The sequence below is a fragment of the Rhinoraja longicauda genome, chromosome 3 (assembly GCF_053455715.1).
Source record: "Rhinoraja longicauda isolate Sanriku21f chromosome 3, sRhiLon1.1, whole genome shotgun sequence".
In the NCBI taxonomy this organism is placed as follows: domain Eukaryota; kingdom Metazoa; phylum Chordata; class Chondrichthyes; order Rajiformes; family Arhynchobatidae; genus Rhinoraja; species Rhinoraja longicauda.
The window spans coordinates 25,167,254-25,311,432 of NC_135955.1; the positions used below are offsets into that span (position 1 = coordinate 25,167,254).

Here is a 144,179-nt window from a genome sequence, read left to right on the forward strand (position 1 = left end):
AAGATGCGAATTTCCGTATCACCTTTTCTACCTCCAAGACTTCCCAACATGAGGCAAAGGAATAACTTGGATGTGTAGTTACCATGGTAAATTAGCAATTATTAGTCAACTTGCAAGATCCCATACAATGCTATGTGGTAATGGAATCAAACGTAGGAGGCTATTCAGTTCATAATGTCCATGCCAGTAATCTACTTAATCAGTGAGAGGATAATCTATGTTAGGAATGTTTATTGAGAGAACATTAGGGTCAGTGCCCTGCTCTTCTTTAAAATACTGTTACAATATATTTTTGAGCGATCAATTTGAGATATTGGAGGAAGCTGGAGCACCCAAATGAAACCCAGGCGGTCACAGGGACAATTTGGAACATCCGCACTGGAGGTCAGGATTGAACCTGGGTTGCTGGTGCTCTGAGATAGCAGCACCACTGTACCACCCTAATGTTTCTCTGCAACAGCTCACCAGGGCACATTTGGCAACATTGCTGTTTGTGGTTTATCCATTGCTGTTTGAGGTTTATATCAATGTTTTGGGTTGAGAATGTACAAGGCATGATTAGTAAGTTTGCACACTGCACCAAAGTGGGCAGTATTGAAGAGAGAAAAGATTGTTATCAAAAATTACAGTAGCATCTTGATTAGTTGAGCAAGTGGACTGAGAAATTTTTAATGGAGTTTAATGCAGATGCAGATAAGTGCGAGGTGTTGCATTTTGGGAAGTCAAACCAGGGCAGGACCTTCACAGTGAATGGCAGGACTCTGGAGTTTATTGTAGAGCAGAGGAACTAGGAATGCAGGTATATTGTTCATTGAAAGTGGCATCACAGGTAGATAAGTTGGTTAAGAAGGCTTTTGGCCTTCATCAGTCAGGGTATTAAGTATAGAAGTTGGGATGTTATGTTGTACAAGACATTGGTGAGGCCATATTTGGAGTATGGTGTTCAGTTTTGGTCACCCTGCTGTAGGAAAGATGTTGTTAACCTAGAAAGAGTGCAGAAAGATTTAAGAGGATGTCACCAGGACCTGAGGGATTGAGCTATAGGGAGAGTTTGGGCAGGCTAGGACTTTATTCCTTGGAGAGTAGGAGGATGAGTGGTGATCTTATGGAGGTGTATAACACCATGATGGGAATAGATAGGGTGAATGCACATTCTTTTATCCAGAGTAGGGGAATCAAGAACCATAGGTTTAAGGTGAAAGGGGAAAGATTTAATAGGAAACCGGGGGGGGGGCAACTTTTTCACATAGGGTGGTGGGCATGTGGAACAAGCTGCCAGAAGGGGTATTGACGCATGTACTACTACGATATTTAAAGAGATTTGGACAGATATATGGAAAGAAAAGTTCTAGACGAATATGGGCCAAACCAGTGTAGATGGGGCATTTTGGTCAACAGAGGCAAGTCAGGACAAAGTGCCTGTTTCCATGCTGTATGACCTTATGACTCCAACATCTCTTCAATCAGGCCTCTCACAACAATGTGAGGAGGATTGAAGGGACAGAAGAACACCAGGACTTCCCAATCCACTTCTAAATCACATGCACTCTTAACCTGGATCTACCTGCAATGTAAAAGTAATGAAACTCACATTGACCAGCCAGTGGGAATTACATAGGGGAGCAGTCATATGGAACTATCATATGGGAAATGAGATAGAAAGACATTTATTGTTAACAAAATGCACCAATCACTTCACAAGGTAAAGTGTATATAAACCAGACCACACACTTTATTGTACAAAGACCACATAACACGACTTGAATTTACATAAGAAATTAGAAATGTTTACATCAAATGCTTTAATTCTGAAACAAGCTATAAGATTAAGGTATGCTACAACACTTTGTCATACAAAATGTACAAAACATCCCATACTAACTAGACAGGTTCTTGAGTTGCACTTTCCACAGTTTAACACTCATTATAAAAAAGTACCAATTTGTATGTTTTTGTTAAGAAGGGAAGAAGAATTTCTCTTCAGGTCACTTCTGTTATTGAAGCAGAGTGGTTCTGTAAGAGGACAAAAAGGAAAAGGTTTTGTAAATGTTTCAGCAGCTGGAGTAATGGAAATCAGGTCAAAAAGCTATATGCACACTGCAAACACTTTTGTCCAGTGGGGTTTCCATTTGAAAGTAAAAATTGCATTTGGTCAGTCTTTCAAAAGCTCAGGCGCTTCCGAATCATGTTGCGGCCAAGGAAGTTCATTCAAAGCGGAATGAAACTGGTCGCAAAGGCAATTTTTGCACAACCAGCAATGTGATAAGGAGCAGACTACCTCTTTTCAGTGATAATAGATGTGGGATAAATATTGACGAGAACACTGAGAAAAACTCTGCTGCGAATCTTCAGAAGAGTATAAGTGACCCATTCCATGCATCTGGCAGTTGCTTCATCCAAAACACTGCACCAGTAAAAGTATTTTAGCTCAAGCCTTTGATGTGGTACTTAAACCAACACCTGGGTCAAGAGGAAAGGCTGCTATCTACAGAGCCATCATCGTAGATTAAAAAGGGTGCATTATTTTGGAAAGCTGACCAAAGCAAAATTGCCGTGAAAACTATTTTATCACAGTGCAAAACACTCGGTGAGAAACCTTAACCACTGGCAGAATGTTTGTCATGTGCATGTATTAAAGAAATTCACTCATAGTGCACAAACAACACTGCGGCACAGGCCTGTGAAGGGGGAGAGAATTGTTGTGTAAAAGGGTTATACACAAAAAACAGTATGACAGACATTTCATGTGTTAGAACAGACTGAAATAAGGTCCAAAGTTCTCAACGATACTTTCCAACAAGATTGTTACACTAAATCACAAACAAAATGTTTTAGGGATGAGTATACAATATCTCCAGCTGCATAAACTATAGGGGAGAAAATTATTTTGATCATGACGACTTTTATCAGACAAGGTTGTGTTCAACTCTGTGCATGGACTTCAGTGGGAACAATGGCAGAGGAGGTAGAAACAACTAGCAGGTGATTCCAGCTCACGCAGGCATGACAACATCTCCCCAAGACACGTACAAGCTGGGATACAAAAGCCTCAGGTGATGCCTTAAACAATGTGGAAAGTACTATCAATTTAGTCATGAACAGATTGTAATGTTGATTGCATAATGAACTGTTTGAGTTTTTGGTCACTGGTCAAGCACAGGAAATATTCAAAATTAGATACATTTTCAGCAGCAAATTCAGAAGATTTTTTTGCCCCAAAAATTGACTAATCCATGTGCCGCAATGATGCAGGGTGTTTGAGTTAAGGAATGTTACTCTTACAGCACAGGAGGAGGCCATTCGGCCTGTCATGTCGGTTCTGGTGCTTGAACTAATAGGGCGGCAGAGAGGAGGAGGCTGGAGGACCTTACAGTACTGACCTCAACCTTAATGACACTGGACCTGGATCCAATGTTCATTGGCCATTAGGACGAGCAGGAAAGAGAGCATTGGAGAATTTCAACAAGACCATTTGTGAATTGCCAATCGTCCTGTGGCATTCGCACAGCTACAGATAGAGGTGAGAAAGAGGGATGATAACTGTGACAAAAAGCTAAGATCACAAGGCTCCCAGTGCGAGAAACTGGGATTTGACAGCGGCACACCATTAAATCGGCCGCTGATTTTACACTGTTTCCAAATTTATTTCCCCACTGCTCTTTACAGAAGCGATTCAAGACTTGTATTAACCTTCTTGGCTTGACAAAGTATAAGACTATAATCAAACTGAAATCCAGTCCAGGTTGTCAGTGATGTCCCAGCCTAGTCAATATGTACAGGAAATTCATGGGCATCCTGCCTTCATTGCTCTGACATGTACCAAAGATTGGCAAGTCCTCCAAGGTTGAAGTTCACTCCAGTGTTGTTAGATGTAGGGAAGGGTGGCAGTGAGGGAGGCTGTGCTGGGGCTAGTTAGATGACGTTACATGCTACCTGATTGTTAGTAATTGCATCCTTCCTCATTTCTCTTAGCACAGTCTAGGCCAAATATGTGAACCAGAAAAGGAGCAAGTTGTGAGTAGAAAAGACAAAAGCTGTGCATTTCATTGTGATCTATGATTACTTAACCAGTGTGCTTTAATTGATACCTCCAGCAAATAGCCACCATGAGGGATGTAGATATTTTTGGTTTGCTTTTGTGTTTGCTCAAATGTTGATACAAAGTGGGTTACTATAAGCAGTTTAGAAAACATACTGCTCAGGTACCACACCAGCATGGCCCAGGAATTGGAGATCTTCCAACAAAAATTTGCCCTGGATTTTCAACTGGTAGCACTCCCTGCCACATGCTCCCAGGGACGGACATAACAGAATGGAGGGCAGGGTGAAATGTCATCAGGCCCTTGGCAAGATGGCATTTGCATGCACACTCACGCGCCCCCTGTTTTCACTGGGAGATGAAAGCACCCATGCGAATCACCTTTGCGACCTAATCACCTGAAACAGAAAGAAAGCCCTGCCTCAAACAGAGGAAAGTAATTTTTTTTTAAATTGTGAGCATAACCAGAGAGGACAAGTGACTTACCTGCTTTAAACCCCTTGCAAAGGTTTTGATATCAACTTTGGTGTATTTATGCCAATCAAGGGAAAGTCTTTCAGAGCCCCAGTGTTAATTTCAAACACATGGCGATAAATTTAGCACGGCTTGACATGGAGAGAAAGTCCCCTACTCTAAGCAACAATGTCAATCTCTAACTCAGCATGGGGAGGGACATCTTCCTCCTCATTGTTCAAGTTGCACAGTCTTGTACCATAGATTAGTACCCACTTTGACTGGGATTACCCAAGATCACCATGCTTGGACTTTAGATGGAGAATATTTTCACTTCTTAATTTTGGTTGTAATTAAATTCTGGTCCGAGAGGAGAATAGATTTTTAGCCAAACTTATCATCCCACTTATCTGTGCAAACTAAAGATGTTCTTATTAATTTCAAAAGAATTAATCAATTAAAACCTCATTCAGCAATAAATGAAGTTTTAAAAGCTCCCGACTAAAGCACAGAAGCAGGCCATTCAGCCCAGCTGCTCATTACTCAGACTGACACCGCATGTTTGTCTCCTACTGTATTATAACCTATCACTGCGTCACCTGCTTTGGGCTTAAAGATCCCTCATGTGAGCTTAGTCTTAATGCAGCTTAACTGTTCTGTACATAGCTGCAGCACTGTGACATGAGCACAAGTTTGTGGGAAGAGACAGAGAGCTAAGGTGTGGTGAGATGGTTTTATTTTGTGGAATTCTTGTGAAGCTTATATTTTGCACATTTTGTTCCACAAATGTCCAATTATAAACACATTCTAAGTGGCCCCTGATTCACCAGTATTGTGATAAATTGTTGAAGAGCGTCAGTTCTGCTGAATATCCATACATCCAAATGTCTAGTCTACCAGCTTGAAAGAGTCCAACCCTTAGAATCTTAAGAGAGAGAGAGTTACATCTCCAGTATCTTTTGTGTGGAGAAGCATTTCCTGGTTCTCACCGAAGATAGACACAAAATGCTGGAGTAATTCAGTGGGACAGGCAGCATCTCTGGATAGATGGAATGGGTGACATTTTGGGTCAAGATCCTTCTTCAGATTGAGAGTCACGGGAGAGGGAAACAAGAGATATGGAAGGGTAAGGTGTGAAAAACGAGAGATCAAAGAGGACAAAGTTCAAGGAAGATGTAGAATAGATCATTGTTAGCTATGGGGAAGGTGACATTTTGTGTCTATCTTCAGTGTAAACCAGCATCTGCAGTTCCTTCCTACACATTTCCTGGTTCTCACCTGAATGGCTTGGCTCTGATTTTAATCTGACACCCCCTTGCTCTATGTTCTGCCACCTACAACAATAGTTAATTGTCTATCTACCCAAGATAGATACAAAATGCTATAGTAACTCAACAGGACAGGCAGCATCTCTGGAGAGAAGGAATGGGTGACGTTTCGGGTTGAGACCCTTCTTCAGACTGAACTACCCATAGGGTCCATCTACCCATCTGCTCCTTAAATCATCTGAAACACTGTAGTCATATCACTCTTTCAATACTTAAGAGAATGACTTTATAATATAATAAAATTGCTTGCACTGCTAGAGTCCCATCCATGTCTCTTTCTGGATATTCTGGGGTACGGGGAGAGGGCAGGAACGGGGTACTAATTGTAAATGGTCAGCCATGATCACATTGAATGGCAGTGCTGGCTCGAAGGGCCGAATGGCCTACTCCTGACAGTCTATTGTCTAAAGGATTTGCAACCAATTAAGTACTTTTGAAGAGTGGACACTGTTCTGTAAGAAAGCGTAGCAAACAATATAGGCACAGGAATCCCCCACAAAGGACAAAGATCGTCAGTAACGCTGAGTGCCATTGGATTTTATCTCCTTTGAGAGGGCATAATTTAATATCACACCCAAGAACCCCACCTCAAACATTTCTCATTATCGCACTGCATGTCAACTGAGATGTTGGTGCTCAAACCTCGGGAGGTGGACTTGAAACTAATAATCTTCAGACTTATGTGAGGGAATACTAACCATTTAAACCACAGTTGACATGATATGACTAAACTTCCTTCCTTAAATCATTCCGTTTGGCAAAATAAACCAGGGCAACGGTAACATAACAGAAATAAATAGGTCAACATATAACAAAACATTGCAATTCTGAAGCAGAAAAATGCCAATTGCCTGTGGCCATCAGTAAGATTAGGTCTTTGACTTCGCCCACTTGGGTGATTGCACTGAAACTACGACAAGAACAGGGAAACAGTTCAGCACCAAGGTTCATGGAGAAGACCAAGCCAAGGTTCATGGAGAAGACCAAGCCAAGGTTCATGGAGAAGACCAAGCCAAGTGTGAACAACCAAGGCAACATGGCTGCAAGCACAGTAAAATCTAGCTAAAGGAAGCAGACATGGATTACACAATGCCAGATTCACGTGGAACACAAGAGGAAGCCCATCAGCTGAGAAGCACCAGAGGCAGACACGCAGAGCATAATCTCGTACAACACCAGACGTCTAAACTCTGGAGCTCACAGTGGAGCCCTGTCCTTGCGTATATACCTCCTGTTGACTTGGGTATCTGGCTGGTCCTGGAAAATGACCCTGGGACGAAACACCCCCTCTCGGGGGGGCTGTCGATGTCTCCCACCTTGCTGTCATGCCGGCATTAAGGGAAGAAGAGCCACGTTGTAAGATCAGTGTTACAAGAACAAAATACGGTGAAACAGTGACTTATTCACACTTTGTTCAATCTTGTTTACCCTGGTCCATGGTGTCTTCCCTACTTCCAGAAATAGGGCGAACACTTCATGGAATGCCTCTGTCGAGTGCACGAGTCTGATCCAACCATTACTTGTCACCTTAATTGTCTCTGTCATTCTGACCTCCTTGCCTTGGCCCTCCTATACCGTTCCAACAAAGCTCAACATAAACACAAAGAACAACATCTCATTTAACAATGAGACATATTGCAGCCTTCCAGACTCAAACCCAAGTTCAGAAGTTTCAGGTGATGATTCTGCTTTTCCATTTGCACTTCTTCTTGCCCCTTCTTTTGATTCTTTAATGATTCCAATGTCACTGCCTTTGCCCCTTCACCTATCTTTTAACCTCCACTGCCTTCCTTCCTCTCACACTGTCCCTTTTGCTCTTTCCTTGCCTTACTCTCCCCATTCATCCCCCGGCATTATTGGCATCTTAAAAGCCTACTTTAATCTAACTTTTTCCAGTTTAATGAAAAATTACAGAAGTTAAGTTTGTTTTATATTTAATTGATGTGCGAACTAACTAGTATTTCTAACGTTACTTTTGGTTTTATATAAGATCAATTATTTTTTAAACATCCAATTATAGGATTGACAAGGCAGTGCCTGTTGCTCATCTCCAATTGCCCTTGAGTGCATTGCTAAGCCATTGCAATTGCTGATTACTGAAAGAACAGTCTCAGCCACTGAGATAGAGGTCAGGATGATTCACTGTAAGGTTGCAATTCTGAAGCAAACAAAGTCAGTTTACTCTGGAAAGGGAGACTACTCAATGAAAGGAATAAAAAGTGAAACTACAGCAAGTTCTGATCACATTTTTCCAGGCAAATGCAGGGGGTGGAGGATATTGCATATAAATTCCCTGCACATAATGTATGCAGGGCAGCAAACATGACGTAGCTCGTGCAACTGATGCCTCACAGCTCCACTGACATAGGTTCAACCACAAAGTCCAGTAGCGTCCAACAAGAATTTCTCAGGGTGCTCCAGTTTCCTTCCACATCCCAAAGATAAGTGGGTTGGTAGGTTAATTGCTACTGAAAATGGTCGACATAGTGTGCAGTTAAGTTTGAATCTGGGAGTGGAAAAGTTAATAGTCATGAGGGGAGGATAAAATATCAATTTAGTTTAGTTTAGAGATACAGCACGGAAACAGACCCTCCGAGCCTGCACCGACCAGCGATCCCCGTATGCTAACACTATCCTACACACACTAGGGACAATTTACATTTTACCAAGCCAATTAGCCAACAAACCTGTACGTCTTTGGAGTGTGGGAGGAAACCGGAGCACCCGGAGAAAATCCATGTAGGTCACGAGAACGGGCAAACTTCATCTAGACAGCATCCATAGTCAGGATTGAACCCGGGTCTCTGGCGCTGTAAGGCAGCAACTCTACCGCTGTGCCATCATGCCATCCTGTAATTACATTACAATATAATGCAATATAATGTTGCTTGCTGGTTGGTGATTGGAAGGGCTTGATTTTGTGCTACATGGCTCCATGATAAGGGAATTACTCAATCATCTTCAATGTAGCTGGCTGCAGTGATGTCATTATCTGCAACCATTCAGGTGAGCATCAATTACATTGCCGTGGGTCAGAAGTGACATGTGGCCTGAGGAGATAAGTGCAGGAGTGAGCTTGATGAGTTATTATGATCCAGTGGTTCCATGGTTACTAATACTCATCCTAGCTTTTAAATTACTGATCAGTTAGCAAATCCTGCTGCCATGACGGATTTAAATTCACATCCCTATGGATAGTTAATATAGACCTCTAGTTACATAACTCTGCTTCCACCACTCTTCGTGTAATCAACCCTGATGCTATATGGTACTCTCACTTCCTGTGAATCATTTACAGGAGAAGTCACAGTCTGCAATTCTGAAGTAAGAGGTTTGTGCAATCAGTTTCGTTTTAGGGAAAATAATGTCTTTATTTCCCGTTTCATTGTGGAGATTAATGTCTGGATTTCCTGAGCAATATAATATTTGAGCCCATATTGAAAAGTTATCAAGACTCCCAACAAATTGCCAGGATCAGAAGGCTGACAAAGGTAATGCCATGCCCTTATGAATATCCTGCAAACATAATCGTTCAGAAAGTTTTTTTCTAATACTTGGCTAGATGCATGCACTTCCATTAAAGGATGGGAAATAGGGCATGTAGCAACAAGAGTCCAAAGAGAGTAACATGCGGTTATTCATCATTTCTGAGTTCTGCCAGTAGTTCTGCAGCAAACAAATTAAATTTACTCAGGTTTGTTCTGAACGTTAGTGTATGCGGACCTAAATGGACCGAAATTCCAAACTAGCCAGCTATTATCTACCATTCTTCAGTGATGGATTACGGATGGAGCCCAGCAACAGAGCATGTATTTACTACAATTAAACTGGGTAATCTGCTCGCAGATCCTGTGGCAGGCTAAATCTACTGCAGGATTCATGCACCCATTCATTTCCAATCAGGTCTTACCACTATGAGGAAGAAAAATAATGTTTTTAAATTAGTCTGAAGAAGAGTCCTGACCCAACTCATCATCTGTGCATTCCCTCTCCACAGATGTTGCCTGACCCATTGAGTTCTTCCTTTGTTTTTTTGTCATGCTTTTAAATTACTTGAGTTTGCTGGAAAGTTCTAAAGTAATTAAAAGCATTTTTTTTAGGTTAATTTTTTCTAACTTTTTAGTCATCGATTTTATTTTTTACTAGATATTAAAGGCACCTGAATGTCAGGATCTGTGATAGAAATTGGTGGTTTTGTCTAGTGACATTGTTGCCCATCAGGCATTGTTGGCTCACTGGCTTTGTAGATGGGACTTCTTCTGCCCCACCCATGTGACCCAAGATGTTAGCACAATGCCCTGGCTCCAAGAGTGCCTCACCAATTCGCTAGAACAAGTCTTGGTCCAGCAGCTTCTCACTGGAAACACCCATGATATGCACAGGACACCACCCTAGTGACAAGTGTGGGCGGTCATTCTGCTTTGCAAAATCTAGATCAGTAAGTCATCAGTGTTTTTGATTGTATGTCACATAGTTTTATTCAAGTACACCATGGAAACAAGCTTTTCAGCCCATCTCATCTGTGCCTGCAATTATGCTCCACTTCAGCCTCTTCCCATCAACCTGCATTTAAATTCATGATCATAACCCTTCTCCCTCATGAGACTTGAGGCTCCACCTAAATATCTCTGAGCGAAACGCAAAAGATGCTGGAGGAATTCCGCGGGTCAGGCAACATCTGCCGATCTAACCCTCCTCACCCGTATCCACCTATCACTTGCCAGGTATGGCCTACCCATAGCTCTCTTTTCCAAGTTCCTTGTATATTTAAAAATCGCTGATATTCACTCCTTCAGCCATTCGTTGAAGCAAATTCCTTCATCTCACATTCTCTGGGTGAAGAAGAGCCTTCTTTATTTGTTATCTCATTTTTTGGTAAGCTTCTTATATTGAGGTTTTCATTCTACACCACAAGTGGAAAGACATTGTTTTTGTATCTAAAACGTTGGTAAACTTAAAACTAAATGACTCCTTTTTTACCAGAAAAAGGACCTATTATATTAATCCTTTCCTTATAGTTGGAATCAAGGCAAGAACCTGCAGATTCTGAAATCTTGAGCACAAAGCGAAGTGCTAGAGGAAATCAGCAGATTAGGCAGCATCTGTGGAGGGAAGAGACAGATGTTGTTTGGGGTCGGGACCCTTCTTCAAACTGATTGGAGAAGCAGGCGTTAGCGGACAAAGTGCAAGTGTTTGTGAAACAGTGGCCTAGTCTATGCTTGGTCTTGCTGATGTAAATAAGGCTTCATGGGAAGCTCTGAATACAAAGGCAAGGTTGGAAGAGTTGCACGTGAACCTCTGTTTCATCTGGAAGGCCTGCTGGGGTCTCTGAATGGAATAGATAAGAGAGGTTGTAGGGGCAAGTGTTATATCTGTTGAGGTTGAGGGGGAAATGTCTGAGGAGAGGGTGGGTTGGATGGGAAGAGATGAATGAACCGAGGAGTTGTGCAGAGGGCAGTCTCTATAGAAAGCATAAAGGGATGGGGATGTGAAGATGTGACTAGTGGTGGGATCATGTTGAAGGTGGTGGAAATGACCTATTAGATGCAAAGTCTGGTGGGGTGAAAGGTGAGGATATAGAGAACTTCGTCCTTGTTCTTTCAGGACATTGGTCGGGGGGGGGGGGGTGGGGGGGAGGAAGGAATGAGAACAGAACTGCAGACACAGAGTAGCCATGGGTGAGGGCTTCATCCACAACAGCAGAAATTAATGAAATCTGTTTTGTCCTCTTTCCAGCATCGCAGTCTTTCGATAAATCAGTGATCAGTATTGAGCACAGTAATCAATGTCCAAACTTCAATGCAAGTTTAACATAACTTCCCAAGTTTATAATCTTGCTCCTCAAGGAATGCAAAATCATTTTATTTTCTTAGGCCCTTACTAACGTGGGCTGCTGCATTTAGGTTGTGGTTTTCTGCATCGGTTCTTGAAGATCTATTTGATTTTCCAGCACATTTGGATTCATTTTCTAAATACTGTGTGTGCTTATTCATCCGTGGCTAATGTTCAATATGTTGAACACATTTAGCATTGTCAACCAGGGATGAATATGCACACACATTACTCGGGTAGTAAAGGCACGGAGAAGATTCAACAGGATCTGCCTGGGATGGAAGATTTCAATCATGGGGTGAAACTGGAAAGGCTGGGTTTGTTTTCCTTGAGCAGAGGAGGCAGAGAATAGACTGACAGAACTGCAGATGCCGGTTCACACCGGAGATAGACACAAAGTGCTGGAGTAACTCAGCGGGACAGGCAGCATCTCTGGTGAGAAGAAATGGATGATTTTTTCGTGGCTTCTCAAACCTATTCCTTCTCTTCAGAGATGCTGCCTGTCCCGCTTAGTTACTCCAGCATTTTGTGTCTATCTTTGGATACTGATAGAGGTATACAAAAAGAAGGCCATAGATAGGATAGATTGTAGGAAACCTATCCCCATAACTGAGGCATATAAAACCAAGGGACATAGGTTTAAAGTGAGGGGGCATGAGGTTTAGAAAGGGTCGGAAGAAAAACGTTGGAATGTACTGCCTTAGTAGTTTTCACCAATAAAATGTATGGCCTTAGTAGTTTCCCTCTTAGTACAGCAGTTTCCCCCAAATAAAGTCAGTTCAGTTTAGTTTATTGTCACATGTACCGAGGTACAGTGAAAAGCTTTTGTTACGTGTGAACCAGTCAGTAGAAAGACAATACATGATTCCAATCAATCCATTTACAGTGCACAGATATATGGTAAAGGAATAACGTTTAGTGCAAGGTAACGCCAGCAAGGATAGTCCGAGGGACATCAGAGGTAGATAGGAGTTCAGCAATTGCATTGAGTGGTTGGATAATTATGGGCACTAAATTATTGCCAGTCTCAGCACCGCGTTCATTAGGCTTGTTTGTTAGAGGAATTACCCAGTGATTCCCATAATATATGGCCATAATATTATCATTATATTCAGCCTTACGATGACACGCAAGATGCTGACTGATGTATGATTTAATTTGCAGGATATGATTATGATAAATAATACTCATAGCACAAATGAAAAGGCTGGAGTAGCATTTCAGTGGTGAATTTTTAAAAACCAAACTCACGAATTGCTAAACTAATCGTAATCCATGCAAATACACAATACCTTTTAAAGGTACTTCAGACGAAGATTATTTGAGTTTTGTGACTTTGCAAATTAATTCTAGCACTTTTTAAAACTTTTAATTAGAAGCACATTGATTCATTGGGGTCATGCAGTCTGTGTGTCTGTCCTGGTTAGTTTTGAATGTAATCCTATTTATCCCTTCCTATGCCTGCAATCATTTCCCCTTCAAAAATAATTCAATTCCTTTCAAAACGTACTTGTAAATTTGCTTCCTTCAACCTTAGAGCAGCATATACCAGGTCATAACAATTTGCTGCAATAATAAATTCTCCCCATCCCTTCCTTTACCAGTCTGTGGAATTGATTATTGATTTCTATCTATGCTTTTAATTGATCAGTTTCTCAGTAGACTGAAAAGGAGTGCTTAGCTTGATAAAACATGCAGAGGCCAATCACAATGTACAGACGTTTCATTTTTAATCAAATTCAGAAGCCGAAAGGTCTTATCAATAGGACGTAAATATTTTAACTGTCAGAATGTTGAACTAAATGCTATTGGTAGATGTTTAACCATTAGCATCAGGGGGAATAAAACGAAGAATTGAATAAACTTTAAAAAAAGATCTAAAAATATACTGTAGCACAATGAAGCAAGTTTCACTCTGTCACATGCTGACTCAGGAAGTGGATGTATCAGTGTCTTAAAATATTTTCTTTGTTGTATTATTTAAATGGACCATCAGGTTAGTTCATATTGGTATTATGTTTGACACAGATATTTTGGGTCAAAGAGCCTGATCCTAAACTACTTTTCTATGCTCTGATGAACATGGACATTTCTTCTTCTGAAACTCAGTTCAATGTCTTCAATTGATCTTTGAAGTCAATGCATCTTAACAGCGGAAGCAGAATTCATCACTCGTACGTTTGCCTTTTTGCCACTTACCTTGGGAAACAATTATATTAAGTTACAGGACTAAGGATCCACTGACATGAGCTATGATTCTGGGGTAAGCCTGGAATAGAGAGCTGATGCCAGTCATGGTGACCTGAAAGATTCAGGATTGTGATAAAATCAGTTCATTAATAGGAAAAGGAAATCTGTCAACTTTCCCCAGTCTGGACTGTACCCTATTTCAGATCCTAGGTTGTGTGGCTGACACTTAACTTAAATGGCATAGCAAGCTGTTCAGTTCTACCAATGTGCAGTGGAAGAACATGGAGTGCAGAGTTCACAAAGCTCTTTTGCCACCACCTTCCTGAGGATAGTTAGAAGTGGGCAACAAATCTTGCCCTCAATGTGCTGTCCATGCCCAGTGAAAAATAGCAGGCTGCAAATTAAAAGTATAGCTTTCATCCAAGACAACAGTCGGCTTAGGGAGAGTGTGGTTCGAGTTACCGTTAATAGCACAGTGTAGTGGGTGCGGTCACCGCGGTAATCAGGCCAGACGCCAGGTGAGTAATTAATAACTTTATTACCTGTGGTATCAAACACCGCACTCAAGAAGAACGTGAGTCGACACACCCAAACCCTTTATAGTCCCAGACCACCTGACCCAAGGGGACTGACCCAGGAAGTGACCTAATCCCTCCCGTCCACTGAGTGCCGAGTGGAATGACCAAGGGAGTGGCCTAGCCCCCGGGTGCCGCCACAGGACCCCCCCCCCCCAAGAACCGAAGGCACGAAACGGACAGGGGGACGGACGAAACGGCCAGCCCGTGTGCGCCACGGCGGGCGCAGGAAGCAGAACCACCCCGCCAGGGGAAGGCACCCGTGGGAACTTCGGGGGTAAGGGCCGGGACGCGGGACGACCCCGAGGGCGAGGCTGCGCCAGTAGCACCGGCTGGCTAATGTCCACATGCGCCGGCTTCAGCCGTGAAAGAGAGACCGTCTCAGGACGACCCCCCATGTCCAACACGAAGGTGGCAGGGCCCCGCTCAAGCACTTTGAACGGTCCCTCATAAGGCCGCTGAAGGTTTGGCCGGTGGGCATCCCGACGCAGGAACACAAAAGGACAGTCCTGCAGGGCGGAAGGGACATGTGACCGCACCGAACCGTGGCGAGACGTCGGCACTGGCGCCAGCGAGCCCACCGTCTCCCGAAGGCGTTGCAGGGCGGCTGAGGGCTGTTCTGCCTGACCCTGGGCGGAGGGAACGAACTCTCCGGGCACCATCAACGGAGCCCCGTAAACCAATTCCGCCGAGGAGGTGGCCAAGTCCTCCTTGGGGGCGGTGCGGACACCCAGTAAAACCCACGGCAACGCGTCAACCCAGTCCGGGCCAACGAGACGGGCCTTCAGAGCGGCCTTGAGCTGGCGGTGGAAACGCTCCACCAGGTCGTTCGCCTGCGGATGGTACGCTGTGGTGCGGTGCAGGTTAACCCCCAGCAGTTGGGCCATGGATGACCACAGCTCGGAGGTTAATTGTGGCCCCCTGTCGGACGTAATATGGAGCGGAACCCCAAATCTGGCAATCCAATTTGCCACCAAGGCACGGGCACAAGTAGAGGCACACGTGTCCGGCAGTGGAACTGCCTCCGGCCACCGCGTGAAACGGTCCACCATTGTCAGGAGGTAGGTGAAACCCCGAGAAGGCGGCAGCGGCCCCACGATGTCCACATGGATGTGGTCAAAACGGTGGCGAGGGACGGGGAACTCCTGGAGCGGCGCACGCACATGCCGCTGTACCTTTGAGGTTTGGCACGGGATGCAGGTGCGCACCCAATGCCCAACCTGCTTGCGTAACCCGTGCCAAACGAAACGGGAAGCCACGAGGGTCGTCGTCGCCCGAATGGAAGGGTGGGACAGCCCGTGGAGCACCTCGAACACCCGGCATCGCCAGGCAACAGGCACGATTGGGCGTGGCTGCCTGGTGGACACATCGCAAAGCAGCGTCGCGCCCCCAGTGCCACAGGGAACGTCCTCCAACCTGAGGCCCGAAACGGCGGTACGGTAGGCGGACATCTCGTTATCGGACAGCTGGGCCGCCGCCAGGGCTGAGTAGTCGATTCCATCAGCCACTTGCAGGACGGCGTGGACCACGGGTCGAGACAAGGCGTCGGCCACCCGGTTGTCTTTACCCCCGATGAAACGGATGGAGGTAGTAAATTCCGAGATGAAAGCCAGCTGCCGCTGCTGGCGAGCTGACCACGGGTCGGACACCTTGGCGAAAGCGAAAGTAAGGGGCTTGTGGTCCGTGTACGCGGTGAAAGTCCGCCCCTCGAGAAAATAGCGGAAGTGGCGGACCGCAAGGTAAAGGGCAAGGAGCTCGCGGTCAAAAGCACTGTAGTTCCGCTGTGCGCCGCTGAGGTGCCTACTGAAGAAGGCAAGAGGCTTCCAACACCCATCCGTGTGCTGTTCGAGCACCGCCCCAACCGCTACTTCTGAAGCATCGACCGTCAGGCTGGTTGGTGCATCAACCCGTGGATGCACGAGCATCGTGGCCGCAGCCAGGGCTTCCTTGGCGTGTTGGAACGCCGCCACCGCATCGTCGGTCCATTCGACCTCCCTGCGCTTGCCCGCCATGAGGTGGAAAAGCGGGCGCATGATCCGGGCTGCAGATGGCACAAATCGGTGGTAAAAGGCCACCATTCCCACGAACTCCTGGAGGCCTTTCACGGTGGTCGGGCGTGGAAACTGGCGCACCGCGTCCACCTTGTTGGGGAGCGGCAGCGCACCGTGCGGGGTCACGTGGTGGCCCAGGAATTCGATGGATGCCACCCCGAAACGGCATTTGGTGATGTTGATGGCCAGCCCATGATCGCTAAGGCGTTGGCATAGCTGGCGGAGATGGGCAATATGCTCCTGTCTCGAGCGGCTCGCCACCAATATGTCGTCCAGGTATACGAATACGAATTCCAAGCCACGGCACACGCAGTCCATAAGTCGCTGAAAGGCTTGCGCAGCGTTCTTGAGTCCGAACGGCATGCGGAGGAATTCGAATAGGCCAAATGGCGTCACGATTGCCGTCTTGGGTACGTCGTCGGGGTGGACTGGAATTTGATTATAGCCACGCACCAGGTCGACCTTGGAAAATACCGTGGCCCCAGCCAGGTGGGCATTAAAATCCTGGATGTGAGGGATCGGATACCTGTCGGCGATTGTGGCATCGTTAAGCCGGCGGTAATCTCCGCAAGGACGCCAACCACCATCTGCCTTGGGGACCATATGTAGCGGGGACGCCCACGGGCTGTCTGAACGGCGCACGATCCCCAGTGACTCCATAAGGCGGAACTCCTCCCGAGCGAGACGGAGCTTGTCCGGTGGAAGACGCCGTGCCCGGGCGTATAAGGGCGGGCCAGTAGTCGTTATATGGTGCACCACCCCATGCTTCGGGGCGGCGGAGTGGAACTGGGGGTCCAGAATATCGGGGAATTCGGCCAGAATTCGTGAGAACACAGCGTCCACGGACGACAGGGGCCCATCAGGACGCACGACCGGGTCGCCCAAGCGGAGGAAAATGGGCTGCAGAGTGACAGACTGCACTAAACGCTGCCGCTTAATGTCCACAAGCAGGGAATGTGCCCGTAGGAAATCCGCACCCAACAGTGGCTGGGACACATCCGCGATCACAAATGGCCACGAGAAGCTGCTCGCCCCGAAGTTGAGGGAGATCGTGCGCACACCATATGACCGGATTGTGGTCCCGTTGGCTGCGGCGAGGAGGGGACCGCGGTTACCACTACGGAGGTCAGCCTGCGAAGGGGGAACAACACTCACCTCCGCCCCGGTGTCTACGAGGAAACGGGCCCCGAAGCGGCAGTCCCACGCAAACACACGATGAATCTGGCCGGCCGCCGAAGCAATCAGTGACGGCCGGCCTCTGCGTTTCCTGGGAACGAACAGGGCTGCCGGCATTGACGGGCCGAAGGGCCCCACCGCCGATGGAAGTAGCACCAGCCCCCTCTGCTGGGTTCCATGAAAACGGGCGGCTGTGCGGGCCGATCTGACCACCGGCGACCTCCGGTGGCGTATGGAGGAACTGCCGGCAGGCTGCGCGCGACCCCTGGGTCCGACCACCGGCGACCTCCGGTGGCGGGTGGGGGAACTGCAGGCGGGCCGTGCGAAAAAGACGCGCCGCCGGCTGGGTGAGCTGCTGAAGCCGGATACCGTCGGGAAGGCTGTCGGGGAGCGGTAGTAATGCGGGCGATCGAGGCTCCTACCTGCGGGTAGTCGTCGGCCGACGGATGGACTTCCAACGCGTCGAGGGCCAGGTGACAGGCCATCATGAGCTCATCGGCGCGCCTGCCCAACGCCTGCATGTTGGGGAACGGGGCGTCGAGGAGCTGCTGGCGGAGGTCGGACGGCAGCAGCATCAGGTAAACATGCTTAAAAAGCAACCCGGGCTCGTAGTCGCCTAGCAGTGCCTGCATGTCGGCCAGTAGTACCGACGGGTGGCGGTCACCCAGGGGCGGCATTCGGAGGATCCGGGTTGCCCGCTCAGCCTCGCAGAGGCCGAACTGCTGACGGAGGAAGGCTTTAAGGGCCACGTATTTATCGGTTGCCGGGGGGTCGCGGAGGAAGGGTCGGACCAGGCGCGCGGTGGCCGGGTCGAGGGCGCTGACCACGTGAAAGTATTTAGTGGCGTCGGCAGTTATGCCCCGCAGGGCGAACTGTGCCTCGGCCTGGTCAAACCAGAAGTCGGGGTCCTCGGTCCACAATGGAGGCAGCCACACCGACACGGCGTGGATAGCGGCGCGGGCGGCAGGGTCCGCGGGAAGGTCCAAAAGCGGTTGTGGTTGTGGTTGACTGGAAGAGTCGGGTAGTAGCAGGTTCTGGTCCATCGCGACTTGCGAGGGAAAGTCGGGGTCACCAGTGTAGTGGGTGCGGTCACCGCGGTAATCAGGCCAGACGCCAGGTGAGTAATTAATAACTTTATTACCTGTGGTATCAAACACCGCACTCAAGAAGAACGTGAGTCGACACACCCAAACCCTTTATAGTCCCAGACCACCTGACCCAAGGGGACTGACCCAGGAAGTGACCTAATCCCTCCCGTCCACTGAGTGCCGAGTGGAATGACCAAGGGTGTGGCCTAGCCCCCGGGTGCCGCCACAACAGGATAGTAGAGGAAATGAGCAACACCCTGAGAAGTTGGGGCGAGCGTTTGGTTGGATTTCCTGTTGGATTTGCCAATTCCAAAAGAGGATGGTCTTATGTTATCCCCATCATTTATCATTGACTGACTAAACTATGAGGTTAGAAGGGCAAATCCTGGTGGGCAAGGTAGCTCAGTACAATTCACTGTGTTAAACTAGGTCTTTTAGCTTCAGCGTAAGATGATCAGTGTGGCTTACCTGTGCGCTCAAGGTTTCGAGTGGGCTCTCCACTCGAGGGAATGTCATCAATGGCACTCCCTGTGGATCCTTGGGCTTCTGCTTGACAGTTGTGGTCTGTGTCCCTTTGAAGTTTTGAACAACACATATACCCTGGCAATAACAATGGACATATATGTCATCGATAATGCAGCATGGAAACAGGCCCTTGGCAGCAAGGAGTCCACTATATATACAAACATATCCCTAAATAGAGATGGTTAGAGTGAAATAGTGAAAATTGTATACGATATGATACGATAGAACCTTATTTAGCCCAGGAGGGAAATTGATCTGCCAACAGTCATAAAACACAAGATACATGAAACATGAAATTAAAGTGATGAATGGAAAGGATTGGGGACGTGCAAAGATTGGGGGGGGGGGGTCAGTCTACCCCACGACAGAAGGGGGAGGAGTTGTACAGTTTGATAGCCACAGGGAAAAAGGATTTCCTGTGGCGATCTGTACTGCATCTTGGAAAAGAGAATACAGACCTATGTAGAGAGAGAACTGAATGCAAACAGATATTTACATAAGGAGGATTTATGTACAATTGTCTACTGTATATAGAGAGGGTTAAATAGATAAATATCCATATATGGAGAAGACTTAAATATAGACATGCCTACATGGATAAAGTTAAATAGAGAGAGATATCTTTACTAAGTTGGTTCTGTCTCCACTCAATGGCATCTTTAATTTGACACATTTGATTAGCTTGAGTGGTGTAAGGTGGACTTACCAAAAACAAAGCTACCGTGCTGCCCAGTACAAAACCTGCGATCACATCAGAGCAGTGATTGCGATATTCGGATACCCGGTTCAGTCCCGTCAGGAAAGCGGCACAGAGAGCACCCAAGCACAAGACAGGTTTGGCCAGCCTGCTGCTCTTGGTCTTTATCGTGCTGGTGATGTACATCTGGGAAAGAACACAGTCACACACTCACTGTTTAATGGTGTGGGCACACTGCTAGATGTTAAAACAATGCAAAGTGTACAGGATGCTTTGTGGTACTTATTCATTTAAACAATTTTTCATAGAATTATTTATGGCAATGCATGACACAGAGGAGGCTATATGGCCCATTATGTCAGTGGGCCATATAAACTGGAGTGACCCCTCAGTCTGATGAAGGGTCCTGACCCAAAATGCATCTGTTTTTTTATCTCTGTTTGCATTGTTGTTATCTTCTCCCAGCCAACAATGATCTATTCTACATTTTCCTTGATCCGCATTCCCTTTGTCCTATTTTCACACCTTATACTTCCTTATCTATGTATCTCCCTCTCCCCTGATATCAGTCTGAAGAAGGGTCTCGACCCGAAACGTTACCCATTCTCTCTCCAGAGATGCTGCCTATCCCGCTGAGTTACTCCAGCATTTTGTGTCTATGTTCATTTCCTTCCACAGATGCTGCCTTACCCGCTTGATTTCCTCCAGTACATTTTATTTTTGCCCAACCTAATCCTACCTTCCATCTTGATGCATCTCCCTTTAGATCTGCCACTGCCAGCCAGAATGGTGAAAGCAGAGGACTGACAGCATTTAAGAAGGATCTAGATACACACTGCAATCACCTAGAAGGCCATGGCCCAAGCACTGGAAGATGGGATTAACAACCGGTGGGTGTCCACTGATCAGGGTGGACAGTGAATAGCTGGTTTCCATGCTATGCGACTCTCTGACTAAAACTGGGAACCACAGGCTAGGAAACTGCTGGAATCTTTATTAAGGAAATGTGAATGGGGCATTTCGAAAATAATAATAAAATTGGGCAGAATCAACATGAAGTTAATGAAAGGGAAATCAAATTTGATAAGTCCATTTAAAAAAAAAAAAATCAACTAAGGTATAGCTCAGAGGGATCCAATGTATATAGCATACTTAAGACTTTCAGGAGGCCTTCTACAAGGTACACAAAGGTTATAACATCGAATTAGATCAAATTTTATTTGAATTAATTAAACTGGAGAGGATTAAGGTAAAAAAAACATGAAGTGGGAAAAGGTATAGATTTTTTTGATTTTTTTGGAGCCCGTGATTTTTGCGTACCATGGAGATCAGTAGGGCCCATGTTGTTATAACCACCATCAATAACTAGGAATGGGAGGACCGAGAGTAATATATCTAGGTTTTCTTGTGATACAAAGCTGGGTGGAAGTGTGGATTATGGGAAGGATGCAGAGAGGCTCTCGTGGAATATAAACAGAATGGGTGATGTGGTAAATGGAATGCACCGTGGGGAAAAAAGGTGAGATAATCACTTTAGTTGAAGAAATAGAGAAACAGTATTTTTCAAATGGCGAGGTTTTATGCTGAGACCTGGGAGACCTTGTACATGAATCACTAGAAGTTAACCTGCTGAAGCAGCAAGCAATCGGAAAAAAATAATCATATTCGGCCTTTATCTTAAGATAATTTGAGTCTATTGAAATTATATTTGCCTTATTGAAATTATATGCAGCCTGGTGTATCGCATCTGCAATATTGTATGCAATTCAGGCCTACATGGATAAAGAAAGAGATGTATTTTTTAAAGTGGGTGCATGAAGATCTCATCAGATTGACTCTCGGGATGAGAGATTGCGAGTCAGGATTATGCAGATTGACCCAATGCTTTCTCGATTTAAGAAGGACGAGGGTCGATCTCATTGAAACAAGAATTCTTGCAGGGTTTGACAGGGCAAATGTTTGAAAAATCTTTCTCCTGACCAAAACATTTAGAACAATTGTCACAATATCGAAATAAGGGGCCAGTTCTGCAAAATTAAAATAAGAAGGATAATTTTTCACCTCCTGGGTTGTAAATCTCATTAATTTTAGTCCTGTGAGGGAGGGGTTAAGCAGATTGGGCCTATTCCTTCCAGACTTAGAAAGACTCTTCCCAAGAGGACTGTGGGGGACCAGATTCCCCACAGTATTCACTGCAGAGATTGATGTGTGTTTAGGTATTAAGGTAATCAAGGCATGGGGTATTAGGACAGGAACATGATTCTGAGGTAAAAAAATATATAGCCATGATCTTATTGAATTGTGGAGCAGGTACTAGAAGTCTCCTAATTCTTATTTGCTGGGTGCCACACCATAGGAAAGGGTTTACTGAAAAGATTTACTGAAATGATTCCATTGATGAGGGAGTTTTGTAATGTGATGAGCGAAGTTGGGTTGTTCTCTGATCTGTAGACTTTGAGGGAGAATCTGACAGAGGTGTTTAAAATCAGGGAGGGTATAAATACAGAGAATTTGTTCTCATTTGGGACATGTGAGCAAAATTGAGAATATTGGCAAAACCCAGTTATGGTGAAGACATGAAACTCCAAACACCTTGCAGTAGCACTGCGCAGTATGGACGCACTGGACAAATTAGATTCCTTCTGTGACAAATGTTTCTATGATTTTTGGAGTCACGTAATAGAAAGTCATCTCTTTGATCTTTTTGTTTTCCAAAATGGATGCTCTCACAACTGCCTACAATGAAATATAGCATCAAGCTTGAAAATCAAGTTTCCTTCGCGAGTTGGAAATTCCAGACAATCGGCAATGTTGTGCCTTTGCGCATGGGTCATCTGGAGAAAGATTTGAATGGTAGACCTATCAATCAGGCATGAGAAAATAGGTCTTGCGTCTTCTCATTGCTGCACTGCTCGTCAGTAAATAGATTGTTGAACTGCTACCCCAGCTCAACTTTCCCAGGGAATCTCAGTGTCCATTAAAGGAGAATTCAACCACTAGTTACACTCACTCTCTTCCTTTCCACCAAAGAAAACTGAATGAAAGTAGTGATGAGAGAACGACACGGAACAGTGGTTGAACTTTGTCTTTGTTTGCAGGAATATTGGCTCCATTGTGCCCCCTACTGGTCCTCAGCTAACTTCAATAGAACTGAATGTCGCCAGGGGACGTACAAAGACAGAGTGCGACAAATGCACCACTAACAAGAGTACTTTCCATGCCTGAGGGTTTACTCTGGATGAACCTGCAGGCAGAGTTCAAGAACAAATAAATGCCACGTCATTCTGCCAGCCAGCAAGAAAAATAAAGCTTAATGGAAAAAGGGAGTGGAGTTTTCACATCATTCACATTAACTAAATATCGCACAGACCACTGTACTGGATCAGATTTTAGGGAAACAATACTTGGATTGACCACCAGGAGGCATTTAGGAGTCACTTGAAATTTGTCTTGTGCAACCCTCAGTGAACTATCAACATGTGTTTAAAAACATACTTGGAGATGTCTGAATGTGCAGGAGTCATATCATTTTAAAGGACAAACAGCAATAGGAATCAGTCTGTGACACATATCGTGCAAAGACTAGCCAGGAGATTATTTTATTCAAGGACTATTAAAATCATTGCATTCTTCAGTCAAAATTCTAAATCTCTACACAACTATGTAAATAGGTTCATCAAGAGATACAGTACCGAAACAGGTTCTTCAGCCCATTGACTCAATGCCAGCCATCATGCACCTATTTATACATTAATCCAACTTTAATCTGTTTAGTTCTGCCATTCCCATCAATTCTTCAACCTCCCTCCCCCTTCCAAATTCGACCACTCAAGCTCTCTTGAATTCTTTATTAGATTTAGTATTAATCTCCAGTTTTGAACTTCAAACACATGGAAAGATCGATTTCTTACATCGACCCCATCAAAACCATTAAACATGCTCAAGGTTCCTTTCAAGACTACCTCAACCTACTCCTTTCAACAGTTCAGATTTTCCAAAACCTTACGCATTCCCATCGAATGTTTTGGATTAAGAATCTATAACCAGCCAATATTTTGAGTGATATGATGGGACAATTAAAGTAGTGTTTTGGCAAAAGTGCACTTCAATCACAAACTCTATTGTATCACTTAGCAACAGACCTCAAGGGTGAAGGTGAGCAGCCGGAAGTGGGAGTGCATGTCGGCACAAACGACGTCGGGGAGTAAAGGAAAGAGATTCTGCAGCGTTACTTTAGAAAGCACAGAAGAAGGGTGAAAAGCTGGACCTACAGGGTGGTTATCTCCGGTTTGCTTCCAGTTCCTCGTGCTGGTGAGGGCAGGAACAGGGAGATACGGGACCTGAATGTGTGGCTGAGGAGTTGGTGCAGGGGTCAGGGATATAGATTCTTAGACCACTGGGATCTGTTTTGGGGTAAGGGTGGATTGTACAAAAAGGATGGGTTGCACCTCAGCAGGTGGGGGACCAACATTCTGGCAGGCAGGTTTGCCACTGCTACACGGCTGGTTTTAAACTAAATGGTGGGGGGGGGGGGGGGGGGGTGTTTCAAATGGGATAGACAAGGATAAAGGGAAAGAGAGTACAGGAATAATTAAGAAACACCCCAGAATTAATGGGACAGAAAGCTGACGAAGCAATAGGAGAGAATGGCCAAGTGCAATAGGAATCGATGTGGAAGCTGAGATGAGCAAAGAATTAAAAGTACTATATATGAATGCGGGAAGTATAAGAAGTAAAGTAGATGAGCTTGAGGCTCAGTTAGAGATTGGTAGATATGACATTGTGGGTTTGTGGGGATTACAGAGACGTGGCTGCAGAAGGATCAGGACTGGGAACTGAATATTCAGGGTTATACGTCCTATAGAAAGGACAGGCAGGTGGGTAGAGGAGGTGGGGTAGCTCTGTTGGTGAGGGATGGAATTCAGTTGCTTGCAAGGGGTGACATTGGGACTGACGATGTAGAGTCACTGTGGATAGAGTTGGGGAATTGTAAAGGTAAGAAGACACTCATGGGAGTTATCTACAGACCCCCAAACAGCAGCCTCGATACAGGGTTTAAGTTGCAGCAGGAGTTAAAATTGGCATATAACAAAGGTAATGCCACTGTAGTTATTGAGAATTTCAATATGCAGGTAGACTGGGAAAATCAGGTTGGTTCTGGACCCCATGAAAGGGAGTTTGTAGAGTGCCTCCGAGATGGATTCTTAGAGCAGCTTGTACTGAAGCTTACAAGAGAGAAGGCAATTCTGGATTTAGTGTTGTCCAATGAACCAGATTTAATAAGGGAACTCAAAGTAAAGGAACTGCTTGGAGGTAGTGACCATAATATGATTAGTTTTAATCTGCAATTTGAGAGGGAGAAGGTTAAACCACAAATGTCAGTGTTGCAGTTGAACAAAGGGGACTATGAAGGCATGAGAGAGGAGCTGGTCAAGGTCGAATGGAAAAGGATCCTAGCAGGAATGATGGTGGAACAGCAATGGCAGGAATTTCAGGGCACAATCCAGAAGATGCAGGATCATTACATTCCAAATAGGAAGAAAGATTCTAAGGGGAGTAAGAGGCGACCGTGGTTGACAAGGGAAGTTAGAGATGGAATAAAACTGAAAGAAAAGATGTATAAGATAGCAAAGAGTAGCGGGAAGCCAGAGGATTGGGCAACTTTCAAAGGACAACAGAAAATAGCAAAAAGGGCAATACGGGCTGAAAAGATGAGGTACGCAGCAAAGCTGGCCAAGAATATAAAGGACAGTAAAAGCTTCTTTAGGTATGTAAAGAGAAAAAAGATTAGTAAAGACAAATGTGGGTCCCTCGAAGGCAGAAATGGGTGAAATTATTATGGGGAACAAGGAAATGGTGGAAGAGTTGAACAGGTACTTCGGATCTGTCTTCACTAAGGAAGACACAATCTCCCAGATGTACTAGTGGAGCAGAGGAACTGAAGGAAATTCACATTAGGCGAGAAATAGTATTGGGACTGAAGGCTGATAAATCCCCAGGGCCTGATGGTCTGCATCCCAGGGTACCCAAGGAGGTGGCTCAAGAAATCGTGATCATTTTCCAATGTTCAATAGATTCAGGATCAGTTCCTGTGGATTGGTGAGTAGCTAATGTTATCCCACTTTTCAAGAAAGGAGCGAGAGAGAAAACGGGGAATTATAGACAGTTAGCCTGACATCGGTGGTGGGGAAGATGCTGGAGTCAATGATTAAAGAGGTAATAATGGCGCATTTGGATAGCGGTAAAAGGATTGGTCCAAGTCAGCATGGATTTATGAAGGGGAAATCCTGCTTGACTAATCTTCTGGAATTTCTTGACGATGTGACAAGTAAAATGGATGAAGGAGAGCCAGTGGATGTAGTGTATCTAGACTTTCAGAAAACCTTTGATAAGGTACCACAAGGGAGGTTGGTGAGCAAAATTAGAGCACATGGTATTGGGGGTAGGGTACTGACAAGGATAGAGAATTGGTTGGTAGACAGGAAGCAAAGAGTAGGAATAAAGCGGGTCCTTTTCAGAATGGCAGGCAGTGGAGAGTGGAGTGCCGCAAGGCTCGGTGCTGAGGCCACAACTATTTACAATATATATTAATGATTTGTATGATGGAATTAGAAATAACACTAGTTTGCGGATGACACAAAGCTGGGTGGCAATGTGAACTGTGAAGAGGATGTTAGGAGGTTGCAGGGTGACTTGGACAGGTTGAGTGAGTGGGCAGATGCATGGCAGATGCAGAATAATGTAGATAAATGTGACGTTATCCACTTTGGCGGCAAAAATAAGGAGGCAGATTATTATGTCAATGGTGTCAGATTAGGTAAAGGGGAAGTGCAACGAGACCTTGATGTCCTTGTACACCAGTCACTGAAAGTAAGCGTGCAGGTACAGCAGGCAGTGAAGAAAGCTAATGGCATATTGGCCTTCATAACGAGAGGATTTGAGTACAGGAGCAAAGAACTCCTTCTGCAGGTTTTATAGGGCCCTGGTGAGACCACATCTGGAGTATTGTGTGCAGTTTTGGTCTCCTAATTTGAGGAGGGACATCCTTGCTATTGAGGCAGTGCAGCGTAGGTTCATGAGATTGATCCCTGGGATGGAAGGACTGTCATATGAGGAAAGATTAGAAAGACAGCGTATTCACTGGAGTTTAGAAGGATGAGAGGGGATCTTATAGAGATGCATAAAATTATAAAAGGACTAGCCAAGCTAGATGCAGGAAAAATGTTCCCAATATTGGGGGAGTCCAGAACTAGGGGACACAATCTAAGAATAAAGGGGAGGCCATTTAATACTGAGGTGAGAAGTAACTTTTTCACCCAGAGAGTTGTGAATTTGTGCAATTCTCTGCCACAGAAGGCAGTGGTGGCCAACTCACTGGATGAATGTAAAAGAGAGTTAGATAGAGCTCCAGGGGCTAGTGGAATCAAGGGATATAGGGAGAAGGCAGGCCCAGGTTACTGATTGTAGATGATCAGCCACGATCACAATAAATGGCAGTGCTGGCTCGAAGGGCCAAACGGCCTCCTCCTGCGCCTATTTTCCATGTTTCTATGTTTCAATGACCTATTTTCTGATTACTACAGCTAGATTTTTTTCTTTCTGTGTTCAGGCGAGAATTAGCAAGCCAATAAATTGTTCAGGATGGGGTATGCTTTTATCTGAGCTTTAGTCCACAGGTATTTAAACAAAGGTGAAATACTTCAAAAACCAAATACTCCATATGCTGAAAACCTTTAAAGAAAACAAGACAATCGGGGAATAATCAGCGGGTCAGGCATGTTCTGTGGAGAGAGAAATATAACTATTTTTTTAGTTTGATACCTTTTTGCACAAAACTGAAAAAAGTAAGAAGTTAAACAAATGTGAAGATGCAAGAAAGGGGGATGGGCAGAGAAAAAATTAAAGCAGAATCTCTGTGATAGGGTAGAATATGAACCACTCCGGACTTCCACAATTTCCCTTCTGTCCTTCTTCACCATTCTCTGCATCGGAAAACTTATTTAATTAATTTTTTTCAGTGCCGATGAAAGATCAACCACCTGCAACATTGACCCTGTTTCGATCTCCACCAATCCTGCCTGATCACTGCGTATTTCCAGTATTTTAGGCTATCATTAAAGATTTCTGATACTCGAGAACAAGTGATCAAACCAATATGGATCAGCAGAGTCCATTCCCAAGATAACAACCAAACCATCGAAGTTCAGGTGAGATGTGAAGCCCACTCCCTACAATGGGAATCCGTCAGCTGCGAGAGGAGTCGCGACCTTACCGTGGCCCGTCAGCTGCGAGAGGAGTCGCGACCTTACCGTGGCCCGTCAGCTGCGAGAGGAGTCACGACCTTACCGTGGCGTACAAGGCACAGTAGATGCTCAAAGACGCATCCTTCGATGGAAAGGACCTCCGTGCATTTGCGATGACGTCTGGGTTGCCTGTGCAGATGCGTTCACTGGTTATGAAGCGTGAGCGGGAACGGCAGTCAGTTCCTGTGTAATTAGGTTTGCAAACTGTTATAAAGAATGGAGTCAGGCTCCCTGTGACCACTTGACCCGCGTTTACGAATATATCCGTGGCAAACAGTCCAAAGGCAAACACACCTGTGGGGGAGAAAGAAACAGGGATTTGTGAATAGGTGATATTCCTTCCCGCAGTTTGAGATTAAGCTACAGGTTTACAGAGATTTCAGGGCAGCACAGTGGCACAGTGGTAGAGCTGCTGCCGTACAGCGCCAGAGATCCAGGTTCGATCCTGACCACAGGTGCTGTTTGTAGGGAGCTTGTACGATCTCCCCGTGACCGTGTGAGTTTTCTCCGGGTGCTCCAGGTTTCCTCCTGCACTCCAAAGACGCCCAGGATAGATGGAGACAGGCAGAAGAAGAAAAAGGGGAAATAAGAGAAAAAAATAGAAGCAAAGAAAGGAGACAGATGGAGTCAGGTGAGGGACGGTGAGGGTGAAGCGAGAAGGGTGATGGTAGCAGGAACACAAAGGCTGCCAATGCTGGAAGCTTGGAGGGAAATCCAAGCCTCAGAAAATGAATAAAATTAATAACAAAAAAATCAATTTGTGTCAGCTTATCAACTGATTAATAGCTACTTAATTTGCTTGCAGGTGTTTTGAGTTTGAGGACCAGTGCCTACAGCAGCACTGGCTGTGAGTCAGAGCTGGGGTCCACTGGCATTACAAGTGAGGGGGCCATGTGAATATGTGGGTCTCCAGGTACGATGAATCAAAGAAACGCTGATGGCAAATTTGTAAACCAATTAAACGACCATTTATCAGAAACCCAATGTTCTGGCCAAGGTACAAAAATGTGACTGCAGCTCATTCCAACCACAACAGACATATACAACAAAACCCCATTAAATATGTAACATTATGGGTGCAAATTCCCATCATGTAGGCTTATGCTACCTTTGGCTGAAAACCTCAAATGTACATGGGCCTCTTAATCAGTACACATGAAATCAATGAGGTTTGGATCTTTGGGTTTCAATCTTTATTTAAATGAAAGAAAAAATATCTTGCATTTCCAGAACATCTTTTCATGATGAAATAAGTCAGCCCAAAGCATTTTGTACACAAGGATAAAGTTTGGATCATGATCACTGTTTTCACATGAAACAGCAGCCAAATGGCTCACAGCAAGCATTCATGATCAACAATGGTGGCCTACCATATCCTCCCCTCCCTCTCTCAAACCCCTGCCTCCTACAATCTCAGCAGGCTGTCCAGGCTGGTGGTCCATTGGAGATTTCCAAACTGCGATTAAGTTTCACGCTAGACCAAAATTATTGATAATCACTAACCAAGGCAGGAAGATGGAATCAAAGTTTAGGTTAGCCATGGACTGGTGAAGGTCAAACCTCTTATGGTACTACAGGATGATTGATCATCATGAGGTGATGGCTAATCTGAACATTGCACATAAATAAAATAAGTCAAATTCCCACCTAGAAACCCCTCTACCCTCCCCCTCCATCCCCTTGTCAATCCCTATCTGGTTGGCGGTCCTGTCAACTGACAGAGTATTCTTTCATCTACTCTTTGCCATAAGCTGTGAAATTTTAAGTTCTCTATTGAACCTTCTCTGCTCCACGTAAAGTCCAAGTTAACTGGGTTTCCTTGGAGCCTCCATGAAGTAATGTGATGGAAACCGTCCCTCTCATACATTAAACAAGAGTTCATTTCAATGACTCACCTATAAACCTTATTATTCTTCGCAACAGAGGACTCAAATAACAACATTCTCCTGTTACGATGGTCTTCTCCTGGCGGAGCAGATTTTCTCTCGTCGATTTTATAAAATACATTGAAATCTCACCGATGAAAATCTGCAACAGAACAACATACACAGGATATTTATTCACAAAATGCTGGAGTAACTCAGCAGGTCAGGCAGCATCTCGGGAGAGAAGGAATGGGTGACGTTTCGGGTCGAGACCCTTCTTCAGACTGAAGAATTTAACATACACAGGATAAGGCAACGTATTAACAGTGCAGGTAAGGTGAAGAAGATTAAACAGTTTCCATTGGCATTTTCAAGAAAGGCAAGGTAAGGAGGCACTTGTGATGTGATTAACCAGTGCACAGGGGATTTAGCAAATTGATTGATGATCTCATTCAGCCACACTAGATTCTGAAAGGGCAAGTGTCTCCTCAGGCTGTGAAGTCTAGAATAAGGGAACATATTCAGAGTAAGAGTTCACCTAATTCATTCAGAGAAATGCAGAGGAGAAGAGTCAAGAGTGTTTTATTGTCAAATGTCCCAGATAGAAAAATGAAATTCTTATTTGCGGCAGCACAACAGAATATGTAAACATAGTACATTGTAAACAATATATTAAATGATAGAGAAATAAAAAGTTCAGTGTGTATATATACACATACTCACAAATACACATATATAGATCATATGTATGTATACACACATAAATATATATACACACATCATATATATATATATATATATACACACACACACACATATATATATATATATATACATAAACACACACACGCACATACGTATACACAAAAAAAAGTGTGTATAGGTTTGAAATTATTTGCACCAGAAACTGTCGATTTTAATTTTAAGTATATTCCAAGCAACGTTTGAAGAAATGGGGGGACAGTTAAAATGACCTTGAAACACAGGATCAGCCACGCTGCTGGAGGTGGAGGAGGTGGGGGGGAGGGATAAGGCTTATTTATTCTGCGCACATTTACTCCATCTGTGTCCCTCGTAATTTTATACACGTCTATAAGTTTACTCCTCACTGTACAGGCCAGGAATAAAGTCTTTATTCCTGGCCTGTAGAGTGAGGAGGAAACCGGAGCACCCAGAGAAAGCCCACGCGGTCACAGAGAGAATGTACAAACTCTGTACAAACAGCACCCGTCAGGATCAAACCCAGACCTCTAGTGCTGTAAGGCAGCAACTCTACACTGCACCACTATGCCACCCTTTTTTCACTGTCTACTGAAATCTCTGGCCACCTCTGTCCATTCCACCAGGGATCTGAGTACAGTTCAGTACAGTACAAACTCTCTCCTCATTTCCAAAAACCTGTCTCTTTGACCATGTATTTGCTCAACTGACCTAATGATATTTTTGTGGTTTTGTGTAAAATTTTACTTAAGAATGCTCACCTGAGATGCAATGGACATTAATAGTAAAATATAGTTATTGGTATTGATTTATTATTGTCACATGCACCAAGATACAGTTAAATCGTTGTTTTACATTCTATCCAGGCAAACCATACCATAGATTAACACAACAGGTAGCGCAAAAGAGAAAATAAAATGTAGAATACAGTGTAACAGCCACAGAGAAAGTGCAGATTTCATAAAAATTCAACAAGGTAGATTGGAAGATTGGGAATACATAGCAAAAAAGAGATCCGTTCAAGAGTCTGTTTACAGTAGGAAGAAGTTGTTTTTTAATCTGGTGGTATATGTTTTCATGCTTTTGTAACTTCTGTCTTTTGGGAGAGGGGAGGGGAGAAGAGACTCTAAACATGATATGAGTGATCCTTGAATATGTTTGCTGCTTTCCTGAAGCAGCATGTAATATTAGTGGGATTGATGTGGTAAGGCTAGGTTGCATAATGGACTAAGCAGAAAACACTGATTATTGCTCAGTGACCAGTGACTCACAGTTCTCTGGGGTTTTCCAACAACTAGATGTGCTTTATTGTCACATGTCCCTGGTTGATCCTGCCAGTAGCATTTGCTTGTCTCAAAGATTAAGCAATGCATGTCTAATTACACACGGCCAGTATAATGAAACTGCAAATGGCTCAAAAAATCAGTTATGGTTCCTTTGATTGGGTGGCACAGTGGCACAGCAGCAGTGTTGCTGCCTAACAGCGCCAGAGACCCAGGTTCAATCCTGAATATGAATACTGTCTGTATTGAGTTAGTACATTCTCCCCATGACTGCATGGGTTTTCTCCGGTTTCCTCCCACATTTCAAAGAGATTTGTAGGTTAATTGGCTTCAGTAAAATTGTAAATTGTCCCCAGTGTGTAGGATAGTGCTAATGTATGGGCTGATTGCTGGCCGGCACGGACTCGGTGGGCCGAAGGGCGTGTTAATGCACTATATCACTCTAGTCTAAATTCTAAAGAATCTGTCAATATGAACTATAAGAGACATGGCTATACAAAAATAGCCATGCTTGATAAACAGCCATGCTTACCAAAATAAAACTGTGTTGATATTGTTCCTTCCATGATTATATCGGGCCATCATTAACACTTATCTCACACAAGAGATTGTAGACCAACCACTGCTGAAGATAGGGATGCTGTTGGACTTAGTGAAAGGTGACAATTTCAGACCACTTTGTGGGTGCCCTAATCACCGTGCGGACTGATATCAAGCATGGCTGTTTTTTTACTCTAACACATCTCAACCTTCGATTCAACCCCACAGCTCACCTCCAAGAAACTTCCCTCTGAGGTAAAACTAACACCTAGGGTAAGAGAAAAACTGGTCAATGTAGGAGCGGCATGGTGGCACAATGGTAGAGTTGCTGTCTTACAGTGCCAGAGACCTGGGTTCGATCCTAACTATGGGTATTGTCTGTATGGAGTTTGTATGTTTTCCCTGTGACTGTGTGGGTTTCATCTGGGTGCACCAGTTTCCTCCCATACGCCAAAGATGTAGAGATTTGTAGGTTAATTAGCTTTGGTGAAAATTGTAAATTGTCCCCAGTGCATAGAATAGTATTGGTGTACAGGGATCGCTGGTCGGCACAGACTGTGGGCCAACGGGCCTGTTTCTGCACTGTATCTCTAAACTAAACTAAATGATGACACTTGTATTTTGGAATCTAACCGCTGTCATTGAGTAGAGACAAGGAACTGTAGATGCTGGTTTACACAAAAGGACACGTAGTGCTGGAGTAACTCAGCGGGTTAGTCAGCATCTTTGGAGAAAAGGAATAAGTGATGTTTCGGGTGGGACCCTTCTACAGACTTCTTCAGAAGAAGGGTCCCAACTCGAAACATCACCTATCCAGCACTGTGTCTTCTGTTATTGAGTGCAGAACACAACCAAAACAAAAGCCTCGTGTCAATTGACTCCCAGTTTCCAACACTGCCTTCCAATAGTAAAGGTCCACAACAAGGCACTAGAAAATGTGACCATGCTATATCCTGGGAGCCACCTCACAGCAAAGGCAGACATTGCTGATGAAATTCAAGATTGCCTTCAGCATGTCAATGCAGCCTTTGGCCAGCTGAGGATAAGTGTGTTTGAAGATCAAAACCTCAAACCTGGCAAAATAATCCATGGCCTCTCAGGCAATAGTGATCTTCACTCTCTCATTGATTGCCACTGAACAGATGCCATGAACGCTATCTCCAAAAGAACTGGCAGGATAAATGAACTGATGCCAGCCAGCATCTTGTCCAGGCCAACATCCACTAGCATTGAGGGTCTAATTATGTTCAGGCAGCTCTGATAAGCAGGCTGCAGCATTCCTGAACCCGACACCAGATTTCCAACACAGAAACCGTGCTCGGAGTTTCATCATACCAAAACGCCACCAAATGGAAAGAGGAAATGATTCTGAAATGTTCTCAATGCATCCTTGATGAAGTGTGATATTCTCACCAACTCCTGGGAACCTTAGTATCGTTCAAAATGGCAAAAATGCTTTTTGGAACCATTGAGAACCCTGGGTTCATGCATGTAGAGCAGATGGGAAAGGGTGCATTTACCTCACAATGTACCCTCCCACCCGCCTAATCAAACACCTCCTGCCCCATCTGAGCCAGAGACTGCAGTTCCCATTGTACTCATCAGCATTCCTCAGAACCCATAAAACTTTAGTGGAAGCACGACATCCTCAATCTGGAAGATAGACACAAAATGTCGGAGTAACTCAGCAGGTCAGGCAGCCTCTATGGAGAAAAGGAATAGGTGACATTTCGGGAGAGGGGGACAAGGTATGAACAAGTCAGAGCCGGCACTGATAACCAAGGAACGGTGGAGACCACAATGGTACATTGTTGGCTGCGGATAAGGTGATAACGAAGGGGTACAAACAGTGAAACTCAATCTGGAAGGGCTTTCTTAGAAAGAAGAGGTGATGTACAGAATGCAAAACAGCACAGATGCCTAGAATACCCAGGCAATTCTGGATGTATGTACATTGAATGATCTCCTGTAATAATATGCTGTGGAGTCTTAATCAGATACAAACACATATGCCACGTCTTTGGATAGTAATCAAAATAATATATTATGCAAAATTATACATGAAGTGATCCAAAGTCTATTTGATAAAAATGCTAATCATCAAGCTTGTTCCTTTCCCCCCAGGGTACACAAAGAGCAGAGATCATAGGAGACTTTGCAACAAAAGCTAATCTAGGTCAGTCACCAGAACTGTTGCAACAGGACTTGACAGCAACTGAAGATGTTAAGGGATCGGAACTTCCAACTAAAAAGGTGCAGTCAAGTTTTATCGCCTTCAGATGGGTGGATCAGTGGCTCACTGCGTAGCACTCTTGATTCTTAGTCGGATGGTTGTTTGTTTCCATCCCTCTGTCTGAACTTCAGTGTAAACGTCGACTGCTTCAGTGAAGTACTGAGGGAGATCTGCCCTGCATTTTACTGACACTATGGTTCTGTCCCTTCACTCAGTCATCCACGGCATATTTCAGAGACATTGAGTTTTCCCAGTGCGAGAAATAAATATTTAGACTTCACTCATTCTCAGTACTTGTTATTATCCTGCTGCCTGTGTGTGGGAGCTTGCTGTGTGCAAACTTGCCATGTTTAGTTTAGAAAGTTTCATTTAGAGATACTGCATGGGAACAGGCACTTCGTCCCACTGAGCACACTCCCAGCATCAATCACCCTACTTTCTCGTCATCTCCCTATTCATTAGGGGAAACTTACAGAGGCCAATTCACCTACAAAACCATAAGTTTCTGGAATGTGAAAGGGATCCGGAGCACCCGAGGAAACCTACGTGGTCACAGAGTGAACATGCAACAGATAGCACCCGAGGTCAGGATCGAACCCGGGTCTCTGGTGCTGTGAGGCGGCAGCTCCACAAGTCCTGTCACTCTGCCGCCCAAAACTTTCCTGCATTCCAAAAATATTCCATTGGCTATGAAGCCCTTTGGGGTGCCCTGAGGGGAAATAAAGTAGTTATATATCAAAATACCCTTTCTCTTACGTTGAACTGTTTCAAAACTCTTTCATGTGAGAGCTTGAAATCTTCTTGATAACAAAGGATATGAAAAGTTAAGAGGAGTAAACAGGAATGCAGTCACAGTTCAGGAACAGATCTTTTTGAAGAGGTGAGTGGCCTGTTCTTGTTTCTAATTCACATGTTTGAATGTGAGAGAATATTTAGGCCAGAGCATTGAGTTGGATAAGAGGATTATATATTTATTAAGAAGAAAAATTGTCTTGGATTTACGTAGCATACTTCACAAACTAAGGACATTCTCAAAGCCTTTGCAGCCAATTAAATACACCTGTGAGTAGTCATTACTGCCATGTGGCAGTCAATCAATGCATAATAAGATCACACAAAAGGTCAGGTCATCGGATATTTATGATGTTGGATAAGAGTTAAATATTGGCCAGGGCACAGGGAACAACACATCTTTCACTGTTTGATCCAATCCAACAATTTGATAAAAAATTAGCTGCATCTTTTCAGATGCAAGTGCTTCTCCCTTGTCCAGTAATTGGATCAGAGATTCACTCATCGACATTTTATAATCCGTGCCGGCTGACCTGCAAAGGGCAAGGTGTGGCATTTTTACATGTCCTCTGGGCTCCCCTATCTAATTATGTGAACCATTGGTAAGCGTGGTCACTTGGTTTGCACTGGGAACAGTGAATGTGCAGCTCAATGATGGGAAGCATCTATCCAGGAGACCTTTAAGCTCATGCAGCCAGCCCTTCCCTACTCTGCCAGGAGACGAGGTAGTCGATGGTCAGCTGGGACTTTTCCTGGTATCCTTCCTTCTGCTTCTAACCCTCTTGCTCATGGAACTTGTAAGGTAGTGCCTCGTCATTCGGCTCCGTGAGTCCTTGCTGCTCTATCTCTGGCAGTGGCTGCGCTTACAGCAAACACCATGATGGAGAATCTGCCGCTACTGGTGTGTACTGCGGGACGTCCCTGGAGAGGTGTGGGCTCCAGTGACCAGGAAAAACACACATAGTTCACTATATCAGTACTGGTTCCAGTACTTGCATGGCTCTCGCTTTATCTATGCTCAGCTACCATGGTTGGAGAGAAACCTCGTGAGCATCTAAGGCCCCCAAACATTTTCAGCAGCTTGGTCTCCCTGATAATGAAGGCATTATGCGTCCTTTCTGCAAACAAGGCATTCCAATGAGGAAACTTCTGGAGATCCATGACTACAGATGAAGAAGTGGAAACCTTTCATTGTTGAGGAAAATGTTGGCATTTTTAAGATTGGCTCCATATGGGCATGTGAGTGCAGACAATGGCTGGCTGTACTCACAAGAAGCCAAGATCGCTGACAGATCACAGTGCTCTAGATGTTACCTGGTTGTCAATAAAACTGAAATGGATGAAATTATTTCTCTGGGAATAGTGTGTTTGGCTGGCACCTCTGAAGCAGTGCAGAGTAGCAAGTGTATGGGACGATGGAGTTAAGCTGTAGCTAACTGCGGCAAAGAAGTTTTGAGTCAATGTAATCTTGGGGAGGTCAACACAAGCATGACAGCATGGTCGAAGAATCTCCTGCATATATCAGTGATGCCAACCTTGGATAGCATGAGCCAGCAAATACATTGTTCATCAGAGAGGTCCAAGTGCGATGCGGTGTGTCAGACACAATGAAGGGAGTCTCTACATCTACTTGTTGGGCACAAAGAGAGCACCCTGCAGGAGTCAGAGCAGGCTTAGAGCAGATGGGCACATCTTTACCTCCTGCCTCAAGTTTCCCGACCCACTCTGAGTTGTCAGTCATCGTAATAGCAATGCCTCCTGTAATGGAAGTGCTGTCAGATATCTCACCACTGAGGCAGCTACTGAATGAGCATCTCGACAGCTAAATATCAGAGGCAACACTCCCAGTTAGTTCTGTGGACCAGTGCCATCACAGCATCCGGTTAAATAACGTTAAGAGCAACAACACAATGAGAGGTGCTTCCAGTTCTACTGAAACTGATCTACAATGGTTGCAGATTGCAGCCTGAAGATCCAGTTTGTGTTGGTCAGGGCCGAAAAAGAGTGTTGCACTGGGAGTAATGTTACTGGCTATGCATGCAACACCAGAAAAGTACCAAGATTCCTGATGTCAGTCATGCATGGAAACATCTGGTTCCATTTCAAGACAGGTGCTATTTCATCCAGAAACGATGGCGAGCATAATCTACACTGGGTTAAGTGTGTTTCTGCCTGATTTGCAAATAACATTTGTATGACTTAACAGGAGTTAAGCTATACAGTTTCCAGGCTGAATTCTTTGAAAATATTACAAAAAAATAAAGGAATAATTCTTCTGGAAAATGTAATTGTTCTGGAATTGAAAACAATTTCTGCACCATTTCACCAGATTCTAATTAGTTCAGCATTAATTGATCCATTGTGAAGAGAAACGAATGAAAGTCTTGCAAGGGCAAGAGACGACTGATATTACGGAGTTACAATACTTAGCTGGAATCTTTATTATTGTGATTGATTGGATAAACAGGTAGATGACAATTGAGAAGGTAATTAAAACGTTGGAAATGTAAATGAGTAAAGTACAAAATCACTAAAGTTGCTGCTCACTCAAATTAAAATGTGATGAATTTCTGGAATTCTTTAAGTGAATCCACTTCTCTTAAGTGAATCCACTTCTCCCAATGGCATCAAACACTGTTCACAGATGGTAAAGGGTGAATGGGTGTGGGAATATGTGGCAATGACAGAAACAGTGAATGGATTGCTACTTCAGGCTTTAAACGTTTTATTCCAGTAAGGCAGTAATAGTTCACTTATCAGAGGCTGATGTAAAAACTTTGACAAGCAAACAAAGAATCGTCTGCACACACAAATAGCTTTGCAAGGATGGTAGCATGGATTTTTCATTTTAAACTGAATTTCAGCCAACAGCTCAATGCATTACCGGGATTACTTACAATCTATGAAATTCTCCAGGACATTAAAAAAAATCAGTATGTTGATACACCCAGATTATGTACTGTGTTCTGAACTGAAATAATTTCTAAAAGATATAACAATCTTATGAAGAAACTCAAGAGAGTGAGAGAAAAATGAGAAAGAGGGGTGAGCAAAGATGAGTGAGGGAGGTATGGTTCTGTAGGAGGAGATGTTTGAGGGCGGGAGAGAAACTGAGAAGTAGGGAGAGTTTTGACAGGAATTATAGAACACCATGCAGTACAGTTTGTCTTACTTACAATAATGGTAGGAGCTGCTGCCAGCACACAGTACAGGATGATTGGGGGGATAAAGCTGTCTTCTTCTGGTCCCGGGTAGGGCTTCAATAAGTCAGCATCCTGGCAGAAGAACCCCTGGACGTGCACCTCGAAGGTGTCCGTGCACTCAAAGTAATAGGCGAGCAGTACGGTCCCAGCCATTATGACGAGCTGAAAGTACAGCATAGTTAACATAGAGCGGAGCTGTCGTCACTGCTGAAACTGTCCTGCTGCCTCAGATGCTGTGTCCCATAGTGCAAGCTCCCTGCAGCATCTCAGCGATGCTTCTGCATCTGAGTGACATGCTCTCCCCTTTGATCCACCGCTTGCGTTAACCCTCTGGCAGATGACACAGATGAGTGCTTCATATGGGGATCCAGGGGCCAGGCAAGGGAACCAATGATTTCAGTCATCACTTTACTAAAAGACACCAGAGTGTCACTAATGATTAAGTGATCAAAGTTGACTACAAAAGCAATGTGTGCTCGAGTTAAACATCAAAATAGGCTCTATTTTTTTTATCAACCCACCTGTTTCCAGAGACATTAGGTTTTGGCAAATGTTGCAAATCTCAGTTCTCCACATTTCTGGGGTAATTAAAATGTGCTGTATTGTTGACCAGCTGTAACACACTCCCAAAGCTGCAGCAGAGAAATCAACCCCTGTTACCCACAAAATGCTGGAGTAACTCAGCAGGACAGGCAGCATCTCTGGAGAGAAGAAATGGGTGACGTTTTGGGTTGAGACCCTTCTTCAGACTGAACCTACAAACAGGCAACTCGATCTATCCCGTGACCCTGGTGGAGTCTTGGGAGTCACAGGAAAGAGGGTCCTGAATATTAAATTAGCACGCTGCAATAATTATCGTCAAAACAAATCGAGAAACATTGCTGAGTAAAATTTCACTAGATTCTTAGGAGGTTTAAAGGGGTAACACCTAACCTAATTTTGCAAATGAAAATCAGAAAAATACTTTTGGATTACTGGGAATCTGAAATAAAAATAGATAAATGCTGGAGATAATCAGCAGGTCAGGCAGCATCTGTGGATGGAGAAACAGAGGTCATGTTTCAGGTCAGTTCCAGCAAAGAGATGTTGAGCCAAAATGTTAATTCTGCTGAAGATAGACACAAAAAGCTGGAGTAACTCAGCAGGACAGGCAGCATCTCTGGAGAGAAGGAATGGGTGACGTTACGGGTCGAGACCCTACTTCAGACTGAAGAACTGAATTCTTCAAACTGAATTCTGCTTCTCTTTGATCAATGGTGTTTGCATGCTGTTTACAGCATTTTCTGAGGGTTTTCCCTAATTTTACAACTTCTATGAGAATTATTTTCACAAAAATAGAACAATATTGCACAGATTTGCGTTGAACTGCAATGCGCCTCCATTTATTCCACTGTCTCCCAACACTCCCAGTCACCCTGTTTCTTTGCCCTACCATGTACACTCATCTTCCATCCCCCAGTCCCTCAATTTCCTTTTATTCCCTTCTTTCTTATCCCTCCTGTCCTATTTCCACCTATAATCCTTCCCTCTGCCTTTACATTTCACTTCCCTTCTCCCTTTATCTTTATCATCCACTTTATCTCCTTTGTCATTTACTCCACCCATCTGCCAATTAAATCCGCCTCACCTGTATCCATTTATCATTTGCCAGCCACTGTCCTGACCTCACCTCTCTTTTCCACCTTCTCCCCGGCTCCCCTCATTCTACGATCAGTCTGAAGTAGGGTGCAGACCCGAAACTTTGCCTGTCCATTCCCTCCACAGATGCTGCCTGACATGCTAGGTACCTCCATCACTTTTTGGCTTTACATAAGCTTCCAGCATCTGCAGTTCCTTGTGTCTCCAGAATAAACGAGTTATTTGGCTCAACAGGTTCAATGTTGCTCAAAGAAAAATTCAAGTATTAAGATATAAAATGAACACATCAACTCAGTTTCAGCCAAAGGTCTGAGCTTCCTCATAAGGACAGCAGAAGAGCTTAGCGGAGGTAACTCATCACCTTCATTTAAGTGCATTTAGGAATAAGCAATAAATATTTGTCTTGCTTGAGATTCACTCATCTAAAGGACGAATTATAAAACTATCTCTCTACCTGCCTTTCCACTTTGAAGATTTCAAAGTATGTAAGAAATAGGCAGGAGGCGCTGATTTCACACTGCTTATTGCAACGGAGGAAGAAAGTTGGAAGAACCTTGTAATCAGCAAATTCTTCTCACACAGAGCCATCAACATCACCCTGACAGCAATTAAATTCAGCCTTTTGAAAGCAGCGGGAGATGCTTCACATAGACCCACCAAAGCAGAATAGTCTCCAGCCCATATTGAGCTGCAACATCCCTCATAAAATGTCACATCATCCTTTACTATGTTCCCAGGAAAGATGTGGGAGGAGTAGTATGTTTCCCATTGTCTACATCACCTGGTGATGGAGCATTGAAGAGTCATTTTTGTCAATGAACAGAGGTCTCAGCTAAATCCTAATTCATTAGCTTTGACTTTGGTCTATTTCTCTGCCTCTAGTATCGTGCACAGTGATAGGATTAACGACCTAATTGTGAAGGCACCCTCGATAGCAGCATCATAAAATGATTGAATTCATATAAGGGTGGCCGTGAAGGAATGTAAGTGGAGTTAGCTAAAATGAACCGGCAGATTAGTTTAAAGGATCAGTCAGTCAAGATGTAGAGGCAGACTTTTAAGGATATTTTTTTTTTAGAAAACACAGAATGAATACATCCAGCAAGGAAGAAGATTTTGCAAGGGGTGAGCCTTCCATTGTCATTAACTGGATAAGATAAAGGTAACGTGGACATAAGAAAAAAAACCATAATTGCTTAATCTGCATAATTGTGCAAATCCTGGGAGCAGGTTAGAAGATAGGCCAGAAAATAACAGAAACAGCTAAACATAACCAGTAGATTAAAAAAAGAAGGAAAGATTGGGCTTGGCTGAAATATCAAAGCAGATGGCAAGAATTTTGATAGTTATTTAAAAAAGGGTTAATAAAGCAAATGATGGTTCCATATTCACCAAGTTTAGGAAATTAATAATTGAAAACAAAAAGATGGTTGATGAATTAAAGATTTTTTTTTTTGCAACCGCCTTCACTACAGAGGATACAAATAGCCACGCAGAAATAGTTGAAAATCTGTAATCGGAAGGGGAAAGAATCAGGAAAATTGAAATATTTAAGGCAGTAGCGCCAAGCAAAATAAAGGAGCTGTAGGTTGATATATTTTCAGGTCCTGCTGGACTTTATCCCATGGTGTTAAAATAAATGACGATTGAGATCATCACACACCCTTCACACAAAGGGTGGTGGGTATATGGAACAAGCTGCCAGAGGAGATCGTTGAGGCAGGGACTATCCCAAGATTTAAGAAACAGTTAGACAGGTACATGGATAGGACAGGGTTTGAAGGGATATGGACCAAATGCAGACAGGTGGGACTAGTGTAGCTGGGACATGTTGGCCGGTGTGGGCAAGTTAGGCCGAAGGGCCTGTTTCCACACTGTATCATTCTATGACTCTATGAGACAGTGAATGCATTGTTTTTGAGTTTCATATAATTCAATTAGAGTGAAAAATAGCAGATGTAACTCTTTTATTCAAAAAGGGAGAGACTGAAAGCAATTAGCCTGACATCTGTCAGAAGGAAAATGTTGGATGTTATCACTGAAAGCGTTATAGTAGGGGATGTTGAAAACAAATCACGGTAAATAGGCAAATTCAACATGGTTTGTGGAAGGAAAACATATCCGACCAAATAATTGGAGTTCTTTGAAGATATGACATGAAGTCGAAGATAGACGCAAAGTGCTATAGTAACTCAGCGGGTCATTCAACATCTCTGGATAAAAATGATGGGTGATGTTTCAGGTCAGGAGCCTTCTTCAGACTGAAAGTGTAGTGGAGGGAACTGGAGGTAAGAAAAGGCCAGAATTGACATGAAGTCGATGGAGTGCACTTATACGCAGGCTTTTGATAAGGTGTCATTCCACAAGATTATTGCAGAAAGCAAAATTAACCATATGGAACCATTTAAAAGCAGCATGGATGTCATATGGATTAAAAAAATTATTTGGTACGTTTTTTAGTGATGAAAAACTTGGACCAAGATCACTAAAATTATAAGGGACACTTGTAATTTAAACTAATTTCTGTCTTGCAATTGAGAATCGGTTCCACTTCTTCATTCCTTAAATCTTTCATCTTCTCCCAGGGATTGCAGATAGTCTCTTATTAGGAGAATAGAGAAGTAATTAATAGTAATCGTTGAACAAAATGCCCTCCAGCTATGCAAATGTACTTGAAACTAATCTTATTCATGGGAGGATCTTTCCAATTCATTGAATCTACTTCATCTAATCGTTGCTAATCCTTCCGAACACTGTCATGTCACCAATCATATGTAGGTAGTAATATGTTAACATCGATAGGAGGTTGGTGGACTGGCAGAAAACTGAGAATGAGTGTAGATGAGTCTTTTCCTGGTTGGCAAGATATAATGCATTGTGTGTCACAGGGATCAATGCCAAGGGCTCAACCTCTTTACAATTTATGAAAATGATTTGGATGAAGGCACTAATGGTATGATTGCTCAGAAAGTAAGTTGTGGAGGGGACAGAAAGGGGCTATAAAGAGGTACAGGTAGGAAAAATGGGGATGCGAATGAAGCATAATGGGAGAAAATGTGATCTTGTGTATTTGGGTGGAAATTAAAATGAGTATATTCTCTAACTGTAGATGTTCTGCAGATTATTTTGTCCACGAGAAGTATGAGAGGGGACCAGGTTGAGACAAATAAGATCCCAAAGGGCCTTGACAGGATGCATGGGGGGAGACCTTCATGTGAGAGACCAGAGAACGTGTCACTATTCAAAAATAATATTAATTAATAAGACAAAGATGAAGTGAAATGTTTTGCTCTCAGATAGCTGCGGGACTTTGCAATGCTTCCTTAAAGCACATTTGAAGAAGGTGTTTGAATGTTTTAAAGACAGTGATAGATGGATAATGATTCAGCAAGAGAGAGAAAGGTTTCCACCAGTAAATGGGAATGTGGAGTTCAGATTACAATCAGATCAGCCATGATCTTATTAAATGGCAGAGCAACATTGAGGGTTGAGTGGCCTACTCCTGCTCCTAATTTATGTGTTCATTAATTTGTACATCCATTTACTAACCCAAAGATATGACAACACAGAAGACTTATCACAAACTGATCGACAAAGCCAAATAAAGTTCCAACTAAAACCCATAACCTGTAAAAAAAAAACCCTGGGGTTCATAATTCACTCACACCCTTTTCAAAAAAATGGGCCATAAATCAGGAATTCCTGCAGACAAAATAGACTATAAGTAAGAATGGAATGGAACCATTTACAAGCAACATGGTTTTTTTGAATTATTTGGTGCATTTTCCAGCAATGAAGAATCAGTGAAAAACTTGGACCAAGATCACCAAATTATAAGATAATTTAAATTACTTTCTGTCTTGCAATTGAGAATCGGTTCTACTTCTTCATTCCTTAAATCTTTCATCTTCTCCCAGGGATTGCAAATAGATTCTTATTAGGAGAATACCGACGTATTTAATAGAAATCGTTGAACAAAATGCCCTCCAGCTATGCAAATGTACTTGAAGCTAATCTTGGGAACCTAATCCAATGGGAGGATCTTTCCAATTCACTTAATGCACTTCATCAAAATGTTGCCTCCGAACACTCACGTCACCTTCTATCTGTGTTATTTTCCAGTCCCCTTTCACAAAGACCTCAGGCCAAACATTGCAGAGAAATGTATGGGTTTTTGCATTAAAAGGAGTGCATTTAATATCATGCTCAGATTTCATGGTTGATGCATTTTGTTAATTAAACAGCACAAAGTAATATTTAGGCTTTCAAACTGACCACTCTCACAACATGACACCAATAGCTATCTCAGCAGTGAATCCACTTTGCTTTGCAAAAACTGAAGGACTCCCTCTTCAGAGGTCATAGATACTTTTATTAATGAACAATCAAGCCCTGCCAACATCCATGATACCAAGGCACTTCCACTTCCACTCATTGCACCTCTTGAGTTGACAGTAACACCTGTTTCCCAGTGGAATGCTATTTAACCATCCCTTGCTGTTAATCTTTCTGCAAATGTTAGCCCCTGATGGCGCAATAACATCAGACCCATTCCGCCGTTTATTTTCCATGGTTCTGCAAATGATTTTTCCTCAAGCACCTATCCAAATCTTTTTGGGAACGTGGAGAAATTCAATTTCCACCACTATTAGCAGCAGTTAGCTACAGAATATAATCCCTGTCGGCATCAAGACTTTTTCATCATATAGCCTTGTGAATTTTCCCATCATTTTAGACACCTGTCCCCATCCATTTATCCCTCGCTTTTATTCGTCATTGCTTCCACCTTCTAATATTTCATCAGAATTTGGGAGGCCAGGTCTTGTCTATGCCAACTCTCAGAACATCACCATCAAACGTTCCCATGCAATCTAACCTTCCAACGCCTCCTTATCCTGCAGAACTTTATCAGATTTCTTGCTGAAATCCATTTAGATTACATCTATGCCCCTTCCCTCATTAACCTTCTTGGTTATTTCTTTATATGTATTTGGATAATACATGTATAGGGAAGATTTAGATGGATATGGGCCAATGATGGGCAAATGGGACAAGCTTATCTGGGGCATCTTGGTCAACATGGACAAGTTGGGCCGAAGGGCCTATTTCCACATGGTATGATTCTACAATTTTATGACTCTAAGCCTCTCTACTTCTCCATAGTCTTCTCGTTCAGGTTGTCCTTTAGTGCCCTGGTATCAAACATGGTGACAATACTCACATCTCTAAGATCAGGAGACCTTTACAAGGTTGATGGCAATGAATGAATATAGCTCTTTCCTCATGTATCATTCGGATTGCATTTGGAATGCGCTGTAAGAATGGAATGGGATAAGGAAAGTGCCGGGGATTGGAGGGGGTTGAAAGCACAAAACCAGGTAAGCATCAGTCCCTGAGGATGTCCACATCTCTGTGACCAAGAGCACGATGCACTTTGAGAAGCACAAAATGTACGTTGGAGATCCATCCCCATATGCTACTCGCCCAGGGCTGTTCCTGCAAGTTTCATTGCTCAGCAACAGGGAGGCAGCTGTTTACCAAGGAATGCATTTGATGAGAATAATGATCACACCAGACTAATTACGATCTCCCAGGAAACACGGATGGCACGCTAAACCAAAAGAACAGTGGTCCATGATTGTTCTACGCATCCTTATCTAACAGACATGCAGAGGCAGCAGCCCTGCAGTTGAACTAATCTTTAAGTTTGATCACGATGGTCCCATTTTAAGTTTAAAAATTGTCCAGTGGTGTTCCCAGTATTTAGAGAGTCACGACTCAGTAATAGCACTCTTGCATCTGGAGACATGTGGACCGTGGGATCCCATCCTAGAAATGGAAGCACAGAACTCAGTCACTCTCCTCGAGGAGTGCCTTTCACATGAACCGTTCAGCCAATGCCAGTAAGGAGTAGAAGAAATGGTCTGATCCCCTTAAAGTGGTCTGATGCCCTGGTTAATATGATTATTCAGGCAACATCTGTAAAGGAGATTACCAGGTCATAATGTTATTCCAGATTCTGGGTGTTCCTGTGTGCAAATTGGCAGCTGTGTTTCAAATACTACAACAGTACAAATTCAGGGGTATTTCAATGGAAGGTCCAGTGGTTGCGAAAGAAGTCACAAAAATACTAATTTCATCCAAACATCACACCCCATGTGCAATATGACAACGCTGCTTGCCAATGAAGAAGGGTCTCAACCTGAAATGTCACCCATTCCTTCTCTCCAGAGATGCTGCCTGTCCCGCTGAGTTACTCCAGCATTTTGTGTCTATCTTCTATTTAAACCAGCATCTGCAGTTCTTGCCTACACAATAAGCAGCCACTAGTATATTGGCACAAGTCACCAAGAACCAATGCTTGTGCATTATTCTGCATGGCATGTTGCATGTCAAGTTTAATTAAACTTCACCTTGTTAATGCTTGATGATTTCTTCACTGAAGTATTAATGATTATTCCATTATTAAATGATAAATCGGCAATGATTGTCAAGGTCTGTCTGTCAACATTCCTACCACTGACAGGGGCAATGAACAATGGATAAATAAATAAATATATACTGTCTAAAATCCTAAGGCCAAAATACAAACGAAAAGATTGAACTTTTTCTAAAGCAGATTCCAAGACCTCAGGATGTCCAAAGGCAATGAAGCACCTTTGAAGTGCTGTCATGATTGTAAAGTAGAGAAAAGTGGTTGTGGTGGAATCATAGCAAGTCTCAGAAGAAGTACACTGAAAACCAGTAAATGTGATTTAATACAGCTGAGAAGAGATAAATATTTGTCAGAATGCCTGGGAGAATTCGACTCTTCTTCAAAATAATGCCACGGGATTGCACATTTACAAGTGAGAAGACAAATAGTGCCTCGGATTAACATCATCTCCAAACGCTTTCTTAAGCACTGCACTGCATCATCAGGCTTGATCGTATTTGATCAAGACTCCAGCTAAATGCTTAGACCCCTCTCTCAGGGATAAGAATGAGCAGACATCACCAGCTACCACCACTAAACAATTTCTTACCTCCCCAGATTCAACTGAAAATAGGATTCAATAGCATTGTCACGGATTCTAAAAGGCTTTTGAGGAAGAATACATACTAAGTTTCCCACAAAGGCAATTGAGTAAATGTAATCTCAATGACTCTAAATCAACATTGAAGTTACAGCAATAATTATGCCGAGGAAGCACAATTTTGAATTCTCAATCTGAAAGCTGGCTGTTTAAAAACCACTTGAGAAAAATGAGTTAAGGGGATTTCTTATAGTTTAGTAAATGAGGCTTGGCTTTATCACATTAGCCCAGAAAAATTAAATCAATTTTCAACCTCTAAAATGGTGCCATGATGATAGTGCCCTTACAGCACTCAGACTTTATGCCATGCCAGCTCCAGCTAGCTAGATAGAAACAAAGAAAACATGGAAAAATAGGTGCAGGAGTAGGCCATTCGGCCCTTCGAGCCAGCACCGCCATTCAATATGATCATGGTTGATCATCTAAAAGCAGTACCCCATTCTTGCTTTCTCCCCATATCCCTTGATTCCTTTAGCCCTAAGAGCTAAATCTAACTCTCTCTTGAAAACATCCAGTGAATTGGCCTCCACTGCAATCTGTAGTAGAGAATTTCACAGATTCACAACTCTCTGGGTGGAAAAGTTTTTCCTCATCTCAGTCTTACATGGCCTACCCCTTATTCTTAAACTGTGCCCCCTGGTTCTGGGCTCCCCCAATATTGGAAACATTTTTCCTGCATCTAGCCTGTCCAATCCTTTAAGAATTTTATATGTCTCTATAAGATCCCCTCTGATCCTTCGAGATTCCAGTGAATACAAGCCCAGTCGACCCATTCTTTCATCATATGTCAGTCCCGCCATCCCGGGAATTAAACTGGTGAACCTAAGCTGCACTCCCTCAATAGCAAGACGTCCTTCCTCAAAGTAGGAGACCAAAACTGCACACAATACTCCAGGTGCGGTCTCACCAGGGACCTGTACAACTTCACTGTCTGCTGTACCTGCATGCTGTTCTAACTCTTAAGGCTAAGCCTCACTGAAGAGATGTATCAGTACGTGCGCTACTGCAGGAGTGCTCCACTGTGAGAGGGCATGTATGCCCAATGCACTGTTGTACATAGAAATGTTGTTCTCTACATTAGAATTCCCAGGATTCCAATATACAGATGACATGACAATTTGAGGCTCCATTTGTTGATGGCAGCATTTCTTCCTAGTATTTTATCCTAGCATCAAAAGAAGACACATCACTATTTGTGGAATCTTGCTGAGCGTGGACCGGTTGCTGAATGTCCCGTGCTACGAGAATAACCATGCTTCAGAAGCGCTTAATTGGCTGTAAAGGATTTTGGGATGTCCTGAGGTCACCTAATGTGCTTTATAATAACTTAAATCCTTCCGCTTATGATGTATGTCATTGAATTTAGGCAGACCTTTCGCTAAAAATCATAAACAGAGTCAAATTGCTTCATTTTTTCCACCCATTGAGATAAAGAAGCAAATAATATGATTATTAAAATAATTAGAGACATGGCGATTGTGTTCCGATTCAAAGTGTTATTTCCTCTATTGTCTGTTGCTCCTAAAACCACTGACTTGCCAAAATTAATTTAAGTCAAACCTTTCACTGCACATGAATGCAACCCCTACAGGTACAGGTGCTGGCCAATCTGAGGGTTCGACTCCCAGGACTAATCTCTATGGTCGCTACAACAGACAGCTCAGGGAGTTTATGCTTTTCTCCAGTGGCATTCTTTAAGGCAATTGGCTGCAGATGGTCATAACATAAATTGGGCTTTAAAGCCTTGTTTGTCCAAGTCTAAGAAACATTTTCAAGGGTTGTTGCTAATGAGAGAGTTGGGGAGGAAGAAGTGTTGTCAAACATAACCTTTCTTCATCCAAAATTTAATAAAGCTGTCAAGTAACTTACAAGGGAGGCAGGCGAGGTAAATAGATTAATTGGGTTTGAGAGGCAATCAGATGAGTTTCTGCAGAGAGTTAGAAAGAGAGAACAGAAGAATGGAAAAAGAGAATAGAGGAGACAGAGAGAGATAAATGGAAAGAGAATGCAATGAGGGAAGAAGCAAAGAGAAGCTAAAAAGAGCAAGGGAGAGGCAGAGAGAGTGAAAGAGAGAGAAGATAATAGTGTACGAGAAAGGGAGAGGAAATAAGACTGGAAACAATAGTGAAAGGATGAGAAAACAAGAGAAGAAAATGTCTATGTGGGCAAAAGAGAGAGAAAGTGAAAGAAACCAAAAGAAAAACGAGGGAGTATGCAGGTGAGTCTGTCTGTGGGCCAGAGAGAGTGAGATGGCAAATGGCAGAGATTGTGCAGAGCACCTGTGCAATGGCGAGAAGGAGACAGATGAACAGAAAGACTGAGTAGAAGTGCTAAAGGATTGAGCAAGGATGAAGCTAGGGACGCTGAAACATCAGGATAGGACCCTTTGACCTTTTCCTATCCCTACAATATTCTCCTGCCTGCTGTTATTACTTTGCCCTTTCCTACATGATCTGCTTCAGATGAAATCAATACTTCTACAGATTATAAGAGAATGATCACTTTAGTCAGCTACAGATTGATAAGAGAAGGATCCCTTTGTAACAAATCAATTCATGTGTTACCTACCACTGACTACATTCTTCTGGTGGTCAACAGCAAGCTTCGGGCTTGTTAATTTGACATGGTTAACAGCTAGGTCAGGGTCAGCGACGGCTTACTAAATTGTGCATTTACCTCCCTGTCGGAATGTTATGGATTCAAATCCCACTGCAAGGCTTGAATACAGAAATCTAGGTTGATATATAAAGCACTAGATTTGTCAATTACACTGCCTCACAGATGAGGCAGAGCTCATCTCCCTTTGTTGTGTCAAGGCAAATCTGTGTCAAAGCAAATCTGTGTCTTCACTGACAGCCATTCTCCACAGTAAGTCTTTCATCTGATGTAGAATTGCTGGAAGCTCCCAGCAGGTTTCTGCGGCAGAATTGCGGCCTCACTTCATTCAGGTGTTGAAATCTGTTTCAATAGTTCTGTTGAGATGTTGACTGGAGGACATGGGTTTAAGGTGAAGGGGAAAATATTTAATAGGAATCTGAGAGGTAACTTTTTCACACAAAGGGTGGTGTGTGTATGCAACAAGCTGCCAGAGGAGGTAGTTGAGGCAGGGACTATCCCAACGTTTAAGAAACAGTTAGACAGGTAGACGGATAGGACAGGTTTGGAGAGAGTTGGACCATAGGCAGGCAGGTGGGACTCATGTAGCTGGGACATGTTGGCTGCTGTGGGCAAGTTGGGCCGAAGGATCAGTTCCACATTGTATCACTCTATGACTATGACTATATCAACAAGCCGGCAAGGAGCTGGGGCTGGAAGTTCGTACCGTTGGCCAAGCTGCCCTTGGTTGGCCAAGCTGTACTGTTGACCAAGCTGTCCTTGGTTGGCCAAGCTGTACTGTTGGCCAAGCTGCCCTTGGTTGGCCAAGCTGGACTCACAGAATGGTGGCTGCCATACATTGTGTACTGAAAATGAAGTTCCACAGAACTGAACTTCAACAGTGGTGATGAATCTGTGGAATTCTTTGCCACAGAAGGTTGTGGAGGCTAAGTCAATGAATATTTTAAAACAGTGATAGATAGATTCTTGATTAGTACGGGTGTCAGAGGTTATGGGGAGAAAGCAGGAGAATGGGGTCAGGACGGAGAGATAGATCAGCCATGAGTGAATGGCGGAGTAGACGATGAGCCAAATGGCCTAATTCTGCTCCTATCACTTGTGATCTTATGACCTTATGAACAGCAGGAGTTCAACAGCCAGCAGCTATTGCATCGCACATTTAGTACCAGCAAGTAGGTGCTAATTTCTCCTTTTTGTTTATTACAACCTTCCTGCTTCATGCATCAGTTTCGTGTAACTCCTGACTACAGCGACCAATGTCTTTCAATACTCGGCCTTCTGAAGACACCTCCAGTACCAGGGGTGAGGTTTGAACCAGGGACGGGGCAGCTGTGAGGCAGTAATTCTACAAGCTGTGCCACAATGCCATCCATTCACATTGCCCAGGGGACTGCCAGGAGGTAAATGGATGAAGCTAAAGTGACCACTGCAACATAATATTTGCAAGATGAGGGTCAGTAGTAACAAAAAAGATTACCATTGTAACACATGTTCATCCAGGTTCACAAAAGCCTGTCCAAATTTCATCAAAATAGATTAACATTTGGTCAATTCCATGACTTACTGCCTTTGTTCTACAGAGTATGGGTCAGCTTATGGCTCATATGGTTCTACTCTTGCTTTTCAAGTTCAACTCTGAAAACATGAATGGAGTAATCTGGGCTGACTGTCAAAGTATGGTATTTATAAGATCATAAGGCCATAAGACATAGGAGTAGAATTCCACCCATCGAGTTTGCTCTGCTATTTGATCATGGCTGATCTATTTTTCCCTCTCAAACCCATTCTCCTGCCTTCTCCCCATAACCTTTGACACCCTTACTAATCAAGACCCTTTCAATTTCTGCTGTAAAAATACCCAATGACCTGGCCTCCACAGCCATCTGTGACAATGAATTCCACAGTTTCACCACCCTCCGGCTAAAGAAATCCATCCTCATCATTCTAAAGTAAGCCCTTTTATTCTGAGGCTGAGCCCTTTGGTCCTAAGGCAGGTCGGGCAGCATGTGTGAAAAGAGAAAGTGGGTTGAGGTTTTAGCTCTGGGACCCTTCATCAGAGTCGGGAATGAAAATATATTTGTTTTCAGCAGCGGAGAAAGTGGGAGAGGGAGGGGTGGGACAAAGGGAATATCGCGGATTGGGAGGAACATAGAAACAGAAAATAGGTGCAGGAGTAGGCCATTCGGCCCTTCGAGCCTGCACCGCCATTCAATATGATCATGGCTGATCATCCAACTCAGTATCCTGTACCTGCCTTCTCTCCATACCCCCTGATCCCTTTCGCCACAAGGGCCACATCTAACTCCCTCTTAAATATAGCCAATGAACTGGCCTCAACTACCTTCTGTGGCAGAGAATTCCACAGATTCACCACTCTGTGTGAAAAAAAACTTTCTCATCTCGGTCCTAAAAGACTTCCCCCTTATCCTTAAACTGTGACCCCTTGTTCTGGACTTCCCCAACATCGGAAACAATCTTCCTACATCTAGCCTGTCCAACCCCTTAAGAATTTTGTAACTTTCTATAAGATCCCCCCTCAATCTTCTAAATTCTAGTGAGTACAAGCTGAGTCTATCCAATCTTTCTTCATATGAAAGTCCTGCCATCCCAGGGATCAATCTAGTGAACCTTCTCTGTACTCCCTCTATGGCAAGAACGTCTTTCCTCAGATTAGGAGACCAAAACTGTACGCAATACTCCAGGTGTGGTCTCACCAATGCCCTGTACAACTGCAGCAGAACCTCCCTGCTCCTATACTCAAATACCCTGCTATGAATGCCAACATACCATTCGCTTTCTTCAATGCCTGCTGCACCTACATGCCTACTTTCAATGACTGGTGTACCACGACACCCAGGTCTCGTTGCATCTCCCCTTTTCCTAATCGGCCACCATTCAGATAATAATCCCAGGAACCAAATGATAGTTAATCATATCAGTGCATCTGATGTCATGTATGGGACAGAACAGGTGGGGATGGCAGTTTATCCACTGTGAATAGCAGCAATGCAGAAAATGTGAATTTATAGCTATCCAATGTGGTTTCAAGGGCGGGTGGAGGATTGATTCAATCCCAGTCAGTTACACCTGCTTTTGTAAACCAGCTTCTGCAGTTCCTTGTGTCTGTCTTTGGCTTAATGGCAGGATATATACACCACCATCTCCCATCTGCCCATCTGTATCATTGCCACTATACGCAGCTTTTATTTAATGCCCTTATTTCCCTAAAGCAGCATTAGAGAGTTTGACCATTAATTTCCTGAGACTCCAAGCCAACCCTTAAAGGGGTGTAGGCCCCAGCTGAGATTTAGTAATGACACTGTTGAAGCGTGAGGCACATTACAGCTGTATACTGAGTGGTTTTTTGTCTTGAGGAAAACAGACCTGTGTGGTAGGTTCATGATCAAGAGACTGGCTCCAGAAGGATGAGTAAGGCTAATAATTGACATGACATGGTGGGAATGTGAGTGGGAGAAGGGATGGCCCAAAGGAAAAGGAAATGAAGGAGAGACAGGCACACCTCCCACAGTTCCCACATGATACAAACATAAAGATAGCAGTCACAGTGAATGTGGAATCCTGTCATGTTCCCTATCCTTTTAACCCCACAATGCTGCTTGTTGCCATACCTGCCCTATTTCCTTTCAGATCCTCCCTGATTTATTTCTGGTTGCACAATAATTTCTGTCAGACACGTTTAAAGGGAGGCTGGATAAGCAGACAGGTGTGCAAAGGGGACATCTTAATCTCAGAGATGACAAATAGACATCAGAGATATCAATAGACAGCGATGACAATGGGTAGGCAGAATCTTCTGCAAGTATAAACTTCAATATCGGTGAATGGAGCTGACTGACCTGTTTCTGTGCTGTAAAGGTCTTTATGCAACAATGTAATTAATCCACATAATGTTCCAAACACACATGGTTCAATTGGAGGAAAGCATTGTTCCATAAATAATGCCTGCAAATCCCATCAGCCCACTGGTACCGTTACTCGACTTTGAATATTGGATCATCCATTAATGAACTGATTTCCACAACTTGCATTAAAATGATTAGCCAGCTGTGTTTCCAGGAGCTCTGAGTTGACGCCTCAATCATTGACCCATTAATGATGACAGCCTCACATCATAAGATAATTAACCCAAGGGGTTAATTCTTGCATTCTGCAGTTTATGAAAGTTTCTATTAAAGTTTGAGGTAAGTCCAACATGGAGCAGTCTGACTGAATCCTAATTGAATGAAACTGGTATATCCAATGACCTGCCCCCACGGGGAAGGCATGCTGTTCAATCTCTGATCTAGCTACAGTGCCATGAGGTCATAAGAAGTAATAATAGGTTATGGAATCACTCAATGAAGAAGTGGCACATGAGGCAAATATGGAGTGTGCTGCTTTATTGAAAGCGCTGTTTCATTCCACACTCCCGCTCTTTCTCCACACACAATATTTCCAACACAAGGTTTTTAACCAGTTTCTACTTGATAAGTGTAAGTGTGATAAAACACTTTATAAACTGCAATTTGTCTTGGGACATCCTGAAATGGAAGTGCAAGATGCTCTTTGCTCATCATTGGAAACTTGGCTCACAGTTTGTGCACAGTATCTTCAAGCAATATTGATTGAGGGACACATTTTGGGAAAGGCACCAGGGAGAGATGAGATAACTTCCTCACTTTTCTCCAACATAACATTGTGATATCGATTGCATTCACAACACACGATAAATGAGGCTGAGGTTTGACATCTTATATACGAGATGTCATTTCCAACAGCTGAGCACATGGCATCGAATTTCTGGACATCGACAGACTGGATTTCTGTCCTTTGAACTCTGAAGTAGGACTTGAATCCACAACTTTCTATCGCATGCGTGATTACCAGGCACTAATCCATTGTTGACATTTCATGAAATTATCATTGCTGCATTTAAGGGCAAGGTACAACCACAGATGGTGGAAGAATGAATGCAAGCATATGTCGATTGGCATAAATATAATGGGGATGAGAGAAGCTTCGTGTGGAGATGGAAAGGATTGCTTTAATGGCCTATTGCACAGTAGATCTGATGAAAAATTTGGTCAACCCTAACCTTCCTTAAGACTTCGCTACACCTTATATCTTGGACATATTTTGAAGGAAAGTAAGCCTAATTGAATAATATTCAACTAGATCCAGCTAGACTTACCTCAGTACCCAGACTCACTGCCTGCAATGCCTGCACACCTGCATTTAAGTTGACTGTACTGCCCGCCCCTCTATATCTACGATCAACCTTTGGCTTCATATAGAGCACCTCATTGTACAGCAATGTGAACTCTTTTCAATATCTCCAAGAGCAGATACATATTTTTTAAACTAATTAAGAAATAAACATGATTAAAATATTTTTTAATGAATTTAATTAGAAACAGATCAAAATGCAAAAAAAATCAAAATTTCAAAGATCAAAAGCAGGGCGGGACAATGACACAACAGTAGAGTTGCTGCCTTACAGTGCCAGAGACCAAGGTTTGACCCTGACCATGGGTTCTGCCTGTGCGGATTTTGCACATTCTATCTGTGACCACGTGGGTTTTCTCCGGGTGCTCTGGTTTTCTCCCACATTCCAAAGACATTTGTAGGTTAGTTGGCATCTGTAAATTGCCCATAGTGTATAGGTTTACCATTGCGTACGGGTGATGGTTGGTTGGCACAGATTCAGTGGGCCGAAGGGCCCTTTTTCAGGCTGTATCTCTAAACTAAACTAAACTTAAAATAAAGGAACACTAACTTGCATTTAACGTTATCAGCAGAATCCAAAAGATGGGTCACTGCCTGTAGTTCAGGCCTGCCTGGTGTGAAACTGAGGACCTGGGGGTTCAGCTAAAGTTCACCTAATCTTTCTGCTAGTGCCCACTGAGAGGTACAATGGTAATTCCACTGAAGTGGGACGTTGGATGTGCCTCCAATTGACCTCCAGCTCAAGGAGTCATGGGGAGATAAAGTACAGAAACGGGCCCTTCAGCCCACCAAGCCAATCAACTTTTTATTCCCTTTACATTCCCGTCAACACCCCGTAGATTCCACTCCTCACCCACAGCCAACAATGTCCAATCAGCCCTGCAACACACACTTCCCTGGGATGTGGAAGGAAATCCACACGGTCACAGGAGGAACATGCAAACTCCATGCATGTGCGTGTTCACACTCCCTCCCAAGTAAAAAAACACGCAAACCTCCCTGCGAGGATATTGGTTCCCCGTCACTTCAAGTGCAACCCGCCCCTTTTGTGCAGGTCCCACCTGCACTGGAAGTGAGCACAGTGATCCATATATCTGTAGTTCCTTAGCCACATATTGAATTGCGCTATCTTTCTACTTCTTGCCTCACTGCCTTGTGGCACAGGGAGTAACCCTGAGATTATGGCTCTGGAAGTCCTGTTTTTTAAGATACTACGTAACTCGCTAAAATCTCTTGCATGCCCTTGTCTCCCTATGTCATTTGTACCAATATGGAGGTACCATGACCTCTGGCTGCACACCCTCCTCTCTCAGAATAGCGGCACAGTGGTGCAGCGATAGATTGCCACCTTACAGCACCAGAGGCCTCGGTTCAATCCTGATCATTTGTGCAGTCTTTGTGGAGTTTGCCTCAGACCTACTCTGATTTCCTCCCACATCCCAAAGACATGTGAATTGCTCTGTTAATTGGCCATGTAAATTGCCCCTCGTGTGTCGGTGAGTGATAGAATCAGGGGAGATTTGAATGTGGGGCAATAAAAAAGAATTAACATGGAATTTTTTATAAATTGGTGGTTCATGGCAGCATGGATTTGGTGGGCCAAAAGACCTGTTTCCATGTCTTTATGACTGTATCATTAATAAAAATCCTTAATTCTTCCTCAGTTCTGAAGAAAGTTCTCTGACCCGGAATGTTAACTCTGTTTCTCTTTGAATGGATACTGCCTGACCTGCTGAGTGTTTCCTATATTTTCTACTTGAAGCTAAATCCTGGGACGACACCGTGGCACAGCAGTAGAGGTTCTGCCTTATAGTGCCAGAGACCCTGGTTCAATCGTACCGACGAGTGCTGTCAGTACAAAGTTTTCATATTCCTCCTGTGACCACATGGGTTTCCTTCGGGTGCTCCGGTTTCCTCCCACATTCCAAAGATGTGCAGGTTTGTAGGTTAATTGGCCTCTGTAAAATTGTCCCTCGTGTGTAGGATAGAATTAGTGCATGGATGATCGCTGGTCAACATGGACTCGGTGGGCCGATGGGCCTGTTTCTATGCTGTATTTCTTGCCCTTGGCATCCCTGTGGGAAAGGTGATCAGTGAACCAGCAGCAACAGTCTACATATGAGACCTCAGAAGAGGGGCAGACAGTCAGTTCAGTAGGTCCGTGGATGAACAATGGAAGCTGTTACGCAGTTGTCAGGAAGCACTCCCAGACCTCGTGCTGAACTTTGAAGCGTCCTGAACAATAGATGGCTTTCACACAAGAACAGTTTCCTTTCTCAATCGTGTAGTTCAGGTCTATCCCAACCAGCCCCCATCCAGGCTGGGACGTGAGGTCAGGGGCTGGAAGGTCAGGCCAGACCACTGTGCAATTTCTCAGTTCTTGTCTCATGCCTCTGAATTCTCAGTTTTCAAACCAAACGATGGAAGGATGATGGATGTACCAGCTGCCAAAAGTCACGGGAAGAATGCCTTATTAACATGATTGCAGCAAGCAAGTTCCTGAACTTAGGAACCTCTTCACTGGCTGGATTAAAGGGGCTTTGTAACTCTGCTGGGTTCCAGTGTGATCATGCTGTTACAACAGCCTGATCCAAAACCTTTGCCTGAAGTGACATCTCATTAACTACTCAAGTAACTTTGTGCATCTTCTTCACAGTTTTCTGCTTTGTTTAAGACAACAGCATTTGCTTGGCGGTTTGCACAGACTGCGATATCGCTGCCCAATTTGAACAAAAATATACCGATGGACATTGTCAAATGTTAATTTAAACTTTGTGCTTTCGCAAAATATTAACCTTGTGCGCTCAAACTGGGAATGAAAACATGCATTCTTTACGAACAGGACAAGGGTGATCTTAGCAAAGGCAAGCAATGTTATCTAATTAGGAAGTAGATGCTGAGGACTTGGAGAAGATTAGTTAAAAAGTGCTCAATTGAAATTTTAAATAATGGATCTTTGAAAGTTAAAAAGTGTATAAATCTGTACTTTGTGCAGTATATGTTTACTGTTGCATGCTACAGAGACAAAGGCCATGATTTTTTTACTATCCCTAAACTGATGGTAATTGATGGTGTTTACAGTAACATGAACGTGTTTCTATCTATATTTTTTGAAGATCCTTGAAAGCACAAATTTCACAAAACCAACTAAGGTATCTTATCTTTATGACTGAGCAGGAACCAGAAGTACATTTAAGAAATAGGAAGATCAGACTTGTGGCTAGACTCCTAAATTGAATGCAGGCTTCCTCCAGGTGATAATAGGTGATAATCATTAAAAACAAAAGAGACATCAGCTCTGTTTCGTGCGGAATTTACAACTGGGAGTAAACACAATACACAATTCTAATCTCTAACCCAACAATTCTCACCAACTTCTACCGATGCGCTGTGGAAAGAATTTTATCGGGGTGCATCACAGCATGGTTTGGGAACAGCTCCATCCAGGACCGCAAAAAATTGCACAGAATTGTGAAAGCAGCACAGACCATCACACAAACCAACCTCCCTTCTATTGACTCCATTTATACCTCACGCTGCCTCGGCAAGACCAGCAGCATTATCAAGGACGAGTCGCACCCTGGCCACTCCCTCTTCTCCCCTCTCCTATTAGGCAAAAGGTATAGAAGTGTAAAAATGCACATTTCCAGATTTAGGGACAGGTGCTTCCCAGCTGTTATTAGGCAACTGAACCATCCTATCAACAACTAGAGAGCAATCCTGAGCTATTATCTACCTCATTGGATATCGTTGGACTATTTGTGATCGGACTTTACTGGACTTTATCTTTCAGTAAACATTATTCATGTTATTCCCTTTATCACGTATCTATACACTGTGGATGGGTTTTTTTTTCGCTGACTGGTTAACACGCAACAAAAGCTCAGCTTCAGTTACCTGGTGGGACCACCACTTCTTTGTCGCAGCTGTTCCAACCTCTGCATTTCAGAAATGGCAAAACAGATACCACCCAAAATTCATGGGCATTCATTAACAAATAGGGATAGGTAATATAGCTTTGAATCTTTAAAAGAATAGGATTTGTTATGCTGTCCATGAAATACTGGCTTGTTGCTGCATGCCTAGCTATTTCACTGATATCTTTTATAAAGGAAAATCTGTCACTCTTACCCAGACCCACACCTATGTGGTTGTCTCTGAACTGCTTCCTGCAATGACCCAGCAAGCCATTGGTTCAGGAGGAACTAGAGATGGGGCAGGAGTACAATGTCCATGCCAGCGCCTCACATGTCCAAAGAATGAACTGTAAGTAAATCTGAGGTTTTCCAAACTTAGCTCCGACCTTTTCCTGGGCAAAAGCAATCTAATTTGGCAGCAATATTGCAAGTTACCACATTTTATGCTGTTTACCCTGGAGGTAACAATCTATTTCCTTCAGTAGGTTCCTGGCTTCTGGCAGGCTTATTGGGCATGAAGACCTGAGGCCTAAATCATGGCTGAAATGTTCAGCTGAAGTCAGCCATGCTGCATGAGCAAACTCCTTCACCATCACAGTCCCTCCTTCTGTAGCTCTGCCTCTATACATCCACCATTGGTTGATTGATTGCCCAGTCCTCCAGTGCACTCTCTTATGGAAATGCAAGATGGCACAGCTTTAAAGTGAAAGGAAGAAGTTTTTAAAGGTGTCTTAGGGGTAGTTGGTTCTTATATGGAGCGTGCTGCAAGAAAAGGTGGCAGGATCAGATACATTTACTGCATTTAAGAGGCTTTTGTACAGGACATTTAAATAGGCAAGGCATAGAAGGAAACGGTCCTAACAGACGAACAGGATTAGTATCGATGTGCTAAAAGACCAGTAGAAGCATGGTGGGCTAAACAAACATGCATTCCTGTGATGTACTCTATGACTATAACTGGAAAACAATCTAACGCTAATCTCCCTTTATCATTAAATGGCTCAGAGTTTTCCCGTTTAGCATTTGCCAGTGGGCATCAGAGTAATCTTTCATTCCTAAGGGGCTCCAAGGCAATTTGTATGCCATGAGGAAGCTGTACCCCAAACTCCAAACATGTCAAGAGATTTAGCCACCAGGCAGCAGGCGTTTCCCAACTGTGCTCCATGCTGCACAACTGAAAGGCATGCGGCAGAAAATGCTTCAAGTCTCTGGTGATGGAGAACAACTGGGGCTCCAGTGGGTGAATCGTGACTGGCAAATAATGCAAGTGGCCTGATCATCTGAGTTCCAGGTGATTCCAACAAGGTTCCAGGGTCAGAGGCAGAGGCAGAGGCAGCTCCTACCAATGTCCTGGACTGGTGAAATGGTAAGGATAAGGCCAAAGGTGTATCTCAGTGAAGGCCGAGTGTCTGTCCTGCCCCTCTACAAACTGAGGAATAAACAATGGAGAATGAAATAGAGCAACGGCAACCTCCATTTGTATAGCGCCTTGGAGTAATGAGATGGCTCAAAGACAAAATGTGTCAATGAAGTCGAGGAAAAAAAATCAAAAGCAGTCTTGTAAAAACATAAAGAATAGGAACAAGAGAAGGCTTTTCAGCTTCTCAAGACTGCTCTGCTATTCAATGAGTTCAAAGCTCAACACCATTTTCATGTCTTAAAACATCAAACATAGAACAAGGACAGTCCTGTCCTTTGATTCCTTCAAAATCCAGAAATCTATAGATCTCAGTTCCAACTTCATTCAATGCCTGAGCCTCTACAAACGTCTAGGTGCAGAACTCCAAAGATTCACCACCCTCTCTCAGTGCAGACACTTTTCATCATTTTAACCCTAAAATGCCAACGACATATTTTGTGACTGTGACCCCTAGTTCTCGTACTCTTAGTCCGGGCAAACGTTTCCCTTGCATCTAACCTGCACATGTCAATGACACCACCTCTCATTCTTCTAAACATTATGAGCAGACGCCTAGTTTGCTCGATCATTCCTCATAAGATAGAGCTGCCATCCCGGGAACTAGTCCAGTCAATCTTTGTGGCAAGGAATGAAAATGAAAGATGCCAGAAACACTCAGCAGGCAAGGTAGCATCTATGAAGACATATAGTTTAGTTTAGAGATACACGCGGAAACAGGCCTTTCGGCCCACCGAGTCTGCATCGACCAGCGATCCCCGCACATTAACACTACTCTACACAAACTAGGGACAATTTACACATACACAAAGCCAATTAACCTACAAAGCTGTGCGTCTTTGGAGTGTGGGAGGAAACCGAAGATCTCGGAAAAAACCCACGCGGTCACGGGACAACGTCCAAACTCCGTACAGACGGCGCCCGTAGTCGTGATTGAACCCGGGTCGCTGGCACTGCAAGCCCTGTAAGGCAGCAATTCTACCACTGTGCCACCGTACCAATATATGGTGTTAATATTTCAATATTTTCTGTTTTTATTTTGGATTTCTAGTATCTGCTACATTTTATTTAGATTTTTATCTTCAATCACGTGTATTTTAGAAGTGAGTTTTAAGGAGTTTAAAGAAATGAGTTTTAAGGAGTGGCTTGAAGGCAGATGGAAAAAAAGTGGATGAATGAAGGAGTTCCACGTTAATCTACAATTAGTTGCTCCACTGGTCATGATTTTTTTCTGCAACTTAATTCCCCATTCAGCTCCGTATCCCAGGCCAATAGAAATAGAACAATCTCAGTTATAAGGTCATAAAGTCATGTGATAGGAGTAGAATTAGGCCATTCGTTCCATCGTCTACACCATTCAATCATGGCTGATCTATCTCTCCCTCCTAGCCCCATTCTCCTGCCTTCTCCCCATAACCTCTGACACCTGTGCTAAGTATCAAGAATCTATCTATCTCTGCTTAAAAATATCCACTGACGTGGCCTCTACAGCCTTCTGTGGCAAAGAATTCCACAGATTCACCACCCTCTCACTCACCACCTTCTGAGCAATTTGCTCCCAGATTTCCCAAGGTTAGGGGGATGGGGCTTCCAGATTTCCATCAGCTTATGTGCGAGCAAGAGCTTCCTAACTTCAACCCTCTGTTGTTAAAGCACTGCCCCTTGGTCTGCAAGCCTCCCCAACAGTTCCCCTCATTTGGGACGTCAGTTCCTTTCTGAAGCAGTCATGCCGCTAACACTCTTGATTTAACCCATTGGCACTGGCTGTATCAACTACTTTCTGTGCTACGATGTATTGGATTGTACTGGCGCTCACGTTGGCCTAATCCACCGTTCAATTCCTATTAATCGTCTTAAGCACCACGGTTCGACAGAGCAGGAGGGAGAGCCAGATTGTGCTGGGAAGGGAGAATGAGGTGGGGGACGGGTCTACTGCAGTCCAGTGCGCAAGTACTACCCTCCCTGCGGTGAGGGGGAAGAGGGGGTGGGAGAGTTTAATTAGACCGGTCAGTCTGAGGGTTTTCCCAGCGTTTAAACCTCTTGTCACTTCAGACAAAAGGCAGTGGAATCTGTCCGCAGACCGAAACCAGGCAGTAAAGCTCGCTGGCAGGTGGCGTTCACAATGGGGAGATTTATTTATCTTAGTGGGGGAAGGGGAAGACAGGGCCAGCACAAGCAAATGTTCCAGCTGTCCCATGGAACGTAGGCCAAATATGGAGGAAGGAACTGCAGATGCTGGTCTAAACCATAGATAGACACAAAATGCTGGAGTAACTCAGAGGGACAGGCAGAAGTTCTGGAGAGAAGGAATTGGTGACGTTTCTGGTCGAGACCCTTCATCTTCAGAATGAGGTGGGGGACGGACGAGGGGCCTCGACCCAAAATGTCACCCATTTCTTCTCTCCAGAGATGCTGCCTGTCCCGCTGAGTTACTCGAGCATTTTGTGTCTATCCATGGAAGGTAGGTCTTGTCCTCATGCTTCACACAGCCTGAGCTTTGATTAAGCACTTCAGCTTAATCCACCCTCAGTGACTGGGGAACTCTCCGCAGTGAGGCTGCCTCACAGATTCACTTGCTAACCACGGCATGAATGTTGAGTATTTGACAAAACTTCAAAATTCAGTCTAAAACTAAATGCACAATGTAATAAGATTGCACCGTTCAATGCAGATTCTGGGATTCAATTCCTTTAAAAATTATTGAACTCTATTTCTCACACACACACACACCCACACACATGCTAATCTATGTAGGTTAATTGGCTGGGAAAAATGTAAAAATTGTCCCTAGTGTGTGTAGGATAGTGTTAATGTACGGGGATCACTGGGCGGCACGGACTTGGTGGGCCGAAAAGGCCTGTTTACGGCTGTATATATATGATATGATATGATATGTATTGCACTCAAGTTTTATTCCAAATCTGGCTCCCGACTGAAATAAATGAAATTTTCACTCCACTGACTGCAACGCACCCCCTCCATTTCCTGCAAACCCAGCAATGATCTCCAGCTTAGTGAGCTCATTCAGAGGGATTGCAGCATTTCCAGTTTGGGTTCAGTGGGATAGGATGACCTAGGGGCCATTCAGCCCTTCAAGCCTGCTTTCCCATTTAATCAGCTGATTCATATCTGCATTCAGTCCATCCATCCAGCCACTCACAGCCTTTGCTTAAAATACATCTATCAATTACCAATAGCGTTTGGGGCAGCACTGTGGCATAGTGGTAGAGTTACAGTGCCAGAGACCTGGGTTCGATCCTGACTACAGGTGCTGTCTGTACAATCTCCCCGTGACTGCGTACGTTTTCACTGGGTGCTCCGATTTTCTCCCACACTCCAAAGACATACAGGTTCACAGGTTGATTGGCTTCGGTAAACATTGTAAATTGTCCCTAGTGTGTAGGATAGTGTTAGTGTACGGGGATCTCTGGTTAGCCTGGACTCGGCGGGCCGAAGGGCTGTATCTCTAAACTAAACTAAGATAATTTCATACATCTGTCAAGTTCTTGAACCAACCCACACAACCCAAATCCTACCTGGACAATGGAACTCCATGGACCACTCTTGCACTACCGTGAACATGTTTATTTTTCTAATTGTGCTTTGCCTGAATGGCTTTTTTTTTTTGCAGTCTTTTTTTTCTTTCTACTGTCTTGCAGAATTAATGTGTAAGTTATACACAATTTACATATAATTTGTTTTCATGCTTGAGCCTATGCACCTGTGCTGCTGCTGCAAGCAGGATTTTCATTGTACCTGTACCTCAGTTTACTTGCTTATATGACAATAAACTCAAATCAACTTGAACAGATCAGATCCCATGTTAAGTCCCATTGTCTTGAATTCCACACTGACTGGAGAAATGCTTCATGCTTCATAACCACCTCAAAACCCCACCCCTCAACCCTTCTGTAGTTAGGTTGGCACAAGCCTAATCCACAACACTTTGCGATTTGCATCTAGACAAGATCTGCACAGCCGATTGTCCTCAAACAGGCATAAACTTAACTTTGGTGTTGCTTCCTCCACTGGCAAAATATACCTCGAGCTTTATCAATTAAATAACAACCTTTGACTGGAAGTCTGGTCAGAGGCATACTTTCAGAGGAAGAAGGAGCTGGAGAGTCAGAGAGGTTTCGGGAAGAAATCGCAGAGTTTAGGGACTTCACAGCTTGTAGGCATGGGTGCTAATGTTGTGAAGATTAAATTCAAGAGGCCCAAAAGGAAGAGATCCAAGATCTTGGCAGGCTGTGGGTGGAGGAGATTACAGAGACAGTAAGATCTCAGTTCTCATGCTTTAGCAACAAGGCAATAGGGAGGAAAACGTTCCAAGAGCACATTCTCCAGACGTTTGGAATATCACACTTTTCCAAGGAGGAGATTGACTATTCATCCCTCTTCAAGAACTCTGGTTACTTCCAGGCTTGGCTATTCTGACATTCTCCTGGACAATCTCTTGTGGTCAACTAACTCAATACTCCGCCGTCCATAATCCTACATGCACCACGTGATGTTTAATCCTGACCACTCTTGCTCCCAACAATGAAATACCTTGATTTTAGATCTTCATCTTTTGTTTTATAATACCCCATCCCCTCAATCCTTCTTTGCCTCCCTGTTCTCACTCTGATAGATTTCCAGCTTCTAGACTCCCTTCCATTTGAGGCATCCTAAGCATCTCTGAATGTACTTACCACACCATTGGCAACCTTGCCTGCAGCTTGCAGCTAAAAAGACCCAACACTGTGATTCCCTCTTAAATGCCTCAAACTCTCCAGCTACCAGCCTTCCATTAAGGTATTTCTTAAAAGCTACTTCTCTGACAAATCCTTTGATTACATGTGGTTTGTTTTGTTTTCTAACACTGTGCTTTCCTATGTTAAAATAGGCTTTCTAATCAGAAGCTGTGATTACATCTACATAAAGGCACAAGGAACTGCGGACGCTCGTTTACAAAAAAAAGACAAAGTGCTGGAGAAACTCAGTGGGTCATGCAGCATGTCTGGAAGACATGGTACAATCAACTCACCTCACTCCATAGTGCGGCACAGTGGCGCAGCGATAGAGCTACTGCTTTATAGCGCCAGAGACCTGGGTTCGATCCTGACTATGGCTGCTGTCTGTATGGAGTTTGTACGTTCTCCCCGTGACCTGCGTGGGTTTTCTTCGAGATCTTCGGTTTCCTCCCACACTCCAAAGACGTACAGGTTGTAGGTTAATTGGCTTGGTGTAAATGTAAAATTGTCCCGTGTGTGTGTGGGAGAGTGTTAATGTGCGGGGATCAGTGAGGACTTAGTGGGCCGAAGGGCCTGTTTCCGTGCTGTATCTCTAAACTAAATTAAAGTACACATCCAATTCTTCAACGATCTACCTTTTGCTTCTTCATGTACTGTGTGCTACCAGCAGATGGCAGCAGCACCCCACTTTTCCCACACTGGTCAATATTTGTATAGGATTTGCCAGTGAGAGCTGCATATTATATTTGTCCTCAAACATTACCTGAACTATTCAGCTTTCACACATAAACATTGGAATATTTGAACTACTGTCACGCTGAACGTCAAGGTACCTCCAGGCTTTTATCTCATGCTACAGCAAAAGGCTGAGAGCCTGATATTATCTTCTCCATAATGCATGATTTTTTGAACATGAGGAATACTTTTATGTAAACATTTTTGATACCTGGCTTTGCTGACATGTCAGCCTTGTAGCAACATAACAACAGTCTAAAATCAACAAACTATGATCAAACCTCATCGCAAACCTGGAATTGAAAATAGAAATAGATAGTGTCATGTTCAAAACCCACACCATTGGTAAAATGTAATGTAAGTTTGAAGAAGGATCTAGACTCAAAACAACAGCTATCCATTTTCTCCAGAGATGTTGCCTGACCCACTGAGTTACTCCACCATTTTGTGTTTATCTTTGGCTTACACCCGTGGTAAATATTAACTACCAGATTTGCCCCCCATCTCGGTTATAGCAGACAATCGGCAATAACGGACACCCCTATAGGTCCATTACAGCGAGGGTTTACTGTACTATGTGAGCCAAGCCGCTACACAGGTCACAACATTTCCACAGCGCTTGGCTGACATCACCACACTTTTGGAAGTTCCGAGGTCGTGCTGTCAAAGAGCACGTGTGATGGGACCAAACTCTGAAAGAACAGAGAACAAGGAGGAGACTGGAGAAGCCCCTGAAGGCTCTGCCATGAGGTGGTCTGGGAGAGAGCTGGTCCTCTGGGTGTCCAGGTGTTGACTCTTACTCAATGGTGCCGGACTCATTGATCAAATGCTTTGATACATAGGATTGAATGTATTATTCTACTCTAGGCACAGTCAAAGCTACAGGTGCCACAGAGGCTTGGAAATTCTAACTTGCCTCAGTGAGGTGATGAGATGGTCAATGGTGGTTTCTGTAATGAGCCCATTGCCACATCCAGCAGTGCTGGCAAAGGGGGCTCCTGAAAAGGCATTGCAGGGCCTTGAGGAAGCAGAGCTGAGAAGGTGAGGTGCTGGCCCCAAGCTTGGATGAACCAATGAGAGGAATGGGCAGAGGTTAGAAAGTAATTGGTGTTGGTTTATCATTGCACCGAAATAAAGTTAAAAAACGTTGATTTGCATGTTATCCAGGCCATACATGAGTATATCAGGCAGTGCAAAAGAGAAAATAAAGAGAGTACACAATACATAGTGTTTCAACAAAATGCAGATATTAAAATGTGCAAAAACACGGTAGATTAAATGATCAGGAGTACACATTTAGCATTTGAGGTCCACTAAATATCAGTGGGGAAAGCTGTTCTTGTATCTGATAGTACATGCTTTGCAGCTTTTAAATCCACTGCCTGGTGGGAGAGAGAAGAGAGAATGACCAGAGTGTGAGTGATCCTTGATTGTGTTGGCTGCTTTCCCAAGGCTGTGGGAAGTAGAGATGGAGTTGACTTGCATGATGGACTGGGCTGTATCCATAACTCTCTGCCATTTCTTACAGTCTTGATGCGGTATCATGCTGAGTGAGGTACATTCCAATTCAATGCTTTCTATGGTGCTTATGTAGAAATTGGTAAGAGCCATGGAGACATGCCGAATTTCCTCAACCTTCAGGAGGTGTAGGCGTTGGTGTCCTTTCTTGGCCACAGCATTAATGCGGTGGACCAGGATAAATTGTTGTTGATATTTACACCTGGGAACGCTCGACCATCTCCACTGTGGTACCATTGGTGTAGACTGGGGCATGTACTCCACCTGCTTCCTCATTTGGACCAACAACTTCATTTTGCTGATAATGAGAGAGAGCTTGTGGTCATGACACCAAGGTACGAGACTCCCCCCCTCCTTCTATCTCATCATTGTTTGATATCTAGCCCACTACATGGTGTTATCGGCAAACATAAAGGGAAGGAGAGGAGAATGTGGCCACACAGTCATGAATGTATGGGTATTAAGGGGCTGAGAATGGGGTGGGGGAGCACGTGTTGAGAACTGTCATAGACAATGATTGGTCAACTATCCTTACTAGATTCCATCTATGAGTCACGGTCAAGGATCCAGTTGCAGAGGAGCTGCTGAGTCCTATGTCCAGGAGTTTGGAGATGAGTTTGGTTGCAAATATGGCCATTGAACACCAATCTATAATCATTAAATAGGAATCTTTCATAGGTGTCTATTGGAGCATATCAGAGAGTTTGGGTGGGGATCAGAAGGTGAGGGGAGAACAACATTATAGGGTGAGATCAGTGCATGGTACCATCTCACCCACTGTCAAATGGTTGGCACGAGCCCACCCTGGTTACGATGGCCACTCCTGGGTTAATCCGACATGCTTCCTCCTGGTCCAGCCGGGTCTAATCTCCCTCACATTGCTCCAGGAATTTGGTAATATGATGAGCAACTAAAGTAGAGTCTTGTGCAGGAAAGAACTGCAGATGCTGGTTTAAATCGAAGGTAGACACAAAATGCTGGAGTAATTCAGCAGGACAGGCAGCATCTCTGGAGAGTGAATGGGTGACGTGACGTTTCGGGTTCAGACCCTTCTTCGGGCTGAGTTACTCCAGCATTTTGTGTCTACCTTCCTTTAAAGTAGAGTCATGACAGATGTACATCAGGATGATGCATCCCTGAAATGGTCATTATCCCATTGTATCAAGTCACCAGTAAACCTCCAACTGTATCGAGCCGAAATTAACAAGCCAAATTCCGGGTATTTTTTTTGTGGATGGAAGAAATCAAAGCCACTGGAAATCATATCTGCATAATCTGTCTGGATGCGTTCTAAATCGAGATTTCATCTGAAGTGACAGCGGGTTCTGATAGTGATGCCCTCCCTCTTTTCAGCACAAAATGTCAGTCTGTCAGCCATTGATGATGTTACAGCTCGAGTGGGACTCGATCCGACAACTGCATGCCTCCGAGACAGGTGCACAAGAGGCCGTGTAATCGAAGGCGACACGACCTCTCCTCCTTGCTGGCTCTTCCATGAAGCTGCTCAGTACAGGTGGAGACCAAATGAGCTGCTTGTCACCAGAATGTGACAGCATTCAGTACCGTCTGACCTTTCCGGGGCAGTACGTGTAGAATGCGTGGGGCAATGCACCCACACTATGACACTACAGCTTGGGCGGGGCTCAGTAAACTGTTGCATATTTAAGGCAGGTTTGCTGCAGGGACAGACCAACATTGGAGCCACTGCTGGAGGAACCCAAGGGTGGATAAATATCAAATCAAGGCCTAGTACTGACCCTGTCTGCCTCACAAAGGCATGGATCTGACAAACTCTCATTGCAATGACTGGAAGCAAACCAGCCGACCAAGCACCTATACATTTCACATGCACACATGTGCACTCACGCAAACACTCACGCACATGCGACATGCACACACATGTGCATGCACATGCCAACACACACACATGCACACAACCACAGAGATACACACAAACACACACACACACACAACAAAGAAAGTTTGTCTTTATGTTAAGGTCAAGAATTATTTCCTTTCTCGTTATTGATAGTTGGGAAATACACCCCGTAATCACAGATGATAAACACGCAAAAAAAGCAGTGGTTTGCTGTACTCTGTTTCTTCCTTGTCATCGTTAGAGTGGAGCAGATTCAAAACCCACAAGAGCTCTTATTGAGAAGGAGGGAGCTGATACTTCCACTGTCAGGAATGGAGAACTCCACAGGACAGGCTCATGACAACTGGCAACAGGTCCAGAGCAGGAATGAGGGCATCTTTATCCTACAAATGTGATGAGGATCTACCGTTGTCCTGAAACCGCTTCCAATCTCATGAGCTGTCAAACCGCAGTGTAATCCCCAGTCTTGGTCTACTGTTGGGAGTCTGAATCCACCACCATGGCAGTACACAGGGGTATCTCAGAGCAGGCAGCTGGATGCACTTACAAGACAGCTCTGGCAACGACCCACCGCTTCCAATCTCATGAGCTGTCAAAGCTCTTAATCTTATCAAGACCCTGAGTGCAAGACATTCACAAACTCCCAGTAACATATGGAGGCAGGGGCGAAGGTGTTATTCCTAACTCTGGGAAACAAAACAAGAGAGCTAAATATTGTAGGGAGCTTGGGGAAATCCTCGAGCCATACTCGTGCTGGTAGGAAAACCTGGGACGATATGGTGCAAGAAGGGGGTGGAAGCCTAACCTGGCCTACCATTGTGGGCCTGTGACAATGAAGGGGGTGGAAGCCTAACCTGGTCTACCATTGTGGGCCTGTGACAATGAAGGGGGTGGAAGCCTAACCTGGTCTACCATTGTGGGCCTGTGACAATGAAGAGGGTGGAAGCCTAACCTGGTCTACCATTGTGGGCCTGTGACAATGAAGGGGGTGGAAGCCTAACCTGGTCTACCATTGTGGGCCTGTGACAATGAAGGGGGTGGAAGCCTAACCTGGTCTACCATTGTGGGCCTGTGACAATGAAGGGGGTGGAAGCCTAACCTGGTCTACCATTGTGGGCCTGTGACAATGAAGGGGGTGGAAGCCTAACCTGGTCTACCATTGTGGGCCTGTGACAATGAAGGAGGCTCTTCAGTCCATCCAGTCTTTGCTGATTTTTAGATAGTCCACTTTCCCCTCTAATTTTCCCTATGATCTACCCATCCCATGTTCACAACCCCCACCCCCCCAAAGATTCTACTTCTCACCGCAGGGAAAACATGCAAACTCCACACAGACAGCAATGGAGATTGGAATTGAATCCAGGTCATTATGACTGTGAAACAGCTATACCACTGTGCTGCTCTGTAATCCCTCAACCCACGGACACTTGCTCTTAGATCCTCTTCCATTGGAGTCACCAAGCATCCCCCGGTGCCAATAATGTAAAGGCTCATCCCCTCGATATTGCTTGGCCAATAAACTCATTCATTCATTCATTCATTCAAGAGGTGGCACAACGACACAGCTGGTACAATCGTGACCTTAGGGACCAGGTCAAATCGTGACCTTAGGGACTGTACTGTCTGTGGTTTAGCATAAAATTGAGACCTGGACTATCCTCTGCAGAGGGAAATGCGGCACTATTTCAACAATCTACAGATCTCTGGCAATACTTAGCCTTCAACCAATATCATGGCCGACCACCGGACTGGCTTGGCACCGCTTGTTAGAGCTTATTATTTTCAATGCGTCTGCCATGCTTTCCACAATACAGTGCTTTTACCCATTATTGTCCACTGTAATAATAAAGTCTACGCTTCTGACAACTGGGAACAACCCGTGACTTTTCAAAATGGATGAGAAATTAATGCAATTTGGCAATGAAGACCCTCTCTATTCAGCACTAAGATGAGCTCACACAATCCCTGCATTAGGAACAACTTGGTACGTCGAGTCTGTTCTCCTGAGAGCAATGGGTGGCATTGATCTAACTGTCAGCTGCACAACTCAGGGAAGTCTCTTGGGTGACTTCCATGCATTTGCAGTCATTCTCGGAAGTTGGAGGCAACCTAAAGATCAGATGCTAATGCATCTGAGAGTCAGTGCCATCCCCTAAATCACCACAGAGCTTTCAGGGAGACTGACGCGCGAAGGAGAGGGATCAGATTCATTTCATGGACAGCTCTCAGCACAACATAAGGCACCAGGCCTAGTGTTCAAAGAGCATTTGATTGGGAACAACTAACTTGTGGCAAAAGGTGAGTGCGGATAAAATGCTTTAATTATTTTAAATCATTTTAATGCTCTTAATTACTTGTTGATGTTTTGGGGCAACTAGGAGTGTTATTTGGTTTATTTTTAAAAGTTAATTAAATCTACTTGAAAAGATTTTAAATGTTTCTGTCAAAGATATTTAGAGGTTGGCAAAAAGCCTTTGGCGGAGCGAGCTGTCAAAGGCTGCCAATACGTTCTAGGGGAGGAGCCTCAAAAAAGCCGTCTGAGGTATGTTTGCCAGCTGTAACAGTTCCACAAACCAAATCTGTGCAAACCTCCTGATAAAGTATCCCCTTTGCCCAATCTTTACCCAGCGACTCTCAATATCATCCTGGTCTCTCTTTCTCTCTAGATTTCTGTCCCATGTGGACAGTTATATGGGTAGGAAAAGTTTAGAGGGATATGGGCCAAACACGGACAAATGGGATAGGGGATCTTGCTCGGCAGGGAGAAGTTGGGCCAAAGGGCCTGCTTCTGTGCTGTATGACTTTTTGTGGAATGTTCCAAGGTGGGAGAATGACCATGCAGCTTTAATATGATTTATGACTGTTACATCAGCAAATATAAAATCAGCATTGCTTTCTCTGTTAGCACCCGTACCACCCAAGTCAAAGACCCACAGAATTGTTCCCTATTGTTATATCTTGTTCAGAAGCAGCCAAGCTCCAAAAGGTCGGCACAGTGGCGCAGCGGGAGAGTTGCTGCCTCACAGCGCCAGAGACCCAGGTTCGATCCTGACCACGGGTGCCAAACTGTACAGATTTTGTACATTCTCCTTGTGACCGCGTGGGGTTTCTCCAGGTGCTCCAGTTTCCTCCCACACTCCAAAGACATAGTGGTTTGTAGGTTAATTGTCTTCGGTAAGTTGTAAGATTTGTGCTAGTGTGTGTAGGTTAGTGTACATGGTGATCGCTGATCGGTGCAGATTCGGTCGGCCGAAGCTTGTTTCTGCGCTGTATCTCTAAAGTCTAGTCATTGTGCCTTATCGCACAGAAACAGACCGTTCAACCCCCTGACCATGACGGACACTAGCACCAATTACACTAATCCTATTTTATTTTACCCACCTTCATCCGTCTGTTAAAACAGCGCTAAACTAGTTCAGTTTACTTTATTGCCATGTGTACCAAGGTACAGTGAAAAGACAACACATGATTACAATTCACAGTGTACAGATACGGAGTTAACCAGTGCTCCTGTATAAAGTTGCCATCTAATAGTGGATGGCAACATGCTTGAACAGTTTTATGCTTTACTCCCACTATAACATACACACAGCCCCACTCTATTGTATCCAAACACACTTCACTTATGTCTATTTAACCCTGCTCTAGCCTGACTCAGATAGGCTCTGGCCTTGGATGACCCCTGATTTATCCTACCAACAGTTATCGCCTTGCTGCTATCCTACAATTTTCATCAATGTCTCAATAAAAAAAATCCATTATCAAAATCACATAAACAGTTTTCTCTTAAACCACCCACACTCCATAATACATCTTTTGCTTGAAGTGCTCTGTTAAGAGATGACTGTTGGGGGGAGGTTGTGCTTTAGTGGGGAGTATTCCTGCCTTCACAGCACAAGATATGAGGACCGGCTCCCGTAGCAATGAACAAAACCTAGGTTGACCCTCCATCGCCGAGCACTCATGTTCGGTCCGCCAAGGCCCACTGGATCTCCTGGCTGCGAACCATTTTAACCTCTTCACATTCCTATATTGACCTTTCTGTCAATCTATCTCACCCCCCATCATAATCAGTCTGAAGAAGGGTCCTGTCACCAATCCATGTTCTCCAGATATGCTGCCTGACCCGCTGAGTTGCTCCAGCTCTTTGTCTTTTTCAGTTGCATGGAAGTGCTGCCTTTCAAGGTGAGGTGTTAAGCTGAGACCGGTTGACGCCATGTGTCACTGTTACACATTGTAAGGCACTGTTTTGAAGAAGATTGGAGCTATCCCCAAGGATCCTTGTCATTATTTACCTTGCACTCAGCATCAAAACAACAGATTTTCTGTTCGCTAACATTTTGTTGTCAAAGTGAGCTTCCTCCATCAAAAGTAGTGCCTTGTTTCCATTGCCTGCTTATCAAAAAGTACCCCTTGAGGAATAACACACATTGAGTGAGGTGGCCCTATAAATGTGAGACTTTCTTCTCCAAGTGCTTTCTGCTGTTGTATCAATCAAGAAACAATACTTTAAATATGATTCAGCTTGCACAGTTTCACCCACTTACCTCCACGAATATGAAGCAGGGAATGATAGAGTAACTCCTCTGAATATTGCTCACTTCCGTTGCCATTCTGATGCATCGGATTGCTTTTGGAAGAGGAATAAACTTCAGAATGTTTCACACCTGGAAATTAAATAATTCCACTTTAACCACAGACATCCTTCAATTTAATTAATTTTACTCCAGGTTAGTGCTCCCTGTACTAAACCAAAGAGAAAATATTCTGCAGTTGTGGACACATTGAGTCGTACAGTATGAAAATGGGCCACCATGCCCATGCCCATCATAAAGCCCCATCTATGATCATCCCTTGGTCCTTTGGCTTCTGTGGTTTAGCAGTTCAAGTGCTCATGGAGTTGTTTCTTCAATGTTGTGGGAGCATCTGTCTCTAACACTTGCCCACTGAGTGCAATTCAGGTTCCAACCATCCTCTGAGTAGAAGAGTTATTCCTTAAATCCTCTCATCACCCTACCCTGTGTCCTCTAACTTTAGACATCTGTGCTCAGGGGGAAATGTTTCTTACTATCTACCCTTTCTGTGCCTGTTGTAATTTCTATATCACATTCATGTTTTATCCTCGGCCTCTTCCCTTCATGAAAAATCCGTGCCATCCAGTGTAAGGAACCTGCAACTTTCTTTGGCATCAAGTCTCTAGGACAGAAACAAGCCACATCCCTCCGCTATTCTATCCCACACTTATACTCCATGTGCCCCCCCACTATCTCTTATCATCTAATCTCGTCAACATAAGTTTCAAATCCATTCTCGCTCATATGTTTACTGGTCTTGCATTAGGATACAGCTTTGGCAAATAACAAAAGTATTAGTGGAGCAAATGCTCCAAAGAGCTGAGGAACAGGATTACAAGTAATCAAAGAGTGTGGATGACCAAAAACTTGGCACCTGAAGGCAGAGGTACCAAGGATAGAATGGTTAAAATCAGAGAGGCATAAAGATAGACACAAAATACTGGAATAGCTCTGATGGTCAGGCAGCATCTCTGGAGAAAAGGAATAGGTGACATTTCGGGTCAGAACCCTTGTCTAACGAAGGGTTCCCACCCAAAACATCACCTCTTCCTTTTCTCCTGAGATGCTGCCTGACCTGGTGAGTTTCTCCAGTATTTTGTGTCTTTCTTCGGTATAAACCAGCATCGGCAGTTCCTTCCTTAACAGAGAGGTGTAAGAGTTCAGAGCTGGAGAAGTGCACAGATCTTAAAGGGTCATGAAATGTTTTACGGAGAATGTAAAACCATGAAAGGATTTCAAAATGTTGGTGAGAATTTTTAAATCAAGGGTTTTCTGAATAAGAAGCCAGACCGGGTACGTGGACTGACAGGATGTAGTGTAAGTCAGGGTGAAGGCCAGAGAGGTTTGAATGGTCCAAGTATAGAGGGAAGGAGGGCAATAGACAATAGGTGCAGGAGGAGGCCATTCAGCCCTTCGAGCCAGCACCGCCATTCAATGTGATCATGACTGATCATTCTCACTCAGTACCCCGTTCCTGCCTTCTCCCCATACCCCCTGACTCCACTATCCTTAAGAGCTCTATCTAGCTCTCTCTTGAATGCATTCAGAGAACTGGCTCCACTGCCTTCTGAGGCAGAGAATTCCACAGATTCACAACTCTCTGACTGAAAAAGTTTTTCATCTCAGTTCTAAATGGCCTACCCCTTATTCTTAAGTGGCCTCTTGTTCTGGACTCCCCCAACATTGGGAACATGTTTCCTGCCTCTAACATGTCCAACCCCTTAATAATCTTATATGTTTCGATAAGATCTCCCCTCATCCTTCTCAGTCATGGATGCTCTGGAACCACCAAGTCTAGAAGGACCAAGGTTTCCAATAGGAGCTGAGCTGATACCGGACCAGAGTTTGGGATGTTGCAGAGGTGCGAATGGTGCCAACAGATGGTCAAAATCTAGTCATGAGGTCAAATAGAACATTAAAATTGCAAGCCCGGACTTCATTTATAAGCAAAGATGCTTTATTTAATGTTACTTTGGTTTTCAAGTTCTTTCAAAGATAAATTAGCTTATATTTCAAAATTGCAAAAGAACTGTGAGATCCAAGAGTCATTCAGCACATGATTGGGCCTTTCTGCTTACAATGTCCAGAGTTTTAGCCCATCTACACAAATCCCATTTGCCTGCAATACAACCATATTTTTCTATGGCTTGCCTCGTCAAGTGCCTATCTAAATACCTCTTGAGCATAATAGAAATATCTTTGAAATTAAAACCTAAGGCATATTTGCAAACATTTGTCTTTGATTAGAATTAACCTATAAAATAAGATTTTAAAAGTTTCTCATGAATCAGCTGTGTCTGCCATACTTGTATGGGGATAATAACATGGCATTCTTTTTTTTTAGGTGAAAAGAAGACACAAAGTGTTGGAGTAACTCAGCAGGTCGGGCAGAATCTCTGGGGACCATGTATGTATAGGCTATGTTTCAGGTCGAGACCCTTCTTCAGAATCAGAAGGGTCACGACCCAAAAAGTCACCTGTCCATGTTCTCCAGAGATGATGGCTGACCTGCTGAGTTACTCCAGCACTTTGTGTCCTGTGTATTAACCAGCATCTGCAGCTCTTTGTTTCTGGATTTTTAAGGGGTCAGGATCTAATTGAAAATCCCAGTACATGAATAAATGCCATATTTTTTTAAATTCTTTTAAGAGAAAAAAGGGACTGAACTGAAGAAGGTATATTATCATGGTGTTGCTTGTTAACGCATTATGCATCAAATGGGAGAGCAAGAATGCTTCATTAATGAAAAGCAGGTGATTGACTGTATTTTCCCCATAATTGCGATCCTCTAACAGACAGCTCGCATATGCTTTACAAGCTGTGTCCTTGACTTTCCATTAGCAATGCATTTATTATAGGAAACGCAGACTCGGTTACTCCGGCAATGCGAATTATCCCACACGTTTCCTGAAATCTCACAAAGCCTAAAATTAACGTTGGATTAAAGATCATAAATTCAGCTATTTTGTAATCAGGTCTGCGAGTCCACTGAATTTACAAAACAGGGGAATGAACTAGCTTCTCGTTTTCACCCTGCAAACAGCTAACAATGGCTTGTTTCCTTTATCATCGTTACTTTTTTTTTCATGTCTTTCATTCATTGTTCTTTATTTCCCCACGTCACCGTCTATATCTCTCCTTCCCCTAATCCCTAACCAGTCTGAAGAAGGTTGTCGACCCCGAAACGTCACCCATTCCTTCTCTCCAGAGATGTTGCCTGACCCACTGAGTTACTCCAGCTTTTTGTGTCTACCTTCTAATGTTGTGCCCCGCTGGTACAGACACCGTGAGCCCAGCGAGCATCGACAAAGTAAATCGCAAACAGTTAGAACAGAATAAAAAACATGATGGAGCCTGAGATGGGATTTCGTAACACGTGATTCATTTGAGCGGACTCTCGGCAGACAATGGTGGCTCAACTATTGTCTCCTGATACTAATACTGGTGTTAAAACTACAGGCTCCAACCGGACTTTAATAGAACAAACTTATGGATTTCATAGCTTCAGTAAATAAACGCATATGTTGTGAAGTTTTAAAATGCGTTTCTCTAAAAGGCACTTTTTAAATTTCGAAACAAAGAACTACAGATGCTGGTTAATACACAAAAAGACACAAATTGCTAGAGTAACTCAGCAGGTCAGGGGGCATCTGTTCCCTGAGTAGGTAACGTCTCGGATCGAGACCAAACTTCACCTATCCTTGCTCCCCAGAGATGCAGCTTGACGTGCCGAGTTACTCCAGCATTTCGTGTCCTTTTGTGATATTTTACTTATTGTCTAACGGCATCCCTATATACCGATTGAGAAAGTCATCGAAATGCCCACGGGGGGGGGGGGGCATTAAATAAATTGATTATTGGGGCAGGCGTGCATGGAAGGGTGCAAGGGTGATGGCAAATGCAAATCGATCACACCCAGACACAAAGTGCTGGAGTAACTCACATACAATCCCATGATGAACACTTTAATTAATGCTAACATTTCTTCTTCCAACGGCGGGGTCACAGAGAGGTAAGTATTTAATGAAGAGAGTTTCATTTTCCTTGATATAGCCAAAGGGGAGAGGGTGAATATAAAACCTCTCTGGTGACACACACACACACACACATCTTTGAATTAAAGGAGCCCGGCTCACTCAAGGATGAGTCAATGAATGGATGGGTTAGCTCTGCTCTCGATAACTCGTGTAAAGTTCAGAGTCCGGTCTCTTCGGCCAAGTCAAACTACACACAGTTGTGATATGTGCAGGAAGGAACTGCAGATGCTGGTTTAAAAAAAGCTCAGCGGGACAGGCAGCATCTCTGGAGCGAAGGAATGGGTGAGGTTTCGGGTCGAGACTAGAGACCCTTGTGATATGGTCCTTGTCCATTCCTATTCTCATTCAGAAGGAGTGGGTAGTGCCGAGGTTATCACGTTGCCGCACAGGAGAGTTGTTAGCTGCTTACTATTCCGCTGCAGATCCCATCTGCTCTACTGCTGTGTGACCGGGCGATAAATAACGCCGTCAGATATATTTCAAAGGAAAAAAAGAAATGAAGTTCCCCTCATAGCTTTGCCAATGTGACCCTTGAAGGAGTTAACTGCTCCCCTTTAACGAAAGGGGGGTGGTGTAGTGTGCCTTGCAACCATAGCTTGTCATTGAACTAAAGCTCAGCGCTTTACGGGAATGGTCCATGGCCAAACAATGCATCGACCAGGGGCGAGAGAGGTGGGGTGGGGGGATAGCTAGATAGATGTCTGCACATATCACAACCATTCTCAATATCGCCTGGAACCCACACAATACCACCAACAACACCCAGCTGCCCTCAATCGAGGAAATAAAATGGTACAGCTCAAAATTTGTGGTGTTTTTTTTGCAAATGTTAAAACAATGTTCTCAGGCAGAACACAAGGTGCACACTCTCGCTGTTGGGATCCAGAACCAATCGTCGTGACAAACCCGGTGCGAATATTATAAGAAAATAACTGCAGATGCTGGTACAAATCGAAGGTATTTATTTCACAAAATGCTGGAGTAACTCAGCGGGTCGGGCAGCATCTCGGGAGAGAAGGAATGGGCGACGTTTCGGGTCGAGACCCTCCTTCAGAGATGCTGCCTGACCTGACCTGCTGAGTTACTCCAGCATTTTGTGGATAAATACCTCCGGTGCAAATATTAAACGTGCTTGACACCACGCTCTCGGATCAGCCAAACAATTTTGACCGCTCGTCACCGCAGACACTTGAGGTCCGGGGAGCGGAGAGTGTTTCTGCTGGGAAATCTGGCCGCGTTTTTAGAATCTCCTCCGGTCGTTTCTAAACAAAAGGAGCGACGGTCGGAGAGAGGAGAGAGAGGCAGTGAGCTGAGCTGGGCTGAGCTGAGCTGATTTCTTACCTGTGCCACACTCTGCCAAGCTGGTGCCGTGCCCAGCGCTGCCCAGCGCACCATCAGGGGCAAGGAGAATACCAGGGTTATGTGTCTACTCCCCCACACCAACACACCCTCGCTTTCTCATCACCCACCCTCCCTCACAGCCAGCCAGCCAGCCAGCAAAGGCACCATCCGACAGAACTGCCCCCTCTCTCTCACTGCCCCTCCTTGCCATGCACGTCTCACTTCCTGTAGGGGAGGCGGGATCAGCAGCCAACTCGAAGAAGTTGCTTAAAACAGAACCTGCTCTCTCTCTCTCTCTCTCTCTCACACACGATTACAAACACGAGTTGGGAGACAGTCTAGAGAGTCTGGTCCGGGAAATAGCCCCTGATCATCCCCCTTGTCAATTAGCCGAGTGCTGTACTCATTGCAACCGCGGTGTCAGCTGCAAATTGTATCTATTCCTTTCCTTCGAAAAAGGACCTTGCTTGATATTTTCTTCCTAAACGCTTTGGAATTATAATCAATCATTTTGCTGCCTCTGATTTTTCTGCAATCTATTCAGAACAATTATGGTCACATAAACCACATGAAAGATGCATTTCTCCGGGTGGTAAGTAATTCATCTAGGTTGGAGAAAAAAATGGACATAGACTTTTCTCGATCAGTTCTGCGGTTTAATTAAATCCTGACTGATCTGCGACCTAACTCAATTTAGACACCGTTGCTAAGAACAGCGGATACCATTCTGCCCTTCTAATAACATCCATTCAATCTATGCCTCAACATTATCCACCACACCGCAGCCATAAATCTGGTATTATACTGGAGAAGCATCTGTAAAGAGAAGACGAGTTAGCATTTTGGGTCCATTGTGCAAACGTCACCAATGGGAAAATATACTGTCAAAGTAAGGGGAAAATGTAGTAAGGTTTTGTTCATCTCACCGCGGGTTGGAGTTATTGTCCCTTTGCAAGTCGAACTGTCGTTGTGTATTAAATAGCAAGGAGTGGGGGCTGGAGACGGCAGGGTCAGAGCTCCAGGGCAGCTGGACCTGGAAAGAGTTGCCAGCAGATGTGAGAACTCACTAGATGAAACATGATGGGGAGCGGGGTGAATCCATGTGACACGAGAGAGAGAGAGAGAGAGAGAGAGAGAGAGAGAGAGAGAAGAGAGGAGAGAGGGAGGGAGAGAGAGAGAGAGAGAGAGAGAGAGAGAGAGAGAGAGAGAGAGAGAGAGAGAGAGAGAGCAGAGATTAAAATGGAGATAGAAGAGAGTGTTTTTTAAAATATAAAAGTTGAAATGAAAAACTCCTCCACATTTAGGATGGAGATTCTGCTACTGTTGCTTTCCCAGGGCTGAACGTTTCAGCGATGGAGCAGCCTTGACATCAACAGGCTTCTTCTCTCCTCGAAGACCAACCAGAACTGTTGGCACTTTAATCCATGGTTACAATCCGAATCTGGCAAATTCATGCCACTCCTGTGGAGGATGAGGGCCGACCACTTTATATGTAGAATGATCCGCACATGGTCAGAATATTAAGCCCAAATAGCCCATTATCTGTCTGAGCCCCCCCTTTCATCCATTATTGTATAACCCTAACAATGTCCTACTCCTTTCACCTTCAAATGCTCGTTACACTTTGTGTGGGAAGGAACCGCAGATGCTGGTTTACAACGAAGATAAACACAAAAATGCTGGAGTAACTCAGTGGGTTAGGCAGCATCTCTGCGGAAAAGGAATGGGTGACGGTTCAGGTTGAGACCCTTCTTCAGACCCAATATAGTCTGAAGAAGTTGGCTCGACCCGAACCATCACCTATTCCTTTTCTGCAGAGATGCTGCCTAACCCACTGAGTTACTCCAGCATTTTGTGTCTATGCTCGTTATACTTTGTTTTTGTGAGTCCAAGACAGAGTATTAGTTGCAATTCATGAGACATCTCTTCCTCCTGACCTTTAGCCAGTAGCAACAGCAGGTGCTGTGTTCTCACTGTTAAAGTACAACAGTTTCTCCAGCATTAACTTGCAACTCATTGCATTGCATTGCAGGCCAGTGACTAGGAGGCCTTGGGTTTGAGTCCCACCAAAGACTTGAGCGCAAGATTGTCCAACGGAGGTGCCCAGCAGTCTAAGGTGCAGCCTTTTACAAGAAATGTCAATGTGAGGCCCTGTTCTCTCTCCTGTTCTCTCTCCTGTATCCTGGCTAACAATCGCCCTTTAAAGAACAAATAACTTGATCATTGCCAAGTTACCACTGAGAGGACATCAACCTGAAATGTTGACTCTGCATCTCTCTCCACAGATGCTGCCCGACATGCTGGCTAACCCAGCATTGTTTCCTTAATTTCAGATTTCCATCATCTGCAGTATTGTGCATTTCCCTTATCTCATTACTGCTCATTTCAACTTTACAGGTTTTTGTGTTTCAAGAATGCCTACACTTCACAAAGAGCTGAATTGTGAAACACTTCACGCTGGCTTGAGGATTTGAAAGACACAATGGAAATTTGTGTCTTTTTAGAGATGTTGGTCCATCTGCTATGTCTTTCTAACATTTCCTGTTTTCAGTCCAGATAAGTAGAGAGGACAGTTACCAATTCCCTCTTCATGCATGATTCCCTTAATGGTGTTTATCTCCCACAGTCAATCAGATTGCCAAATTCTCTCCAATCAGTTTAGTTCAGAGATACAGCATGGAAATAGACCTTTCGGCCCACCAAGTCCACACTGACTATCGATCACCCGCTCACATTAGTTCAATGTTATCGCACTTTCACATCCATTCGCTGAACATTAGGGGCAATTTCCAGAGGTCAATTAATCTACAAACTCGCACATCTCTGAGATGTGGGAGGAAACCAGAGTGACGGAAGAAACCCATGTTATCACAGGGACAACATGCACACTCCACACAGAGAGCGCCCGAGGTCAGGATTGAACCTGAATCTCTGGCACTGTGAGGCCACAACTCTACCAGCCGTGCCACTGTGGTCGGTGTGAGGTGCCACTTTCTACTGGCCTGGAGTACAGGCAGACGTACGCCGCCTCTAATCGTTCACACACCTCATTGTCTTTTGGGATGGTGGGTCAGGTAGATCCATAGTCCCTGGACTTCATGAAGCTCCATCTAGTGGGCGAGAATGAATTTGCAGCAAGTGTCTCTGGGGAGGGAACATCTAGGTGCAAGATATGATGGCGAAGAACTTGTGTCATAATCAGAAAACTTAGCACATTGCAAAATGTATCCCCTTTCGGGAGTGCTGTATTGTATTGGCAGGGGTATACAGACTGCCTCTGAAATTAATTCCATTGAACCCAATAGAATCGAATTTCAGAGTCGAGTACAGTGGACTGCTGCTACAATGGAACGCTTTCAGTAATAATAAACAGAAAGCAATTGCAGAAATACAGCTTTGTTTAGCTTTGTTTTTATCTTAGTCTTTCCTCATGTTTTTAAGGGCAGCTTCAGCAAGCAAACAAGGTCAAGCCTGTAACTTTATTCTGTGTCCCACCGAGATGAATGATGCCTCATAAGTTACCTGCATTGTGACAGGTTGCTCACAAAACAAATAAAGGATGCAGGATTTTATCACCTGTCCACACTGTTATCGGAATAGCACACTCTGTGGTGCAGTACCGGGGATATATCACCCATGAAAGGGGGAAAGGAATGAAGAACCAGACATGTGTTGTTCAAAGTTTAGATAATTCCGAGCACTGAACTGTAGCAGATCCAAGGGAGGAAAATTTGGAAGCTACCACGGAAATGGATTGTCAAAGGCATGTTGGAAAATGGACTGTTGGAGACATGTTGGACTCAGTGAAATAAGATGCCATGGAAGAATTTAATTTATGGCTATACATGTAAAGTTCCTGTACATATCTGTTTTGTAAATAAAGGGGGATGTTATGGGAATAGTGCGCTCTGGCGCAGTACCGAGGATATAATACCCATGAGGCAGTAGCCAAGGAGTTCCTGAATTAAAATGGCTGAACCCAAGACTCGAGTGTAAAGCCTCTGTTAATTAGTTGTGTAGCTGTAATGGAGCAGGTTACAGAAAGGAAACACAGTAACAAAACACACCGCATTGTAACAATAGAACATAAAGTCATGAAGAGATAGTGCAAGGAAACAGACCCTTTGGCCCAACAAGTTCATGCTGACCATCAATCACCCATTTGCACAAATCCTACATTAATCCATTTTTATTTTTCCCACATTCTCTACTACTTCCCTCCCCCACCTCCGAAATTTTACCACTCACCTGCACACTCGTGGCAACTTACAGTGGCCGATTAACCTACCAACCTATATGTCTGTGGGAGGAAACTGCAGCATCCGAAGAAAGGCCACACAGGAAGAATGTGAAAACTCCACACGGGTTCAGCTTGCAAGGTCAGGATTCAACCTCGGTCTCTGGCACTGTGAGGCAGCAACTCTTCCAGCAGTGCCACTGGGCTGGGTCGACCTTTAATGTTGCCCTACTGTAGGGCATATCTTCAACCACACATCCACCCCCATCAACCATGACCCTCTTTGCCATCGCCACAAGTTGACCTTGTGGAGATGACACCTTGTTGCACACCACCCTCAGCTCATCTTTTACTCCTTTTGCATTTCCTCTGGCACCTGGTGGAGATGTCACCTGGCACCTGGGGCCTCTGTTGCAGGAGGAGATTTGAAGTGTTGGCAGGACTGGTTCTCAACAAGGTGGCCATGCCTGTGTTAAAGTGGAACTAAGCAACTCCAGAGATACACAGGCTACTCAGGAGTCATCACCACATCTAAATGAGGACTGGGACCAAAGCCTGAGTTTCACACGTGGGCTCTGTGGCTTCCAACCGTACTTCATCCAAAAATAGGCCGAAATATAGACTACCTGGGGTGTTAGTTTTATGTCGGCATTGTGCTAAGACAGTTGTGGAGGTGTATAAACTGTTACTAAGGACTGCACTCTATGCAGAAATAACTATTAGTCACAACTGACAGTTTTATAACAGCACCCCTGTGCTCACCGACCTACTTTAGCTCCTTCACCAGCAAAATCTTCATCCCTGTGTTCAAAATCTCTGCTTCCTCCCTCCTCCCTTCCTCCTTTGCTTTATTCAGCCCTCTGACTTCATAGAATCACGTGAAAAAAAAAAGTTTATCTCTATCACCGCAAACATGCCGCACTCAGATTTTAAGGAAAAACGCTTTGCAATGGGTTTTGTGTTCAGAACCTCAGTCCCCAACCAAGGTTGATGCCTTTTTTATTTAGTTCTCACATGGATGTAGCAGCCACTGTAAGGTCTATGCTGTATTAGTGGTGTAGAATCATACAGCACAAATACAGGTTCTTCGGCTTAACTTGTCCATGCCGACCAAGATGCCCCATGTGAGCAACTCCCATTTGCCTGCGTTTGGCCTATATCCCTTTAAACCTTTCCTACCCAAGTACCTGTCCAAGTTACCTTTCAAATGTTATTATCACATCAGCCTTATTTACTTCCTCAAGCAGCTTGTTCCACACACCCATCACCCTCTAAGTGAAAAAACTGCCCCTCAAGTTTGTATTAAATCTTGTCCCTTTCACTTCAAAATGTAGAAACAAGGAACTGCAGATGCTTGTTTACAAACAAAGACACAAACTGCTGGATTAACTCAGTAGGTCAGAATAATTCAATCTGAAGAAAGGTGTCGACCTGAAACATCAACTAAGGAAGAGCATTCGACATTGCTCTTGGGAGAATGTTCCAATTGCAATTCCAAGTGCTAAATTAGAGGACAATCAGATTGGTGGGTTTGGAGTCATATAGCTTGACTGGGTAAGGATGGCTATGCTCATGCCTATCGGAGAAGGAAATTGAAGCCTTACTCACAGAATACATGCATCAATTTATTTTTTTCTTCAGGAGAACTCTTCCAATTTTCGTTGAATTTCTCTAGGATACAACTGATAAAGCCATAAAGATAAAATGATATCAAACTGCTGACATGCCAATTTGAAACTACTGCAAGCTAATTGCTTTATCAAATTAATTCATGGAATTCATAGGAATTGGAGCATTCCCCCAAGAGCAATGTCGAATGCTCTTCCCTAATTCCCTTTGAATTGAGACACCAGCTAGGCTACTTCAGAGGATAATTAAGAGCCAGATCCGTTGCTAAATATCTGGAGTTCCTCATAAGCCAGCCCATCTGAGAACAGAGATGTCCACTCCTAAAGCAGCAATCCAATAATTCTGTGGTCACCATTACTGATACTATTATTTTATTATTAATGTGGATTAGTTCATTTACCCAGCTTGAATTTGAATTCTTCTTTTAAAATCATTAGTCCAGGTTTCTGTTTTACATGTCCAGGATACTTGTCCAGTTTTACTGTCCATCATACTGCCATTTCCCAGAGTGGGCTTTGATATAGAGTTGCAAACAACTTCAGTGTCATTAACAACTTCAGAACGGCAATCTCGGTTATGCGAATTATTCACATTATTAATTACAAATCATCAATTAAAAGCAAAAGATTTTTTTTAACAAGTTTAGTCAAGGAAGAAGCCTGGGAATAATATCAGCCGATTTCACATTATTCTGCGTCCCAGGCATTATAATTCCTAGGTGGCTTCGAGTTACATTACTGGCCACTTATGAGCGTGATTGAGGAGCTTCACAATGGATTGGTAATTATAATGCTGGAAATTAGTAATGTAACATGTTTGTAAAACTAAATGAGTGCACAGAGGATTAGTTGATTTAGCAGTTAACCTTTGTGGCCTGGTTCAGACCTAACCAAGATTGACTGGATTAAAGTGTTGTGATTTTGAATGGTGAGAGTCATGGGGGGGAATGAGTCTGGGTTCAACTGGTTTGACTGGGAACTGGCAGCGAATGTGAAGTACAGCATTCTTTAACACAGCAAGTCAGGAGTGAACTCAGGTGAATGCAGTTGAGGTCAGGATTGAACTGAGGTAACGCTGCACTCCCAGAATTACTATTTATTCCGACAAGACATTAACTGAGTTTCCCAGTTGCCTCTCGGGTAGATGTAAAGAAAGTGTTATTAGTTGCCATGGCCAAATTTCAGCCAAAACGACCCTCCTACTGCTTGTTTTATATCTCAGTGTCTTCCTTTTCTCTCTCATTTTCAATAGCTTCTGTTTGTTCCGCACTGCTTTAAATTGTTGCTCCACATTTAACTGTAAAACTCAGTTGATGAAAATCAATAATGCTACGGATGCTGGAAATCTGAAATGAATCAAAAATGTTGGAACCACTCCACAGCGTCAGTGGGAAGGGAAACAGAATTGACACCCTCAGAGGGTCTTCAAGCTAAAACATTCATTCTGTTTCTCTGTCCACTGTTGAATGCTGTTAGAACTGCTGGGTAATTCCACCATTTTCTTTTTTTTTTAATTAACAAAATTGTTGTCACCCTCATATTGTAATGAAGCTTCATGATAGTCAAAACCTTTTTTTTCCCAGCGTTGGAGTGTCAAAGACTTGAGGACGTAACTTTAAGTGAGAGGGGCAAAGTTTAAAGGAGATGTGCAAGGTAAGTTTTTTTTACACAGAGGGTGATGGATGCGTGGAACTCTCTGCCAAGGGTGGTGGTGGAGGCAGATACGATATGGCATTTAAGAGGCTTTTGGATGGGCACAAGGATATGCTGGGAATGGAGGGGAACAGATCAATGTACAGGCAGCGGAGATTAGTTTAATTTGGCATCATGTTCAGTGTGGACATTAAGGCCAAAGAGGCTGTTACTGATCAATGTTATATAAAATAACAGCACAGGGAGTTATTATATGCATCACATTAGCCACAACATTTCAAAACCAACAGCACATAATAGCAGCAAAATCTGTCCTTTAATTTTCAAGTTATGAGAGAAAAAGACCTCTGTGATGCATGAAGATGCAGCATTGACACTCCTTGCTATGTCTTTCTATACGAGGATCTAATTTTCAAATATTTTATGTTTCATCTGCTTAAGGGGGGTTAGTGTTTTGGAACTGCTCAGAAATGCTGTTCTCTGGGATTTGGGATTTCTGAGCAAAGTGCTGCTCACAGGACTGTCTTGGGACCAAATCAGCAAACATGGAAAGTCATCAGTAAAACAAATCTTCACCCTCAGCACCACAAATGGAGAGACACGTGCACCACAGAACAGTGGTGCTATCAGACATTGTTTCACGCGGATTCAGATTCAGAATCAGATGAATCTGCTATCACACACACCAGGATGCAATGAAATTCCTTGTTCGCATGAAGCTTATAGAGTACACAGTATACATGATAATGATAAATGCAACAAAATATACAGCGATGAATACAAAACAGCAGAAAGGTACAAAGATGGTAGTGAAGTCTGAAGTAGTGCAAAAATATTCTAAATTACAATAGCGGAATAACCAAATGAGGTTTAGTTTAGAGATACAGCTTGGAAATAGGCCCTTTGGCCCATCGAGTTCACGCTGACCATTGGTCACCCATTCACACAATTTTTTTGTTATCCCACTTTCTCATCCCCTCCCTGCACTCGAGAGACTAGTTATTGCGACCAATTAACCTACAAACCCACACGTCTTCGGGATGTTGAGGGATACCGAAGCACCCGAAGGAAACTAATGCATTCATAGGGAGAACATGCAAACTCCACACAGACAGATTCGAAGTCTGGATCAAACCCAGGTCTCTGGCACTGTGAGGCAGCAGCGCTATCAGTTGCGCCATGTGGAGTTAAGAGTGAGAGTACATGTCAGTATCTCTGGGAAGGGGGTGTGGAAGAAGTGATTGATTCAGTAGACTTATAGCAGTGGGCACCATATTGGGAATCCAAGCTTTCAAGCACCTGAAGAGAGAACATGGAAAGTCCAGGGTGGCAGGCACACTTAGTGATTCTGCTAGTTTCCTGTGGCAGTGCACGATAAAGATGCACTAGATGGAAGGAAGTGATGAGCCTGTGATGGATTGGGCTGTGTTCAACACTCTGCAGGTTCAGATGCTTCCCATCCGAATACTTTCCAAAGCCCAACCGTGGCAGTTTGAAAAATCCCCATGGAAATGCAGAATTTTCTCAGCCATTAGTTCAGAAAGATAAGTGGACAAGCAGAGAGTTAAGAGACGAACTTTCAAAGCACTGAAGCTGAAAGCATAGTCTCCCAGTGATGGAGTGCTGTGATTCACAGTGAAACAAAGAGCCAGAGATGGAGGAGTGCAGAGTTGGTGCAGGACTGTATATGGGGAAGTTCAAACCAGTTTGAGGCCGCAGTGTGGGGTAACACTGCCTTACAGTTATAGGGGACTAGATTCAATTGTGACTTCTGGTGCTAGCTGTCCAGAGGTTGTACATTCTCCCTGTGAATGTGGGGGTTTCATCCAGCATCCCAAAGTCATGGTGGTAGCTAAATGGACACTGTTACATGCCTCTTAGATGAGGGAATGGCACAAAAAGCCAAATGGGAGTTGATGGAAGAGAATACTTTGCAGGAAAATAAGAGATGAAAGGTAATCAATGGCTTCACACTTCAGTCTGAAGAAGGGTCTCGACCCGAAACATCACCCATTCCTTCTCTCCTGAGATGCTGCCTGACCTGCTGAGTTACTCCAGCATTTTGTGAATAAATACCTCCGATTTGTACCAGCTTCTGCAGTTATTTTCTTATATGTAATCAATGCCCTGCTCTGCTCGGAGTCAGTATGGACCTGATGGGCAAAATGGCCGTCTGCAGGATGATGAGTATATTGTAGAAGTAGGGTGGGACAAGAGATGCTCGGTTTTGAAAACCAGGGACTTACCTGATAATAATAATATAACGGCAAAGTAGTGCTGTGGGATCCTTAATGTTCGCCTGAAGGTAGATGAGACCCAGGGTTAAATTCCCACGAGGAAAGCAGCATCTGCAGTTGTGTGCAAACGTCAGTACTCTCTGAGGCATCGGCCGAGGTTGCGTGCTCATCGTTTCTTGAACCAGAGGCAACATTTTTACCTATTTCGTCACAACAGTTTTTATACAAATGGGAATAGAACATGTGGCAAAGATCCACAATCCCAGCCTAAGCTTGAAACCCAGTACTCTGCAGGTTATTAAACTACCATGTTTCCTTCTTTTCGACCTGCCAATGGTTACATTAAAAGCTGCAGCATAAAGTCAAAATGAAATACTGGTGAGATAGCTGACTAAGATACCCTGCAAGATGTGTAGGAAAATATAACTGCAGATGCTGGTTCAAATCGAAGGTAGACACAAAATACTGGAGTAACTCAGCGGGACAGGCAGCATCTCAGGAGAGAAGGAATGGGTGACGTTTCGGGTCGAGACCCTTCGTCAGACTGATGTCAGGGGAGGGGGTGGGACAAAGATAGGATGTAGTTGGAGGCAGGAAGACAGTGGGAGAACTGGGAAGGGGGAGGGGAAAGAGAGGGACAGAGGAACTATCTGAAGTTAGAGAAGTCAATGTTCATACCGCTGGGGTGTAAACTGCCCAAGCGAAATATGATACCCTGCAAAATTCTGTTAATAAACTGTCTGCATTATTACAGCCATATTAAAGTGATGGAAGGACCAGCCTTCGGAAATGAAGGGAAATAAATTTTAAACTTAAATTCCCCATCATTGTTCCTGCAACGATTTTGGTACTTTGTCCTAGTTTGCATAAAGGCTTGTGCACGGAATCAGTGTCCTTTGTCTTATTCAGTGTTTACAACCAGGATAACCTCGTAAATCTTTTGTGTACAACTTGGAGCACAGAAATTAATTCAATATTAAATGTTATCACAGAACCTTTGCGGTGTGTGCTTTTTATGTATCAGTGTAGTGGAGACAAATTGTCATCCAAAAGTCTCACTCAGAGCTGCCTCCAGTAACACTTCTCCAGTAGCACTTCTCCTTTCTATTTCTTCTTGACTGATCCACACCTACCTAATTACTATTATTGCCAAAAGGCAATTTCCACATCTTAAGTTTTCGCAGATCTTAAATTACACCAGATTATGAACATTTATTGAAGGCAGCAGAGAGCAGAAAGGTTTTGAGTAAAATCTGCAGTATTACAATTACAAACTTACCCACATGCCTTTGTTTGGTTGCCATCAGTGTGCAAATTACCACCGATGTATCGCACTAATGGAGAGCAGATGGGCTGTGTGGTATAGTCACAGATCACCAGTTCAATGGTTACATTTCCAGCACAATTACTTTATACCCCTGAAGTTGGCAAACACTTCTAAATTCACAAATAAATCTGATGCTTAATAAAGTTTTAACAAAACCTATTCCACCAAGATTTCGCTCATCTCATCCTATTATGCTACTGCAAGTAAGAATTTAACTGTTCTATGGTGGTACATAGGACAATTAAACACACTTGACCCTTGGACTATCTCCTGATATGACTCAGAATTAGCCTTATTTTTGATTTTCCTTCTGTGAAGAGCTAAATTATGCTTCACTGTTTGGAATGTTATTTCAATTTAAGTTGTGACCTGCTCACTTACTGTACTTAACAGAAACAGGCCATTTGTCCATTAGCTTCACGCCATCTCCCAGCAGATGCATTTCACTTCTGTATTTCTCTGTAGCTCACCAAATCCCCCTTGATTCATTTTCTACTTACCAACACTAATTTATGGTAACCAATTATCCGACCAGCACATCTTTAGATGTCGGATGAAACTGGAGCACCAGGGAAACCCACCCAGTCACAAGGAGGACATACACCGACAGTGCCTGAGGTCAGGATTGAACCCAGGTTGCTGGAGATGTGGGCAGCAGCACTAACTGCCGCACCACCATGTTGCTGGATGTTGAATCAAACAAATCATTAAATTTACTTGAAATGAGACCAATGAGACTTACAAATGATTGATAACCTGAGATTTCAATAACGATGACTTGTTTTATCTAGAGTGGCTTCAATGTATTAATTATCCCAAGGCACTATACAGGTGCATTATCAAAGAAAACTGACATAGGGCGACATTAGATTTTGGGGCCACTGCCCCATTGACTGGCTAAGGGGGTCTATCTTAAGGAAGAAACAGAGCTGTATATAGAAACTGCGGAAATTGGGAAATAAATAGCAGAGCAAAAGGACTTGGCAGCTGAAGACATGACACCACAATTAAATTCGGGAAGCTCAAGAATCCCTTGGGCAATCATCTTGGACACTTCCAGACACTTCGGCCTCCATTTTTCCTCTGCGGGGCATGTTTTGTTTGATGATGTGATGTTGTTATCAACACATGTGATATTCATCTCTATCTTTTGATCAGAGGTTGAAGCAATAAAATGCAACATGTGACTTTGTTTTTAACTCCCAGTAAATAAAATGGAAGCAAGCACCAAAGTGGACAGGCATGAACAAGTGAATGAAAGGGTTCATGGTGTATCTTTTGATTGCATAGCTTAGCCCTCTCCCCATCCGTGCCACTGTTTCATTGTTCCCTAATTCTGACTGTGGCTTGGGGCCACTAGGCATGAGGGTTCAGTTTAGTTTAATTTAGTTTAGAGATACAGTACGGAAACAGGCCCTTCGGCCCACCGAGTCCGCACTGACCAGCGATCCCCGCACAATAATACTATCCTACACACACTAGGGACAATTTACATTTATACCAATTCAATTAACCTGCATGTCTTTGGACTGTGGGGGGAAACCGAAGATCTTGGAGAAAAAACCCACACGGTCACAGGGAGAAGGTACAAACTCCGTACAGACAGCACCCATAGTCAGGATCTAACCCTGGTCTCTGGCGCAGAAAACGCTGTAAGGCAGCAACTCTACCGCTGCACCGCTATGCTGCCCTGCAGGTTCTCGAGTTGGACATTTGCACAGGAATTATTTTTTCACAAAGTATGCCCCGTCTTGTTCCTCCTCCTGGCCTTACTCACCACTCCCCTATTGCCTCTCACTGCAGCTGCCAAGGAGATTGCACTTTCCCAAGCTCCCTCGCTTCCCAGCAGTAATTATGTCTGTGACGTGACTATCATCAGCTCTACAGGGAGCTCCTCTTGGGAAATGAGCAAGTGGCACTTCAATAAATGAATTAAGGTCAAAATGAACTTACTAACAGGACTTTCACCACTTTAGTTTTTTTCTCCCAGTTGAGCTCCAGGGTTAAACACCGTGCACACTGATTGAGGGTAAAGTCCATATTTGTCAATAATATTGTAAGTATGTGTCATCTCCTGATAGTGGCTGAACATGGCACAAACTACTGGATTTTCTGGAGTTTAAACAGCCCTTTCATTTCTTCGTCTACAGGATGTGAAGACCAATGGCTGCGTTACCATCTCTAATAGGCGTTGATAATAGGCTCTGGGGCTCCTGGTGACTGTGGCATTGGAGAGGAAGCTCCAGACAGAGAGATGATGTAACCACACTGACATATTTCCAAGTGCGGATGGTTTGTGACTTGGATACAAACCTGCGGGAGGTGGTCAAGAGTTTGTGGTGTACTGAGTCAGCGCATCTCATTCTGAGGTGATTGTAATATTGTAAGGTCAGTGCACTTGATCAAAGAGCATAGGAAATAAAGTCATGTTTGCTGCACTTTAGATGTCTTCTTTTGTCAGATAAGCTGCAGGCATTCTCTGTGTAGGATACAAGATGACAGATTCCTGCTTGGCTGAAAACGAGGGGGTGGCTACCACCTGTAGAACAATAGAGAGCATGATTCATTGCCCAGGCATCATGTCGTCAGATCTGAGCAGAGACTTTTCTTAATGGACGCCACCAATATTCTCTCCCATTAGCAACACAATTATCCAATGTTTAGTAGCGGAATTGTGATCAAGTGTAGAAATCACAGCTTGGGTTTTCCACATTTATTTGCACAGTATGGTATTCCACATTGCACTTATATTTACTGTACCTATAAAGAAAAGCCAGGAGGTTTTGGAGAAACTCAGCAGGTTAGGTAGCATCGTTGGAGTCCATGGAGAGGTGACGTTTTGGGTCAAGACCCTTCGTGACTTCATAACTAGAAACAGTTCTAAAGCACCTTGTATGATGTAGCATGTTTCATGGTGACATGATGCTTTACAGTCTCTGAAGCGCGGTTACTGTATTAAATAGGTCAGGTTATTCCTCACGGGAGGAATCATTTGTTAAAAGCAGTATTTATTCAAGGGTGAGGGGATAACAAAAGTTGCTGTGCTGGATGCACTGATTCATGAAATACAGAAAGTTAATGGGCAAATGCTGCTGAGATGTTGGGAAAGGAGACAGCACATTAGGCTTTGTTCGAAGAGTTTGGAGTATAATCAGCTTGCTGTTGGGTTTGTGCCTGGAGTATTGAGTGCACCTTACCTCTACTTAACTAAATGAGAGCAAAGAAAGCACAGTTAGTTTAATTTAGTTTAGTTTTGTTTAGAATTTAGAGATAACCGCGGAGAATCAGGCCGTTCGGCCCACCGAGTTCACGCCAATCTCCAATCACCCGTACACTAGTTCTATCCTACACATTAGGGGCAATTTACAGAGACCAATTAACCAACAAACCTGCATGTCTTTGGAGTGTGGGAGGAAACCTTAGCACCCCGATGAAACCCACACATTCACAGGGAGAATGTGCAAACTCCACACAGACAGCAGGTCAGGATCTGAGGTCAGGATCGAACCCGGGTCTCTGGCACTGTGAGGCAGCAACTTTACTGCTACGCCACTGTGCTGCCCCGAATCTTCCACATGTTAGACTGATTTCTGCGATGAGAGGGTTGAGAGAAGTAGAGTGAGGGTTTGTTTATCAGCACTTGGAAGAATGAGAGGTGACCTCATTGCAACTTGCAAGATTCTGAAAGAGTGACTCGCAGATATTGAAAAGTGGCTTTGTCAGTCTGATGAGTCCAGAACTAGGGGAGTAGTTTCAATATCAGAGGGGAACCATTGTGGAGTGAGCTGAGGTGGTGGAAACTTGCACACATGTTGGCTGCCAGAATTGTATCTCTTCTGCCTCGCAGTGCTTTATTCTTTCATGGGATCTCATGTTGTATGTAAGTGCAACATATTCATGGCTGTCCCTCGGAACACATCCCTAATTGCCCTGAGAAGGCAGTGGTTGTGCCACCTTCTTGAATTACTGCAGTCCCTCTTGGGAAAGCATTCCTACGGGGAATTGGGTGTGGTATCCTAGGATTTGTAGCCAATGATGATGAAAGGCTCTCAGTGTGTGGAGCTATTGACTTGCTTGATCACTTTAGACAGCAGTTATGGTTGCATTTGAGTGTTTAGCTAAGTTTAGTTTATTTTAGTTTATTATAGTGACGTGTTACTGAGATACTGTGAAAAACGTTTGTTTGCGTGCTGTCCAGTCAAAAGAAAGACTACACATGAATAGAATCAAGCTCTCCACAGTGCACAGATAAAGGATAAAGGGTACAACATTGAGTGCACGATAAAGCATACAACATTTAGTGCATGATAAAGCACAGAGCAGAATAAGGAAGATGGAATTCCCTCCTTTAAGGATATTAGTGCATCTGGCCACTAGTAATGTTTAATCCTCAGCCCCTCCTGATGTCCTGATGAATCGTGGGCTCATGTCTTGAACTAGTTAGTGGGCCCCACCATTTGAATCAACCTCCATGTTCCCACACCACACATGTGCAGTATTAAGTAAGATGTGTCAGATTGCTTGGAAACACCATAACTTGCTGATAAAAGCTGTAATCTGAATCTCAAAACACACTCACAGTAGATTCAAAAACGAAAACATCACGTATCAGAGCTACTTTCTCCTCAGCAACCATAAGTGATCTGTGAGGAAACGCTTCATAATTGCTTCCAGCTTTGCAAGAGGATTTCCTTTGATGCTGAACTGCCTTCAGCAACATCGAAGCAGGCAATGAGAAAGCTCTGAAAACAGGAAGTGGAAGTCTTCAATAGTTCAGAGTCTATGGCCAGCAAAACTCTTCTGGTGTAGCCTTGGGTGCTGTGCAGGAGACCAGCAGCCTATTAAGCCTCACAAATTGTGATATAACAACGGCTAAATCATTTGCTTAAGTAATGTTGGTTGAGATATAATATTGGGAAAGAAGTATCATGCTCTCCTTCAAAATAATGCTGTAAGATTTTTATATTTATTGAGAGCAATAAGGCCTCCAATCAACCTCTAATCAGAAAGGGGATACCTCCTATAGTGTATCCCCCTGCAGCACTACAAAGCCAGACCTTATGCTCAAGTATCTAAATACATAACATGCTGCCCCAGAGACAAGGTTGCTTTCCATCAAGGCAGCATGATTCCTGTTACAGGTTAGTTGATGGATATGTCATTGCTGGTATATTACATTAAAAAAAAAAAAATGTTCATCATCACAAATTATTGTCCATCCTGCAACGTCTTTCAATGGTTCTGGGCACATTACTACAATTTGCATGGCAATGGTCTTCTGATCACTGAATCTCTTAACTCCATGTTAACAGGTGCAACAGATGTGTTGCTTCAGGGACAATATGTGTTTTAATTTTAAATCTTAACCCAAACCACAAGGATTAAACGGGGAAATATACAGTTATACGCGGGGACTTCAATCGCCTTGTACGGCCGCCGGGACGTTTCAGCGCCCGGTGCGGCTCGGCCGCGGGGACTTCCATCTCCTTGCGGGGGCTGTGCGGGTCGGTCGCCTCGGTAGGGGTCGAGCTGTTTGTCGGTGGGCGTGGGGGAAGAGAGAGGAAGTTTTGTTGCCTCCATCACAGTGAGGGGGTGTTTGGAGTCACTGTGATGGATGTTTGTGTTGGGGTCGTGTGTCTTGTGTTCTTGTGTCTTGTGTTGTGTTTTGTATGGGGTGAGATTGGACAGGCAGGGCTTGTACCTGCTGGATTTTAAAAGCACAAAGGGGCAACCGAAACAAATAAGATCCTGAGAAGTCTTGACAAGGCAGATGTAGAAAAGATACATCCTTTTATTGGAGAATCTAGAACTAGGGATTACTGTTTAAAAATAAGAAGTGGGCCATTTAAGATAATGATTGTGACAGTATATCATTGTGAAATATTGGAACTCTTCTCAATGACCAGTGCAAGGAGAGCCTTTGAGTATTTTTAAGGCTAAGACAGATAGATAGATTCTTCATAGCCTGGTGGGTGGAACGTTATCAGGGATAGGCAAGAATGCAGAGTTGAAGTGACAGACGAACCACGATCTTATGAATAGTAATGAACGATTGACGGGCCCAGTCTTGCTGCTAATGTGTATCCATTCATATCTAATTTATTCTGCTGGCCATTCTCAGTGGCCATAGATTACAGTGTCTTTCTTTATCAGAGCTGTTTTGGAGTTCTGAATAGTGAACATTTCTTTTGAACGAAAGACAGAATTGCAACCATTCCCAGGGAGATGTTGTTTTTATCAACATCTGGGGTTGAACAAAGAATACATTTAAATGAAGCCAATCATATTAATTAACAATGGCCTTTAATAGTCCCTCTTGATTAACAGATCCTAAGGGGTCCATCTGCTGCTCAGCAATCATCAAAAGCATCTGTTTGTTATTTGCTTCAATGTTCAGTCTCTTGAATACTTACAGTACAAGAGTTCAAGCCAGACATTCCTTCCCAAAATTGTTTGAAGGATTCACATGAGTTTTACTTGTTATCTTTTTAATTCGTTTCTTTTTAATTGTACACCTAATGTTATCTAAGCAAACATTGATCCCATCCTTTTTTGTTCACTTACGATGATCTGAATATCACTGGCAAGGCCAACATTCAGTGCCCATCCCTAATTTTTATTCATAAGGTAGTGGTGAGAGTATCCTTTTGATTCACCATTGAATTTGTGGTTCCCCCAACTGGCATGGAGATATTGTTCCATTGACTGTGATAGATTTCCAAGACAAAATGGTATGCGACTTGAAAAGGATCTGCAGGAGGTCATGTTCCCCTGTGTCTGAAGCCCCTTCCTTTCCTAGCGGTAGAGGTCATGAAGTTGGGAGACACAACTAAAATAGCTGTGGTGATTTGGACCATGGTTCGAACATCTTGTAGATGATACACTTTTCAGCCACTGTGCTCCATTTGTAGGTATGAATGTCTCCAATAGTTAACTGACTGCAAGTGGGCTGCTTCCTCGTGGGTGGATCAACTTGTTTGAGTATTATTGGTGCTACACATGTCCAAGCAGGTGGAGAGAATTAAATTACATTCCTGATTCATGGCTTTTACATAATGGAAAGGCTTGGATGCTCAAGAGGTGATTAACTTGTGGTGGTATGGCAAGTCTCTGACTTGATCTTCAGTTTAGTTTAGAGATACTTTCAAATTTAGAGTAGTTTCAAATCCACACCGACCATCAATCACCCACGCACTAGTTCTATGTTATCTCACTTTTGCGTCCTACACACTAAGGGGCAATTTACAGAAGCCAATTAACCTACAAACCTGCACGTCATTGGAATGTTAGAGGAAACCGGAGCACTCCGAGAAAATCCACGTGGTCACAGGGAGGATGTACCAACTCCATACTGACAACACCTGTAATCAAGATCAAACCCGCGTATCTGGCGCTGTAAGGCAACAGCTGTACAACCTGCACCATTGTTCTGCCTGTACATTAATCTTCGATACACGTGATCCTAAATCAAGAAATAGTACCAGATTCTATAATAACTATCAAATTAGAATTGGATGGATTGTTCAAGAGAAGGCTACAAGGATATGAGAAGAAGCAAGCCAGTGTGATTAATTGGGCAACTCTTCCAATAAATGGATTATTTGCTTCTTCTCCTCGGTTGGCAAGCTTCTGAATGGTGCTTCCATAAGGTAGGGTAGCATCCAACTCATCTCTATCCCAATGCCAACATTGGAGTTTGTCTATGGAACTGTTTACGCCACAATGCAAAGAACTATAATCTGTCTCTTCCTCTGCTCTATCTATTGTCTTTGAGCTTTGACATGATTGTATTAATGTAAATGATCTGATTGCAAAACGAATCTTTTCACTGTATCTCGCTACATGTGACAATGATAAATCTATTACCCTAAACCTAAATGTGGAAAGTAACTGGAGCACTAGTGGGAAACCCATGTGATCACAAGGGAAATGTGCAAAATCCAAGCAGACAACAACTGAGGTGAGGATTGACACTGGATCTCCTGTGCTGTGAGACAGCAGCTGAGCTGGCAGCTCCGTGGATGATATCTGCCTCAATGTGCCACCAATATGCTTGAACCACAGTGTTGCAAAATATTGGCTTCAATAGAAGATTGGCTGAGGACTGGTAGTTTGCACTCTCCCCACTGAGACAAGATGTCTGTGTGGTTCAAGCCTCACTTCAACGATCACGCCATAATAAGTTAGGTTGGTGTGACAGAATCTCACAGAGATTCTCACTGCATGTTTTCTCACTGTTTTTCCAACGAGCCATTAAACCAGCGCTTTGTCTGACCTTTTCTCCAGGATTGCATGACATTATTTTACAGAGATGTGTTCCTGACAAGTATTTTTACTTGACCAACATCATCAGGGGGTATGGGAAGAAGGCAGGAACGGGGTACTGATTGTGAATGATCAGCCATGATCACATTGAATGGCGGTGCTGGCTCAAAGGGCCGAATGGCCTACTCCTGCACCTATTGTCTATTAAAGGAAATTATTTTGTCTCTAATCAGTGGGGAATTGCTTTGTGAAATTGGCTACTGTTTTACGAGTAGTGACTACAGCTGAGTATTTACTTATCTACACCGCACTTTCGGAGTTCACAAAGGCACAACATAGTTGGAAGCCTCTCTTTTGACAGAATTAGTAACAAATGTCAAAAAGTCCAGGGAATAGAATTGAGTCATTGTTCTGGTTAGCTGCCACAGTAACAGAAAGCAAAGAAATTATATTAATCTGCCCAAATGTAGTTTGTAGAAAACCAACAACTGGTTTTATATCAAACATACGTTTCACGCTACTGATCTAAGTGAAATAAAAATCAAGAGTAAAGATAAAAGAAAGGTATCAATTTCTATTACACCTTTCACATCCCTTGAACGTGTCCAAACGCATTAAAAGTATTTACCATGGGGAAATTCATGGAAGCTAGAGAATTCAGCATTCGGAAGAGAGCAGTGATGTCCTAAAAGATATTGATATTATGAAAGAGATGGGTTAGAAGTCTTGAGATGCCTAGAGGTGGATAAATCCAAAGAGCCTGACCAAGTATATCTGAGGACATTATGGGAAGCAACGAAAGAAATTGCTTCGGCCTGAGCAGAGATTTTTATACATTCCTGAGCTACGGGTGAGGAACTGGAAGATTGGAAGGTAAATAATGTTGTGCCTTTATTTAAGAAGGGCTACAAGGACAAGACATGGAACTAAAGGCCAGTAAGCCAAATATCAGTGGTTGATAAGTTATGTGAGGGATTCTGATGTACGATCTATCTGCATCTGGAAAGGCAAGGACTGATTAGGGATAGTCAACATGGCTTTGCATTTAGGAAATCATGTCTCACAAATGTAATTGATTTTTGTTTTGAAGAGACGATCAGAAGGATTGATGAGGGCAGAGTGGAAGACATACGATATGATATGATGCAATAAACTTTATTCATCCCCAGAGGGAAATTGGTCTGCCAACGGTAACAACACACAACAAGGTACACAATAATTTGAAATTAAAAGTGGAAAAAAAAGGAAAAGGACAAGCGACTGTTGGTTGGCTGCCTTGTGCACAGCGCCTAAACTGGAACGAACAAACAAACAAACAAACAAACAAACAAACAGATGCAGAGTTATCCCCTGGGCAGAAGTTTCTAAAACTAGAATGCCCCCCCCCCCCTCCCTCGGGTCCCCTTTATGTTCTCTCACCATCCCTCACGGCAGTCCCCCCACGCCGGGTCCCCATTGTCTTCCCCTACCCCCTCACGCTCCATTGCCACTGAGGTTCCCGCTGCCGCCAATGCTCCATTGACGCCTAGGCTCCGTTGCCACCGATGCCCCCTTTGCCTCCATTGCCGCCAAGACTCCACCACCGCCGAGGATCCTGTTGCCATTGAGGCTCAAGATACCACCGAGGCTCCCGCTGCTGCTGCCGAGGCTCCCGCTCCCACCACCAAGGCTCCCGCTGCCGCTGCCGAGGTTCCCATTGCCGTCACCACTGAGGCTCCTTCAGCCCAGACACCGGCTTCTCTGCAGTTCCCTGGAAGGCCTGCGGGGGGAGTCAGGCTTACCGGGGTGCGTTCCGATCATTGGTCATCACCCCCACCGCGCGCATGACCCGCCGGGACATGGGTTTTATCATGCCTTTTGACAAGGTCCTGTAAGGGAGATTGGTCTGGGAGGTGAGAATATAGGGTGAGATAACTAACTGGATACAAAATTAGCTGTGGAAGGAGTCATACGCTGGTGGTGGAGAATTGTTTCACAGACTGGAGGCCTGAAACCATTGGTGCAGTGTCGGGAACTGTGCCGTGTCCTGTTTTTTTTTAGATATTTAATAATTTGGATGATAATGTAGGAGGTGAGATTAGTAAATTGGTAGATTACATCAAGAGTGAAGATGTGGTGGACAGGGAAAAAGGTTGTCTAATGATCTGGGAAAGTGGCAAAGGAATGGCAGGTGACTTTTTATTCGCACAAGCGTGAAGTGATGCATTTTGATAAATTAAACCAGGGCAGGGTTTACGCAGCAAATGACAGGACGATGGGGAGTGTTGTAGAACAGAGAGACTAAGGTGTGTATGAAGAAGGGTCTCGACCCGAAACGTTATCTATACCTTTTCTCCAGAGGTGCTGCCTGACCTGCTGAGTTACTCCACGGGGTACTGATTGAGAATGATCAGCCATGATCACATTGAATGGCGGTGCTGGCTCAAAGGGCCAAATGGCCTCCTCCTGCACCTATTGTCTATTGTCCAGCTATTTGTGTCTATCTTCAGAGAGACTAAGAGACTAAGAATACACTGATCCTTGAAAGTGATGACCCAAAGTACTTAGGTTTCCTCCCACATCCCAAAGACATGCAGGTTTGTAGGTTAATTAGCCTCCATAAATTGCAACCAGTGGCTAGGAAGTAGGATAACACAGAAAGAGTGTGAATGAGTAATGGATAGTTGCCATGGACTGGGTTGGCAGAAGGGCCTGTTTTCATATGGTAGCTCAAAATTAAACTAAACTAAACTAAGCTAAATAACGTGGTGAAGAACTTGTTTTTATCTGATGGGGATTGTGCAAGAGTTTGGACATTGATAAAACCATATCTGTGTGCAATTCTGGTGACCATAATGGAAAGATGTGATCAAGCTAGAGAGGGCGCAGGAAAGATTTGCAAGAACTGCACCGTGAAATTCTTTTTCACAAAATTCATGAAAGGACACCGTGAAATCCATAAAAGGTCTAGACAAGCAAGATGCAGGAAAAATGTTCCCAATGTTGGGGGAGTCCAGAACCAGGGGACACAGTCTAAGAATAAAGGGGAGGCCATTTTAAAACTGAGGTGAGAAGAAACCTTTTCACCCAGAGAGTTGTGAATTTGTGGAATTCTCTGCCACAGAAGGCAGTGGAGGCCAATTCACTGGATGAATTTAAAAGGGAGTTAGGTGGAGCTCTAGGGGTTAGTGGGATCAAGGGATTTGGGGAGAAGGCAGGCACAGGTTACTGATTGTGGATGACCAGCCATGATCACAATGAATGGCGGTGCTGGCTCGAAGGGCCAAATGGCCTCCTCCTGCAACTATTTTCTATGTTTCTATGTATATTTACATATGCGGGCACCACCATATTTTGGCACCATTTCCAAAGTCCAGACCACCCACGTGCTTGGTCTACTTGATCCAGATCCTGGTATGCCCCAGGCTCCTGTGTGGCCTCCTGTTGCTCTCCACTGGTTCGGCCCGCGTTCAAAGTGTGTTATCAAGATAAGTCCTTAGATCGGCATGTTATTGAACCAACCAGAGGACAGGAAACATTAGACCATGTGTTGAACAATGAGATGGGATGAATTAAGGACCTTATTATGAAGGCACTCCCAGGTAGTGATTATCATAATATGAATGAACTTTATCTTGAGTCTGAGGATGAAAGAAACAGGTCCAAGATTATTATTTCAAACTTAAATAAGGATAACTAAAAGGGCATGAAATCAAAGCTAACTAAAGTGAAATGACACAGGCAAGCATTTAAAGGGGTATTTCAGAACATATGGAACAGATACTTTCCAAAGAGAAAGAAGAATTCCAAAGGGCAGATCCAGCATCTGTGGTTAATTGTAAAAGTTAAAAGACCAAATGGTTGCAGGTTAGAAGATTGCACAAATAGAAAACAAAACTAGTGCAACTCAAACATTAAAAAGGAAAATTCTATAGACATTCAAAAAACAAAGGCATTAACTAGTCCTGAAGAATGAGATTCTGGGGAATTAATAATGGAAAATAAGGCGATGGCCAATTAAACATAATTTTGTATTAGTGTTCACTGTGTGGAATACAAGATCCTATAAGTAGCTATCAATCGGGAATGAGAAGGGAAGGAGGAACTCAGGGAAGTGGGATTGAGCAAATTGTTGGAACTGTCATCTGACATGTCTCGGGATCCTGTCTAGGATCTTCTGTCTAGGAACTCAAAAGAAATGGCTGGTGAGATAGTTGATGCATTGGTTTTCATTTTCTAAAATTTGATAGAATCAGGGAAAATTCTTTTCTTTAGCGAAAATAGCGAGTATAACTGCTTTATTCAAAAAGCATAGGAGGCAGAAAGCAGGAAAACGCTAGCCAGTTACCTTAATGATAGTCTTTGGGAAAATGTTGGAAACTATTGTTAAAGACATTATAACAGGGCTCTTGGAAAAAATCAACTGAATTAGCTCCAGGTTGTGGTGCTTGTTTGTGAAAGGGAAATTATGTTAGATCAATTTATTGGCAATCTCTGAAGAAATAACATGTACTGTGGATAAAGAGGAGCCAGCCAATGTACCAGATTTAGATTTCTACAAGCCGTTTGATAAAGTTCCATATCACAGACTATTACAGGAAATAAAATCCATTGGTGCAGGGAGTAATGTATTGATCAAGCTACCAGTTTTGTCACCTAACAGCAATCAATAGGTAAGTACAGGCAGGTTATTTTCTGGTTGGCAAGATGTGTCACAAAGGTCAGTGCTGAGGTCACATCATTTTATAATTTATATGGATGACTTGGATGTGGACACCAAAGGCATGATTGCTAAGTTAGTTGATGAAGTGAATAAGGGCAGGAGAATAATTTATAAAGAAGATGTTAGGAGATCACAAGCGATTAAGTGATTCTGTCAAATAAAGTTTAATATGGGAAGATGTAAAGTTGCATATTTTGTCTGGAAAATACAAAATAAACCATTTGTCTAAATGGTGAGAAATGGCATGGATGTGGTTGCCCTATTGATTCACAAAGAGCCCTTATACTGTATCTCTCAGGGTGATACCTGGATTGGGCAGTTTACCTTTTGCGGAAAGACTGGATAAACCAGGCTTTAGATGAATGAGATGATCTGAAATATGTAGGATCCTGAGGGATTGGGTCAGGGTGGGTGTGGAGAGGATGTTTCCTCTTGTGGAAGAATCTAGAACATGGGGTTGATGTTTAAAATTCGAGGCTCATTTAAGCAGAGGATGAGTCAATTTTTGGTTTCTCAGGCAACAGTGGAAGCAGAGTCTTTAAAGATTTATAAGGCAGATATAGAAAGATTCCTGATTATTATCTCAGATACTGAGTTTATGTCAGATAGATGGGTTTGCAGAATTTGGGTTACAATTGAATCAGCTTCGACCCTATTAAAGTCAGTTTCAAGAGGCTGTGTGGCCTACCCCTGCTCCTAATTCATGTGATCATACATACGATGGAGACAAATTTCCACAGGTAGCCAAATTTGAGAATGGTTGCCTGCAGTTCCTTTCAAATATTGGAACCAGAAGTTCTTTTTGAATTGAAAAGCCCAACACTGGTGATTGATAGACCCAAGGAACTGCAGATGGTGGTTTACAAAAGGAAACAGAAAGTGCTGGAGTAACTCAACTGGTCAAGTCGCATCTCTGGAGGGTAGAGATAGGCATTTTTTCTTCAGTTTGAACAAGGATTCCAATTTGAAACATTGCCTATCTGTGTTCTGCAGAGATGCTGCCTGACTCACCGAATTACTCCAGCACATTGTATTTTTTTTTCTGGTGATTGATACTTCGCTTTGCATTTCTCACCGATGAAGAACATGCCCATTGTGCCCCTAGATGGTCAAATCACACTATAACTGGAGGAGCAGCTCTTTGGCCATTGAGAGCAGGCAGTTGTGGAGGAGCCTAGAGTTGAGTTACCCTGTGGCCAACAGCAGGATAACCCCTGTGTAGTTACCGTCACGGGATGCATCACCTTTTTTGATGATGATCCCAATTCCTAAGGTCTGAAGAAGGGTCTCGACCCGAAACGTCACCCATTCCTTCTCTCCTGAGATGCTGCCTGACCTGCTGAGTTACTCCAGCATTTTGTGAATAAATACCCAATTCTTAAGGTCCTCTGGCACACTCTCATCTTTCCATTTATGGGATATGAGGTTGCAAATCAGTGGCTGAAATAGCTTACCACCATTTTAGAACTTCAACAGAGATACTGAAGGACTTTTTGATCTTTTTGGCTTCTTGACAATCAAGGGTGGCAGCAATACGTAATAAAAGTGGAACTGCTGATGCTGGTTTATACAAAAGATAGACACAAAATGCTGGAGTAACTCAGCGGGTCAGACAGCATCTCTGGAGAAAATGGATGGTTTGTAGAAGAGTCCTAACCCGATATGCCACCTATTCATCTTCTCCTGAGATACAGCCTGAGTTACTCCAGCATTTTGTGTCTATCTAAGAATGGCAGCAAGCCTGGACAAGATAGTTTGTTATGAAATGGAGTTTACTTTAGTTTAATTTAGAGATACACCATGGAAGCAGGCCTTTTGGCCCACCGAGTCCGTGCCGACCAGTGATCCCTCTATACTAGCACTATCCTGCACACTAGGGATTATTTACAATCTTTACCGAAGCCAATTAACCGACAAACCTGTACGTCTTTGGAATGTGAGAGGAAACCCAGAGCACCGGGAACAAACACCGCCCAGACAGCACCCATAGACAGGATCGAACCCGGGTGTCTGGCGCTGTAAGGCAGCAGCTCTACCGCTGCGCCATCATTCCAAAGAATAGTCACTTTAAGAGTCACAGATGAGGAGGTCTTTAAAGGTGTTCCTTCCAGCACCGCTGTCGGCATCTTTGTTCTTGACATGTTTCATGGCCATTCTCGGCCGACACTGGGGAACGGTCTTAGGTATTGTGCTGTAGATGCCTTTGGCAGGGATACCCGGGTCATCGTTGTTATTGGACCTGCCCAGCTCTTCCGACATGCTATCTGTTTTTTGGGGGTTATGACCTCAGTCTTTAGGTGTCTGTTGGGCTGTTTCCTTTTCCTTGTGGTGTGGTGGGATTTGCAATTCAAGAGCACCTGTTTGAGGATAATCACCTCCTGGATCTTTTGGTCACTCTCAACAAGCCAGTCCTGGAAGAGCAGGCAAGAACCTCCTCACAGGTGCTTATCATGGTGGGATTCACAGTGGTGCAGCCATCACAGGCACTGCATTTGATTGGAGGTTGCATGGTTGCCTGTGAGACACAGCCTGAAAGGAGTAATCTTTGCAAGACTCTCGACACTGTCTTTCCTGTGCCAATGTTTCTTAATCAAACAATGACATAACCACAACAATGTTGGTGCCCTGGCCAAGGTGTGACCATGATGCCGTCTACTGTCACTGTGGTAAAAAAGCTTTGATCATCCAGTGACAATAAAGATTCAAAGCAGACAAGGCTTGTAGCTGATGGAGTTTAGAAGAATAGAGGGGAACTTAACAAAATACATAAGATCCTGGGGGATTGTGACAGGATGGATGCGGAGAGGATGTTTGCTTATGGAAAAATCTAGATCATATGTTGTTGTTTAAAAATTCAGGCTCATTTAAACAAGGGATGAGACTATTTTTTTCTTTCTTTTTTCTTCCTCGAGGAACAGTGGAAATGATCTTTGAATATCTACAGTATAAGGAGGATGTAGATAGATTCTTGATTACTAATGGGGTGAAAGTTTATAGAAACATAGAAAAATAGAAAATAGGTGCAGGAGTAGGCCATTCGGCCCTTCGAGCCTGCACCGCCATTCAATATGATCATGGCTGATCATCCAACTCAGTATCCTGTACCTGCCTTCTCTCCATACCCCCTGATCCCTTTAGCCACAAGGGCCACATCTAACTCCCTCTTAAATATAGCCAATGAATTGGCCTCAACTACCCTCTGTGGCAGAGAATTCCACAGATTCACCCCTCTCTGTGTGAAAAAAAACTTTCTCATCTCGGTCCTAAAAGACTTCCCCCTTATCCTTAAACTGTGACCCTTATCTCAGATAGACTGTCATGCAGACATGAGCCATGACCCTTCCAAAGGTGGTGCAGGATCAAGGGGCTGTATAGCCTCCTCTTGCTCCTAATTAGTATATCTGTACATACGATGGAGTCAGATTTCCACAGGCAACCAAATTTGAGGTGATGCCCGTAGGTCCTTTTGACTATTGGAGCCAGAAGTTCTTTTAATGGTCCACAACAGGACTGCAAAATGTGAACAGTTTCCCATAACACAGAAACCACCCTTCAATGAAGGCAGACATTGATAAAGAAATTCACCATTGCCTTTAATATCTCAGCACAACCTTTGCCAATTTGAGGGAACTAGTATTTGAGCACCATAAACTTGGTAAATGATCTACTGGACAGCAATGACTCCCAGCTCCTGTGCACTTCTGAGTAACATGCTAACTACACAGAGCTGTTGAGGGGTACCGCAAGCACACACCCCACAGCATACACTAATCAATTGGCCGGTCACATAAATGAACTTCAGCATCCTTTCCAAGACCAGGTGACACCACCATTGTGGGCCGGATGTCAAATAATGATAAGACGGCGTGCAGGAAGGAGATTGAGAACTTCGTGACCTGGTGTTGAGCCGACAATCTTTCTCCCAATGTCAGCAAGACAAAGGAGATAGTTATCGACTTCAGGAATCAAAGCATTATACATACCCTGGTTGGTATTGATGGCGCCAAAGTAGGAAAGGTTAAAAGGTTCAAATTCCTAGGAGTAAATATCACCAACAACTTGTCTGGGACCACCCATATTGGCCAGGATAGCACACCGACGTCTCTACTTCTTTATAAGGATTAGGAAGTTTGGCATGTCCCCAGCAACTCTCACCAACTTCTACAGATGTGCCGTATAAAAGCATTTTGAGAATGCATCACAGCTTGGTTTGGGAACAAGTCCATCCAAGACCGCAAGAAATTGTAATGAATTGTGGACGCAGCTAAGAACATCACACATACCAACATCCCTTCGATTGATTTCATTTACACCTTATGCTGCCTTGGCAAGGCCAGCAGCATAATCAAGGATGAGTCACACCCTGGCCACTCCCTCTTCTCCCCTCTCCCATTGAGCATAAGGTATAGAAATGTTAAAATGCACACCTCCAGATTCAGGGTTAGTTTCTTCCTAGCTGTCATCAGGCAACTGAACCAACCTACCAACAACTAGAGAGCAGTCCTGAGGTATTATCTACCTCATTTTAGACCCTCAGACTATCTTTGATTGCACTTTACTGGACTTTTATCTTGCTCTAAACATTATTCATGTTATTCCTTTCATCATGTATCTGTACACTGTGTATGGCTCGATTGTAATCATGTATTATCTTTCCGCTGACTGGATAGCACGGAACTAAAGCTTTTCACTGTACCTCGATACATGTGACAATAAACTAAAATCAAACTCATGAGTCAGTGCCTTACTTTTGATGAATTGGAATTAAAATGAACCCCCTTTTACAAGTGTTCAGCAGTTCAAGACTTCTGGCCCTATGCATTATTGATTTCTGCTCGTGGATGGTGACTGCTGTATCTTCTGCTGTCTTGGCCATAAGCTCTGCTGTTCACTCCAAATCAATTACCCCTTTACCTATTTTCCTGAAAGACCTGCTGTCATATCTGCTTAAGCAATTAGGTGTTCAATTTTGTTAGAAAGTACAGCTGTGAAGTGTCCTGGGATATTTGATGGCAGTAAAGACACGAGGAGAACACAACTACTGTTGTTCAACAAAATGGTAATTTAAAAAAAACTGTTAAACACACTCAGCTGGTCAGGCAGCATCTGTGGAGGCAGAGATATGGTTCATCTCTCTGTCTCCACAGATGCTGTCTGACCAATTGAATTCCTCCAGCAAAACAGTTTGTTTTGGCCTCAGATTCCAGAATCTGGGTGAACAACACAACAGCATGAAACTATTCAAACAAATTTGCATGTCATGCGAGAACTTTTTATTGAAATGCAAGTGGGCAATTCTACAAGGTTGACACCTATGTCCGCACAAGCTGAGTGGCAGGACCCACAATGATTCTCTTCCTCTCAGCTTAGGGCTGATCACCTTACTCCCTCTTCCCTCAGTGGCACCTGTAGAACATCTGACGAGGAAGATTTTCATGGTTACCTTGGGAACGAGGAGATCAACTGATCACAAGGTTGTAAGTTTGAGGTACTGGCAACAAGAAAAATGTGAATTGGAAAGATTTTGAGGGGAAATTGAACTATTCTGAGAGGAAGGGGTGGTGCCAGGGGTGGTGGGTGAAGGCAGATACGAGAGTAGCGTTTAAGATACTTTTAGAAAGGGACATGGATGTGTGGGGAATGGAGGAATGTAGATCAAGTGCAGGCAGATGAAATTAGTTTACCTTGGCATTGTGTTCAGCATAGAGATTGTGGGCCGAAGGGCATGATCCTGTACTGTTCTATGAAGATAAAATGTCCAACCCATTAGTCATCATTTCGTACACTCTCACACTATTTAATAAATAGGCTGGTTGGAATATAATTTTACAAACTGAATTGGTGAATCATTGAAAAGTATTAAGCTGTTGCTATCTCATTAAATATGTATAGAAGAATGTTTGGCACTTTCACATCCCTTTTAGATGTTCTTTTACAGCCAATTATATATGTTATAACATGTAGTCAATGAGATGAAAAGACAGAATGTGTGCGATAAGGATAGAAAAGGTACAAATTGTTTAGCCAGATGAAGGAATGTAGGAAGGAACAGTAGCTGCTGGTTTATCCCGAAGATAGACACAAAATGCTGGAGTAACTCAGCAGGACAGGCAGCATCTTGATTCCTGGGATGGCAGGACTTTCATATGAAGAAAGACTGGATAGACTCGGCTTGTACTCGCTGGAATTTAGAAGATTGAGGGGGGATCTTATAGAAACTTACAAAATTCTTAAGGGGTTGGACAGGCTAGATGCAGGAAGATTGTTCCCGATGTTGGGGAAGTCCAGAACAAGGGGTCACAGTTTAAGGATAAGGGGGAAGTCTTTTAGGACTGAGATGAGAATGTTTTTTTTCACACAGAGAGTGGTGAATCTGTGGAATTCTCTGCCACAGAAGGTAGTTGAGGCCAGTTCATTGGCTATATTTAAGAGGGAGTTAGATGTGGCCCTTGTGGCTAAAGGGATCAGGGGTATGGAGAGAAGGCAGGTATGGGATACTGAATTGGATAATCAGCCATGATCATATTGAATGGCGGTGCAGGCTCGAAGGGCCGAATGGGCTACTCCTGCACCTATTTTCTATGTTTCTATGTTTCTATCTCTGGAGAGAAGGAATGGTTGACTGAAGAAGGATCTCGACCCGAAACGTCACCCATTCCTTTTCTCCAGAGATGCTGCCTGTCCCGCTGAGTTACTCCAGCATTTTGTGTCAACCTTTCGAAGGAATATAGGAGGTGGAAGGGGACCGGGGAAGTGGGAAGGGAACAAATGGGTGTGAATCCAGATGGGGTACAGGGAGGAGTGGGGAGGAGGGCGTTATTTGTAGGTTGATGACTGGCTCTCATTCAGTGACAACAGAAGAGCCGATCAGTACCACGTGTGTAATCGTGTTCTGCATAAAATGACTGTTGGATTTCCTACATCACAATATTGACAACATGTTTTTCACTGGCTGTAAAGGGACGTCGAACAGGGATGTGAAAATGCCAAACATTCTTCTATAAATTTTTGATGAGATAGCAATAGCTTAATACTTTTCAGCGATTCACCAATTTAGTTCATGAAATTATATTCTAGCCGACCTATGTATTAAGTAGTGTACGAGATGATGACTAATGGGTTGGCCATTATATCTTCATAGAATGTAGAACAGATAATGGTACAATACAGGAGCCGGCCCTTTGGCCCACAATCTCTGTGCTGAACAGAATATCAACTAATCTCATCCACCTGCACTTGCTGCACATATCGCCGTTCCCTGGATATCCATGTGCCCATGGTGACAGCGCCCCTTCCTTTGGATGCCACTGATCTCTATCGCTGGCGGACAGACCAGGAGAAGCCAATCCCCAGCATCATTGATAACAACTAGGTGCAATTAGCTGTCATTGTTTTGGTCCTCCTGCACTTCATCAGCCAAATTCTTATAAAATCCAAGCATCATTGTGAGAAGGAGAGAAAGAAAGTGGGACGTCTTGTTGCTAGTTGTATTCTTCTGTCAGAGATTTGAGGAAGACTGACCACCTAGAACAAACCGGAGACCACCATTGCCACTATGTGGTCAAGACTGGGCTGCCAGAAAGAAGCCCTAGACAGCCAGCGCCTCTACTGATGCTAAGACTGAGTGGTCGGGGCAAGCCTGAGATGCCAGTGCCTCTTCCCGCTCACAGACAATGAGGGACTGCGCCGACATATACAGGCAAAGACTGAGACGCCATGATAATCCAGAGTCCAACAACATCACCTCTTCAAGGCCAAAGCTGAGCTGCCAGGATAAGCCTGAGACCACCAAGTCTCCTCTTGAGGTAAGGGACTGCAGGGAGAAGTCTAAGATCCTACTTTCAGATCAGGATTGAGCAGCTGGGACAAGCCCAAAATTGCCAGCACCATCTCACGTGTGCCCTGGCAATGAGAGACAGGGCCCCAAGTTGTCCTGGGCTTTCTTGTCACTGTAAATAAAACATATCACATGAGTTCACCCAACTGAGAGTATTGGTGTGATCTCTGTCGAACCTGGCAGCATTCCCGATGCCACACCATCTAAAAGCCTCAAATGCCTCATTAAGAAGGGTGCCGATCCAAAACGTCAGCTCTTCTTTCTAAGAAAGCCCTTCCGAATTGAGTTTCACTGTTTGTATCCATTCATTATCACCTCATCCGCAGCCAACAATGGACCATTGTGGCCTCCACCGTTCCTTGGTTATCAGTGCCGGCTCTGACTTGTTCATACCTTGTCTCCCTCTCTTGTAACTCAGTCTGAAGAAGGGTCTCGACCCGAAATGTCATCTATTCCTTTTCTCCATAGATGCTGCCTGACCTGCAGTTACTCCAGCATTTTGTGTCCTTTTGTGTGAACCAGCATCTGCAGTTCCTTGTTTCTATACACAGATCACCGTAGGAAGTAACTCTGAGGCATGGGCTGGGCTAGACCTTTTTCCAGAAAATTCTTCCCTCTCCTCTGTGTTTCCATAGCAAGCATTAGCCAACTTAAGTCCTGGTTTCTTTTGATTTAATATTTTATTTGAAACCAGAGATCTTGAATCAATTTCTACCTACTTCTGCCTACACCTTTTTTTTCTGTCAGAAAATATCATGTGTGATTATATTGTTTTATTTTTGATACAATGATTTCGTACTATTTAACTTTCACAACTGTATGGTCAATCTGTTGTATTGTATTGACCGGAATTTATTTTTTTAAATTTTCAAACGAACTTTTAACTAATAAACTTCAAATGGCATTCCTGTTAAAAGATTTTCATACAAGGTTATATTCTCTTTACAGAGCAAGTAACATCATGTCTATGTTGCGCCATGTTGTATACTAAAGAAATACTAAAATGCATAACTTCCCAAATAAAAAACTTTTACTGTAGTGCAGTTCACTATCAGGGGTTGAACACTGGCTACTTTTGATCCTCTGTGTCAGAGCTGAATACACCCCTGGACACAAGGAAGCAACAGGTACTGGCTCGAAGGGCCGAATGGCCTCCTCCTGCACCTATTTTCTATGTTTTTCTATGTAGGTGGATCAAATCACAGTAATCCTTGTGCGCTGCTGCAAACAAAAAGTATCTGTGATTTGGGTTTTAACATATTCATTCTTGTGAGAAACAAATGCAAAAATTGCCTTTGTTTCAGACTACAGTCAGAACAGATTTACGACCTCCACACTGAAATCACATTACACTTCAGATGATTATTGCTGCAGGATAGATATGAACACCGGAAGATTTAGGTTAAACCTGTAATCTACATTCCAGTGCTGTGCAGAATCTGGTGTACATAGTATTAAAAATTCATCATGGGCCTGGAGAAGGTGCATCTTATGTCATCTCATACCCATAATGAGACAAGAGGAAACTATTATTTTTCTCATTAGCTCACTGTACTCCTGCAATTTATGTTCCCTCACACCTACCCATCAACTCCACTTTAATCTTTTTTGCCATCAAACCACACTAAGGGGTAATTTACAGCAACCAATTAATCACCAGCATATCTTTGGGACATGGGAGGAAACTAGAACACCCATCGCAAACGTGCACAGTCACAGGGAGAACATGCAACCTCTACAAGACTCAAGATTGTGTCAAGAGGTTAAGATTGAACCCAGGCTCCGGAAGCTGCCAGGCAGCAACACTAACAGCTCTGCCATCCTGACACACTGCTGTCGATGTCACAAGTCCACCACTGCAGCGTTGCTCCCTTCCACCATAATCAGAGCTCCAGGGTGCAGATTATGACCTTTTCTGAGAACTCATTGAAAACCCATTACAAAAAAAGCTCAGAGCATAAACACTGAGATCTGCAGTTAGATGTCAATTAAAGGGTCCCCGAACTGACATCAGACAATGTCTGTGCACAGGTATCGTTGCTGAGGATAACAGAAAGCTCGTCACCAGCACCTCCTTCACTGATTGCAGCCTCTTTATTCCTCACAGCCTCATACTGCTGCATCTGCCTCACTGATCATCCAGCATCTCACAGTGACGCGGGGCGCTGGTGGCAGGGGATTGTCCATCAGAGCAAACGATTACATGTGGGAGCTCCAAACACAGATCATTGTCTTCCTTTGTCCCGCCCCCCTGACATCAGTCTGAAGAAGGGTCTCGACCCGAAACGTCACCCATTCTTTCTCTCCCGAGATGCTGCCTGACCTGCTGAGTTACTCCAGCATTTTGTGAACAGATCATTGTGTTCCTCTCTCCTCTTCATCTCCCTCACCTTAATGGCAGCCTTTCCTGCAGTTCTTCTGTAGATGCCAGGGTTCCTGTGAAGTCTGACCCACTTCCTGCTAATCATCACAACAACATTGCTTTTAATGCAACTCCCATCCACAACCACACAGTTTTATGCATTTTACACATCATTTTAACATCAGCATTCTGTACATGACGCACAATAAACTTGTCTTTGACAATATCCTGGCCAATTTACTATATTACAGTGGAGGTTTGGAAGTGATGGTTTTTTTTGAATGGGATATTGGTTGCTTCATTTCAGGATTCTGAAAGAGGCAGCTTTATAGGTTGTGGTGGCATTAGTAGTGATCTTTCAAGAATCACCAGAGACAGGAACCTATATAGAGACCTCTCCAAATAGCTCAGTCCCACAAGTTAGTACAGACCAGAATGAATCATTTGGCCTGAAATCACCCGTGGACACATGATTTGCTTTGCTGGAAGCCCTGGGGCAAATACTTGCCCTGCAAGTATTAATTTTTCAATTATTTACCAAATTCCTTTTGGAAAGATAACATGGAATCTGCTTCCACCATCCTTCCAGGCAGTGCATTCCAGAGGAATGGGACTCAGTGTTTCTTTAACAAAAAATCTCACCTCCCGTCTAATACATATGCTAATCAGGCTTAAACACACTGTGTTCCACATTGTCCAGTCATTTCAGAGGGTTGTTTAAAATCAGCCACGTTGGTGGTTTTGAAGAAGTTGGATGAAGATGGTGGAGTCCCTTCCACAAAGGATTTATTAGATATTTACTACTGAAGTAAGGCAGTGAACATGAAGGATTTTAAATACAGCACCATAGATTAATGATCACCATTGCTGGTGCTAACCTTTTATTTCAGATTTATGTAATCACTTGCATTTAAATCACCCTACTGCTGTGATGGGATTCAAACTCATATTTCCACATTAACAATCCAGACCACTGGATATGAGATCAGTAACTCAGCTGTGATGTTACCAGCCTTTCTGCTAATGGTAATAATCTTTCTTCTTTCACTCTGTTGAAATACTTCTCCATTTTGTGCAATGAAAGGTTTTATAAACTTTGGGAATAGTAGACTTCAGAGTCTGAGTCTCTTGGCCTTGCTTTCAGGTGTTCAAGGACATACCAGTTCATTGAAGGTTTTGTTCTGGTGGATTACTTCAATATCAAGTCACATTGCTTTTATTGTCATTTGCCCAAGTTCAGTGAGGAATGAGTGCAATAAAAACTTTGCTTGCAACAGTAGCACAGGCATATATATTCGTTCAAAACATATAAGCATAAATCATTCATAAATTATACATAAATTCTGCAGGACACGAAAAAGATAATCACTGCACAAAACACAATTAGAAACCAAGTCCATGGTGGTGCATGAGGAGGTGTGTAGTGTTACTTGACCAAGATAGGATTAGGATTGTGCAGGAAGGAGCTGCAGATGTTAGTTTAAACCGAAGATAGACACAAAAAGCTGGAGCAACTCAGCGGGTCAGACAGCATCTCTGGAGAAAAGGAATAGGTGACGTCCCGGGTCGAGGCACTTCTTCAGTCTGAAAAACTTCTCAGACTTCTCCAGTCACCTATCCCTTTTCTCCAGAGACGCTGTCTGACCCTCTGAGTTACTCCCGTTTTTTTGTATCTATTTTAGGATTGTGCAATTCATTTCAAGAACCTGATAGTTGTTGGAGAATAACTATTCTTGAACCTGTTTGTGGGTGACTTCTGGCTTCTGTAATTCCAGCATGTTGGTATCAGCGAGAAGAGGGCATGGCCTGGATGGTGGAGATCCTTAATGATGGATACCATCTTCCTGAAGCAGCACTTCATTTAGATGCTTTCAGCGGTGTAACGAGCACCTCATGAGGTTGCAGAGAGGATTGGACTGAGTCCACCACTCTCCGCACCCTCGTGTGGTCCTGAGCGTGGGATTTGCCTTAACGGTTCATGATGCAGCCAGTCAGGATGCTTTCCACAGAGCATCTGTAGAAGTTTTTGTCAGTATTCAGTGACATGCCGAATATCTTTAAACATCTGAGAAAGTAGAGATGCAGTCACATTGCGATTCTTCTTCATGAGTACATCTACATGTTAGATCCAGGGCAGGTCATCCGAGATGTTACCACCCAGTAATTTGAAGCTGCATGCAATCTCCACCACAGGCCTACCAATGAAATCCAAGGTTTCAAGGCTTCAGGGTCAGTTTATTGTCACATGTACCAATTAAGGTACAGTGAAGCTTGAGTTATCCAACACGTATTCTCCAGGTTTTCACTATGTGAAGTGAATGATTATTGAATTGAATTTATTTGTCATTCAAAAAATTTGAACGAAATGTCATTACCATACAGCCATAACAATAAAAAGCAAACAAAACACACAATTACAAAAATTTACCATAAACATCCATCACAGTGACTCTCCTTCAGGCACCTCACTGTGATGGAAGGTTTAAAAAGTCTTATCTCTTCCTTGCTTCTTCCCCCACGCTCAGGCAGTCAAACTACTGCATCGAGGTGATTGAGTCTCCCAATATTGAAGCTCCCGCCGGGTGATGGAAGATCCCGTGGCCGAGCCGAGCCGCACCGGGCGATGAAAGGTCCTGTGAACGGGCCGATTCAAGCCTTGTGATTCGGGGTGGACGAAGCTGCTGCGGCTGGAGCTCCCGAAAGGTCTGTCCCCAAACAGGGTCCTGCAAGCTCCCAATGTTTCAGACCACAGGGCCTGCAGCCAAAGCCTCCGAAAGTAGAGTCGCAGCCACAAACGCAGGGCCACCACAGCCTCCGAAGGTCAGCCAGCTCCGCGAGTCCACAGGCTCTGCGACCAGAGCCCTCAATGTCGATCCCAGCTGGAGGCCGCCCAGCTCCTCGATGTTGAGCCGCAGCACGAACGGAGACACGACACGGAAAAAGTCGCATCTCCGTTGAAGTAAGAGACAAAAAATGTTTCCCCCATCCCCCCACCAACCCCCAACATAATACACAACTAAAAATAGACTATTATATACATCTAACATTAACGACAAGACAAAGAAGGAAGAAAGACAGACAGACAGACTGCAGGCAAGCCGCAGACGCAGACGCAGCGCCACCACTCAGATCCTTGGTTTTGTTGATATTGAATGAGAAGTTGTTGCAACACTACTCAACCAGGTGTTCTATCTCTCTCCTGTAATGGAAAAACATACAGCAGTGGTTTCCAACAACCATTTCCCTCCCTGCATGAGTCCTGTTTGCTACAAAGCAGGCTAGGCTGAAGCACAGGTCCAATTGAGGTACACCAACCTCAGTTTTGGCACACTGTGGTGTTTTCTTCTTATTGTTACCATTTTCCTCTCACCAGAGCAGACACAAATTCCAGTCTGACACAAGTCTACATCTTGCATTGAAGCCACGGGTCCCAAAATAAATGCTATATTGCAGGGTGGATAAGATTTCAATGTGCAAGCTGCTAAACATAGTGGACCAACTACTTTACTTCAGAAAGACCACAACATCTGTGAGAGATGACAGTCGTGTTCTGTGGCTTCCAACAATAACCCAGAAGAAAATTACAAGAAGTGGTCGCTCAATGACAGACCGCAGTTCCCAGGATAAATTACAGAGGCTTGGGGGCTGTTTTCTTTGCAACGCCTAAGGGAAGATTTGATTGAAGATTATTCATGTTTCATTCATGTGTAGGTTATGTTCCCCGTGTGTTATCTGAGGCAATGGGCCTGCTGCTGGCAAGATTTTCATTGTCCCCGTACCTCACCATACTTGTGCACATGACAGTAAACTCAACTCTACTTGTCTTGACATGAAATATTTAAGTCTGGTCAGTGTGGAGAGTGATGTGTCAAGATCTAGAAGTTGCAGATGTAAAACACAGGGAAATAAAATTAACAGTGGCATCAGGATATACCTTTCCACGCAGTGTGTGGTTGAGCTTTCAAATGCACTGCCTGCAGCTGGGGTGTACCTGGTTCCATTGTGGGCATCAGGATGGAACTGGATAAATGTACGGTGGAGGAAAATCTGCCAAGAAAGGGGTCATGGGTAGAACTGGAGACTAGTTCTAGTAGAGAGCTGGATCACATACAAGACCTCTGTGATGTATACATGCAACAATATGGTAAAGCTGCTATGAGGTTTTGTTATAGAAAAATACTTTGGAAACATAATGTATAAAGATCATTATGATTAAAAAAAAAGTATCACAATTCTAAGGGGGGAGATATGTGATGTATACATGCAACAATATGGTAAAGCTGCTATGCGATGTATACATGCAACAATATGGTAAAGCGGTGCCTGCACAGCTGCTAAAATACACAGGGAGTTAAAATGGCGATCTTGTGGCCAGACCTGTGTTGTTTTGGTCTCCCACTCAATGCGTGCTTTAGAGAATGATACTGAGTAAAACGTATCAACCTCCTTCTGTGTTTTAACTATTCTACGATTGTATATTCTAATTTATAATACTTTCAAATTGATTTATATTCCAGAGAAAAAAAAAAGCCTAGTCTAGATGTGACACCTTTCTTGGGCGCAGAAGGCAAGCTAGTCTAGAAAGAGATCAGAGATCAGAGTGACTGAGCAATGAACACTGGTTTTCCTCTTGTTGGAAGAGTATAGGACAGCAGATGTGACTGAGTGGCAGACAGCAGCAAAACAAATATTCATATATTGTCTTTCATGTAGAAAAATGGCCATTGGCCACCTCAAGAAGATTATCACAAGAAACATATAAGGTACCATCAGGAGGAATGAGGGAAAGTGGAAAGTTAAAGGGGAGTGGCTTGAGGGAGGAAGGATAGGGAGAGCGGATGAGGAAGGAAACTGTAGAGAGGGCTAAATTGTAGAGAGGGCTGTAGACAGCTAAAGGTAATGTTGCAAATAGCAAAGTCTTTACATTCAGGAATGAATTGCAGGATTGCAAATCCTTTTAAAGGTGGCAGGGTAAAGTAGAGGTCAGTGAAGCCACGAGGGATTTAAAAAGCAAGATTAAAAAATTAAAATGGAGCAGGTTCTAAACCAGAAGCTAATATGATTTAGCAAGCACAGGGATGGGGCATGGGCAGAACTTGCTACGTCCTAGAACACAGGCGACAGAGTTTGGGGTGATGTCCTGTTGATGGGATGTGGCAGGCCGGGAGTACACTAGAACATTCATGTGTGAAGGTAAAGAGGGCAAAGGAGAAGATCTGAGCAACAGAAGATCTGTTGGAGGAGCAGAATTAGGCAACGCGATCAAAGTGAAGAATAATAAAACTTGCAGTCCAGCAGCTCGTTCACAGGCTTCTATATGTGAAGCCATGTTTATTGTGATGTCATCACCGAACAATAAAGTGGGGTTGATAATGATATAGTCAACATTCCTTGAAGGGCAGAAAATGGCGGGAACACTTCGCAGGTCAAGCAGTATTGTGAGTTGAGAAACAGTGGACATTGTGAGTTGAGAAACAGATTGAGCATCACTGGTGCAATTTCAGAGGTCAAAGCTGGAGAGGTCAAAATGAAAAGAGTGAAGAATCAAAAGTGGCAGGCAACTGGAAGCTTGGGGTCATCTCAGTGGCCTGTACAGAGGCACTTTACAAAGCTGTCACGCAATCTGCATCTAGTTTCTCTAATGTAGGGGAGACCATTTTATATGCTCTGAACGCAGTACATCAGATGAGATAAATTGAAGTGAATTGCTGTTTCATCTAGAAGGACTGTTTGGATACTGTGAAGATGCAAAAGAAAGAGGTAAATGGGCAGGTATTACATCCATGTAGGTCACAGAGCTACAGATGTAATAATCCTCTTAAATGCAGGCAGAGGTGGGAGGGGGAGATGCTGTTATGTTTATTTTCCAGGATCTCCAGGGATTCCCTCGGTTTGAGAGCTACAGAAGCAAATTCATTATCACAGTGTGGTAATGGTATGTTCATTGTTCTGAAACTAGGGATCTAATTTCATCCACTCCAATCGCAGACTAAACAAATACCAACATTGCATTCTCTGGTACCGACAACATTGCGTACTCTGGTACCAATATAAGGTAAAAATTAAAAGCCCACGTGGTTCTCCTGCTTGAGCTAAAAACAAACTGCTGGAAGAACTCAGTGGTTTGGGCAGCATTCGTGGAGGGAAATGGGTGGACAGTGTTTCAGTTGACTGCTTGCTTTTCTAATGTGGGCTTTCTCCAGCAAAGAAAGTGAAACTGGTCCATGCAAGCTTTGTTCCTCAATGACGGGCTACATGTATGGATTAATCTTTCAATGATTCACTTGAGAAACACTGGCTGTTAGGAGACCAAAGTTAAGCATTACCCATAGTTTTGTTTGCTTTGTATTTACACAAAACATATAATTCAGATATAATTTATAAAACGGTTGTAATTCATGCATCTCCATGCAATTAGCACTCACTCTCCCAGCTAATTGGGAGTCCAACCAGCATCAGCAATGAATAAGTAGAATGTTAAAGTAATTGAAGGTGGTTCTGTGTTTAACCTTACATGGATAATTTACAATGTGTAGGTGTATAGTTTTTGTATTAATATATATATTGCTTGATATATTTCATGAAGAGTTTTGCAAAAGCAAATGAGGGGGCAGGTAGGTTAGTAAACAAGGGATAGATTTCCTCTGGCAAAAAATACATATAAAAGGGAAATAAACGTAGATTTTTGTATGTTGCAAATTGGTATAATTTCTTGAGCATTAGAGTAAGGTGGAAGCAGATATAACAGCAACATTCAAAAGAGAGTGTGATAAATATTAAAAGATGAGAAAACTGCAGACCCATTGGAGTGAAAATTATTGGATGACTCCAACAAAGTGTCAAACAAAGTTTGGGAGTGGAGGGCAGCACAGTGGCACAGCGGGAGAGTTGCTGAGCCAGAGACCCTGGTTCAATCCTATCTACGGGTAACGTCGGTATGGAGTTTGTGCATTCTGCCCATGGTGCTGACGCTGTTGAAAAATAACCATTTTGTTTCAGATTTGATAATTTTGCAATCTACCTTAGCTGCGGCCTGATAATTCTGTTTCTCTGTGATGTTAGGAGATCCTAAATGGATGACATACGCAACAGGCTGCTGTACTCTCATGCAGAATAACTGTATCTGTGAATGCTGCAGGGTAGGATTTAATGGTACACATGTATGGCAGACTTACTGTGCCTCTGTAATATAGTGTGAGCCCTTGGGACTGTATCATTTGGCTCTGACTCTGTGCAAAAACACTATCATATGCCATTGCTATTACTTGCAACAGTTGTCCAATGTATCTTGAAAATGTGGCTGGGGTGCAACAAAGGGTTATATAGTTCAAAGTCAGAAATATTCATTGCTTTTATTGATAAGCATTGATAAACCGTTGCAACACATTGGGGACTCAGGCAGATGAACAACATGCTAGTATCTATTTTCTTCTCCTAGTTTCTGTGAGGGCATAAACAGACAACTATTATCAAACGGGCCCGGCTATGCTCATATGCCCCTTGGTATTGTGCACATCGTGACCAAGTGTCCAGTTACTAAACTGCATTGTTATCTGTTCACTTATGCTGGTTCGGTTTAATCGGGGTGGGTGGAAGGGAGGGCGTGGTGGGATGGAGGTTATGGGAAGTGGCAGATCCCTTCCTAAGAGACACCAATCAACCACTTAAAAACAAACCAGGAAAAAATTGCAATGTAAACTAAAGCTGAAACAAACCAAAAGACAAATGGTATGAAATATGTGAGGAAACATGTTTTAATATGATAGCTCTCCATGAGTGAAAACCAGATGAGGAATTTGGTATATTTGGCAATTGTTCTCATGTGGGACCATGGCACAATGTCTCTTTCAGAAACTGTCCAGCAAACATCCTTTCCACTAAGTTCGTATTAGCATATTTTGATGCAAATGCATCACGCCAGGGACTTGTTAAATTAGATTACATTTAGATGACAGTAAAGCTGTCGGTGTAAATGAGATTTGTACCTTGGAAATTTAGTGACGTGACCTTTTTTTAAATGTCACTTGGTAGAGAATGTATCTCCTAATCTAAATTGCAGCTGATATTTAAATGCAGATAGACGTCACAATTAAGAGTCAGAACGAAAAAAGCAGATGAGTGAAGGATTCAAAACACTTGGAGCTGGATACCAAGAGGCAAGGAGTATAAAATTTTAGGGAAAAGCATGAAAGTTAATCAACCTGATTTTGGGACATTAAAGTATGCAGCAGAGTGGCGTAGCAATAGAGCTGCTGCCTTACAGCACCAGAGACCCAGGTTCAATCCTAACTACAGATACTGTCTGTACGAAGTTGGTATATTCTCCCTGTGACCGTGTGGGTTTTCTCTGGATGCTCCAATTTCCTCCCACATGCCAAGACATACAGTTTGTAAGTTAATTGGCTTCGGTTAAAAATTGTAAATTGTCCCTGGTGTGTAGGATCATGTTGGTGTAAAGGGTGATCTTTAGTCGGTGCAGACTCAATGGGCCGAAGGATAGACTTATCCAAAGTCTAATGTCTAAAGTCTAGTAAAGTATGTGATCTTGCAATAAGTTGTGATTCTAGAGGTGAGCCAGGCACTCTGGGTGGGCAATTATAGGAGGATCGATCAGTAATTTTTGATCTGTGATTGGGAGATTTTGGAAAACCAACATAAATGCAGCAAACGTGAGTCCGTGGAAATGGATCACCGATCATCAATGGTTTCTCATAATGGCAGGACAGGCTCAAGGGGCTACATACTTTACCCCTGTTATGTTGTACTGTAATGTTCCCATTGCAGGGGTTGGGAGACTAATAATGCGTGTGCCTCGTGAGGTTAGTGGGTAAGGTAGAGTGTAGACAGCAGCATGGACAAGCTCTCTTGCTCTATCTTGGCCTGGTCACCCTTGCAAACCTCAGGTTTTCCAGAGTCCTATTGCCACAAACTCACCTGCCAGCCATTTGTAGTATCTTGGGAACCTGACACTCTTGTGCCTCTGAGACAGATTGTGAACTCATGTCCTTCTCCAAACTTTTGAATGCAGAAAGATACACTGGTACTGACTAAAGGTTGTCTTTCTATTTTTCGCTGAACTAGATGATTGAAGCTGGTGCTGCAATAAAAGGTTTAGCAATTTATCTCAGTGTCCTTGGATAGAAACAGAAATTCCTATTCTGGTGACTGACTGCATCAATCCCAGGGATTCTGAGTCCCCAGTGAAATGACATTCAGAGCATGCACAATAAAATGCAGAAACAAAGAGAGTTTTCCAAGTTCTTCCCAGACTGTGCAAGTGCACAAAGCAAACATGTATGATCCAATGCACAATACGGTGTGGTCAGTTTATCTGCATTTACTGTGACCATGATCTACAGTTCAAGCAGAGCAAAAACCCCACCCAAAATGCACTTGCTGGTTAATTGGTGCCACTCTGAGTGAGAATTTAACAGTTAACCCTCCAGGATGTGAGCCTCCCTGCATACAAAATATCCTCTAATTAACCTTTGAAGAAGAAATGGTGAATTATATCAGAATGTCAAAAAAACAGTCTATTTGGTCAATAGCACTTCACTGTTTGGATAACCTCCTGGATGCAAATTGGCTACTGTGTAGACAATGGTGACCACACTTCAATGGATGCAGATAATCTGAAAGGTTTTGCCACTTTTCTTTGTGAACATATTTAAAAGTTGAACACCTCTCGTGAGTAAAATAAGAAACAAGTACTGGGGTAACTCAATGGGTCAGGCAGCATCTCTGGAGAGCATGGATAGGTGAGATTTCAGTTCTGGACCCTTCTTCAGACTTCACCCCAAAAACATTACCTATCCGTGTTCTCCATGGATGCTGCTTGACCATTGAGTTACTCCAGCACTTTGTGCCTTTCTTTGTAAATCAGCATCGGCAGTTCCCTATTTCTATCTTTAGAGATACAGCATGGAAACAGGCCATTCGGCCCACCGAGTCTGCGCCGACCAGTGATCACCCCATATACTAACACGATCTGACACACTGGGGACAATTTATAATGAACAAAGCCAGTTAACCTACAAACTTGTACACCTGTACATCTTTGAAGTGTGGGAGGATACCGGAGAACCCAGAGAAAATCCTTGCGGTCACAGGAAAAGACTCCGTGCAGACAGCACCTGCAGTCAGGATCTTGTGGGTAGTTTGGCAGGACACTTGGATCTTAAATTTCTTTGTATTCATTGCAGTTAAATCCAGAAGTCAGCAGGTTTCCCATCCATTGCGCATTTCCCCCCAATTTAACCAGCTCAGCCTTCCCAAGGCCACGTACTCTCCAGTGTTAAATCTCTCCCCTATGAGTTTGTTACCCAATTCCCAGTCATGACGCCACTACCTAAAGTTGTTTATACATTCATACCATACTCAATATCATGCAGCGTAACACAGTTGAAATCACAGAAAATACAAAGGCAGCAATGATCAAAGATTATTAAATGAAATGAAAAGCGTTTAACAAGTAATCAAGCTGACATAAATACGGAGCGGACCCATTAGACGTGAACTAATAACAATCAACTCGGATTTGCAAAGGATGAGTCACATTTGATGAATTTAGTCAAGTCCTTTGATGAAATTGTTCAGCTTCAATGCAGAGCTGGAGAATTAAAAAAGCTTTAAAAAGACTGCAGGACAAAAATTACACGGCACATTATTTAAAAGCAAGTGATGTGTGGAAGAAGGGATTATTGGATAAGAGGGGTTAAATTAGCATTTGTTGGATTGATAAATATAATCCTGTGATCTTTGTTGACACGCTTGTTCTGTTCCTCTGTGCAGAAATTTAAAAGTAGATTTCAAAAGAAAAGTGTCTTATCTTCCCCCTGTGTTTTCTACATATTAATGCATGTGATTACACTAAGGACTGGGAACCACCTGGGGCTGAGAAATTGCAACAGTGAAGGAACATTGACATAGGATATTGTGGAGGATGGGACTTTGAAATAAAAATAGAAAATGTAGCTCTCAGCACAAATTATGCCTGCTGAGAGGGAAATAGTGTTTTAACTCAAGGACCTACAAAATGAATTGATATTGAACTTAGTATTGGTACTGGTTTATTATTTTCACATGCAGTGAAAAACTCTGTTTGTGTACTATCTAGTCAGTCATTCTATACATTCAAGCCACACACAAGAACAATAGTTAGTTACAAGACAAAAGCACCAGAGTGCAGAATATAATGTTACAGCATTATAATGTTACACTTATAGAAAAAAAGTGCAAGGTCCATAATGAGGTAGGTTGGAAGATCGGGACCACACCCTAGATTATGTGTGGACCGTTCAGTTGTCTGATAACAGCATCGAAGATGCTGTCCCTGAATCTGCTGGTATGCACTTTCAAGCTTTTGTACCTGCTGCTCAATGAGATATGAGGAAATGAAAATGATCCTTGATTGTGTTGACTACTTTCGCAAGGCAGAATGAAGTGTAGATGGAATCGGTTTGGGGGGGAGGGGGGGGGGGGGGGCAGAGACTGCCTTGTGCGATGGACTAGGCTATATCCACAGCCCTCTGCAATTTATTGAGATCTTGGGCAGAGCTATTGCCAAATCAACCTATGATGCATCCTGATTGGATGCCTTCTATGGTGCATCAATAGAAGTTGGTAAGGGTCATTGGAGACATGCTGAACTTCCTTAGTCTTCTGAATAAGTGGGGGCTTTGGTGTGCTCTGTTCAATGTGGCTGGTCCAGGACAATATTTATATTTATGACGATATTTATAACTAGGAACTTAAACCTGGTAAAGGCCCTGTCCCAGTTCGGTGATTTTTTAGGCGACCACAGGCGACGAGGCTGTCGCTGCACGGTCGTGGGGTGTCGTGGGCATGGTCGTGAGTAGTCTCCAAAGAGTCGTAGCATTTTTCTGGTCGGCGCTGGATTTTGTGAAGGCATGAAATTTTTCGGTGACTGTTGGTTTGACGCCAATGAGCGTAGCTTGACGTCTCCTGACGTGGGTGCTGTCGCAGGTTGTCGCCATGTTGTCGCCTGGTGATTAAGGTTGTCGCCGGTGCTGACTTCGGCGAATTCCAAGTGTGGACTTGATCTGATCAGCCATCAGTGTAACGTGTCCATAAATGATGTTAGGTTTTGTATGATTTTGCACTTGTATGCTGTTTAAAGTTTGAATTTTAAAGTTTGAAGTTTGAAGTTTATTGAAATGTATTGAATTTTATTACAATATTTTTCTATGCAATGTTGTATGTTCTTATCAACCTTTTAAAAAATGTTGTTTGTATTTCAATAAAGGAAATTCTTGATGGAAAATTGATGTATGGAGTTATTGTATTTCAGAGTAGTTTCTCATGGCATCATGATGCAGAATGATTGGAAACCCTACCGTACACCCCCTTTTATAGGGAAAGTGGGTGAAACGTGAATTGTCTTCAGTTGTCTTCAGTCTTCAGGGTCATAGCTTGTCGTACCTTGTTGGGGGGGACGTAGGTTTTCTTCGGGTGTCGTAGGTTGTCGCCTGTGTGGTGGTAGGTTGTCGTAGGTGCGGTCGTAGGTGGACGTTCTACTTGCGATGATTGGGTCGCCCGTTTTCGGTAGCTTGCCGTAGCTTGACGTCGACTAGGTGGTAGGTTGTTGTAGCTTGTCATAGACATTGTCATGGGGGGGGGGGGGGTCCAGTCACCAGTTTTTCGGCAACCTGCTATTTCTATGACTGTCGCCTTAAAAAATGCCTAACTGGGACAGGCCCTTAAGATTATGGCCAGGGAATCATGTCCATTTTTATGCATTCCAAAAGTTAACACACAGTCATAGCTTGTCGTACCTTGTTGGAGGTGGACGTAGGATTGAGAGCAGAGATTAGTGAAATTAATTATGAGGAGTTTGAAAAATAAAGATAGACATATTTAAATTTGAGAAGATTTGAGAAGATAAACAGTGAAAGTTTACTACTGGAGATTAGCAAACCTATGTTAAGGCGTGTTATAGACGGAGATGGTAGCTTCTTTATATCAGAGCAAGGAACGTGTTGCAATAAATAAACAAGGTGTTATTACATTGAAGAATGAATGTATTTGTGAAGACAAATATTGAAAGATGGATATACAGTAGAAGGAAAAGTATAAAATAATGCATTATATACTGCCGATACATCCTATCAATACAAATCCTTTCAAAAAGACAGGCAGGTGGGCTGAGAAGGTGTGGTATCTCTTTTGGTAAGGAATGATATCCATTATTTTATTTTATACTTAGCAAGAAACATGGCATTATGTGCAATGCTTGTGGGTTGAGTCAAGAAACTGCAAGGGTTAAAAGACCCTGATGGGAGTTATACAACATGATGCGATACGATACGATACGATATGATACGATAGAACTTTATTTATCCCAGAAGGGAAATTAATTTGGGAAATTAAAAAGTCATAAAAGAGGCCCCACCATCAAATCTATTAAAAAAACAGGTTTAGCTTATTGGCCCAGTCCTGAATGCTTTCCCTCCCCAGGCCACTGGTCTTCTTGTAGGCTGTAATGCTCTTCATCCCTCTCCACGCATCCCTCATGTTGTTCTGCTGAAGTTTCCGCTCGCTCCAGCTTCATCCTGTGGTTGTCCTTGCCCTGTCTTAGTCTCGCCTTCAGGTCTTTCTGCACCCATTTCAACTCCTCCCTGTCACCATTCCTGAAGGCCCTCTTCTTCTGGTTGAGAAGAGCCTTTATGTTACTGGTGACCCAGGGCTTGATATTGAGGAAACAGTGTACAGTCCCCTCAGGGATAACGTTATTCACACAGGACTTTATGTAGCTGGTACATAAAATATACCAGGGAGGAGTTGGCTGCGCCTAACGGCTGCGGCTCTCTGGCAGTCTGTTGTCTTTTTTTCTTTTTTTTGTTTGTGTCGGTGTTGGGATGGTTTTTGTTTCTGTTTTTTTGGCTGTGTATGTGTGGTGGGGGGTGTGGTGTGGGGTGGGGTGGGGGGAAACCTTTATTTTATTGGGTCTCGTCCCCGGGGCGCGGCTCGACTGCGGGCCTTAACATCGCCCGGCGCGGCTCGGCTGCGGGACGTTTCAGTGCCCGGTGCGGCTCGGCCGCTGGACTTAACATCGCCCGGTGTGGCCGCGGGACGTTTCAGTGCCCGGTGCGGCTCGGCCGCTGGACTTAACATCGCCCGGTGCGGCCGCGGGACGTTTCAGTGCCCGGTGTGGCCGCGGGACGTTTCAGTGCCCGGTGCGGCTTGGCCGCTGGACTTAACATCGCCAGCGCGGCTCGGCCGCGGGACGTTTCGGTGCCCGGTGCGGCTTGGCCGCTGGACTTAACATCGCCCGGTGCGGCCGCGGGACATTTCAGTGCCCGGTGCGGCTTGGCCGCTGGACTTAACATCGCCAGCGCGGCTCGGCCACGGGACGTTTCGGTGCCCGGTGCGGCTCGGCCGGGGGGCCTTCCATCCCCTTGCGGGGGCTGTGCGTGTCGTTTGCCTCGGTAGGGGTCGAGCTGCCTGTCCGTGGGTGCGGGGGGAAGAGAGGGGAAGTTTTGTTGCCTCCATCACAGTGGGTGTTTGGGGTCACTGTGATGGATGTTTGTGTTGGGGTCGGGTGTCCTGTGTTCTTTTCTTTTTTGCTGTGTTTTGTGTGACTGCTGAAATTTCGCTCGGTGTTGTGCCGAGTGACAATAAAGTGTTGTTATGTTATGTTATGTTATGTAACACAGTCCCAGTCTGTATCCTCAAAACAGCCCCGTAGATCGTTATAGGCCTCCTATGACCACCTCCTCAATTGACAGGCAGCCTCTGGACCATTGGCTTATACCTAGGTAGGAGGTGAACTTTAAATTATTTTTTTTGACTTCCGGTTTCCAGTTCCAGCCTGGTGCACATGGCAGCCAGCCAACAGTCGATCGTCTTTTCCTTTAGTTGTCGTCTGCATATTGGAACTCAATAAGGGAGCTCGTAGATGTCTTAGTCTGGACTTGAGACGGGCAAGATTGAAAAGTCTGCCATCTGTTCTGTAGACGATTTCGATCCCTGGGGGTAGGTCATCCTTGATGATGTGGATGGTTGTGGCATTGAAGATGGTGAACAGTGTTGGGGCTATCACGCATCCCTGTTTCACTCCTGAACTGACTTGAAATGGCTCACACTTGCTGTTGCTGGTCATGACTGTGGCAAGCATGTCATCGTGGAGGAGTCTCAGGATTTGAATGTACTTTTCAGGACATCCATAGGTGGATAGGACATCCCATTAGAGTTCCCTCAATTACGAATCAAAGGCCTTAGTGAGGTCGATGAATGCCATGTACAAAGGTTGAAGTTGTTCATGGCATTTTTCTTGTAGTTGGCGCATTGTGAAGACCATGTCGGCTGTTCCACGTCTCCGGAAGGATATTCTCGGCTAAAGACTTGAGTCGGTTGTTCATGATGCGGGCGAGGACCTTGCCTGCTGTTTTGCTAACAGGGAGATTCCACGATAGTTTCCACAGTCAGATCGATCGCCTTTCCTTTTGTAGATGGTAATGATTGCTGAGTCTCTCAAGTCTCCTGGTACGTCTTCATTTATCCACATCTTGATGAGAAGTTGATGCAGTTGGTAATGGAGCAGGTTACCTCCAGTTTTGTAGACTTCGATTGGTATTCCGTCGAGTCCAGCTGCCTTGTTGTTTTTCCAAGGATTTGATGGCTCCCTTGACTTCTTCAAGTGATGGTATTCTGCTTAGGGAGTCGTCAGCGGGCTGCCTTGGAATGTTGTCGATCACGCTCCTGTCAAATGAGATGGTCTGATGTAGAAGATCTTCAAAGTGCTTCCTCCATCTAGAATTGATGTCAGCATTGCTCTTCAGGATGGTGGGCCCATCTTTGCTTTTGAGAGGGGTTTGACCGTGAGTGGATGGGACAAAAATGGCTTTAGTTGAGTTGAAAAAGCCACAAGTGTCGTTGGCGTCTGCTAGTTGTTGGATTTCCTGAGCTTTCTCCCTCCACCATTGGTTTTTCAGGTTCCAGGTGCTCTTCTGGACTGCAGCCTTGCATTCCTGATAGCACTTCCTTTTGGTAGCCGACTCTTGGTCATTTTGTAAGGTGATGAAAGCTTTTCTCTTTTCATCGATGAGTTGTTGGAGTTATTTGTCATTATCATCGAACCAATCCTGATGGGTTTTTTACTTGAACCCAATTGTTTCCTTGCAGGAGGCGATGATAGCATTCTTCAATAGATTCCAGTGTTCTTCAACAGATGGTGGGATTTGTTGGGGCAGTTGTTCTTGAAGTTTTTGTTGAAACTTCTGTACATGGTTGATGCCTTGAACGACACCACCATTGAATTTCCTGATATATAATTTCTTAATATAAAAGAGAATACCAAAAGTTTTTTCAGATATATAAAGAGTAAAAGATAGGCAAGAGTGGACATTGAACCAGTGGGAAATGACGCTGGAGAAGTAGTAATGGGGAATAAATGAATGGTGGATAAACTGAATTTTTTTTTGTGTGAGTCTTCATAGTGGAAGATACAAGCAGCATGCTCGAAATTCAAGAGAGTCAGGGGGCAAAAGTGAGTGCAGCCACTGAGTGCAGTGCAGTAGGAGAAGGTACATGGGAAGCTGAAAGGATTGGCGGTGAATAATTCACCTGGAGCAGATGGACTACACCCCAGGGTTCTGAAAGAAGTAGCTGTTTCAATTGTGGAGACATTAAAGGTTTCAAAGTTTTCAAAGGTCTTTTATTGTCACATGTACCAATTAAGGTACAATGATATGCAAATTACCATACAGCTATACAAGACAAAAAAAGCGACAAAACACGCAAATACTTAAAAGTTGACATAAACATCCACCACAGCGGATTCCCCACATTCCTCACTGTGATGGAAGGCAAAAAAGTCCAATTTTCCTCTTTATTTCTCCCGCAGTCAGGGCAGTCAAACCATCCGTCGGGGTGATCAAAGCTCCTGCAGCCGGCGGTCGAAGCTCCCGCATGGGGCAATCGAAACTCCCACATCGGGGCAGTCGAAACTCACGCAGCTTGGAGTTCCCGATGTCAGTCTCTGACCAGAGACCGCGGGCTCCGTTATGTTAAGTCTGTAAGCGCTCACGGTTGGAGCTCAAAGATCGATCCCTGGCAAAGGGATCGTGGGCTCCGCGATGTTAAAGTCCTGTAGGCACCCGCAGTGGAGCTCTCAAAAGTCAGTCTCCAGCAAAGGCCGGCAACTCTTCGATGTTAGGCCGTAGTGCAGACGCAGATACGATACGGAAAAAAATTGCATCTCCGTCGAGGTAAGAGATTAGAAAAAGTTTCCCCCAACCCCCACCTCTTACATAAAACAAGCTAAAGAACACTAAAAAGGTACATTTTACACATACTAATTAAACTCAATGAAGGAAAGGACCAGTGTTGCAGTGCTCTTTTTTTAGGTGCCGGTGCCGGTGCCGGTGCTGTCACTGGTGCCGGAGTGGCCGCTGTTAAATTCCCCACTAGTTTAAATTCCCCGCTGTTTATTTTGGCTTTTTTTTACAGACGTGCTGGAGCGGCGCTCCAGTGAGCTCCAGCAGCATTGCCACCCTGGAAAGGACAGACAGACTGTTGGCGAGGCAGCCATTGCTGGCGCCACCCGGTGGTTCTTTAACCGTAGTAGTGATCTTTCAAGACTCACTGGAGTCAGGAATGATTCTAGAAGACTGGAAAATTCCAAATGTAACTTCACTGGGCCAAAGTAAGGAAATTATAAGCCGGGTTGCCAGACTTCAGTCATTGGTAAGATTCTTGCTTGACAAATCAGTTGGAATTCGTGGAGGAAGTAACAAGCAGGATAGATAAAACGAGAGTCAGCGGATGTTGTTTACTTGGATTTTCAGAAGGCCTTTGATAAGGTGCCAAACGTGAGGCTGTTAAATAAGATAGGAGCCCATGATATTAGAGACAAGATACTAGCATGGACAGAAGTTTGGCTAACTAGCAGAAGGCAAAGAGTGGGAATAAAGGGGGCTTTTCTGGTTGGCTGCCAGTGACTAGTGGTGTTTTGCTTTTCACGTTATTTGTTAATGATCTAAATGATGGAATTCATGGCTTTGTGGCCAGGTTTGCAGATGATACAAAGGTAGGTGGAGGAGCAAGTAGCGTTCAGGAAGCAGCGAGTATGATGAAGGATTCAGACAGTTTGGGAGAGCGGGCAAGGAAATGACTCTGGGCCTGTACTCAGTGGAGTTTAGAAGGGTGAAGGGAATCTCATTGCAATCTACGGAATAATGAATAGATAGAATGGATGTGGATAGGATGTTTCCAGCAGTTGTGTAGTCTAGGATCAGAGAGCACAGCCACTGAATAAAAGGATGTACCATTTGAATGGAGAGGAGGAGGAATTTCTTTAACCAGAGGGTGGTGAAGCTGTGGAATCCATTACCACTGATGGCTGTGGAGCCAAAGTCATTGGGTATTTTACAGCGGAGATTGATAGGTTCTTGATTAATAAGGGTGTTAAGGTTATGGGGAAAAGCAGGATAATGGGATTGAGAAGGAAATAGCCACGATTGAATGGCGGAGCAGAATCAATGGGCCAAGTGGCCTAACTCTGCTCCTATGTCTTACATCTTCTGATCTTATGATGTTCTATGTTCTATGTATATTTTTAAGGGTGGTAGATAGGCTCTTGTTAAGAAGGTGAAGGGTTATTAGGGCTGGGCAGAAATGCAGAGCTGAGGTTTTAATCCAAACAGCTATAATCTTATTAAGACACAGGCAGGGCCACATCGTTCCTAATATCCGCGGATAAATATTTATCCACGGATAAATATTGGCTGGAGCACCAGGGCTAAATCCCTAGCTCTCCTTTGAAATAAACCCATCAAATATCTGATTAGATGCCAACAGAAATAAAGTAATCAAAAACAAAAGTAAGTCTTCCAATACTGAAATTTTCAAGGAATGAATCTTTTCTCCTAGCGCACAGTGACTATAGTGTAGAGAAAGTGTAGATGGCCTGTGTAGATCCAGTCTGGCTGGTGTCACTCAAGGCAAGTGACAGAAAAATGCAAGTGGCATTTGCATAGCCTCTAATGGACATACTGTATATTACCAGCTCAACCAGAATCACATGGTGGTGCATCAAAAGACCAGGAGGCCCGTTTTATTTTTCTTTGTGATACTTGAGAGAGAGCAGCAGTGTGGGCCATTGCCCACTCTTCCACATGTACAGAGATGATTTTCCTTCCCCAGCTCTGCTCCTCGCTTCTCAGACTACCAGGTATTCCCAGCTTCTCTCAGATCATGGAGATGTGGGGGAGGGGTTAGTCCAGTAGACCACAGCCCAATGCAAATCAGACACAAATGAGGTCTACTACTAAAATAATGACCAGGCATCCCTTCAGGTTAAGCAGTTTGCAGAGCTGCATATTCCACACACCACGACCAAGATTGCTCATTGGTCTGAACTTTGCATTAAGAATAGGGGTAGGGCATGTTCACGAAATGGCAAGGTGCGAAGGAATATTGATGAACAGAGGGAGTCAAAGTCCATATTTCCCTGAAAGTGGCAACACAAGTCGATAGGGTGGTGAAAGATTGGGCATTGGACATACAAGTTGGAACATTAATTTTCAACTTTACAAAACACTGGTTAGGCCACAGTTGGAGTGCGGTACTGGTCGCTACCCTGGAGGAAGGATGTGATTGTGCTAGAGAGAGTGCAGAAGAGATTCACCATGACATTATCTGGACCCGGAGAACTTAGACTCGATTTTTTTCACTGGGGTTGAAGTGGTGGTGGAGCGACCAATAGAAATAAGAAAGATTACAAGAGGCATGCCTAGATATGATAGACAGACAAAATCCTTTTTTACTCATGGTAAGGCTATCAAAAACAACGGGACATAAGTTTAAGGTGAAAGGAAGGAGCTATAAGAGGCATAGTTATGCTAGGTAGTCATTTTTTCCCCATGGTGGTGCTAGCAGGAACAAGGGCCAAGAGTTTAAGATGAAAGGAAGGAGCTGTAAAAGGAATGATTCGTTTTTAAACAGCAAGTGAGTGACATCTGGAACACATCGCCTGGGGAGATAGTGGAATTGGATAATTATGATGTGAAAGAGGCATTTAGACAAACCCTCAAATAGGTAACGCATGGAAGGATACAGTCCTATTGCAGGCAAATGTGGGTAAAAAGGCCAGCATGGACATGGTGGGCCGAAGGACACATACTGTGCTCTACACCTATGATTTCAATCAGACTATCGGCACTCACCATTTTTATGGATTAATCAGAAACAAACTCCAGCATATCAGGACTCAAAGAAGAAAATCAGAAAGCTGCATTCTGTATCAGCATGGTCTACGCTAAATTCATGAATCACGCCATTAAAATACATGATGAATTTGTAGGCATGGAACTTACCAACTGAACTAACAATAATTATTTAGACTTTGTTGATTCCAAATGCAAATAAATTTTTAATGGCATACTTGTCTCAATTACTACTTAACTATCAAAATTTAATTTTACAGATGTCTGGTCTTATTACTTCAGATTGTAGTTAAAATGGGAGATTTATAAAAAATATATGCTCGAGCATTTTCTTTCCCATCACATCTCTTTTTCTTAATAAGATATTTAATTTACTTTTGTACATAATTGACTATTGAATTAGCTATCCTAAATTGTGCTTCCTAGTTCAGATACTGTACCGATGAGTAAAGATTCTGCCGTTTAATTATTTGAAGAGTAATGATGTTGCCTATCCTGTTCACTCATGTGCCAGATCTGCTCTGTAGGATGACATGCTGTCTTGGCTCTCTAATTGCTGCAAGACATGGTTTATAAGTCCACGGTAATCCTCTAGTTGTGGCCCAGTGGGCAGCATTCCCCCTTTGGATTCTGGAAATTCTGGGTTCAAGGCACTCCTAAGCAAATGAGCTTACAAGCCAAGGTTGACTTGTTAGTGTTGTATAGAACGAACGCTATCATTTGAATGATGTGTTACATCAAAGCTCTATTCTCCCTCTGGGATGATTACCAACAAACCATAGATAGACATAAAAAGCTGGAGTAACTCAGAGGGACAGGCAGCATCTCTGGACAGAAGGAATGGGTGATGTTTCGGGTCGACACCCTTAGATGGGTCTCGACCCAAAACGTCACCCATTCCTTCTCTCCAGAGATGCTGCCTGTCCCGCTGAGTTTCTCCAGCTTTTTATGTCTATCTTCGGTTTAAACCAGCATCCGCAGTTTCTTCCTACCAACAAACCATGATGCTTTTAGAAACAAGGTTGATGGAGTGGTGAGATGGGGGAGGGGGGGGGGAGGGAGAGCTGGTCAGCATTTAAACCTCAAACAACACCACAAATTCAGGTTGTTTGGTTATTAACAGGTTGATCTTTATGAAGGCTTGCAGTGTGCAAATTAGCTTAATTAGTTTAAAACCAGTAACAATATCTCAAAAGCACTTTATAGGACGCAAGACCTTTAAATTCCCTGTTTAAAACTACTCCTTTCTGCTTCTCCTTTTTCCTAAATTCATTTCACACAGATGATGTGCACTTTATGTTGACGAGATGAATAAAATATCGATCATGTCAAAATATGAATCACACACTGTACAGTAATTTTACTTATGCAAAAGGTTAGCGCATTAATATTACACAAATTAAACTAAGCAATTGAGAGTGGATGCACATGGGCAGAGCTGCTGTAATGAAGCATCTGATTTAAACGCCTCAGGCAGAGGCAATCCTCTCAAATATTAAAAGTCTTCCTAATTGCCAGCAGACTTAATTTGGTAGTTTTCAATTGTTCAACCTTACCAAGTCCAAAAGCTACCAATGCACACTGGCTGTGTCTGCATGACTTGGCTATGTTTACAACTGAAGAGCAGTTTCTACCTCCAAAAAGGACAAGTGTGTCAGACACCATTACCTACAGGTTCCCATCGAAGTTGCACAACATCCTGATTTGGAGACAATAGACAATAGGTGCAGAAGTAGGCCATTCAGCCCTTCGAGCCAGCACCACCATTCAATGTGATCATGGCTAATCATTCTCAATCAGTACCCCGTTCCTGCCTTCTCCCCATACCCCCTGACTCCGCTATCCTTAAGAGCTCTATCTAGCTCCCTCTTGAAAGCATTCAGAGAATTGGCCTCCACTGCGTTCTGAGGCAGAGAATTCCACAGATTTACAACTCTCTGATTGAAACAGTTTTTCCTCATCTCCGTTCTAAGGTGTGAGCCCGAAAAGATAAAGAGTTGTGAATTGTTGAGCTCAGACAGAAAAATTGCAAATTGTGTAATGAAAGGGGTAAATGTGGAGGAGGAGGGGAGAACCTACATTGGTGACACTGTGGAGGGCAGGTCACCAGTGGTGATGAGGTCAGAAACAGTCTGGGAGATGATGGCCTTGTGTTCTTCTGTGGGCTCATGTGGCTTAATGACAATGTCGGGATTATTGGGAAGTGAGCGGAGGGCTGGGCATTCAAAGGGAGTGAGATTGGAGCGGGTAAGAGGAATAGGGAAGTCAAGACAGTTTATGTCAGGCCGGCAGATAGAAATGAAATGGTCCAAAGAGGATAGAAGGTCTGCAGGGGGAGTCCAAGAGGAAGAGGAGTGTTGGAGATGGAAGAAGGAATCGTGATGAGGACTCCTTTCCATAGAAATAGGCCCGGAGATGGAGATGACAGAAGAAAGGCTCTATGTCATGCCTGGCCTGGAATTCTTTGAGGTGAAGGAGTAAGGGTTTAGAAGTCAGGCCTTTGTTGAGAAATAATCGTTCTGTATCAGAAGGAGGGAGTTCAGGGGAGATGGTGAAAACATGACAGGGATGAGGATTGGTGTCAGGGGGAGGGGGAGAGGGGTGGAAGGAGGCTCAGGCAAGGTACTGTGGGGAGATGATGAGAGTTCAGAGAGGAAGGGGGTGGCATGAATGGTGTGGGGGTGAGGGGTAGTAGAAGTAGCCTGGTTTGAAGATGGAGCAGGTCAGCAGGACCCACGATAGATTCAAAATACTGGAATAACTGAGGGGGACAGGCAGCATCTCTGGATGGAAGAAATGAGTGAAGTTTCGGGTCGAGACCCTCCTTGAGACTGAGTCAGGGGAGAGGGCGACACAGAGATAAGGAAGTGTAAGGTGTGAGAACGAGACATCAAAGAGGATGTGGATCAAGGAAAATGTAGAATAGATCAATAGGAGAAGGTGACAATGAAGACCCAGGACCCAAGTTGCTTATTGGAAGGGTGTAGCACTGGGACCCAGGAAAGTCAGCAGGAGAGTAAGACCACATGGTGTTGTTGGAGCTGGCAGTGCAGAGGCTTCCTGTCTGGGGCAGGTGAGTCAACGGCTCCGGCCCGCTAGTGGCTGGGGGAGAGGCAAGGATCAGCCGAGTGGGAGGACGGTGATGGTAAGGGTCGGTAGTGACGTCTGTGTCGGTGTAGCTTCAGTGGTCCCACCAGGTAGTTAGTGACCGGGCAAGTGGTGAAGGTCTGAGATGATGACCATTGGCGCTGCTCATCCCGGTGGCGATGGCACCTGGGTCTTAGCCTTGAGGCGGTCAGGCATGCTTCATTCTCTGCTGGATTGAAAGGGGTAAATGTGGAGGAGGAGGGGATCCAACAGTGAAGCCTCCGAGGGTCGACAGAGGGACCAGTCTGGAGTCGGGCAAGCTTGTGATCCTTGGTGGAGTCCATGTAAGTGAGGAAGCGTTCATTGAATCAGAGAATCCAGCAGAGAATGAACTATGGTTGAGGTCCATTGCAGGTCTGGGTGAGTGAGGCAAAGATAAGGCCTGTTAGTGTCGGCATTGCACTAGCACTGTAGTGTAGACTAACTAGCACAGACCGCACTCTAGTGAAGTGTGCTGATGGAGCCAAGATTGTCAAAAGCATCAAATTCAGGAGACAAAATCAGAACGCTTATATTCAAATATATGATAATTTAAAATAAGATATAGGCCCGCATCTCCTCTTGAATAGTGTCAATATCAAGGAAAAATAAGAAACAGCATGAATCAGATAAAAAGCGTAGTAGTCAAGACGTTTCTGTTTAAGAATTCCTCCTTTTGGATGCTTCTCACAAATATCCTAGTTACGAAAGCCCCATTCTGTCTGGTTCGCCTGGAATTAGACAAGGCTCGACACAATCGCGACAGATTCTAATGGAGATGGATTACAAAACGTGTGGGGATCATGTGGGGCTGGGGGGTTTGTGTGCATTTTACGATGAGCTTTCACTCCATCAACGTGCATCGTCACTATAAATTACCCTGAGGCTTCGGGCCCAGGGTTGCCATGGTAACTGTTTCACGGCATGTTATTTATAGAGACCCATATTTGCTCTAGTTCAACATATTCAATGGAAGAAGACAGACTGCAAATCAATACAACATATTATATTGAAAACATTTTTTTTAAATTAATGTACTTTGCTGATTAGGAATCTAAATTGTAAAATACAAGTATAACCCTTATCCTGAAAATCATCTTGAGCATCGCAATTATTATCCCCACATAAATTTTCCCCACATAAATTTGCAAACATGATTATTGTACTTAGGAGAGGGTTAACAATATCAGAAAATACTGAAATGACTTATTTCTAGGTCAATGTGAACTTAGCCATTCTGGTGAGTGTAATTGAAGGCTTGTTCTCTGTACTTTGTTGAATGAGATGATTGAAGCTAGTGCAGCAGTAACGAATTTTATGATTTACATCGGTATCCTAGGCTGGTTCTGTAGTCTCACCCGGTGATTCATTGTTGTAATGTGCAGAGTAATACTCAGGGAGCATATAGGACTTCAAAAGGTGTGACTGGTGTGCTTCAAGTTTATCTATGATTGCGCACCTACACAGAACAATTCACGTGTGATCAGATGCATCATAAAGTAAGATCAGTTTCTTAGTGTGTACTACAATCGTCGTCCATTAAACAGGCAGATTTTGTTGGGGCAAGTCAAACTTGCCACCCAAAGCACCCACAGTGGCTTAACTGATGTCACACTCAGCACTGAGATCTCCAGATCCCTTTCCAGAGACTTGAGCCAATAATTCTACAGTGCAATGCTAGGTTCTTACTGTGTTTTCATATAGGCCACATATCAGGTGTGATATTAAATGCAGGAGTCATCAGCTCCCTAATGTTGGGGCAAAAGCACTATTTTTTTTAAGTCACAGGAGAAAAGCCAGTAGTTCTGGTCTACCACTTTACAGACTATGACTTTGCTAATAGGGTCCAGCTGAGGATCCAAGGGTCCTTGTCACGCTTCATCGCAAGCAACTGCGTAATAGATGACTCTCTGATTTACGGGTGTTCTCAGGGACACCAATAGAGATGACATCAAATGCTGCTGGAAGATCACCAGCTCAGTGAAAGATGCTCTTTGGTCTGCCCGAAACGTGTTGGTCTTCCAGCACAGCGGGATGTCCATAAATAAATGCTGCCGACTGCCACATTCCAGACTGCAGGAATACGTGCTGAGGGATGAACTGAAGTTCGGTGGAGCCATTGCAAAAGGTCTGTGCAGAAGCATCACAGTCTAGGGCTGACGTTGAGGAGACGGATGGGGTGGTGAAGCCCCTCAAACAACAGAAGGATATATCACCTCAAGAGCTCACGTGAGTGGCAATGGTGCCTCATACAAAAGAAAGGGAGGAGATCAAACTACTATGCATGGAACCAACAACAGAACTAAAAATCTAAAGAGATTTGTACTATGTTCTTCTTTGGTATATTTTTTATTATGAATAAAGATTATTTGTAACCAATCTCAATGGTTTTCTCGATCTTGATATTACTCACAAGTGATACAGCCTGCTCCCAAAGGCAGAACCCGGGCTTCTGCCTCAATCCTGACCACGGATGTTTGGCTGTACAGAGTTTGTACACTCTCCCCGTGACCTGTGTAGGTTTTCCCCGGGAACTCCCCGTTCCTCCCACCCTTCAAAGACTCACAGGTTTGTAGGTTAATTGGCTTGGTAAAAATGTAAATTGTTCCTAGCGTGTAGGATAGTGTTAATGTGCGGGGATTGCTCATTGGTACAAACTCGGTGGGCCGAAGTGCCTGTTTCCACACTCTCTAAACTAAACTGAATAAGAGACTAATAGGATATCCATTAATTCAAAATCTGTCAAAACCCACAGCATGAATCTGCTATAATTTTGTACTGAATTTGTGAGTTTTTTTTGAAGCTTTCTTATTATAATCCACCTCCTCTACCAACAATCTTCCCAGTTCTTGGACTATTCTAGTTCTGCATAATCATAGAGCCGTACAGCACTGACACAGACCATTCGGCCCACCTTATCTATGTCGACTAGTGGGTGCCCATCGATATTAATCCCATTGTCCAGCACTTGGCTCATTGTGTCCAGTGCCTGGGCGATTCACGTGCTCATCTCAAATGCTGTCATCAGCTCTGCTTTAATCACTCTCTTTAGCAGTGCATTCCAGGTACTCACCACACTCAAGATGAAAATGGGCCCTATCAGATCCCCTTAATTTTCATATTCCTAAATCCTATAATATTATTCATGTCCGATATTGGAACAAGATTCCCGCAGTCACCTCTATCTGCACACTTCATAATTATGCCCCCTTTAAACCTCCTCCTCTCTAGGGAAAACAGACCCTGCCTTTGCAGTCTCTCTTCATAATTAAACCATTCCATCACAAACAAGATCCTGATGAATCCCTTCGGCACCACCTTCAGTGCATCACATCCATCCTATGGTGTGGTGACCAGAACCACACACAGCACTCTAGCTGAGTTCTGACCAATTCTTTGTAAAGTTGGAACTTAACCTCCCTACTCTAGTATTCAATACTCCAATTTATGAGAGCTAGTATCCTATTGTGTATCCCAGATTTGCATCATGCTCCCATTGTGGTTGTCTTTTTGGCTTTTATTTTGTAATTTCCTTCCAAACTTCTTCTTCTCTTTCTCCTCTGAGACACGTGATAAACTATTTCCATGGCCATGACTTTGATCATCTGCCTTTGATCATCCGCAGTGGTTTACTAGCGAAAATAGTTGGATATCGTTCCTGTGAATAATGCAATTTTGAAGGTTTGTAAATTATGTACAGATTTACATCAATATGTCAGAGATGAATAATGCACTTTCAAGAAATTATCATTTCTCTTTTTTTTTCCGGTGTTCGATGCATCCATGATTCTTTTAATTGAGATTGATAAGTATATTGAGTTGTGATTAAGCCTCTTTTCCATTGTTGTGTAGCACAGTGTATTAGGGACCTGCGATTGGGAAACCATTGTAAAAATAAAATGGGAAATTGTTGGAAATAGTCATCTGAAGTTTGGGATTTAGCAGATTACAAATGAGTGCAGGGCAAGGGAAAAGGGAGGAGCAAATGAAGGGCAAGGTCTATGTTGTGATGGAAGGCAGAAGGCATGAAATGACCGATGTGATGGGAGTATAGGGCAAAAGGAAGTAATACTGGGATGTAAAGAAGAAAAAGGTGTAAATAGCAACAACATTCATTACAACATTCATTACTCCCTTTCTAAAAGAACCAAGAGTATTGGCACAGATCGAAAGTTGTTGAACTCAGTACAAGGTTGAAATATTGTAAATATTTCTATCAAATGCAGTGTTCTATCAAATGAATTCTGCCCCTTGATCTTATTGTATCTATGTGCAATAAAACAATCATATGCCCTGCATATTTGTTATCCTCAGTATTCAATAATCCAGAGTACTGCATTCAATTTTGAATCTTTTAAATATTTTCAACGGTTCCAAAGATAATTTTAGGTATTCTCCTTGATGCTTTGCATTATTCTGGCTGAAAAGGCCTGAGCTAGATAGTCATCGGGTGCCTGATGCGACAGACAATGAGAAAAAGAGATTGAATTTGCAGGAAAACAGTTAACCAAATAACTTCCAATTAAGAAGGTAGACAAAGTATTTTCTTAAACCATTGACTCAGTGGGGATAATGACCGTGAATAGCCAGTCATTTACTGCATCCTAAATCTTCTGCAGCAACATACCAGTAGATCTATTCCAAGCATCCACTTTGTTTGCCTTTCTCAGATGAAGATAAAAGGAAGGTAAGATCAAATATTTGTAATCGAATCAAAAGCAAGACATATTTGTCTATTAATTCAAAAAACAGTCCCTGGTTGATCGCTGAGAGCAGAGAACAATGAATGGGCTGTTATGTTACAGAGTAAGAGTGAATTTCTAGGTAATAAGCTGTCATTTAATATCACCTGTTTTCTACTTGCATCAAACGTCCCTTTTATACTTTTCTCTTTCCCCCTGCTATGCATCTTTTTTACCTCTACAATGTTCCAGATCTGGTCGAAGGTCAGCACCCTGAAGCATTAATCCTGTTTCTCTCTCCCATCGATGCTTCCTGTGCTGCTGAGTATTTTCAGCCGTCTGTGCTTTTTTTAATTTCAGAGTTCTGACAGCTGCAGTATGTTGTATCTGACCACGATCATCCCATTCTTTTATTTCATTCCACTTTACTGTGCTAATTTATTCCATTCTTTTTCCACATCACTTGTCCAAAATATGTCAGTTTCTGATTGGGCGCAATGATCTCAAGCAGCACAAAGTCCTTTTTTCCTCTCATTATTGCCTTTGGGATTTTAAGTAACTTGAATAAATGCAGAATTCAAGAATTCACAACAGTACTTCACCTCAATGCACAATGGCTTCTACACGCAATGTACTGCCCACAACTGGGAATGTATTCACAGACCACCAAGTATATTAAGATTGTCAGCTGGGGAATCAGGGGTAATGCAGCAAATAGTCAATTGTAGAGCAAACAAAGTCAATTTCTTCAAAGTAAATCAAGATTCTCATCAAAAATTGTTGGGGGAGACAGAACTCATGACAGAAGCTGCAGCAACCTCTCCAATTAGAAGCAGAGTAGAGTTTACAAAATTTGCAGTGCGTGAATAATATTTGCATTCTGCACATAAAATCAATTTCAGTTGCTTTACAACAGTTCAAACACTGGGCTCAAGCAACAGACATAGAATGGCATCACGATATCCAGGCTTTATTTTACTGTTTTATTTCTAGCTTATGATATTCTAAGGACACTTCAAGCCATGAAAGGAGCCAACGAGAATTGATTCGAAGGTGGGAGGGTAAAACTGTCAGCCTTGCTACTTCCGATTATGTTTTTAAGCAATCCATCAAAGCCCTGTTGGTTCTATTTTGAAATATGAGGTTTTCCTCCCTGCCCAGAACTCCACCACATTAAAAAACATCTATACTTATGAAGCAAGATTTAATAATAGCTATGCTACTCTTTTAAGTTGGATCTTGTGCCTAGGATTACACTGCAATTAGTCGAAATAGGTCTTTCCCATAAATACCAGGTTATTCTGTTCTGCATGTTGAATAAAAAATGTTCACAGATCTTCAGGAGGCACTGTGGTGTCCAGCTTTCCAATGTGCATCAAAGGAAAATGAAAATAATTGCAACTTATCGATGAAGTAATTGTGTAACATACAAAATTTGGGCAAGAGATTTATTTTATGCACAAAAGATTAAAGTGTACTTGTCTTTAAATAAAATAGCATGACAAATTTGTTAAATACTTGAGGTATACAGTAAACCAGTTAAGGCGTAAATTCCAGCTTTGTACAATAACCTAGACTGATTAATGTGAATTGCCAGCCAATGGAAACGAAGTTGGAGTTGTAAGTGATATCACTATCGCCAGTAGCATAAATTCAATTCCCTCTTACCCCCACCCACAGACTTTGAAATTTGCACCCTGCGGAATTTAGGCCAGAGCTGGATATGCAGCATCTCTGACGTGTCTTCCTGGCAGTCAGCTTCTCACAACATGGCGGTTGCACTCCAGCTGTGGATTGTAGGTGACTGGATGAGATACAAGACCATAGGTCCAGTTTCTGCCAGTGCAGACCGTCTAGGTTGAAGGCAAACCAAGGAAGATTCTATTATTGGTCATCCCAGGAGAATCGAAGCCCACCAGACAACATCCCAGCTGTCAATGAGAAAATGTTGTCAATGGAGGTCAATGCCAAGAACTTGGTTCGTGGGGAGAAGTTCAATAACCTCACCAGGGTTGTCAGGCTAAGTCCCTTATCATGTATCTTTACACTGTAAATGGCTCGATTGTAATCATGTGTTGTATTTCTGTTGACTGGACAGCACGCAACATAAGCTTACCACTCTACCTCAGTACATGTTTGTTTGTTTTTTTTTTTTTTTTTTTTTTTTTTTTTTTTTTTTTTAATTTGAAAATTTGAAGTGACTATATTTTATATTTTATGTTTTATGTTGATTGTTGTTTGCTGTGCCTTTTGTTTTATGCACTTTGTTCCTCGGGATTGTGGGAAACGGTATTTCGATTTTCTGTCTGTGTGAACTGGCTGAGGATTGACAAT

General features: G+C 43.6%; 1 protein-coding gene across 11 annotated transcripts; it reads right to left on the reverse strand.

Moving 5' to 3' along the window:
• Nucleotides 1–1,701: 1,701 nt before the first annotated feature.
• Nucleotides 1,702–79,811, reverse strand: plppr1 (phospholipid phosphatase related 1). Of its 11 annotated transcripts, XR_013547118.1 has the most exons (10): nucleotides 79,604–79,811; nucleotides 74,199–74,318; nucleotides 38,867–39,055; nucleotides 30,153–30,285; nucleotides 28,301–28,551; nucleotides 19,964–20,140; nucleotides 19,201–19,332; nucleotides 7,049–7,136; nucleotides 4,375–4,437; nucleotides 1,929–2,013 (listed from the first exon to the last, which is right to left on the reverse strand). XR_013547118.1 is itself a non-coding variant. In XM_078396884.1 (9 exons), the coding sequence occupies exons 2-9, from the start codon at nucleotides 74,262–74,264 to the stop codon at nucleotides 1,925–1,927; spliced, it is 1,014 nt and encodes a 337-aa protein (XP_078253010.1). In that variant the 5' UTR covers nucleotides 74,265–74,318; nucleotides 79,604–79,811; the 3' UTR covers nucleotides 1,702–1,924. The 11 variants fall into 11 exon arrangements, 10 of the variants coding, with proteins under 10 accessions (XP_078253010.1, XP_078253006.1, XP_078253005.1 ...); XM_078396884.1 differs by lacking the exon at nucleotides 4,375–4,437 and having other exon boundaries at nucleotides 1,702–2,013; nucleotides 28,301–28,440; XM_078396880.1 differs by lacking the exon at nucleotides 4,375–4,437 and having other exon boundaries at nucleotides 1,703–2,013; nucleotides 74,199–74,281.
• Between the last annotated feature and the right edge of the window lie 64,368 nt (nucleotides 79,812–144,179).

What these genes read in the sequence shown, in the direction of transcription:
- plppr1 (XM_078396880.1), bottom strand. Translation starts at nt 74,264, where the DNA reads ATGGCAACGGAAGTGAGCAATATTCAGAGGAGTTACTCTATCATTCCC. An exon ending in CAGCAGCTCCTACCATTATT is followed by an intron (nt 30,286 to 38,866) that starts GTAAGTAAGACA and finishes GTTCTGTTGCAG; the next exon opens with ATTTTCATCGGTGAGATTTC. An exon ending in GCACGGTAGCTTTGTTTTTG is followed by an intron (nt 19,333 to 19,963) that starts GTAAGTCCACCT and finishes TGTTATTGCCAG; the next exon opens with GGTATATGTGTTGTTCAAAA.